General features: G+C 33.3%; 7 protein-coding genes, 3 long non-coding RNA genes and 2 pseudogenes across 15 annotated transcripts; 8 read left to right on the top strand and 4 right to left on the bottom strand.

Annotated features, from left to right (window-relative positions):
- The first annotated feature begins 7319 nt into the window (after positions 1–7319).
- Positions 7320–15415, top strand: LOC120088381 (P-loop containing nucleoside triphosphate hydrolases superfamily protein). 5 transcript variants are annotated; one of them, XR_016531057.1, is made up of 10 exons: positions 7338–8036; positions 9109–9162; positions 9677–9728; positions 11034–11151; positions 11241–11397; positions 11594–11674; positions 11752–11859; positions 12033–12104; positions 12342–12450; positions 13574–15415. XR_016531057.1 is itself a non-coding variant. In XM_039045625.2 (9 exons), exons 1-9 carry the CDS (start codon positions 7971–7973, stop codon positions 12354–12356), a joined length of 726 nt encoding a protein of 241 aa, XP_038901553.1. In that variant the 5' UTR covers positions 7320–7970; the 3' UTR covers positions 12357–12563. The 5 variants fall into 5 exon arrangements, 3 of the variants coding, with proteins under 3 accessions (XP_038901553.1, XP_038901561.1, XP_038901571.1); XR_016531056.1 differs by lacking the exon at positions 13574–15415 and adding an exon at positions 12635–12705 and having other exon boundaries at positions 12339–12450; XM_039045625.2 differs by lacking the exon at positions 13574–15415 and having other exon boundaries at positions 7320–8036; positions 12339–12563.
- Positions 13667–15415, top strand: OTP70 (Tetratricopeptide repeat (TPR)-like superfamily protein). Its single transcript, XM_039045614.2, has one exon. The coding sequence runs from the start codon at positions 13667–13669 to the stop codon at positions 15254–15256; it is 1590 nt and encodes a 529-aa protein (XP_038901542.1). The 3' UTR covers positions 15257–15415.
- A 21606-nt stretch (positions 15416–37021) lies between these two features.
- On the top strand, positions 37022–37901 carry LOC120073663 (21 kDa protein-like). The gene has a single exon (XM_039026468.2). It carries the CDS (start codon positions 37061–37063, stop codon positions 37649–37651), a length of 591 nt encoding a protein of 196 aa, XP_038882396.1. The 5' UTR covers positions 37022–37060; the 3' UTR covers positions 37652–37901.
- Positions 37902–46955: 9054 nt separating this feature from the next.
- LOC120073656 (21 kDa protein-like) lies at positions 46956–47997 on the bottom strand. The gene is made up of 2 exons (XM_039026462.2): positions 47568–47997; positions 46956–47257 (listed from the first exon to the last, which is right to left on the bottom strand). Exons 1-2 carry the CDS (start codon positions 47982–47984, stop codon positions 47066–47068), a joined length of 609 nt encoding a protein of 202 aa, XP_038882390.2. The 5' UTR covers positions 47985–47997; the 3' UTR covers positions 46956–47065.
- Positions 47998–70604: 22607 nt separating this feature from the next.
- Positions 70605–71686, top strand: LOC120073670 (21 kDa protein pseudogene; annotated as a pseudogene). The gene has a single exon (XR_016531045.1). The product of XR_016531045.1 is annotated as a 21 kDa protein pseudogene (transcript).
- Positions 71687–72859: 1173 nt separating this feature from the next.
- Positions 72860–74694, bottom strand: LOC120073675 (jagunal-like protein). The gene is made up of 6 exons (XM_039026482.2): positions 74364–74694; positions 74159–74214; positions 73898–74021; positions 73690–73796; positions 73276–73345; positions 72860–73198 (listed from the first exon to the last, which is right to left on the bottom strand). The coding sequence occupies exons 1-6, from the start codon at positions 74443–74445 to the stop codon at positions 73119–73121; spliced, it is 519 nt and encodes a 172-aa protein (XP_038882410.1). The 5' UTR covers positions 74446–74694; the 3' UTR covers positions 72860–73118.
- A 2541-nt stretch (positions 74695–77235) lies between these two features.
- Positions 77236–79329, top strand: LOC150038358 (uncharacterized; annotated as a pseudogene).
- Positions 79330–103312: 23983 nt separating this feature from the next.
- Positions 103313–104807, bottom strand: LOC120073689 (uncharacterized). The gene is made up of 2 exons (XR_005480772.2): positions 104453–104807; positions 103313–104328 (listed from the first exon to the last, which is right to left on the bottom strand). It is a non-coding gene; the product is annotated as an uncharacterized LOC120073689 (long non-coding RNA).
- LOC120073680 (pectinesterase-like) lies at positions 103650–105782 on the top strand. Its single transcript, XM_039026486.2, has 2 exons — positions 103650–104514; positions 104955–105782. Exons 1-2 carry the CDS (start codon positions 103650–103652, stop codon positions 105644–105646), a joined length of 1557 nt encoding a protein of 518 aa, XP_038882414.1. The 3' UTR covers positions 105647–105782.
- Positions 105783–108437: 2655 nt separating this feature from the next.
- Positions 108438–111640, bottom strand: LOC120073650 (Tetratricopeptide repeat (TPR)-like superfamily protein). The gene is made up of 2 exons (XM_090316002.1): positions 111542–111640; positions 108438–111281 (listed from the first exon to the last, which is right to left on the bottom strand). Exon 2 carries the CDS (start codon positions 110936–110938, stop codon positions 108581–108583), a length of 2358 nt encoding a protein of 785 aa, XP_090172128.1. The 5' UTR covers positions 110939–111281; positions 111542–111640; the 3' UTR covers positions 108438–108580.
- Positions 111641–113681: 2041 nt separating this feature from the next.
- LOC120092291 (uncharacterized) lies at positions 113682–114400 on the top strand. The gene is made up of 3 exons (XR_016523842.1): positions 113682–113919; positions 114006–114089; positions 114214–114400. It is a non-coding gene; the product is annotated as an uncharacterized LOC120092291 (long non-coding RNA).
- An 8682-nt stretch (positions 114401–123082) lies between these two features.
- On the top strand, positions 123083–124206 carry LOC150038357 (uncharacterized). Its single transcript, XR_016526942.1, has 2 exons — positions 123083–123237; positions 123880–124206. It is a non-coding gene; the product is annotated as an uncharacterized LOC150038357 (long non-coding RNA).
- Positions 124207–144179: the final 19973 nt, after the last annotated feature.

Raw genomic sequence — 144179 nt, 5'->3', positions numbered from 1 at the left:
TGAGGGGCAATGTGGTAACTTGTCTTGGCTCTTCTTCTAAAGTGATTCTTTGGTGTCGTTTGGCTCGATTTAACTCTAAATTCTTTGAAATAACTCCATTTTTATTGGGAACGAAAATTACCTAAAAAATAGACATCTTAAGCAAAGAATTGAAGTATAATTAAGGGAATTAGTACTAATAAAATAGCTATTTACAAGACCTATCACTGACCCTATCTCAGGCATTGTATATTGACAAGATGCTTGTAAAGTTTTTGATGTAAAACTCCAAGAAAGGCTTGCTCCTTTTCAGACATGAAGTTATTTTGTTTAAGGAACAATGTCTTATGACACCTCGAAAGGTTGAGAAAATGAGACGAATCCCTTATGCATCGGTTATTGGTAGCATAATATATGCGATGTTATGTACTAGACCTGACATCTGCTATGAAGTGGGGATAGTCAATAGATATCAGTTTAATCTAGGATTTGATTAATGGACCGCCGTTAAGAACATCCTTAAGTATCTTTAGAGAACGAGGGATTACACGCTCGTGTATAGTACTAATGATTTGATCCTCCAAGATACACGGACTTTGATTTATAGACTAATAAGGATTCTTGGAAATCCACATCAAGATCAATGTTCACTTTTAATGGAGAGGCAGTAGTTTGGAGGAGCACCAAGATTCCACTATGGGGGCTGAATATGTTGCAACTTGTGAAGCTGTTAAGAAAGTTGTATGGCTCAGGAAATTTCTGACTGATTGGAAGTGGTTCCAGACATGTCTAAGCCAATCACCCTTTATTGTGATAATAGTATTACTATGGCTAATTTTCAAGAGCCTAGGAGTCACAAACACGTGAAACACATAGAGTGGAAGTATCATCTCATTCGAGAGATTGTGCATTGAGGGGACGTGATCATCACACAGATAGCTTCGACGTACAACGTTATTGATCCATTTACAAAAGCCCTTACGGTTAAGGTGTTTGAGGATCACCAGTTGACTATGGGTCTACGGGACATGCCATATCTAGTCTAGGGAAAGTGGAAGATTTTGTACTAGGTGCGTTTTATATCCTAGTTTCTTGTTTTGTGTACTTTTGAATTTAGTATGAATTTTATGATGTACATCCCACTAGCTTTAGGACAAATGGAAGGTTGTTGGGGTTGATGCCCTACATCTCGTGGATTCTGTAGTTTGTAATTGTATTGTACAAATAATTTATTTATTTAATAAAATCTGAGGTATTTTATTTGATATTTAGTAGTATTAATCCAAAAAACCAATAACCGAACATCAAAGGTTATTTTCTGTAACTTAAACATGTATGTAGAGACATACAGACGGATTATGTTTAAGTGATAACCTGAAGGGTCTGTAGTAAATGGATAAGGTTGAGTACCTTATACTAGTGACACTACGAATACGGCTCACTTTGTAGATGTTACAATTGTTGTAAAGTACTACAAATGATCTGATCCTGATCATTTATGTAAGAACATGTGAGTAGGGTATTCTATACAAATGGGTTTGTATAAGACCGGATCACGAAAATGAATAGTCTCATTATATAACACCATTAATAATAGAGACTTACATTTCACCAGGATGACAATAGGTAACATGACCTGAATCTTGAGTGAGTTGTGATGCTTGCCTATGAAGGCGATCTTTTAATTTGCATGGGTGAGAGTGGTCAGTTTGCCGACTCAATATGCCTACAATTTTGGAGATTCGTCTTATTAGGGACCTGAGAACATAGCTACACAACACGAAATCCACTTTTTCCCTAATGTCAGGGTAATTAGATAAATTGCTTCCTTAAGGGCTAATTTTGGGGCTTGAACAATGTAGTGTCACACCCTCTCTTGGCTCAAGAAGGGTTTGGTTATAGTTGGGCTATGACTTATTGTTCATTAGAGGGATCAATGGTACTTAAGGAGGCAAAACAGTAATTTTGGTCCAGCTGTACTTACGAGCAATTTTTGAAGGGTCATCGTGTTGTTGACTGGTTATATCCAATGAACACAGAAATATATCTGTAGTGCGATGAGTGCAGTTGCCGATCTCTTGGTGGAACGACCGACAGTTAATGGATGTTGGATAATTTAATTAAAGGAGTTTAATTGATTATCTAAGTACAATTGGAGCTTCAATCTACATGTTCATAAGGTCCCAATTAATTGAGGGATTGATTATATATGATATAATTACTATAATGTATTTGATACATAATAATATAAAGTTTATTTTGAGAGGAATTAAATATTTGGATATGATTCAAATATTAATTGTATAGATTAAATTCATATAATTAAATTTAGTGTAAATGTGATTTATATTAAATATCATAAATGATTGAGAGAATACAAACTATAGATTACATTATATTTAATACAATATAAAACTACTGGTTATATGTCATATTTGATATAACATACCTATCTATCTATCTATCTATCTATATAATAATAAGATAGTTATTATATATATTTTATTTATAAAATTAAATTAAATTTTAATTAAAATTTTAAAATTAAAGGGAGGGAATTACAACTTCCCTCTCCTTAATTCTCTAAAAAGACATGTAGAGAGGGAGTTACAAGATCTTGACCCTCTTTCTTGCTTCTGAAGCAGAGTGTGTTTAGTTTTTGATCTCTATGTGAAAGAATACACAAAAAACTCTTTCCCTCTCAAATTTTCTCTCCCTCTCCCAAAAAACCAAATAAGCCCACAACTCTCTCTGTAATTCTCACCCCTAAGGAGAATACAAGAGGCTCATTTGTGGTGGTGTCTACGTTGATGTTTGTTTTTGTATGGGACCTTTAATATTAATATTGTTGTTTTCAAAACTTATTAGAGAAATATTGTTGTTTTGAAACTTATTAGAGAAATATTGTTGTTTGGCTAGAAGTCGAGGGTTGAGGATTCGACTAATGTAGAGGTTGAACGTTGAGAACTCGACAAACAAAAAAAAACTTGGAAACAATACGTAAATTAGGGTTGTCGAGGGTTGAAGTTTCGACATACATAAGTCGAAACTTCAACTCTTGACAAGGAAAAGGAAATTTCGCTAGTTTTGACATACATAAGTCGAAACTTCAACCCTCGACAAGGAAGATAAGTGGGTGAAGTAGATTGTAAGAGAGAGCGAGGTTGTAAGAGGGAGCGAGATTGTAGGAGAGAGCAAGATTGTAGGATGGGACAATCTCCAACGTTATGGAATGTATGCGTCTCGCTCTCTCCTACAATCTTGCTCTCAATCTCACTCTCTCTCACAATCTCGCTCTCTCTTACAATCTCGCTCTCTCTTACAATTCAAAATTCTGTTATTGTTGTTATTTTTCATTAATGATTACTAGCTTTTTTTTTCTCATTGGTCATGTGTATATATATATATATATATATATATATATATATATTTCTATGGAAAGTAAATAAATTTATTGTATATTCAATTTTTTTATTATAAAGTTGTACATTATTCTTTTAATTAACTTGTACATCATTTTTTTAATTAAGTTGTACATTATTCTTCTAAGTAAGTTGTACATTATTCTTTTAATTAAGTTGTACATTATTCTTTTAATTAAGTTGTATATTATTCTTCTAATTAAGTTGTACATTATTCTTGTAATTAAGTTGTACATTATTCTTCTAATTAAGTTGTACATTATTCTTCTAATTAAGTTGTACATTATTTTTTTAATTAAGTTGTACATTATTCTTCTAATTAAGTTGTACATTATTCTTTTAATTAAGTTGTACATTATTCTTCTAATTGAGAAACAAATATTTTTTTAATTGAGAAATAAATATATTTTTTTCAGATCATGGCTTTAAACCCAGGACCTTTGATTCCGATGTTTTGTATGACCAGTCCATTCATCGATCATCTGTTGTATGACGAGATCGTACTACTGGAGAAATATCTTACAGGCATCGAGAGGTAGTTCTCCAGTGCACTATCCTGTTCCACCCTCGAATACTATCACTATTGTACACATCTGGATTCTATGGGGTTGTCAGATTAGGATTTATTCAGTTGGACTGACATCTGATCACAGCCTTGGTCGAGAGATGGAGGCCCGAGACGCATACATTCCATATGTTTGTTGGAGAGTGCACTATTACTCTACAAGACATAGAAGTGTTGTTGGGGTTACCTGTTGACGGTGAGTCGGTTACCAGAGTGATGTATGATGACTGGTTAGAAGTTTGTCAACTATACCTCGGTGCGATCCCACATGTCGACAAGATTAAAGGTTCGAGGTTAAGTTTATGGTTAGGAAAACAATTTCGTGAGCTCACAGATGATACAGACGAGGAAACCGCCATAAGATATGCGCGAGAATATATACTACAAATGATGGGTGGAAGTCTGTTTTCAGATAAATCAAGTCATTTTGTTCACTTGATGTTCCTGCCATTGTTAGCTAACCTCCATGATGCGGGGCGGTATTCGTGGGGTGGAGCATGCTTGGCTTGGTTGTATAGACAACTATGCAAAGCAACAAGACCTGAGGTTCGAGAGATTGCCAGACCTCTTATACTTTTGCAACTATGGACTTGTGAGCGATTTCCAACAATGGCTCCACAGCTACAACATGTTAATGACGTTCAGTTAGTTGGACGAGCCTACCATTCTCGATATGTTGTTTTAATTCAATTTAATTTTTATATCAATGATCTAGTTAATTTAAATTCTAAATTATCAATTTAAAAATTTAGGTGGAAAAACAAATTTTGTGTGACTAGGACAGCCACACATGTAGTCAGCCGGTATAGATACATATTTGATCTGTTTCAACCTGAACAGGTACATTACACTAAACCTAATTGATTATTTTATACACATTTTTATTGTACTTGTCTTTAATATTCTCCAATATAATATTTTGTATTTCAGGTTATTTGGGAGCCGTACAAAATTATTATGCATACTTTGCCCTATTTTTGTACGAATGGTCAAAACATATGGCGGACGATGAGTCCTCTCATATGTTTTCACATTGGTGAGTGGCATCTTCCTGACAGTGTGATGAGACAATTCAGTTTTCAGCAGCTCCTATTCATTATATGTACATATGGCAGACGATGAGTCCTCTCATAGTCATTATATGTACAATATACCTATTGTTCCTCCACTAGCTCCTAGACGTAGAGGACCTGTTCGGGAAGAGGACGAGTTTGATGCAGTTGCACATAATGTGGAAGATTTGCCCCCTTTGATGCAGACGCAGAGTCAAACTGATTATGTTAGTCCGATGATGATGATGCCAGCATTTGGTTCAGGACATTATGACTTAGAGGTCTTTCGTCTTCATACGTGCATGGACATGGTTGGGGTCGTGGAGAGTATAATGAATATTTATATTATGAAGCGCCTGCAGAGGTACCAGAGCAACATCAAGAAGAACCCGAGCAACCTCAAGTTCGAAGTCGACGACGACAACCAGCTCGAAATCTACGACGTTTGCCTTGTGGGACACATTGATTTTTGTAATTATTTTTATATAAATGAGATATTTAATTTACATTTTTTTATTTTTATGAGATATTATTTTTTTAATTTATTCTTTTTATATATTATGAATAGTAATTATTTTGATATAGAAGCTTTTAAATGTCACTGACATAAATAATAACATCAGATAGTCTAAATCTAAAAAGTTAGGTAAAAAAAAACTTCAATATTCAAATTTACATATTTTAGATAATAATTTGGGGACATAATAAATCAAATCAACACTCAAAACCTTCACATGCAAGTCTATAAATAAGACTGTATTATTGATATAAAGAACTAAAATTTTAATCACAGTAGTGAGGTCAATAGTTTAAAAGATTTTACAATAATGATTTTGGATTCCTTTTGTACATTTGGTACCAAGATTTTGATGGAGTTTTTTTTTTCTTTTTTTTTTAAAAATTATAAATAATAAAAAAATATTTTTAGAAATTATTTTTATAAAATGGAAAATTAAAAAAGAAAGAAAGAAAGAAAGAAAGAAAGAAAGAAAGAAAGAAGAATGTGGAATGTGTAATAATTAAAAAAAGAAAATTTATACGGATATCTCGCTCTCAAAATCTCGATCTCGCTCTCGCTCTCAAACTCTCGCTCTCTCTCAAAATCTCGCTCTCTCTCTTACTCTTCCCTCTTTCGTTCTCTCCCAATACAAAATTATTTTTAACACATCAAATAATTATGAGTGTTATGAGGAAGGTCTCCGGAATGAGAAAGGTCTTCAGAATGAAGAAGGTCTTTCGTTCTCTCCACATCAAATAATTATGAGGAAGGTCTCCGGAATGATAATTAAACAGACTCAATAATAATCTTAGGGCAAGGTCGAGGGTTCAAAGTTCGACGTGCAAATGTAAAGCGAAAAGGGAAAGTTGAGGATTCAAAATTCAACCTATCTAGGTCGAATCTTCAACCCTCGACTTATTTTAAAAAAATAATAACAACAACAATATTTTCCTAAATAGTTTCTAAAAGGACAATATCCTTTTAATTTTTCCTTTTGTATGAAGAGTTTATGACCAATTGGGAGGAAATTCGTGAAGAATTGGTTCTTCAAGGGTAAGTAATTCCCAACTTTAATTTCCCTTAATCTTTCTGTTTAATCTCTAAAAGCATGTTGTAATTTCCTGTAAATTTTATAATTTTTGTTTCTCTATTTTTAATTCTTTGTGAGATTTGAAAATTGGGACCGCTCCCGCTTTCGCTATTGACCTCACAGTCCTTTAATGCCTATGCCTATGTTTAGGATATGCACTTTTGTCTCGATAGAAAGGCTAACATGTTCACCTAGTGAGCTCAGTAGTGGATTACTTACTAAGTATTTTTATACTCACAATTTTCTCTATATTTTTTTAGGTAAAGGAATCTGTGACCAGGCCTTAGGACTTAACAATGCTTCCACATATGTTTTTCTTATGTTTGCAAATTTTAGCTCTGTGATTACACCTTTAAATTATTTGAATATTTCATTTGTTTTTTTAATTTACTTTTAATTAAAGTTAGGGGTATCCCGAACAGAGATTTTATGTCCTTTTAATAGGTTTGATAATAAAGATTTATTTTATTCTTTTAAATTTAGTCAAATTTTATGAAAATTTTGTTTTTAGACTTATTTCGTGCATATAGATGATGCGGAAATCTCAAACCGTCATAATGCCATTTTTTAAAAAAATTTAAAAATTTAAAAATACTGACATGCATATATAGCAATTGAGTTATGGTTTGCTCGCGATGGCAATAAATGCAATGCTTAAACATTATTGCACAGATCCTAACTATAAAATAGAGACATTGCATATTTATTGGACAAAATTTGATGACTCGATGTGAGAAATGACATCGCTAAAGGTGAGTAAAATAATTTTTTTTTTGGAGTACAATAATGTTTTTTTTAGAAAAAATGGACCGAAATAATGTTAATAGAATAATTGCGAGTAGAATGAGCATATAATCAACCCTCTTTGCCACTTTATTTCATCTCGCCCCTATTTGGTATGTCATAACCAAAAATAGTTCCATTTTTTAAAATGAAAAAAGGTTAATATTTATTTCAAAACGAACTTTAGAGTTTTTAGCAATTTATATCTATCCAATTCCTTTTATTGGAAGTATGATTAAAACGAAAATGTTACCCAAAATCGTACTGCGAGGAAATGGAAAATAACCTAATCCCATTCCCAAAATCTAAGTCCTCCTGAAGCTGATCCGTCCCTTCCGCGAGATCTCAACGTGGATCCCACTCTATGTCTCTTTCATGGAGTCCCTGTCAGCTTCATTTATGATCAACCTCCCAAGGAGACATTGACAGCAGGTTGCAGCAGCTACGTGGGCACCATCGGTTTTCAACAACGCACCGTAGGTGTTCGACGAAATGTCTCATTTGACAAATTGAATCCCATGAACAATCAGAATCACGTCAACTGGAATACAACTTCTGGAAGACACCCAGATATCAGAAGATGTGGAGACGAGTGGCTTCAGTTTCTCATTTCACGTTTGCCCATAAGTCCATTGTCAACAATAAGGTATTTACATCTACTCTGATCTCTCGAGTCAGCTAGTAATGGGCGGCTGTTGTCAATTCGTTGATTGCTATTTACGTTTATGAACATGTACTTTGAGAGGCTAGAAATGTTCCAACCCCTCTTCACTTTCTTCCGAGAACAACTTATTTCATTCACGTATTTGGGTTTTGATTTGAAGAATAATGCCTCCTCTGTACGCTGAAAATGGGTAGTTCTTACAGCCATACGCATTCTTCTTTCGAGTTAAAAGCGTTTGACATAATTCACTTTCTATCTTAGCGAACTGGGAAGTCTTTCTTGTAACCTTCGTTGCTTTTGGTTGGTGTGGATTGCATATTCACTCATTCTTTCGTAACATCAATTTTGTTGGCTGGAAGAACCTCTCGCAATAGAGAACCGGAAAGAGACAAGCTTATATTTTCTTGATTATGTATGGGATGAAAATATTTCCCTATATGTTGACTGTTGAGTTAAAGCTTAAACAATATTGGCTTCTCCAAGATCATATTTGCTTTGTGGGCCAGAATTTTTTTGGCATGTAGAAAGCTCGATTAAGTATATACGAGATGGATCTCAGCAATAACAGGAGAATGGATATTCATGTGAGGAGTCTGGTTGCACAAACTATTGCAGGCCATGTCTGTGCAGGATTTGACGTTGCTCAGTCGAGAACTTAGCAGATTATAAATGAGTGGGTTGAGATTGATTAGTTAGTAAAATGCTAATATAGATAAATTGGGAAATTTTTAGAGAAGGTGTGGACGACGCATTGGAAGTCATGTCCATGAAATCTTTTGATACCATATGCTGGAATGAAGCTCGTCTGACTTGGGCACAAGCAGGGTATTAGCAACCTTGACACCTTTGTCATATTCTTCGTTTCCTCTATATTTTTGGAAGTTTATGAATTCTTAGAATTCTATCGTTCACCATACTCCATTTCTCTAGTTTCATGAAATACATCAAACTGCAACTTGTGCTGTTAATTTGCCCCATATAAAAAATGTGCTCATTTTTCGTCTCTCAAATTTTATAACCAGTTTCACCTCTTTTATTGCTGTTACCAATGCAGGATGTTTGTAAATTCAAGTTTTGGGAAGCATTTACCACTGAAATACCCAGAAAGGTAATATATGCATTTTGTATCTCCTAGTTAACTTAACTTTGTAGATGTTTAACTGCTCAGATTATTTGTAGTTTCTTTATGTTTGCTTTAATTTTGTATCAACTGTAAAGCATGCACCTGAAGTTCTGTAGTTTCACTTTCTGTGGAAATGAACATTCAAACCTGTCATCTACTTGAGTCCTGAGTCCTGAGATCAGTAAAAAGCTAGGTGCAATATGAATTTGCTTTGCCCCTCACTATTGTCTCCGAAATCGTCATATCATGTTACAGTTTCTCTCTTTATCAAGTGGACCTGTGTGCCAGCAAATTTTTTTCATCTTATGCTGTGAAGAACTGAAAATTGTGTGCCAGCAATTTTTTTTCATCTTATGCTGTGAAGAACTGAAAATTAATGGTCACACGTTGAAGCATCTGCCCCCACATGCAAGATTTAAATGCACGTGTGTGTTTATTTATGTCATTCTGTCTAATACATTTGGAGCAAAGTTTTAGATTGTTTTTAATTTGAGTGCAGGAAAAAGGTACCTTTCAAAGTGATAAAACACCATTCATAACTTTTGTATTAGGTAACGTTCACTGCTTTTTCCTCTTTTCCATTTTTGGTGACAATGAAGGAAGCTGTATTTATATTTGTGGTCAATATATATATAGTTTTTCATAATCTAGAAGGTGACTAAGAAGGCAAGGGAGAACACAAGTTTATCTGTTTTGAAGTTATTTTCCTGAAAGGTTTATGGCTCGAAGTATCTAAAAGTAAAGTGTCATGGCTCTATTAATGACATGTGATCCTTGCTTAGTCAATTTCAAACGTAAACCTCCATGTTTGTTTCCCAGTGGGGATTGTTCAATATTCCAATTAGGTATATTGATCTTTATCTTTGTAGGAAGCTGGATGAAAAGCTGAAAGAAATAGGGGTGTAATAAGTGTCTTTAAGAGTTGTTTAATTCATTGTCATCGCAGCTCCTAGTTGGAATAATGACACACCAAAAAAAAAAAAAAGGAAAAAAGAAAGTATAGTTTAGTCCATCTGTTATTACGCAAGTTGTTAGTTAAAAATTTTATATAACTATTGGTGGAACTATCGATTTTTTTGAGAGGTTAATAAATTTTTGTATGATGTAAATAAACATTTAAAAAATAAAAACCCATAATTTATAATAGCTAATAGTTTGAAGAAGTTACATTTCTGAATCTATATTCAAGAGAATGATTAGTAGTTGCTGATAAATTTAGTACACATTACTGAACACCTGCTAATAAGAGAATATTTTCCTATTATATTAGTTGAAATAGATAAAATATTCCAGGATACCGTTAATGTCAAATTTTTATGCCTGTAGTACTCATTAAACAAAATGGGATGTCAGGTAAGATGTATGTGAATATAAAAAACTAGTGTCGTAAAGTAATGCAATAATAATCCATCGAGGTTCCATAATTGTTCACCTTCTCTATCTTCAGCTCTCATGGACTTGCTTGAATAAATGGTTCTAGTAAGTAACGAAAACAACAAAATGAAGAGAACGAAGAATGGAAATTAGGGGAAATTACATGAGTGACCAAGTGCTTCAATTTTGTTTTATGCAGTGAAATGGAAACATAACAAGTATTTATAGGTAAATAAAAAGCTAACCACTATACTACTAACCTTGAGATTTCCCACTAAGCCATTAGACCACACCACATTCTAACTAATTAGGAGCCACTATCCTAATTAAAAGCCACTAACATTAATGTAAAGAAAAGGACTAATTTACTTGGTTTGCATTAATTTTTAACAGAAAAGACTGAAAAAAATATTAATTTTCAATGATATGACCTAGATGGCACATATAAGGCCTGCATATCCTAAAAGTGGCAATGTTTTCAGGTGGTCCTGGAAGTGGTAAAGGTACACAATGTGTGAAGATAGTTGAGAACTTTGGATTTACACATTTGAGTGCTGGAGATTTATTAAGGAGGGAGATAGCTTCTAACAGTGCAGATGGGTAATTATGCTTTGTTTGCCTCATCGAGAAAATGTTCATATTTTTCTAGCATCTGATGATGTCTGTTGATTGCGAATTTCCATTTTCAGCACCATGATTCTCAACACTATTAAGGAAGGAAAAATAGTTCCTTCAGAATTGACTATCAGACTTATTCAAAAGGAAATGGAATCCAGTGACAATTATAAGTTTCTCATTGATGGGTTTCCACGGAGTGAGGAAAACCGGATAGCATTTGAACAAATTGTGAGTTTCTTCTATACTCTTTCCATCAAGTTCTTTATTTCCTGTAGTGAAAATGTTTTTCCTTTAAGAACTATGTGAAACAAATCAACACTGAGGTCAACGAGAGAAAATCTCAGATTCCACATTTTTTCAATTTAACATATATGCTTCAGATACCTGCTTGGTGTATAATACAATTCTGTCATTCATGATGCAGATCGGGGCAGAACCAGACATTGTACTCTTCTTTGACTGCCCAGAAGATGAGATGGTGAAGCGGGTGCTCAATCGTAATCAGGTAGCTGACATGTAGTCGATCTTTCCTGCATCCAAATTGTTATCATGATTAGTATCTCAAAATGACATATTTTGCAGGGAAGAGTTGATGACAACATTGACACAATCAAGAAAAGGCTGAAAGTTTTTGCTGCATTAAATCTTCCTGTAGTCGAACATTATCTGGAGAAGGGAAAGCTTTACAAGGTATTTTTGGTTGAGTTTTGAACTCAAATCCTTCTAGTGTTGGAGCCTTGCTGCTATTAAATGGATGCTATCATTCATTTGCCTTGACCACGTTTTTAATTTATTATTTCCTTCTTGTGCAAACTTGTTGTTTGGGCTTATCGTATACAAATTTAACCGGAAAAATGTTGCAGATAAATGCAGTTGGAACAGTGGATGAAATATACAAACAAGTTTATCCAGTTTTTGCATCATTCAATTTTGAGGTATTTGGTTTCTGTTTCCACTTTTCAGTTCTTCTGTTTTCCACACAAGTATTTTTGTATATGATTGGCGTGCATGTTTTAGCAGTAAAAACCTTTTAAACTCGAACCTTATTGAATCCAATTTGCTCCTATAATCCGTGCTTTCAGTTATGATATCGACCAAGTGCTGTAATCAGTTGTTGATCAGCTCCCAAATATTGTTTAATCACTTTGTAAGCCATTAATTTTGTTCAGCAGCAGGTAAGAGCATGAAAAGTGTTGATTATAATCGCCTTATGTCATGGATAACGTGGAGCATGATCTTGGTTTGTGCTTGGAGTACTCTTCATTTCAGTTGAAGATCATTGTGAGTTCATTTCCTGATTACTAATTTTCTTCAAGAATGTAATATAACTGAACACATCAAGTACAGCATTGGGAATTTCTTCTATTTATAGGGTCCAAAAAGTTATCTCATTACTCTTTTCTTTTATTTTTTCTTTCTTAAGAAAACAAAGAAAAACCTGTTTGCTACATATTCTTGATCTCAGCAGGTGGCATATGTTCCCCAACTTCAGATGGAGGGAATTCTACACACACAACTAATAAATATGTTTAGGAATGAACACGTCGTCGAAAAATTGATAAAATTAGTGGAATTACTGGCAAAAATATGAGCTAAAAGGTGAAGGATGCTGAGGCGTGAGTTGTTCATTAGAAGTGAGGGAAAGGAATAGAAAGAATCACTCACTAGAAGTGGCAAATGAGAGCCTAGTTCAACTAATTGAAGCATATCTTGTTTGAATCTTCCCACTTTATTTCATTTAATCTTTAATTTTCAATTGCGTCAACTAGATTTATAAATTAATAAAAAATTGTAAGTTCGAGTTAAAATTATAATTTTTAAAGTTCATAGATCAAATAGACACCACACTATAGGGATTAAATTCGTAATTCTATGAATCATTCAAAAATTTTACACAGTTCATAGATAAGTTAACATAAATCTCAAAATTTAAGAGTTAAATTTATAGTTTAAAGTTTAAACTATCATTTAAGAGATATTGGTATGAAAAGTGATGAAAACTTTTCAAAATTTATCTTTTTGATTTCAAGAAATGGGTTTTTCCCCTCCAACTGATTGAGTTAAATTTGTAATTAATCTATCTTTTAAGTAATGAAACCATTTAATATATTTTTTTCAATTTTTTTTTCCCAAACCGACAATTGAGTATTGTAGGTATGATTTTACATGTATTCGAGGACTCAAATCTTTTCTTTTTGATTGAGAGTATATCTCTGAATAATTCTTAAAGATTAATATTAAAAAATTGAAAATTTATGAGTAATAGTTAGGTCACTAAAGGAAAAATTATATTAAAAAGTAATAATTGCGATCGAATAATTGGGTGGAGAGATGAAACTTGGGCTCCCAAGTATTTTTCAAAAACTAATTGAACCCAATTTTGTTGGCATAAAAATTACGATAGGTTGTGGCCTGAGAGAACGTATGAAACCAAACCCCAAATGAGCGCTTGGGAACCGCCATTTTGCCTCTTCTTCTTCAACTGTTTGTTTGCCCAATGCTGATTTCATTGCAACTGTCAATTTCACCCTCAACTTCGCTTCTTCTCTTCTGTTCTTCTAAACCCAAGAAATCCAAGAAAGAGAGAAAGAAACTTCTTCACCAAAAACTTCTTCGCATAAGCAAAGCCCAAGAGAACACCGATCTCCCCTTCCCTAAATCCTCATCAACCCCTCTCTTAATCCACCCCAAACCCTTCTTCCAAACCAAAATTCAAGCCCTTGATGCTCTTCTCACTGACCTTGAAACTTCCGTCGACAATGGCCTCCTCTTTGATCCTGAGATTTTCTCTTCCCTTTTGGAAGTTTGCTACCAGTTACGATCCATCCACCATGGTATTCGGATTCATCGCTTAATACCCACCAATCTTTTACGGAGAAATGTGGGTGTTTCTTCTAAGCTTCTTCGTCTGTATGCTTCTTTTGGGTACATGGAGATTGCACACCAGGTGTTTGATGAAATGACTAAACGTAATGTCTCTGCATTTGCTTGGAATTCTCTTATTTCTGGATATGCTGAACTTGGTCTTTATGAAGATGCTCTGGCGCTTTACTTTCAAATGGAGGAAGAAGGTGTTGAACCTGACCATTTCACTTTTCCTCGTGTGCTCAAGGCCTGTGGTGGCATTGCGTCGCTTCAAATTGGAGAGGCAGTACACCGGCATGTCATTCGTTCAGGCTTTGCTGGAGATGTCTTTGTCCTCAATGCTTTAGTTGACATGTATTCCAAATGTGGTAGCATTGTAAGGGCTAGAAAAGTTTTTGATCAGATTGTCTGTAAGGATACAGTTTCTTGGAACTCAATGCTCACTGGTTACACACGCCATGGGCTTCTCTGTGAGGCATTGGACATCTTTGATCAAATGATTCAAGAAGGTTACGAGCCGGATTCAGTTGCTTTGTCCACCATTCTTTCTAACATTTCATCATTGAAATTCAGATTACACATCCACGGATGGGTGATCCGACATGGAGTTGAATGGAATTTGTCCATTGCTAACTCCTTGATTGTCATGTACGCCAACTGTGGTAAGATTAACAGAGCAAAATGGCTGTTCCAGCAGATGCCTCAAAAAGACAGTGTCTCATGGAACTCCATAATCTCGGCTCATTTCAATTCCCCAGAAGCTTTGACATATTTTGAAGTGATGGAAAGCCTTGGTGTTTTGCCAGACTCTGTAACATTTGTGTCATTGTTATCAACTTGTGCCTATCTGGGCCTAGTGAAGGAAGGGGGAAAGTTGTATTCTTTGATGAAGGGGAAGTATAGAATAAGACCAACCACAGAACATTATGCTTGTATGGTGAATCTTTATGGAAGAGCAGGGCTGATTGAAGAAGCTTATAGAATCATAACGAAAGCGATGGAGATCGAGGCAGGTCCGACTGTATGGGGGGCGCTGTTGTATGCATGTTATCTCCACAGCAATGTAGATATCGCCGAGATTGCTGCTGAAAGACTCTTCGAATTGGAGCCAGATAATGAGCTGAATTTTGAGCTTTTGATGAAGATTTATGGCAATGCCGGGAGATCGGAAGACGAGAAGAGAGTGAAATTAATGATGGCGGAACGAGGACTGGATTCGTAAAGTCGATAATATGTGAAATCTATTCACACACATGGATGGTTGATGAATTCATCTTGATAGATAACTAGTTTAGCGTGAAGTTAATTTGAGAATTCACACAGAGTTGGGAATGGATTGTACTGAGAGTAAAGCAATCAATTCCAGGTTGGTTTTTTTCCACTCTCATTTTCCATTCTTTCTTGGCTCTTTATAAGCTACTGGGTGGATTTTGAAAATAGAGAGTAGCTAATCTCAGTTAGGATCCACAACCCAAGCTAGTTTCTTTGGCAAATCTTCTTTCAAGAGTTACCTGGTAGTTTTGATTTCTCACGTGTTAGACACAAAATTGAAATTTTAGGATTTTTTTTTAGACATAAAATTTAAATTTTATATCTAATAGATCAATTGAATTTTAAATTTTTTTTTAAAAAAGTTATGAATTTGGCAAAGAACTATTACATACAAATTGAGAGTTCAAAGACCTATCATACACAAAATTGTAAATTCAGAGACTTATTAGATAGTTTTACCTATTTACGAGACTAATTGACTAAGGGTCTATTTGGTAGGAAATTTAAAAACAAGGAATCCAATGAAAAAATAGTTGTATTTCATGTTTTCAAATATGTATTTGGTAGTAGATTCAGAAATTAAATTATAATTTAAATAATTATTTAAAATATCTTTGATACTATATTTATAAATCATAAAAATAGTTGTAGTTACCTACTAAATATTAATTGATAATAAACTAATTTATATTTGAACATGTTTTATGTTTGAAAGAGTTGTATAATTATTATTTCATATTATTATATACATTATATAATACATATTTTAATTTTCAAAAAAATGAATTAAGTTTATAACATGACATATTATAATTCTAAATGTTTTTATCTTTATGTAATATAATTTTGTATTTTAAAATTCAAATTCAAAATCGGGATACAATAAAAATATAGAAACTTTGTTTTTAAATTTGTACTGTTTTCAATAAAGTTATCAAAAATAAAATTCAGGTAGTTGGTCAAATAAATAAACTAATATAACATAAAACAGAATCTGAATTGTTAATCAAATATCTTAAAGGAAAATTATTTCAAATGGTAAAACTATTGAAAATATTTACAAGATATAATAAAATTTTAAAACTATCAATAATAGACGTTGATAGACACTAATAGACTTCTATCAGTGTCTATCAATATCATTGATAGAAGTCTATCAGCGTCTATTAACGTCTATAATTGATAGTTCTAAAATTTTAGAATATTTTATAAATATTTTGATTTATTTTTATATGGTTAAAAACAACCCTATCCTAAACTTGTAATAGTTTAACCAATATTGTAGTATCAGTTATGAATTTTGAATATCAAAATAACTTTAGGTGATTACTTAACATCTGATGGATAAAGATTTAAAACGAAAAAGGGACTCTATTTTTATTTCTTTAGTTCAACAATAATGGGATGTGCATCAAATTTATAAATGGGAATCAAACAGCACATCATAAAAGAAACTTAAACTGATGTCAATTTATTATAATAATAATAATAATTTGCAATTAAACAGCATAATATATAAATAGAAGAAAGAAACATTATGGAACCGATCTTTAAAAACGCAAAACGCCGACTGTAGTGTTGACGGCCGGCTGCCGACAGCTCCACCAAAGTGGGAGATTTTAACTGAAAACCAAACGTCATTCAACTTCTCCTCCACCTTTCAAATTTAATTTTACTTTAACTTCAAGTTTACTCTTACTTTACATTAAAACTATTGGGTCATTTTTTTACTATTATATTTATTTAGTCATTAAATGATAAAAAAAATTCAGCCTCGATCAACTTTTGATTTTGATTTTAATAAGTCTTCATGATCAATTTTGTTATTTAACATTCAAAAATGATATGTAGTTGAATTAATTAGTGATTATCTGGTATGACGTGATAATATATAGACGTGTTCATTAAAAATAGACTTCAATTTATCATCTCCTCAAGTTCTTTAGTATGTATTGTATTTAGTTGATATATTCTCTTATACGATACCATACATACTATCAAGTCCAATGAACTTGCCAAGTCAATTTTTGGTTTATAGGTCGATAGATGCAACATCAATTTTGCTGTGTGAACAATATATTTTAAATAAAATAAAGAGTTTTTTTTTTATTATTTTTTTGGTCAATAAAGATGTGTAGTTTTCTAGATTTTTCTGAAAACCAAATTTTATAAATGAATTGTTTTAATGATTTAGAGGACACGTCACAAGATATTTCTATTTACACAAACCCAATAATTTGAATGAGAGGGTCCATATATGATTATTACGAATGCAACTTATCTATAGTTCTGCCCCCTACAAAAGCTACTCACTTCTTTTTTTTCGAAAAATCATTTAATTCAGCCTTCGTTTCATATATTTTTTTCTAGGTGAGTATCCTTGAATCGGAGTCAATTTATAATTCAATGAATAAAGACCCATATGTTTATTAAGTTGAAGACTAAGAGCTCCATCTTTGCTTTTGTTTTAATTTTTTTTTATTTATTTCTAAAAAAAAATATCTCTCTTTTTTTTTTAAAGAAAAGATTTACTTTACTAGTTGATGTAAGGACTCGTTTGAATTGATTTGAGAAAAAATTGTTTTAAAAAAAAATCATTTTTATTTAAACACATTTGATAAAAGCTTATTAAAATACATTTGAAACTATTTCGAGTATTTGTCAAATACTCCAATTTCTTCCAAAATAATTTTTTTAAAAAAATTAAATATTTAAAAATATATTTCAAACACACTCTAAATATATTACTTAAAGGCATTTGTATCATTTAAGGATATTTTTTAAAATTAAAATATTATTTTGGTTCTTATATTTTGAAGTTCGTTCAATTTTAGTAAAAACCAATATTCTTTATATACGCCAGTTCTTGGACTAAGAAGGCAATGTCCATAAGGTCCCCTTCAAGTGCAATGATAGTGTTTCATTTTTTTATTGTCCCATCTTATACTTTTAATTATCTAATTTTAGTTCTTATTATTTCATTTATTCAAATTTAACTTCTATACTTTTAATAAATTTTAAAATTAGTATCTAATGCTCATTTATTGTTAATTTTCTTCAAACTTTTTGTTTTAAGTTAGAATTTTTATTATAACATTGGAAAACACATTTCCATATTGTATTTCCTTTGCGTGAAAATTATTATTACTATTTAACCAATTTTGGTAAAATTTATAACTTTGATTAGTTAAATTTAGGATTGTTTTTAAATATAGAAAAATAAACCAAAATATTTACAAGATATAATAAAATTTTAGAATTATCAATGATAAACACTGATAGACTTTTATCAGTGTTTATTGATATCATTGATAGAAGTCTATCAATATCTATCATTGATAGTTCTAAAATTTTTCTATATTTTGTAAATATTTTCAATCGTTTTACCATTTGAAATAATTTTCCTTAAATTTAAGATTTATTGAAAGTATATAAACTAAGATTGGACAATTGAAATTATGATTGAAATTGAACAAACTTCAAAATATAAGGATTAAAATGGTATTTTAATTTTTTTTCGTTAGATCAAATTTTCTAGACATTTTGTTAGTATAAAAGGTTAATGTTACGTAGAAAAAATGTAACTGAAAATAATTTTACTTGTCGAATTGAACGTAACTCAACTAGCATAAAACTTGTACAAATCGATTTTAAGATTAGAGGTTTGATTTTTCCATCCACGTATTATAAAATAATAACAATAATAAATTTATTTTTAAAAAAAAGAAAAAAAAACTCAATAAAACTCTATCTTCTCTCTCTTTTTTTTTTTTTTTTTTTTTCCATTCTCTCCCCATTTGCTCGGTAGGACTATCTATTATAGATTTTCCAACCTAACAAGTCTTTTCTCCTTTTTTTTTCAAAGCCTCCCGAGAAGAGAACAAAGTTGTTCATAATCTTGCATCTTTTAGTTTCCTCTAGTAAGTATTTTTTAATCTGAAAGGATGTCTTTCCAACTTCTATTCTCTCCCTTATTCTTAAAAGGAAGTGAGGTGTTGTGACTTGACTTGGTGCATTTTTCGATTAATGAATCTCATTTTTAAAAAAAAAAAACAATAAAAGTTAACTTTTATAACTGAATTTAAGATTTATTGAAAATACATCAACCAAAATGAAATAAAACCCAAAACACATGGACTAAGATGGCATTTTAGTATTTTTTTTTTCTTTTTATTTAGCAGAAAATTATAATGAAGATCTTTATTTACTTGTATAATTTTAACAATAAATTTATTATGACAACATTCAAAATATCTATAACTATTATATAAATGTATATTTGGTTTAACTTTCGAGTGTTTAATTTTGAAATAAGTTATTTTAGAAAAAAAATTAAAGTGTTTGACAACCATTCAAAATAATTTTTAAAATCATTTCAAAGTATATTTTAAACAAATTTAAATAATAGTGATTTTTTAGAAACTTATTTTTTTCTTTAATCAATCCAAACAAACTCTAAATCACATTAGTTTGTTTAGGATAATTTTGGAATTAACTAGAAAAAAATGTTTTTGAAAAATTCATTTTCATTTAAACACTTTTGATACACATGTATTTTGGAAACTATTTTTCAAAATGGTTTTTATATTTGATTTTTTATATATTAAAAGTATTTTTATTAATATGTCTATGGCGGTAGTGGTCGGAGTTCGTCGGCGACAATCACTGAAGATGGAGTCCAAAGGTTGGGCAGTGGCGGTTGTCGGAGGTGTGGGCAAAGGTGGTCAATGATGATTGTTGGATGAGGTGGCCAGAGGTTGGGCGGCGACAATTGCCGAAAGTATTGGCAAGAGGAGGTGGTCGGAGATCGACCAGAGGCTGCTGGTGCGAGTGATGGCCCGAAGGTTTTTCGGCAGTAGTCGTCGAAAGTTGTGGCTTAAGTTTCTCAAATTAGGGAGAGATTAACCATTCTATTTAAAATTCATTATCTTAAAAATTTGTTTCAAGTGTTTATCCTAAACCAATTTATCTTATAATTTTTTTTTCTAGAATCTATTTTGAATGGTTACTAAATACTTGATTTTTTTTTAAAAAAAATAATTTGTTTTCCAAACACATCCTTTGCAAATTCTATACTTACAAACATGGTTTCAAATATGCATAGCCTCTACTCTATAAAATCTGAATTCTAACCATATTTTGAGGTCTTTTTAAATATAAAAAAATATTTAAAAGTATTTATATTTTATAGTAAAAATTTTTAAAAATACAAATAATTAAAAAAAAATTTTTGCTATAAAGTGAATATTTTTTAGATTTTTATATTTATAAGAATTTCACTTATAAATATATCATCCATTTTTAGTACATTGCTATGGTTGATTTTCTTTGCAAGCTACAAGAATAAAAGAATGAGGTTTTTTTTCTTGAATTTTGTAGTGAAAGAAAATCGAACCATCAGAATGTACATAATTCTTTTGTGAAAGAATAATAAATTTTAGAGTTTTCCTTTAAGGCATCCAAATATGGCCATAACCATCCTCACCCAATTAATTTTGAAGCAAATATACATAATTTTTCCAAAAATGTGAAAAATCTAATTGGGATGGGCACATGAAGAGTTTATCATTCAACACAACTTTCATTTATTAATTGGGGCCTTGGAAGCCACATTTGGAGGATTTATTTTATTTTGATTCGATACGAGTTTTTCTTCAATTTGAACTCAATTTAATCTATAAAAATGTTAATTACTATCTCAAATTTGATAATGATTCAATGCATGAATACTTAATTTTAAAAAAATAAAAAATTGTTCGCAACCATGAGAAGATATTAATAGTATTATTCAAATTCATTTTATGTATTACACGAAACTTTTTTTAATTTTAAATAAAAATAAATTAGAGTAGAATTTCTAACATTTCTAGTTTTAAAACTACACTAAGATGGATTATTTTAAAGAAAGATAAGAAAACCCACAATAATTCCCTAAAAATTCTCACCTAAAGATTCTTTTTCCTTTCTGACAATATGTAGAATGAGAGAATCGAACCTCTCAATTTTTAATTTCGAGATTTATACCATAAATAGTTGGACCGTGTTCATTTAGGTCCACGAAAAAAGAATAAAAAAAACACATGATATATAATAAATAAACTGAAATTAATATTATAGCAATGTATTTCTCATGTAAATTACAAAAATGAAGAAAAAAATGACGTCATTAAAGGGTTTAGTTTTGATTATATTTTTCATTAGAGAAAAGAAACTACAAAAAGAGGACAAGTGAATCAAATTGTTAGAAATGTCCCGAAATAATTGGATTATTTATATTTGTTGGTAGATATGACCCAACATTAATACTACAGTTAGAAATAGAATAAGATTTTTATTTCGTTCTTTTCTTTTACTCCACAAATATTAATAATCATTCCTTTTCTCTTCAAAGAAAAAAATCAATAAGAAAAATAATGAAAAACATGACTGAAAAAAAAAAAGTGAAAGAAAAGCAAAGCATAAAGTATCAATAACATTATCATCCAAGTTTCAACAATCTATTTGACCACAAAAAGGGAAAAACATCTTATTTTAACCAACAATTTATTGATAAATTAAAAAGGTTTACCGATTTTCGTAAATCGTTTTAAATATAAAATACAAAAATGTGTTAAATTTTTGACAAATTTTCACAGATGAAAAAAAAAATGTTAAACTATTTATATAAAAAAAAAAAAAAATCGATACACACGGTTAGATTTTTATCAACGTCTATAAATTGAAAGAAGTCTATCATTGATTGAGGGTAATAGAAGTGTATAAGTGTCTAATTAAATTTTGATATTTTGTGTAAATAATTTTTTTTATTTTAAAAACCCTACTTAATTTTTTATATATAATTTTAAAGAATTGCAATAACTTTAATTAGGTATGGTTTCACTTCTTCTTGCCCTTATCACACCACTCCATTTGAGTCTTTACTTCTAGATTTTCAAACCCCATGTAAATAAGGAAGTCAAAAAAGGAAAAAGGCCAATTTAATATAAGCATATTTCAAAAATTGTCAATGGCTTTCAAATATTTCATTTATTCAGTAACACTTTTTCCTACGCATTTCAAATCTTAATTATATGTCAATTTTTTTAAACAAAAAAGAATTAGTTTCGAAAATACACGTTTTGCAATTATTGAAATTTTCTCAATGGCTCATAAAAGAATAGCAATAATAGAAAAAAATTGGTGTATGCATAATTTGTCATTTCCAAATTATATATGTAATGAGTTCAACAAAAATACAATTAAGAAAGATTCAAACCTCTCAAAGAAAAAAAAATGATAACTTAATTGGTGGACGGTGTTTATATTTTTATGATAAATTCAAGGAAATAAGACAATTCTATTATTCTTTTTTTTAAAATTTAAAAACATAAACTTAGAATATTCGAGGATAAAATGTATTACTTAATCATCAAATTTTGTCCACCATACTAAAAATCTCATTTTCTCCATAATAAAGCTAGGCTTAATATTATGTGAAAAATTTAACATATTGACAAAAAAAAAAAAAAATCGACATATCTCCAAAATTATAGCCGGTGATGGGGGAATATTTAAGGAAAAAAAAGTTGATTAGGGTTTTTTTCTACGTCAATTTCCCTCTCTCTTCTTGTGTTAAAAGACAATTTTATACAACTTAATTTTCAAGCTATCACAATTATTTTTTTTTTCTTTTTATACTAATTGAATTAAAAAAATCCTTTTATCTCTTTTTTATTAATATGAAGATGAGTATAATTGAAATGGTATAAATTTTATACTATCAACTTAAGTTGAAATTTGATTCTATATTTTATATAGGAAAATTGTATGGGGTGACAATTTAAATTTAAAGATTTACAATTGTGTCTTAAACTTTTCAAATGTTACAAATATGGCAAAAATTTCAACTTTTCCAAAAACAGGACAGTAGCGAAGGTGGAGGAAAAATAACGATGGTGGTAGTGTTGGGGGGTCAGTGTGGCAAATGGAATGAGCCATGATTTATAGAGCTTGGTCGGTGCTCATGGATCGGGAATATCCATATTTGAACTTTTCAAATGTTTGTATTCAACTTTTTAACTTTTCAAACGATCTATGGAGCTACCCACCTTCACCATACCGTTGATTGCCAACCACGTCACTCACCGATCACCAATTGTCAGTACGAGGTTCCTTTGCGATTTTCTCTCTCTCCCTCTCTCTTTCCTCTATGCGCGACAATCCTCACCTTTCCAACTTAAGGTAATATATACAAAAACCCTAATTAAATGAAAGTCCATTTAATTACAAAACTACCACAAGTCTTTCTTTGTTTAAATGTCCTTAAATTTAAAATACTTAAATAATTAGTCATTTTCAACCGTGTATCAATAGTATATTAAGTGTATTAGACTTGTTTTTTGCCATTTTTGTAAAAGTAATAAGTTTGTGTTATGAGTCTAATTTTTTAAACTTATTTTATCAAATCTTTTTAAAATATTGTTAAAAAATAATTTAAATAATATAAATATAAAATAAAATAAAATAATGTGAAAGCCGACAAAAGGATGAAATTTGATTGGCTCACAATATCTTACGACAACTAAGCTGGTTTGAGTAATGTCGGTAAGGAAAAAAATGTCCTTTCGGGATTTTTAAATATTTATATACTTTGAAAATTTGGACAAAAAATCATATTCCCATCTGCCCATTTACTTTACTTTGACTTTCCACCCCTTTTATGAAATGTATTTTCACCTTTTATTTTCTATTTTTTGAATTTTATTCAAAACTTTCTAATTTATATTTGTTTTCCTATTTTCATTTCTTTTTAACCACCTCTAATTATCTATCCATGATTGATTATCCCACTTTATTGAAAAACATAATCATACAATAACACCTATGATATAATTTATAAACGGAGATCTCTTACTTGTCTAAAAACGAAATATTCAATTTTATTTAGAACGATAGTAAATTAGTTTGACACATCAAAAGATTTGTCTTAAACGATATTTGATTTTATAACCAAAATTGTAGATTTTGACAATTTTGTTGCTTACATTAGAAGAATATGTCTCTATCTTTGATGTGATTTGCACTCTAAATGACGTCGTTATCAATTCAATTTTAATTGTTTAAAATTATATTTCCTCTATCTTCTTTAAAAAAAAAGAATTATATTTCTTCTTCTAAAATCATTTGAATTATTTAATTCAACGAATGAAAATTTGAACCTTTAATCTTTAAAAAAAATAATTATAATACATGTTTTAATTAGTTGTGCATGCTCGTATTATATGTGATTTGGTGTGAATGATTGATGTTCTATTTCACAAAACTCTTCTTTTTTTTTTTTTTTTTTGTGCTTACGTGTATAATAATCAAGGCCAACAAGAGTAGTAAATAATTACTAGGATTGATACCAAATAGAAAACCTAAACAAGAAATGACTCTTAACAAATAACGCGGTGTACCATATATAAATTAATGCTTTGCATTAAAATAGAGATTGTGACATTATTGTATCTAAGTATAAGAATTCAAAAATATTTCAAAACTATTTTAAGAGAAAATAAAACATAAATTGATACAGTTACTAGTACTGATATTTAAACTAAAGTGTACAGTATTTTCTATGAATTCTTTAATGATTTTCTTCACATCTTTTTTGGAAACAAATTTTATTCACAACTTCAAACAAAGCTCAGCCGGCATTACAAAAAGAGCTAAATTAAATAAAGTGAAATTGTTTGTCAAAAAAAATTGTTTGAAATTAAAATAATTCATAATTACAATTTTTCTTTTCGTAATGCCAACAACATCCCTTACCATTCATAATTTAAAATTTTACTTTAAAAAAAATTATAGCAATTACCAACTATGTAACATGCCATGGTATTAAGGGTGAAAGTCAATTTGGTTTCTTTAATTTTAGAATCAATTAAGAACCAAACCAAATTAAAAATGTCTAATATAGAAGAAACCGATGAATCAATTTTTATTTGGTTCAATTTATTCTCCGTTCTATTCTTGGTTTTGTGCATTTCTTTTTCCTTCTTCTACTAATTTTCGTTTTTGTCCGCTTTATTATGAATTGGATCTTTATGCTTTTTTCAAATTAAAAGTTGACTTTTTTTTAATTTTGTTATATGTAGTTTTGGACCAGTAAAAGGTCAAAGGTAATAAACGAACAGAGAGAATTACCTAACTCTGAAAACGGACCTGAGACTGACTAGGAGTAGGTCTGGGGGAGTTCCAACAAATAGAAGAAAAATGAATTGGGTTCAAAAGAAGCCACTTGGCCTTCCTTGACCTCGGAGGTCGAGGCTGAGGCTAACGTGGGCCTTTGTAGCCCAAGGGCTGCCTCACGTGCCCGATTTCAAAATAGAAGAAGAGAATAGATCTCCTTCTTCAAAAGGGATAAGGAAAACCTCTACAACTCAATTATAACTAGAACATGATAGTCCTATGGAAGGTAAGCTCTATTGGGGTTGATGTCCTAAATCTTGTGGTTTCTATAGTTTGTAATTGTATTGTACAAACATTTTATTTATTTAATAAAATCTGAGGTATTTGATTTGACATTTAGTAGCATTAACCCACAAAACCAATAAACAAACATCCACGGTTATCTTCTGTAACTTTAACATGTATGTAGAGACATACAAATGGATTGTGTTTAGGTGATAACCTGAAGGGTCTGTAGTAGATAGATAAGGCTAGGTACCTTAACCTGGTGACACTACGAATACGACTCACTTTGTAGATATTACAATTGTTGTAAAGTACTACAAATGATGATCCTGAGCATTCATGAGACTTACATTTCACCAAGATGACCATAGGTGACATTGTTGGGATTAGTGTCCTAAATCTCTTTGTAATCTCGTAGTTTGTAAACTTTGTATAAATATATTGTTGTTACAATCCAATAAACTAAGATTCGAGGTTATTTCATGTAATTTAAGCAAGTATGTAGATACATACAAGTGGATCTTGTTTAAATAATAACCTAAACGGTCTCTAGTAGATGGATAAGGTTGGGTACCTTATCCTAATGACATTACGGATACGACCCGCTTTATAGGTGTTACAAGTGTTGTAAAGTGCTACAAATGATCCAATCTTAATCATTCATGTGGAGATATGTGAGTGGGGGTATCCTATACAAAGAGTTTATATAAGACCGGACCACAAAATGATTAGTTTCTTTATATAACGCCATTAATAATAGAGACTTACATTTCACTAGGATGACCATAGGTGACATAATCTGAATCCTGAGTGAGTTGTGAACTCTTGCTCATGCAGGCAGTCCTTTGATTTGTATGGGTAAGAGTGGCTAGATTGTCAACTTAACAAACCTACCATTTTAGGCATTCATCTAACTGGGGAGCTGGGAACACAGCTACACGTGACAAAATTCACTCATTCCCTAATGTGGGGGCAAGTAGAAAAATTGTTCCCTTAAGGATTGATTCCGGGGCTTGAACATAATGGTCACACCCTCTCCTGGCCCGAGAGACACTTGGTCATAGTTGAACTATGACTTATTGTTCATTAGAGGGATCAGTGATACTGAATGAGTTAGATGTAACTACAAAGGAAAAATGGTAATTTTGGCCCAGCTGTACTTACGAGCAATTTGTGACGGGTTATCACACTGTTGATGGGTTATATCCAATGGACACATAAATTTATCTATAGTGCGAAGAGTGCAGTTGTCGGTCTTTAGTGGAATGATCGACAGTTAACAGATGTTGTGTAATTTAATTAAAGAGTTTAATTAATTATTCGAGTCGTTGGAGCTTCAATCTACAGGTTCATAAGGTCCCCTCTGTAGTTCAACAGGGATTTAATTGAGATTTATTGGATTAATTTGAAGTGTTCGAATTAATTGAGGGAATTAATTATATATGATATAATTATTTGAATTAATTATATATGAGATATAATTAATATAATTAATATAATGTATTTGTAATATGAGAGGAATTCAAATATGATTCAAATACTAATTATATGAATGAGATTCATGTAATTAAATTTAATATAAATATGATTTATATTAAATACCATAAACAACTTAGAGGAATTAAATATTTGAATATAATTCAAATATTAATATATGAATGAGATTCATATAAGTGAATTTAATTTAAATGTGATTTATATTAAATGTCATGTATTGTTGAGAGAAAATACATCTATAGGATATATTGTATTTGATACAATATGTAACTATAGATTATGTTTTATATGGGATATAACATATAGTTTATATATAATAAGATTGTTATTATATGTATAATTATTATTAATTTAATTTTATTAAATTAATCTTAATTAATTTCTCTTAGTCATATACGTGGGGTGAGTGAGAGAATATGAGTTTTTTTTTTATATATTTTATTTAGATTCATCTTCCTGGAAAATATTGAGAGAAAGAGTTATCTCTGGAAAAAAACTCATAGAGAAGAAAATTTCTTCTCTTCCCTCTCTTCTTCTCCATTTCCTTTCCCTCTTCCAAGGATTCAAGAAAATCCCACAACTCTTGCTTGAATCTTTTGTCCCAAGAGTATACAGAGGGTTCTCAAGTGGTGGTGTCCCGTTTGGAGAAGGAGATTCGTTCGTGATTTGTTCAAGAGATTCTTGAAGAAAGTGTTCTTCAAATATAAGGGTTTCTGAAACCCAAAGTTTTCCTTTATTTATTGCATGCTATAATTTATGTAAATGCATATTTTGTTCTTATTTTATTGTAAAACTTAAATTCAATGAAAAATGGAAATTGGGTCGATCTTGCTTCTGCTCAAGTATCTCTCCTCGGTGAGTTCCTTCAAACATAACCTGAATCCTGAGTGAGTTATGAACTTCTGCCTATGAAGGCAGTCCTTTGATTTGTATAGGTGAAAATGGCTAGTTCGCCAACTCAATATGTCTACCATTTTGGGGATTCGTCTGATTGGAGAGCTGGGAACAGAACTACACAAGACGAAATTCAATCATTCTCTAATGTCGGGGTAAGTAGATAAATTGTTCTCTTAAGGGCTAATTCTGGGGCTTGAACGTGGCACTACACCCTATCTTGGCTTGAGAGGGATTTGGTCATAGTTGGACTATGACTAATTGTTCATTAAAGGGATAAATGATACTTAAGAAGTTATATGTAACTACAGTGGCAAAACAGTAATTTTGGCCCAACTATACTTACGAGCAATTTGTCAAGGGTCATCGTACTGTTGACTAATTATATCCAATGGACACAGAAATATATCTATAGTGCGAAGAGTGCAACTGTCAGTCTTTAGTGGAGTGACCAACAATTAATGGAAGTTGGGTAATTTAATTAAAATTTAATGAAAGGAGATTAATTAATTATCCAAGCACCATTGGAGCTTCAATCAATAGGTTCATAAGGTCTCTTTTGTAGCTCAACTGAGATTAATTGAGAATTAATTTTGGATTAATTTGAATTGTTCGAATTAATTGAAGGATTAATAATATATGATATAATTAATATAATGTATTTGATATATTATAATATAAATTTTAACTCGAGAGGAAATAAATATTTGAATATGATTCAAATATTAATTATATAGATTGGATTCATATAATTAGATTTAATATGAATTTGATTCACACTAAATATTCTAAGTTAAAGAGCGAATTATAAACTATAGGTTATATGTTATCTTAGATATAATATAAACTATAGTTTATATGTTATCTTAGATATAATATATAGTATAATATATATATAAGGTGGTTACTATAATTATATATTGATTAAATAAATTTTTTTTAGCTTAATTATTGTTTTATTATTTGAATTTAATTGTGGAGGGAGTTACTTAACTCCTTCCCCTTATTTCTCTCTTAACAAAATGTGAGATGTTAATAAAGATTGGTATCTTCTTCTTCTCTAAGGCACACAAAATTATAGAGAGCAGTTCTCAGAAAATTGATTTCTCTAAAAAGAAAATCCTCTAAAAGACCATTCATTCCCTCTGCTAAAATAGAAGCAAAGCCCACATCTCTTGCATATTCTCAAGCCATAAGGAGAATACATAAGGCTTTCTTGGGGTAGTGTCCAAAGTGTTGGCTTTTTGGTTTTTGTTTGTGATCATCAAGGGTTCGTGATTGTGATTGTTCGTGACCATTTGGAAAGAAAATTCATGAAGGCTTTGGTTCTTCAAAGGTTAGTAAATCTTAACCTTATTTCTTCTCTAATCTTTTTCTTAGCATGTTGTAAATTTGTTTTAGAATGCATACTTAGGGTTCTATATTTTTATGATTATGTAAAATTCTCAATTGGGACCAATCCTCGCTTCCACATTGGACCTCATAGTCCTTCATGCTCAACTGACTTTTTGCAAAATACTGACTTAAGCATCGAAGTATTTGTGGCAAGCACCACACGGTGTATTACTTTGTTTGTTTTGCATGTGACCTTTTCTCCAAATCATAAATTTACCGTTTATGACACGTGAAAGTTAGGTGAATTCTCTTAGCCAGATTTTGCATCGACAGTTGGCGTCGTCTGTGGAAAATGCGCGTAATTTGCAAAAACAAAAAACAAAAAACAAAAAAAAAATTGTAATACATTAGTGAATAAGGAAGAATGAGCCAACAAGGAAATAGTAATTCTGGCCAAGAGAGGAAACCTCAAAAAAATTACAAACTGATCAGAGAATAATCAGTTTATTCATAATTTGCCTCAGCCTTGAACTCCGAGAGAAAAGGAAGAAGAGAAAATCGCGACTCTAGAAAAAAATTGGACCTCATCCACAGAGAGCCGAGGCCAAGCCGAGGCACCACCGAGAGCGATCTGAGGTGGAATCGAGGATAGTAGAATCGAATATCGAGTAACTTTGGGGATTGATCTAAGGAAACTAATGACAGAGAAACAACGTATGAGGGAAGAGGTCAAGGTGGAAACCAAGGCTCACCCATGGAAAGTTATGCTTCTGAAGGTTCAGGAAGAGATTTGTGCCCTCTTGGGCCTTGATGGCCGAGGATGAAGTCAAATTGGAATTGATGAATTTTGTGCCCTTCTTGACCTTGGTAGCCAAGGAATAGATCAAATTAAAATTGAAGAGATTTGTGTCATCTTTGGCCTTGATGGCCGAGGAAGAGGCCAAATGGAAATTGAAGAAATTTTTGCTCTCCTTGGCCTTGGTGGCCAAATTAAAACTCAAGAGATTTTGTGCCCTCCTTGGCCTTGGTGGTCGAGAATGAGGTTAAATTGGAATTGACAAAATTTGCATGTGACATTTTCTCCAAATTATAAATTTATCGTTGATGGCAAAATCCAACCAAGTTGAATGGATCAAATCCCGTGTATAAACACGTGAATGTGTGTACTTTTAATTTGAGTATTGAATTTACAGAAAAATGTAGAGAAACTTAAACACATTCTAATTAATTAAGCATGTATTACACACTAAAGTAATTCAAAGATAAGAGGTTACCTTTGAAGACCCATTCTTCAATCTTCTCCAAATCTTCATTGTGAACATAAACTCAGCAACACTTCGTCGATCACAAACAGAACACCACCACCAAGATCTTCCTCGCTATTCTCCAGCAAGGATATGGCTTGTGAGAACCAATTTTTGGAAGAAAGGGAAGAGTTTTACACCTTACAGAGAAACTGTTTCTTTGTATATCTTTTGTGAGAGTGATGAGAGGTTGAAAGAATTCTTGAGAGGAATAGAAATTCTTCTTTGTATATATATTTTTAATCATGCAGATCCTTCTACAAGCAAAGTGAGTTGTTTTATTTAATTTATTTAATTAAAGTAAATAATATTTAATTTAATAAATCCAGTTAATCAATATTAATTAATTAAATATCATATAGTTAATTAATGTTACATTTAAATCGTATTCAAATGTATTTTCCTCTCATAGACTATAATTTTTAATATGAATCTCATTCATATTAAATTTGACCTATAGTTATAATATGAATCTCATTCATATTATTTAATATTTGAATCTTATTCAAATACATTAGTCTCTCATGTTATATAGTTTAATTTTGAATTTCATTCAAAATTAATTACAAGATATAATGTATCTTCATACATTATATTAATTGTATCATATAAAATTAATTGAAATTTCCTTATAATTTGAACAATTCAAATTCTTCCAAAACTAAATATTACTTGTTTTACCTTAGTGAGCTAATAGGAGGACATAATAAACCTACAGATTAGAAGTTCAATTGATACTAGATTAATTAATTAAACTATTAATTAAATTAATCAACATTCATTAACTGTAGGTCAGTCCACGAAAGACTCACAATTGCACTATTCACACTATAGATATATTTCTGTGTTCATGGATATAACCAATTATCAGGAAGTCAATCCTTCACGAGTTGCTCACAACTATAGTTGGGTCAAATTACCATTTTATCCCTGTAGTTATCTCTTACTTCTTAAGTTCCATTGATTCTCTAATGAACATCCTATTTATGGTGCTACTATAAACAAAATCCTCTTAGCCAGTGAGAAGGATAGACCCCATTGTTCAAGACTCAGAGTCAACAAAGGGAGCAATTCATCTACTTACCCAAAGACAGGAAAGAGTGAATTTCATCTTGTGTAGCTATGTTCCCAGCTCCCTACTCGAAAAAAAATCCCCAAAATGGTAGGCTTATTGAGTCGGCAAGTTGGACCACTATCACCCATACAAATCAAATGATTGCTCTCATTGATAGGAGTTCGTAACTCACTCAGGATTGAGGTTGAGTTACCTATGGTCATGATCATATTAATCTCTTTAGTCAATGGTGTTATAAAGAGAGATTAATCATTTCGCGGTCCGATCTTATACAAACTCTTTGTATAGGATACCCTCACTTGCATATTTTTACATGAACAATTTGGATCAAATCGTTTGTAATACTTACAACTCTTGTAACATTTACAAAGTGGGTTGTATCCATAGTGTCACCAAGATAAGACACTCAACCTTATCCATTACTAAAGACCATTTGAGTTATTACTTACATGATTCATATGTATGTCTACCATATATTGTTCAAGTTATATAAAATAACATTGGATCTTTCTTTAATGGATAATTGCATATATAAAATAAACAATCATTATTTCAAATAATTTATTAACTACGAAGCTTTAGGGCATACATCTCAACATAAATTGAATGAAATTAGTCTTTTTTTTTTTTTTTTAATTTGTTGTTGGGTTTCTTCTAAAGAACAAACATACATCATATACATGCACCATAATAATGAGATTTTCTATAAACAACAAATATATAAGCACCATAATAATTAGATTTTCTATAAGTAACTAATATATAAGCACCATAATAATTAAAATACTAAAAATGACTTAAAGTTAGTATTTATTTTCAAGGGTATATATACCATTGATTTTGATTTATTTTTTCAATAAATTATCTAAACCAATAATCTTTTTTGGTTTTTTAAATACAAACAAATATGTCCAACTTTCTAAAAAAATAAAAAGAAAAATCAATCCAAACCTTCGACTGGATTTAGGGGTGTTCAATGACCCGACGACCCGGATTATCCAACTTAAATTATAAGTGTTGATTTGGGTTAATTTTATTTTTGGGTTGGGTTGGGTTGAAATTTTTCTATTTTTCTTGGGTTGGGTTGAGTCTAGAATTGAATAATAATAATAAAAAAAAAAAGAAAAGATTAACCCAACTCAATCCAAATTACATATATATTAATAATATATATTTATTTTAGAACTAATGAATTTGTGAATTTTATATTTTTCTTTTAAAAATGTTTGTTTTTTTTTTTTTATAAATTTTGTAATAAATATTATTGATATTTATCGTGTAAGAATTTAGTTTGATGAGATTTTAGTATTTTAAATTAAGAAGAAAACAATGATAATAATCCGACAACCCAATCTAATTCAACCCAAATTTTGAGAATTGGGTTGGATTGAAGACTGTTTGGGTCATTTGATTTGATTTGATTTTTTATTTTTTGATTTTTCAGCTTTTTGCAATGAATATCAAACAATTATACTACATAAAGAGTAGTGTTAATCAATAAATGCGTGCCCCATACATTATTGCATAATGTATGGCCGAATTTTTTTTAGTAGTACAATAATAATAATATGAATAATTCTCCCTGAAACTCATTTTTTTCTTTTTTACAAATATTATTATTATTATGTAAATCATGTGTCAAAATTTTAAAATAACCTAGCCGTGGTGATGAGGGGGCTAGCCACCACTTATTTTTTTTTTTTCAAATAATAAATTGGTTTAAATAGTATTCTGGTCCACGTTCTATCAACTTTAGTTTGCTAGTAAATAAACATATATAATGTACGAAATATTTTGTAGTTCTAATAATTTTTTTAAAATAATGATTCTTTAGCATATATTAAATATAAATTATACAATTTTGTTTTAGTTACCCTCCATTTTCAAAAGTTAAAGTTAGATAATATAATAATTTTTATTTTAATATTTTCATATTATCGTTTTTTTTTTTAAAAAAAAAACCTTATATTTTATACAAAGATTCAAAATATCGATGTCAATGGAAATATTGAGGTCCCGATTTTATGAAATATCGATATTAATGGGAATTTCGAGAAACTTTCTATAAATGGATGAAAATTTATGAAAATTATTATAATTAGTTAATGAAATTTTGATTGTGGCTGAATTAGACTATAATTAACTATTTTCAATCATAATTTTCTTAAAGTAAGACAATGTTTAGATGTATATTGTAAAATATATGTATAAAATTTCGATGCGAGAGCATAAATAAAAAAAATAATTACAAAATAATACCAAATATTGGAAATCAATTATAAAATTAAATGACATGAAATATTTGCATATAAAATAATTATAAATTATTTATTATAAAATGAGGTGGATATAAATATGGAAAATTATGGCATTAAACTAACATAACTTAATATAATAAGAATAGAAAAATCATAACATTAAGCACATCGTAATATAATGGAAAAGAAATGAGCAAAAGAAGACTCTTCAAGCATATAGAGTTGGAGAGAAAATGAGAATAATATTAACGAATTCACATTAATTCAAGTTTGAGGTGAAATAATGAGAAAATTCAATGAAAATATATGGTTCCTTGAAAATAAAAATTTTTGTATGGTAAAAGAGGAGAAAATTTTCCTTATACTTCCCTTGAGCTAGCATAGCTAATTGCTAAAAACAAAAACAAAAACAAAAACTTGAAATTTTGATGATCGAACTTTCGAGAAATTGAGGAAAAATTGAAATTTTGAGCTATCGAAATCTTGAAATTTCGAGATTTTGACCGAAATTTTGAACTATATCTAGTACACAGGAAGATTTTTTTTCAGTATTAAATTATTGATTTTTCTTTTGAAATGCTAAATTATCGAATTAATATGTTAATATTCTAGTATTGTAAATTTTAATATATATTATGCAATCATTTTTATTCTAATGTATTATATATCTATTGTGAAACGTCACACGAAAGGATGAATTATTGTTTCATCGTATTAAATACTACTTTTGTTCAATTAAATCCTCCATTTTTTGATATTTTCTCTAAACTTTGGATCTCATGGAATTATTTTTTCTAGAGTGTAAGTGCAAATTTATTTTGTTTTTCTTTTACACATGTATAGGAAGAATCAATGCTACAATTCGATATGTATAACCATCTCTAATAAAAGAGATGCATCCAATTGACATCTATTGCATCCTATCTCAAAGAGTTGCATTCCGTCAACATCAATTACACTTATTTGACCTAAGTCTTTATTTCTTAAATATAATAAATTATTTTTTCGTAAACTAAAAATTGAAAATTAAACGTCAACCTGTACTATCTTTTATGCGGACACTTATCAAAGTTACAACCATTTGACAAAAGACAACGAGAATCTATGAAAAATGTAAGGACAAAAGGGATATGTATTCTTTTTTTAATTAGGACCTTTGGTCAGTAATTTATAATCACTCCTCAAATTTTATTAAAGTATTAAGAAAAATTATTAGATAATTCCTCGGAAATAAATAAAAAAAATAGAAATAAATTAGAAGATGAAAAACCACAAAAAAGATTATGCCATATGATTTTACCATCTCTTTAATATATGTTAAAACATATAAAAATGTTATGTTAACGACTTTAAAATGAATTCTTTATGAAGAAAAATTCATTTTTAAAAATAAATCTTTTTTTTTAAAAAAAACATATGCATTTTCTTTTTATTTTAACTATATCTGAAAATACGACTGGTTTCAATTTTAAAAATTTAAAATTTAAAATTGTGTTTAATTGTAAATTTGAAGTTTCAGAAAAAGATTAATATGTATTTGGTAAAACCAAATAATTTAAAACCATTAATAGTGATGTGTGATTTATTTGACAGAAAGGATTTTTTTTATTTTTATTTTTATTTTTTTTTTTGAAAAGATTGTATCCTATGTGTTTCTAAATTTTGGAAAAATAAAATAAAATAATTGAAACAACGTCTTACTGCTTTAAAAAAATATGCCATCTTTTAATAGTTTTTTTCTTTCTAATATTTCTTAATGTATTTTTCCATATTTTTCATATTTAGAAACATAATAGCAAAAAACTAACCAATTAGGGGCGTTTGGCGTTTGAATTGAGGTAATTAAGATGAGAATGGATAAGGGATACAAATTCCCTTATTTGGTACAAGTTTTGAAGCTTTAAACATGGTATAAATTATTCTCATGCATTTCTTATACCCATCCAAAACTGTGAGTTTTCTTGTTGTTCACTCTCTCCCATTTTAATACATAAATTTATTATTTTATTTTATATTATTAAAATTAATTAATATATGAATATAAATTTATAATTTAAAAAATTATATTAAATTTTAAATTATAATATTTGAATTTAACCACTCCAAATTCATAAATAAATAAATAAATTATATAATAAATTAATTTTAGATTATTTTTTAATAATTATAATTCATTATATGTAGTTAATTAATTATATTTATTTTTTAAATTGATTTAGATTGTTTTATTAATTAATACATCATATTTATATAAATTCATGAAATTGATATATCAAATTGTGTAATCAAGTAACTTCAACTATAAATAACTCATTTTACAAATATTTGTAATTAATAATTTAATTAATATTATTAGTTAAATAATTAATTTTACTCAAAACTTTGAATTGAAATATTTATCAATTAATCTATCAAAATGTTATAGATGTGTCTACGATTAATTTTAGAAATAAAATATAAAGCTAATTTATTATCTTAAAATTTTGATAACATTTTTATGTACAACCAAATACATTCATCTTTAATTATGAGACATACTAAATTTCTGGACATATTTAAAATCTTAAATCAAACGACTCTTTAGTTTCTTAGAGATAAAAGTAATTATTATTGGTGAAGTAAATGTATTAGTGAGGAAAGGTCCCTGGCTTAATTCTCACTACTAACAAAACGTGTCTTGGAGTTTTTGATGTATACAAATCCGAAACTTTATTAGGGGGTTTTTCCTTTAACCAAAACAAAATTTACTAATTTAGTGTGAACATAAAAAAAATTAAAAAAGAAAAAGAAAAAACGTGATTAAAAAAAACATTTTTACACGGATTGCCCTTGGGTACAAATCTCGTGACGTTCCTCTATAAATTCATAACCCCAACTTTTGAGTCCACAAACAAAAACCCCTAATCTCTTCCTCTTCTTCCTCCTCTTTCCATTTCTCTCCACATCTCTCTATAATGGCGAAACCCGCCTCCCTTCTACTGCTCCTCTCCATTCTCACCATCGCCGCCACCGCCACCGCCACCGCCCGCAACGGCGGAGCTTCCAATTTCATCAAATCCGAGTGCAGCGTCGCTACTTACCCTGACCTATGCGTCCAATCCCTCTCAAATTTCGCCTCCACAATCCAACAAAACCCTCGCCAATTAGTCCAAACCGCTCTAATCGTGAGCCTCTCACGCGCTCAATCCACCCGATCTTTCGTCTGGAAACTGACGAAGTTCAGTGGACTGAAGCCGAGAGAGCACGCGGCTTTGAAGGACTGTATGGAGGAGGTCAGCGACACCGTAGATCGGCTGAACAAATCGGTGGAGGAGCTGAAGCGCGTTAGTGGATCGAAGAAGAAGGACTTCTTATGGCACATTAGCAACGTTGAGACTTGGGTGAGTGCCGCGATGACCGACGAGAACACTTGCTCTGATGGATTTGCCGGTACCGCGCTGAATGGAAGAATCAAGTCCTCGGTTAGGGCTCGCATTGTGGATGTTACTCGAGTTATTAGCAATGCCTTGTCTCTGATTAATAAGTACGCTGAAAATCAAAGTTAGAGATGTGATGATTTCAGGTTCTTCCGATTTCTACTCTGCTTCTGCGTTTATGGTGAACAAATTGAAGATGAATTACATGAATCTGTTTGGATTTTGATGTATATTAAGAGAGTATTTTAGTGTTTTGATGTGGGAAATGCAACCGTAACAATAATGGTGCTTTCTCTGTTTTTGGTTATCTTCTCTGTAACTCCCATACATGCTTTCTCTTTAAAAATATATACTATATAAATTTTAGCCTTTGTTATTATATACATATATTTATTCTCTAATTAATTAGGGTGACGACCACAAAATTAGAAAGTAATGTTATGTTAATTCTCGTCAAACTAAATACTTTCGAGCGTAGATTATAAGTTTAGGAGTTCTCAACGAAGTTGAATGATATGGATGTTTAGAATAGAGAAGTTTAAGTTGTTCACTTTTGATATACTAATTTAATAAATCATGAAATCGATGGTTTATAGTCGCAAGATCTACATAATTTAAGAACCCATTCAACGAAATTGATAATAACAACTCTACTTTTCCAACCCATACTTCTTGTGTCATATATACATTAAACATCGTTAAAACAATCATAACTATGTCTATGTCATAAAAAGATTGGTACAACTCAAGATTAATATTCTTTTAGGTAAAATAATTACAACAATGAGATCAAACAATTTATATTAGTACATTATCTATCGAGTTATGTTTAGATTGACATCTAATGTCAATTAGTAAAATTCTTGATATAAATATTAAAACGATGGAGTTAATGTAAGGGTTTAGTATACATATAATTCTAACCAACACAAAGTGACAAAATATTAGAAATTAAACCATAAAATAAGAGATAAAACACATCCTTTAATGGAAGTGACATTCCTTTTATTACATCAGCACCTTAGTGCAAGGATTTGGTGTGCCAATAAAAAAAATCTAAGCATTTGTGATGTGTGGCTAAGGCACTTGCGTTTTACACTTCTTTAAAGTTTGTGTTTATCTTAATCCTTTGTGAGTTTTGACCAAACCCAAAATTAAACAATGATTAGACCTTACACTCTTACCAAGATTCACAAAAGTTAAATGAAATGAAGATACTTGTTAATTAAATCATCTATTGTTTTGTCTTAATAAACATAGTTAGCACAATTTGACAATTTGTTTTATGCCATTATCGTCAAAATATACTCCAAGGCGATCTCAAATATTAATAATTTGGATTTTTCTTTCCTTTAAAGACAGTTTTTATTTTTTTTAAAAAAAGAAATGTAATTTGGATTCTATCTTTGAAAAAGGGAAGGAAAGATTAAAACTCCAACAGGAGGACAGCAATGTAGGGCCCTCTCCCTTCCTTGATTGAAGGACTAGACAGATTCAAAATAAAGAATAAAACCAAATATATATTTATATTTATCTTTTTTTCTAAAAAAAAAAAAAAAAAATCAATGGAAAAGTCCAAAGGGATAAACATGAAACACAACATGTGAGGCCGAATTATGATACCATGAATAGATAAAAAGCTGTCTACAAATTCTTTTTTCTTTTAATATAACTATTAAGTTGTCATCCTGTAGTTATGTCGTAGATTTTTGTTATTTTTTCTTTTGCTTTTGTTATACTCCCAATTCGTCCATCTTTAAAATATCGATTTCGACGATAACATAGAAATTTTAATTTTATAAAAATTTGGATGAAAATATCGAAAAATATTTTATTTCAATATATATTTTGAAAAAATTGTTAAAACAAAAAATTCAAAAAATAAATTTAAATTAGTAAATAAATATTTTATGATTTTTTATTATTTAATTATTATATTTTCATAGATTTTTTTACGATATAATAAAAATATTGATTTATTTTTTATGTCGATATTAAATTAAAAAAAACAGTGAAAGTATCAACAGAATATTGAATACTATTATGAATGTAATTTATGAGATTTGTCGTTTCTTTTATCCTTTGAGTTGGACTTTTAATGAATTTCCTTTTTAAAAAGTAGATATATATAACTAGACTTGTATTTATAACTTTACAATTTCTTTTCCCCACAAGTTTTCAATTAAAAAAAAAAAAAAAACTATATTGTAAACATGGTTTAGTGAGAAAACAATGAACTGCCCACTATAATCCCTCTAGTATTATGAACGTGATATATATATATATATATAAATTATTATAAACGTTTTGCCACTTTTATTCCACCAGCAATATATTTATTGAAAAAAGTTGTATTGAGTTTAAGCATTTGAAAACACTTGATTCAAAGAAACGTTAATATAATTTTAAATTGAAAAATTGAAAATTTTGATGTGAGTGAACATTTATGTTGGCTCCATTGATATCAGATTACGTTTGCACGCTTTAATGAAAATCTGTTTCAATCGTAAAGAAAATCGATGGTGATTGAATTAATCGAATTTCTTTAATGGTATTTACTTTAAACAGGTTACTATCACAATTAAAAAAATCTATTGGAGTTACTATCTGAAATATATAGATGATTACTAATTTACTAGAATGTTCTTTTTATATTTTTAATTAATTAAAACATGATAACTAAATTATATGTTATCAATTTTAGATACTCCTTATCATATTCAAATTTTTATTTTTATTTACTTGTTTGAATTTTTTATATTTTAAAAAATTAATGCTTAAATTAAAATTAAAAAAATAAAACAATAGTTATCTTAAATAATGCTCGTCTAAATAATTTCCATTTAGAAAAACACGTAATCCTGATATAAATATTTAAAAAAATAAATAAATAAAATAACAAATTTCAAACAAAATATACTGTTATTTGATTTAATAACACGGTATTAATTATTTAATTATTTTTAAATTACATTTTTATAACAAATTAATCCAAAAATCACATAGAGGAGAAAAGGAGTTATTCATGCAAATGTATAAATAAAATGGCCAAGAAATCATGCATAAGAATGTTAATTTGATATATATATATAAGGGTATGAATCTAGAGATTATGGGATAAGAAAAAAAAGTCAAACTTTTAAATTATAGATATCAATACCATTATTGATATATATTACTAATATTGATTATTGATATAGATTATCAATATTGATACTGATTACTAATATGAATACAGGTATGGACCTAAAGAAAAAGTGTAAATGGTGCAAAGTTAGTAAAAAATATGGTGTGAGTTCCACATAATAATCAATGTAGAAGATATATTTAAGAGAAATGAGATTACGGATTTAAGAATGTGGCTCAAACTTTGATTCTCTATTATATAGAGTTGGATAAACACCACCTATCAAAATAAATTTTCTTATTTCCATTGATTGATTATGGTTCCTACAGCATAACATGGCCTTAAAGGAGTTTTATAAATTGAGGCTTAATTTTAAACTATGCATCAAATATTTCCTTAATATATTGCCATTTAAACATTTTTTTTCTTTGTTTCAAATTTATGAGTTTTCCAAGTGCACAATTAGCGTAGGGATTTAAAATTTTGACTTCAAAGTAAGGGATTAGCAGATTATTGTTTAAGCTCAATAACTTAGAAGTTAATAGATTCGTTTTCTTTAACCAACAGAAAAAAGGTTCATATTAGCCATTAAAGAGAGCTCCTTCATTGATATAACATAAAGTTAATTTCATCCTTATGCATTAATTAATTAATCGGCAAATGATAATAATCCTAAAGTATTGGTAGTTACAATTATACGCATAAATTTTTAATTGTATTTTTATCATTTAAAAGTTTAATTTTTAAAACTACTGTAAGTTTGAGAATCTAATTTTAACTTTTATATAAATTTGAAGTTCAACTTTTATCATTGAAAATTTTATGGTATGATTATAATCGTTACCATATTTTTTTCTAATAAATTAAACATTCTAAAAAAAGTTGGAAAATTAGCTCTACCAAAAATTCAGAAACAATAATTCAGTGGGAAAGGAGTACTAAAAAAAGGTAGTGTGAAAGGAGAGAGGACAACTTTTTTTAAAAAAAAAAAAAAATCGAAATACCACTAAATCAAGTGCATGTGAAGAAATAACCAAATAGGAAGATAGAGGAATGATTACCCATTGCAATTCACTTGATAATAGAATGAAATTTGGGGGTGTTTGGCCATGAGTTTAGAATCAGAGGAGTTTGACATATTTGAAGCCAAATCCATGTTTGGATATTTGAAATAAAATTCTCAGATTAAGAAATTAAATTTATGAATTTGGAATATGTTTTTTTTATGAATTGAATAGATCTTGGAAAAGTTTCTCTTCATCTTCTACCTTTTATCAATGGTTGTCGATGACCGCTGACAACAATTGTTGATCGATTTTGCGATCGACCATGATGACCGATCATCTTAATCGTCAAGGACCGATCACATTGGCCATTGACAGTCGATTATCTTGATCTTAACGATCGATCACATTGATCATCATCATAGACAAAAGAGAACTAAAATTCGCTTAATTTAAAACCTATTTTAAAAATATTCTAATATATATAATTTTTAATGGTTGATGTTATCAACTTTAGCCACTACAAAAAAAAAATGAGTTCTCCTGACGCCTAAATCGAGCGTCGGAAGTTTGGTCGTCGGGAGAAACAGTCTCTCCCGACGCCGTAAAGGCCCGTCGCGACAATTAAAAAGGAGCGGCGGGGAATTCCAACTCCCGACGCCATACATTAGTCGTTGGAGTTCCCTTGGAACTCCCGACGGCTCTCCCGATGCCCATCGGGCAGCATCGGGAGATGGGATTTGGTTCCTTCTTCCCCATTTTTCCCTTTCTTCTAACCCTAACCTGCCGCCCAACCATTTTTTTCGGCCGTTCTCTCCCATTTTTCCCCTCCTTCCTCGCCGCTCCTCTCCCTCGCGCGTCGGCAAGTTTGTTTGGAGTATTCAAGAACCCGCCCCCTCTCCTGCCGCCGCCGCTCCTTCAACCGCCCACCATCGCCGTCGCCTTCTCCCTTCGGTCAGTAGCCACAATCAACCGCCCGTCGCCGATGCCGTCTCCTCCTCTCATTCACCTGCCACCTTCAACTGCCCGCTGGCACCACCGATAATCTTCTCATTTTATTTTCTCTTGTATATTTATTTAAATCATTATTTTCTCTTGTATATTAATTTAATAATTATTGATCGATTAATTGAAAAATCAGAAGATTGGTACTTTTTGTGTGACCGCTTCGAGAATGAAGCATTTCAGGTAGAATATTTAGGGCGTGTATCATTTGCTGCATTTACTAATACATCACACTATTGACATTTATTTTTTTTGTTGAAATATAGGAAATGTCTGTGACGAACAGGAAGAATAGAAAGAAATTACCATTCGACCACGTAGGTGAATCGAAGTCATTCCTGCAAATTCAGGCAGAGTTGCAAGCAAAGGAAGGTTGAGAAATAGAACGTGTTGACCTATTTAGGGAAACACACTCTAAAGGTGGCAAGTTCAACGAGGCAGCTGAAAATGCACATGTAACATTTTTTGCTTTACTGTCGTGTTGTTTTTCATTTCTAACTTTAGTCGCTCGTTCTTACCCATTTAATTAATATGTCTAGAATCAAATGTTGGAATTACAATCCAACCCCACTCTAGAAGGTTCTCAACCACTAACAGGGGATGAAATCTGTGAGACAGTTTTGGGTAGACGACCCGGATATTCAAAAGGCCTAAGTTGGGGCCCTAAGCCTAAGTCAAGAAGGGGTAGCATCTCATTAAGCTCGTCATCTACTCAAGGAATGGAGGAATTGAGAGCCAATTTCAAACAGTCTCAGTTGAGGATTAAGGAACTTGAAGACATTCAGGAACAAATAAAAGAGGATCATGCAAGAAAATTGGAAGAAATGAAAAAAATGATTGAAGACATGATACGATCACAGAGAGGAGACCCATCGAATTAGGTATGATTACTACATTATTTAGTTGTCTAATATGTTGCTATCCTGCAGTTATGGTAGCAAAGTAATTATGTCTTAAGTATCTTTATGATAAAGAATTGTTGGTTATCCTGTAGTTATGGTAGTCAAACAACTGGATTTTGATGTGTTTTTTGTTGTTTTGTGTGTTTTTTTATGTGTTGACTCTTCATCTTACTCGTTTTGTGTGTTTTTTATGTTTGGGACGTTCCATATTTGTCATGGGGGATGGGTAGAGTTTCATTACACCCGTCTTGTCGTTGAACTTGGAGTTCTTGTATGTTTATGAATGTTTACGAAGTTTAATGTGTTGGGGGGAGGAGGGTTGAAGGGGTTGAGATTGGGTTAAACCATTTTGGAAACAAAGTTTGAGTTTTATGTGTGTTGGTCCTTGTTTACTAGTTTTGTGTATTTTTTATGTTCGAGAGGTTCTATATTTGTCGTAGGGGGTGGGTAGAGTTTCATTACACCCATCTTGTCGTTGAACTTGGAGTTCTTGTGTGTTTATGAATGTACAAAGTTTAATGTGTTGTAGGGGGGAGGGGGGGTTGAGATTAGGTTAAACCATTTTGGGGACAAAGTTTAAGTTTTATGTGTGTTGGTCCTTGTTTACTCGTTTTGTGTGTTTTTGATGTTCGGGAGGTTCCATGTTTGTCGTGGGGGTGGGTAGAGTTTCATTACACCCGTCTTTTTGTTGAATTTGGAGTTCTTGTGTGTTTATGTGTTTACAAAGTTTAATGTGTTGTTTTGGGGGAGGGGATGTTCGGGAGGTTCCATGTTTGTCATGAGGGGTGGGTAGAGTTTCATTACACCCGTATTGAAGTTTGAACGTGTTGTGGATGTTTACCGATTATGACATTTGAATGTTTTTGTTTTATTGTAGAATACTGTTCGGAGACGAGCTGGGACAATTGTTGAAGATGTTGTGTTCCAGACGAGTTCTAGACATTGTTTTCATTTTATTTCTTCTATGTATTTGTGATATGAATGTTTATGAAGTTCTAGTGTCGACTTTGTTTTATCTGAGGATATTGTAATTTTTGATTTACTTGTTATAATATGGACTTCATTTTCGTTGTTTAATTATGTGAATCTTTATTTGGTTTATTATGTTTTACAGGTTATTCAGATCAAATTTTAAAAAATTACAAACGATAAATTAAAAATATTTGATAGACAATTTTCAACTAATGAATGAACTCCTCACGCATATATTACTGTATCAGGAGTTCCTATAACTCCCGACGCATTAAATAAAACCGTCGGGAGTTCCAGAACTCCGAACACATGGAACAACCATCGGGAGTTCGGGAACTCCCGACGCACTTTAAAACGACATCGGGAGTTAGTGCACATCTAGGCCGTCGGGAGTTCTAGAACTGTCAATGTCGTATATCAGTCATCGACAGTTACTAGAACTCCTGACACCCTATATGTGCGTCGGGAGTTCCCCGACAAACTCCCGAACTCCCACGTCGTTTTAAAGTGTGTCGGGAGTTCCTCTCCCGACGGGTTTCTCCCGACCAAACTCCCGACGACTCTTTATTCGTCGGGAGAGGCTCTCTCGACGCATTTTCCACACTTTTCCAACGAATTGTGATGTCGGGAGAAGTCAAATTTCTTGTAGTGAGCACATAATTAATGTTTAAGTGTATATTATTTCAAAAAGAAATTAAAGCATGACAATCTTGTATAAATTTATTATATTAATTAACTAAGCAATAAATATCATTTAATATATTGATAAAATTGAATTAATTAAGAATCAACAATAATTTTAATTATAAATATTTGAAAATTGAGTAATTTATAATTAAAATTAACCCATTAATATATTTAATGAATGTCATATTAATTATAATCTAATACGTCATTTTTAATTATTAAGTTCAATATTAGTAATTTTAATTTTAATTAATAAAATATAAGAAAATATATTTTAATAAATATTGTATTATATAAAAGGTAAAAAAAAAAAGGATAAAAATATAATGTGTTAATAAAGAGTACTAATACAAAATACTAAAAAAATTTATAAATATGATACGTTAATAATGAATGAAGTAATAAAAATTAATTACAATAAATAATTAAATGATTATAATAATGATTATATGTTCATAATAATGGATCAAATTAAAGTTAATTTAAATAAATAATTGTTTGATGGCAAAAAAAAAAAAAAAAAAAAAAGCCCAATTATTATAATTGAAAAATAAAATTTTTTTGGTAACTAAATTTAACTAATCATAATTTACTAATTAAATATATCTAAAATATTATTAACTAATTAATTACTAGTTTATGTAAAAATAAAGATTTGATATATTATTGTTGATTTATTAAAGCAAACATTTACATTATTTTTGTTAAATTAATTGATTAATTAATTATATCTCAAATGAAATTATATATAAAATGAAATAGAAGAAGGGAAGAGAAAACCCACCATTTTTAAAAAGAAATAAGAAAATCTTGTTTGTAGAAAAAATGATATTTGAGAATAGTTTATTTCCAGACAAAGTGTTGAAAACTGTATAACAAACCTGAATTTTGTATGTTTGTGTCAATTTACATCTAGAAACCCTCCAACCAAATGATCTTGAAAAGTTTTTTAGTCTCATTTACAAGCTTGTGAAAATTTGTAGAATACCCAACAAGTAGAAATTAATATTAATTAGAGAGTAAATGGATCTCTTGCTTTGATGCCGTATTAAACTATTGATTGACCCAATAATTTAAGTTGCTGAATTATGATAAATTTAGTTATATCAATACTTTAATACACTTACCTACAATGAATACATGAATAAAATTAGTCAATATGATACCTTTTGTGACGATTATCTTATTTGTAAAGTTTGACTATATTATGGGATGAAATTAAAAATTTTGAAACTATAGACTAAAGACAAAACTAAATTCAAACTATAATAACGAAATTTTCAACTTATTAATTGGAGCCAAATTCAAAATTTGCCTAAACTATAGAAAACTCAAAATTGTAACTTAAACAACCTTACAAATGTATAGAAAATAGTAGCTTAAATGATAGTCCATGTTCTTAAACTTCAACCTTAATCAATTTTAGTAGACTTTAAACTCATCTAAACAAAAGTTACGGATAAGTTTGTAAATTTAAATATTATAAATCAGTAATGTTTAGGTGTAATCTATATTGTACTCATTATTGTAAAAAAAAAAAGTTTAAACATAGTAATTTGTGATTAAACATTTGGATGGACGGCATAAATATAGGTACAGCTCGAAATGCATCAAAATATTTTTTATTAAAAAATATGTAAATGTAAAATTTAAAAGCGATCAAATTAAAGTAAAATTGTAATAATGGGTAACCAAAATAGACATAAAAAATTATAGAAAGAATTGAGATGATGAAAGAACACAGAAAAGGAAACATATTTTATAGTTTGAAATGGATAAAGTTGGAAGTACAAATTTTGTATTTGATAGGTAACCATTGAAGTAGTAAGTTCAGAAACTCAGAAGCTCAGTGTTTGTAGTTGAAGTTGTTGATGAGAGACAAGGCATTACTAATCTGCCTTACCACAATCACACTACAATTCTTCACCTCTTTCTTCACCTTCGTCCTCACCTTCCGCCCTGCCGCGCCGCTCAACCCGTCGGTGCACGTGATAACATCGGTCTCTGCTGCGCTCATCCACGTCTTTATACTACTCAACTGCATTAAGAATATGAATAAATTTGGTTAAACACATTTACTTTTACGAAAGAAACGGTTTAGTCTCTAAAAACATTTGTAATGTTTTAGTCCTTATGAATGTTTTTTTCACGATAGGACTAAGCCATTACAAATTATAGATCATAAGGACTAAAAATCAAGAATTACAAATTTAAAAATATAAGGGTCACATCATTATCAACTAAAATTGTTAATTATTTTCCTGAAAATTCAGAGACAAAAATGTTTTTTAACCTAAAAAGAATATGAAATTAAACCGTTAATAGGATTAAGTAGTAGTTTTAACAACCTGAAAATCCACATCCTTAGAACGACTCAATTTTTTAATGGCAGTGGTAGCTCGACGGATCTCGTCGACGGAGTCATTGAGATTATCGATGCAATCTCCGATGACTTCGGCTTCATAGGGTGACAACTTCCGACGGGAGATCTTGGAGATGATGGAGGTGGCGTTTTGTGCAGCTTTGAGAGAAGAAGCCATGGCCGCCCTGCATAGTTCTTGCTGGTTTCTTTTGGTCTGTGAAGCGTATAAAGAGAGTGCAGTCTCGCAAAGGCGCGGATATGGCGTCGGCTTGCACGCCTTTCTGATGTGTGGTTGTACTGGCCGGACGGTGGAGGAAGAAGAGGCCGCGGCGGAGGTAGTGAATGTTGTTAAAACAATGAAGAAGAAAAGGGTTAGTGAGGATTTTAGGATTTGAGATTCCATCTCTTTCTCTAGTGAATCTATTAGGGCTGTCGGGAGATTTTTACTATATTTATAGTTGTGGAAGACACGTCATGTGTTTGACCAACATACTTGTTTGAGAAGATTGAAATTTTTATATCCTTAGATGCATGAAAAACTTTAAAACGACGGCTATTTCGAATTTTGTATAAAGTAATTTTTAAAAATGTGAAAATTCTAGAAGTTACATTAATGATTATTATGAATTAGCAAGTCACATTGTAAGGACTTATTTGAACAATTTTTTTGAATTGTTTGTAAATAAAGGTTGGGTGTTTAGGATAATGTTCAATGTCCCATAAAAACATGGCTTTAAACATACATTATCTTTGTCAAATATTTTTTTTTATATATACTTTGAATGTTTTACGTCGGGTTATGCACACCTCAACTAATTTTACGAGACAACTCGTCTAACTCTACAATATTTTGGTGTTAAAGAAACTCGTAGGATATTAAATCTTAGGTATGTAACTATTATGGATTAAATCCATAACCTCATAGCCATTTGTTTTTTTTTTTTTTTAAATTCAAATTGTTTCTACTAGCACTAGACCAATTCATAATGGCTATGTTTGTCTAATTTTCAAGAAATCGGTTTATGAAAAATGTTTTTTTTAAATTATGTATATTTTATCGGGAAGAGATTAACATAGAAATTTAAAACATGAAAAATGGAATACCTATGTCTAGTTTAACGCATTTCTTGATAAAATGAGTTTACATGTGGCTTAATTAATCTATCTTTTGGAGAGTAAATTCTTCTGTTGACTAAATTTGGAACTATAACTTTTTTCAAAAAATAAATTTCATTGTCCTAGATTCATTTTCAAACTAACTACTATATGTTAGGCCAAAAATGAAAGACATTAAAGATATGTTTGAAATACATTTTTAAGGAGGCGTTTTGGATAGGGAATTAGTTATTATAGTTGGGTTATAATAGTTTGTGTTTGGGGTATAGAGATTATTTTAGTTTGGATTATAATAATATATGTTTGAGGTATAAACTATTTCAGTCTAAGAAGAAAATAGTAAACACTGTAGCAAAAACTAAAAAAAAATGATGAATGTAAAATAGTAAATAATGTAGCAAAGGTTTTGAAATAGTGTTGGTTGTAGTTCATTGGGGGTTTTGATATAGTATTTACTGTAGAAGAGATTATTATTATAGCCTTAGAATAATCATTGTCTCAAATGTCTCCTAAATATTTAATTTTAAAAATAAATTATTATAAAAAAAATTAGATTATTTAACAATCACACAAAATAGTTTTTAAAATGTATTTTAATAAATATTTAAATAAAAAAAAATTTCAAGTTAATCTAAACAGAATTAATTTCAACCCTAAAGTAGTAGTGTTATCCATGCTGACATGAATAAAAGTAGTATAAATAGTTTTAATATTAAATTTAATAAATTTATTTTCATGAGAGATGGATTTTCTAGGGAGGAAAATATGCCGATAAATATGCTGTCCTTCTCCTTCTCTTAAATGTAACCTAAGGAATTAAGGTCAAACTGATTTTTTTTTTTCATTTTATAGATTATTTATTTAAATACTTAATGTATGCTAAAGAATATTAATGTGAACACAATTGTAAGATGTTTAGCTTCATATTGTAACATGATACTTAATAGATTTGTTTATTTCATGCCACACGTCTTAGTTATCGTGTAGGTAACACAATTATAAATTTAAGTAAGACTTTTCAAATACGTCTTATAACTATAATTGAAGTATAAAAATTATTAGAATGTTGAACGAGAATTAAAATCTAAAATGATGTGGCGATGATTTAAAATAAGGGACACAAAAACCATCACACTATTACAAAATCACTGTCATACTCGTTTAGCGTAATAATTTTTACAAATTCATTTGAAAAATATAAATACTTTCAAAACAAATAATAAAATTCAAAATTACTTTTTTTTTTTTGTTGATAATTTAGCTTACAAGATATAATATTGCTTCTATTTGAATCAATTTTGAGATGAGCATGGTATCACCAAAATTTGACATTTGTTTTAGCGGGATATATTCTTCTCTCTCCTTTTCTCTTTTTCTACGACAAATTTCATATGATTTCTTTAAATAGGGTCAAAGTGGAGTCAGATTTTTAAAAATTTATGGCTTAAATTATATCAAATTTTTCTTATGTTAAACACAATAATTTATTTATTTTTTAAAATGTATATTTTCATGTAAGAGTAAGAGTAAGAGGTAAGAAAATCTAAACTTTTAATTTGATATGTTGAAAAAACTGGAAAAAAGAAAAAACAAGAAGTGATATATTTAAAAGTATAAAAGAAAAATGAATAATATCTATATAATATAGATAAGTTGACTATATAGAACAAAGAAAACATAGTGCCACGTAAGAAAATAGTAAAATGAATAATTTAACTGTATTATTATTATTTTACTCGAATGGAATTGACCCAACTTGAAATTGATTCTAAAGTCATGAATGAAGTTTGGAGGGAAAGAATAAATAAACAAAGTTGAAGGAATCTGAGACGTGCAGGTCTACGGAAGAGGCATGTGCCCCACCAGAAAAGTCAAGCTTTTGAGGATCAGGCCCTTAAAAAGTCAAACAACTCCCGACAATCCAGCGTATCACACACATGTCACGTGCACTTTACAGCACGTGAAACGCTGCTGATCTCACGCTGCTGTACCTCAAGTTAAGGTACGGTCTGTTCCATTTCGTTAATTGCTCCTTCAAGGGTAGTTTTGTCCATGAATTATTACAATCGAGTAGGGATGTACAAAAAAAAAAATTAATGAACTGAAAAAATTAATCAATCCAACCTAATTCGCGAGATTTGGGTCGAATTATCAATTTTTTTCATCATATTAGGTTCAAATAAATAAAAATTTTATGGATTATGTTAGTTCATGGGTTCATCTAAATAACTCAAACCAACCTGAATTTATCATTAATTTTAAAATGTACATTTATTTTTTTTTTATATTTATGATATAATTATATATACATATATTGTTCCATTTAATTTTTTATGTTAGGGATAATTTATTCTCCAACAACTTCTAAAGTTAGTTTTTGTAGTACTTGGAAAGAAAATTTTTATTATATAAATTGAAATTGAATTTTTAATTTTAGTTCAATATATAAAAATAATGAAATCAAATTTTTATATATTAACCATTTACTTCTTTTTAGAATATAAATAAATTATCCGAATAACCCGACCGAATCCAACCTAAATATTTCATGGTTAGATTGAGTTGGGTTACAACCTAAAAATTAGATTGGATAAGTCTTTAATCCTTACCAAACCCAACCCATAAATACCCCTATAATCGAAGACTGTACTATCTCTAATTTTCTATGCATTCTCCTCAATCACAAACAAAATATATATATAATTTGCAATGAGTATAGAAAATATAGTAATGCTAATAGTGAACCAATATCAAATACGGATGATAAGATCAGTTGCAATGAGTAGAGAAAATATAGTAATGCTAATAGTGAACCAATATCAAATACGGATGATAATATCAGCAAAAGAATATTTTTTTGTACTTCTAAATAAATCAATTTGATTTTTCAATCGAAAGTAGTATGTGAAATCTTCGTTTTTCCGTCTTTCTCCATCCTATGCTACGAGTATAGTGTGTGATTTGAAAAGAAAATATTTTGCTATGTAATCAGCTTATTATTGGACACTTAAATTTACTGTAAAAAATAAATGCAGTCTAAATCCTACACTAATAATTATAGGTTACAATTTAGCATCACACTTAAAAATTTGATGCAAAAATTTAAGTTTGATTATTCTACAATTTTCCAGCTCAAAAGGAATGATATTTATATTTATAGTTAGATGATTTGTGTGCTTTGTAAATGTCTAAGAGTAGTTTAATTACACAAATTTCTTAAGTTAATTAAGAAGGGTGGTTGATCATACTGAAAATTTAAGCAGTGAGACTAACTACACCTATAAATATATGGGTAGTTTTTTGCAACTGTTTTTTATTAATTATAATTTAGATTTTAAATACGTCTCCTTTTATAATCATTTGGATCCTATTTGATAACTATTTTTTTTTTATTTCTGTTATTGATAATTATGCCTATGGACATTATTTTCATCTCTAAGTTGTTTCCTTTGTTATCTATTTTTCACCAATGTTTTGAAAAACTAAACCAAATTTTGAGAACTAAAAAAAGTAACTTTCAAAAACTTGTTTTTGTTTTTGGAGTTTGACTAAGAAATCAATCATTGTACTTAATAAATATGCAAATTATTGTAAAAAGTGTGAATGAAATAGACTTAATTTTCAAAAATAAAAACAAAAAACCAAATCGTTACCAAATAAAGCATTAGTTTTTGGTTTTGTGTTTTTGAAAATTAAGCCTAAAGAAACTACTTTCACCTCTAAATTTCTTCAACTTTTTACCAATGGTTTTAAAAACCAAATAAAAATTTAAAAACTATAAAAAAGTAGACCCTATTTGGTAATCATTTTGTTTTTTTGTTTTGGTTTGTAAAAATTAAGCCTATTTTCTCAAAATTTCTTACAATAATTTTCATATTTCTTAAGTACAATGGTTGAATTATTAGTCAAATTTCAAAAACAAAAGTAAGTTTTTAAAACAACTTTTTTTTTTTTACTTTTCAAAATTTGGCTTGGGTTTTTAAACAATAGGTAATTCTAGATAACAAAGAAAGTAATTTGGAGGTGGAAAGTATTGCCTATAGACTTAATTTTAAAAAATAAAAACAAAAAATCAAATGGTTACTAAACAGAGTCATAACTTGTAAAGTTTTTTTTTTTTTTTTTTTTTTTTTTTTTTTTTTGAAATTTGACTAAGAATTCAACTATTATACTTAAGAAAAATGCAAATCATTGTATTAAATGCAGAGGGAATGGACTTAGTTTTGGAAAACCAAAAACAAAAAACGAAATGGTTATCAAATGAGACTATTAAAAAATTACTTTAACATAAAAGGTTGGCACATAAATACTAAAAGGATATTTATAATAGGTAAAACAATAAGGGGGAAAATCTAAAAATATAGTTAATATCAACACGTCAATCATCAAATTTGATCATTATAACAAAACGTTAAATATAAATTGCAAATGAAAACACATTTGAAATAAATTACTTTTTTTAGTCTTCAAGTTTGCACCATTGTTTAGAAACATGTATTAAAAGTTTGAATTAAGGAACGCTAATAGTTATTAAACAAGTTTATTTATCAATAAATGAGAAATGAGAACGTTATCAAATTGGGCAATAGTTTTTTTTCTTTTTATAGGACTTTAAAAAGTATGAAGTCTGTCAGTAGTACCATTGATAACATATTGTCATGGATAGAATGTTATCAGTGATACAGAATGCTATCAGTGATACTATGATATCATGCTATCAATGAAAACTTTTATGCACAATCAAACAATCTTGAGGAATCATTTAATCTCAAATACTACATTACATAATACATAAATATTATAAGTGATATCCTTTACATTGATAGCAATAGAAAGATATCATTGATAGTAGCTATCAATGATATCCTTTATAAATATCAATTTAGAAAGATCTCATTCTATACCTATATGCATTAATAACGACATACAAATACACTACATATATCAAAAATTTAATCAAAAGACCCTAATTATTTTCAAACAAGTATAACATGATATCCAAATTCAAACAATAAAAAGCATAAAAACATTACCATTGATAGAAACATATTAGCAATAGCCATTATTTAGCTATCATTGATAGAAATATATCAATGATAACAACTAATAGCCAATTTCTCAAATTGAAAGCTATAACTAATAGTAGCATCATTGATAACAACTATTAATAATAGCAACTGATAGCATATTTTTCGAATTGAAAACTATCACTAATAGCAGCTATCTGTTGTTATCACTAGTGATATTCACCGATAACAGCATCATTGACAACAATTGATAGTAGCTATTAGTCATAGCAACTGATAATATATTTCTTAAATTGAAGTGGTATCACTGATTGCAGTTAGCAGCTATAACAATTAATAATGTACTTCTCAAATTAAAGTCATCACTAATATATAGCAACAATCAGTGATAGCAATTGATAGCACACTCCTCAAATCGAAAAGCGACCACTGATAGCACACTTTTGATAGCTTTCAATTTGAGAAAATCGGGAAACAATTTGCAAAATGGTGGTTGGACGTGGATTTTTTGGTTTTTTTATCATTTTTTATTTTATATATGCAATTATTTTATCATTATACTACATAGTCTATTAGTTTGGACTTGAATTTCATTTATACAATTAGCCCATACTAAAACTAGAAAAGAAATTTAACCAAGCAGGAAAATTGAAATATTTAAACTACAATGAATTACGATTAGGTTAGTATTAAAATAAAATTTGAATTTCTCTTTTTTTTTTTCAAAAAAAAAATTAAATGTATAAGAGTAGGAAAATGAATTTCTCACACACCATGTATGAAAGTTATTTTAAAGTAGTTAAACTTTCTTAGTGTAATTTTCAAAATCATTTCGAAATAGGTTTTTAATAGTTCAAAATCAGTTTTAGTGATATAAAATTTATATTTAATGGCTTAAAATTAAAATTAAAAATTAAGTTGATTATTTGCATGATTCAATTGAATTTTAAAGTGAAATGATTTTAAAAGTTTTAAAATTATTCTCAAACATAAGTGTCCTTTCTTTAAAAACAAAAAAAAAAAAAGAAAAAAAGAAAATGAGATATGCAAATAATGATATAGAAGATATGTTACATAAAATTTAATAAAATATTAATGGAAAATCAAAGTTGTTGTGGGAATAAAAAATAACTTGTTTGAAAATGCAAATCTAGGCCCCTATGAAAAATAGTAAATGATGTAATATGTATAGTATAGCTAGATATTATTAGATGATATTTTCTTTGGTTATGCAGGTAGCAGGTCACATGGGGTTTTATTTTGAATATAGGATATATGGACAATCAACTTGTAAATATTTCCCAATCTCAAATAATTTATAATTTGCATCACATCATAAGCTTACATGCTTTTGTGTCCATCTAAGAGAACCCTGTCACACCAATATTATATAGCCTTTTATTTTAATTTGTTAATATATTTAGTTTCTTCATCTCACATTGGAGAGAAATTAATTTCCACTTGGGTATAAGACTATAAGTACATGTGACATGTTAGTCCTAAAATTTAAGTCAAATATGTTATTTATGTTTCATTTATTTTCAGAACGCTATAGTGTTACTCCTAATTCATCTTTAATCTATAATTTACTAAAAGTTTTTTAATTAAAAAAATTACTCTCAATGTTTGAAATTAAAATAGTAAATAAAGGAACAAAAAAGACTCATCAACTTTGACTGCTTGTTAAATAAACTTTCAAATAAAATTTAATTAGAAATTAGAATTTGAAAGATACGTTTTCTTTAGTGAATATAATTTTTAACGAATTAAAAAGTCACATCTAACTTATGTGTAAAAAATATGATACTGCTTGTTGTTTCATGGTAACAACTAAGACCTCGTTTGATTATCATTTTGTTTTTAAAAATTAAGTATATTTTCTCTCCATTTCATACAATGATTTGAATCATTCTTAACTACAATGGTTGAATTCTTTGTCAAATTTCAAAAACAAAAACAAGTTTTTAAAGACTATTTCGTTAGTTTTCAAAATTTAGCTTTATTTTTTAAACTATTGATAAAAAATCTATTACAAAGGAAGAAAATTAGAGATAAAGTAGAGTTTATAAACTTAATTTTCAAAAATAAAAAAAAAATAATTATCAAATAGACTTGAATTATTCAACTATGTATTATCAAACCTCACCCCCACCACTACTACATAAATTAGATTACTTAGACGTTTTTCTAATGTCAAGTAAATGGTATACTTGACACTTATAAAAGTTTCGAGTATTCGAGTGTCAAATATAGTGTGATAACTTAACTTCGAAAAAAGTCAAGACAAATGTTTGTTGATATAATTTTCATGTCAAGAAAAATAATACACTTGACATTGGTGGTATGTCAAGTTTATTGATTCTTGACATTGATTATGTATCATATATGATAACTCTTTGACGTTTTTTATGTGTCAAGTATATATATATTTTTTTTCAAATTAAATGCCCTAATCGATATTCTCATTTTCTGCCTTGTATTCCAACAATATAATTACATTTTAAGATCTACCAACTCAATATATTCACTAAAAATCCATATGTTAACTATGACCTTTTATATGAACACTCCTCACAAATTACAATAATATTTCTCTTTCACATGTACATGCACAAAATAAAATCTCAACTATTGCTTTTGTATACAAAACTCAACATTCAACAAACACAAAAGTGACAAATTATTTAATAAGTAACCTCTCAACAAAGTATATTATTTAATCTATACATAACCTCCTTCATCAAGGCCCTTCTGCTCGAGCCAACCTTTGTAAACCTTGCCAAAACCTCCTTCACCAAGTATTGCTTCAACTTTGAAGTTTTTGGTTGTAGCTTTGAGCTCTGCCAGGCTATACTCCCTCAAGTTTGAAGATGGCAAAATCTGTCCCTGTGGAAAAACTTCATCTTCACTTGCTATAGAGAATTGACTATTCTTGGAGATGTTACTGATAGTTGATGATGTTGTCTAACTAGTTGTCTGAGATACCACTGTCATAGCCACAAATTTTAATCATATAAATAAGGGGAATTTTTCCAAATCATAAACAATATAATCATTATCTACATGTAGCTCTTAGTCTCAGGTCAAAATTCAATGGAAAAAACCAACCACACACACTTAAAAAGCTAGGAAACTCCAAACATGAAGCAAACAATTACCCATATGGAAGAATGGCAAAGAGTTTCGAAAAGAAATTCCTCCTCAAAGACTGGAAAACAATACACATCATATATAACTCAACTAAACACATTTAGAAAGATATGAAACTCCAAACATGAAACAAACAATTATCCATATGAGAAGAAAGGAAAAGAGTTTCAGAAAGTAATTCCTCCTCAAAGATTGACAAACAATACACAACATAAATAACTCAGAATACAAATTAAAAGAAACCCCGTTAAAGAACTCCAAACTCTAAAGGGGAAAAATTACTTGGGCAAAACTTACAGTTGGTAAGCACAAATTTGAAATAGAACTGGATTCAAGTAAAACTTACTGAAATTACCTTAACTGAGATGTCCAGTGGTATTAGGGGCATGATTCAATAGGAGAACCCCAACAAATCCCCATTTATCTTCTCTATCTCTCTCTCTTCTTGTTGGGAGCATAAAAAGGAAGAAGAAGATAGTTAAGGAGAGCCCGTGTGGATTCGGTGGAGGACTGAGGATGAAAATAGTGGATCCGGTGGAGGACTAGCCAGATCTAGAATAGGGGCAATGCGACTGTATGACAAATGACAGCAAGGCTGGGCATCTCTAAATAGGGGTGTCGCGGTGGCTAGGACACAAATGGCGGGGTTTGGTCAGTGTGAACGGCGGGTGGAAAACGCTTCTTCTAGCTTAGGTGAAGGAGACGAGCGGCGGCATCTAGTCATGCAAATGGCTGGGCTCGACAGCGACAAATAGCTTCAACTGGACGCTGGAGGGTGGTGGTTGAAAGAGGAGCTAGTCGGCTGTCGGCAGCAGGTAGAGGGAGAGTCGGCTGGGGTTGGTGGGTGCTACGAAGAGAGGGTTTTGAGGGGATGGGGGTTTGCAAGAGAGAAAACGAGGAAGAAGGGGAAGTTTTTTTTTTTTTTACTATAGCACATTTAACCCTTTTACTTGTTTAAAATAATAAGTTAATTATTTTTTTATATTTTATTTGATAATTTTGGTAGGAGGGATACCAAATTTGAGAGGTAAATGAAAATGGTGAAGGAGGGAAACAAAAAATAAAAATTAAAAAATATTATTTTTTTTATATTTTCCTTGACATGAAAAATATGTCAAGGAAGAGCTTCTTATACTTGCAAGACCTTATATTACTTGACACGAAAAACGTGTCAAGTAATAGCTCGCGTGAAAATATTTGGAACATTCCGTCAATCTTCGTTTTTTTAACCCTTTTACTTTGACATTTTCTTTTCTAAAATGTGATTACTTGACATTTTTTCCAAAGAAACGTTAAATAATTAAAAATTACAAGTATCAAGTAATGTAGATTTTGTAGTAGTGCACCTACTGCTTCTGTTGATTCGCCATAATTTTGATGCTAAATGTTAAAGGAAAATTGTTGCAATATTTGCAAAAATATCCCACTTTAGTGGAACTAATCAATTGTAATAATAATAATAATAATAATAATAATAATAATAATAATAATAATAATTTACTTTTCTTAAACAATATCGGAGAGACGATTCGATTTTTTTTAATCTCCCGGTCAATATGGTATATGTCAAATCTTAATTAATCAAATATGCTATATTTCAAGTTGACAAAATAAATCTCTAAAAGAAAAAGTTGATACAAGCCTCTATTAACTATTTAGGGCTAGCATTGTAATCATCTTATTTTTTATGTTTATTTATTAAGAACTTAAATTATTTTTTTTTCATTTTTTATAATAATTTACATTTTTCTTAATTATATGGTTGAATTAGTAGTCAATTTTTTTTTAAAAAAAAAACTTTGTAAAAGCTACTTTTTTATTTTTCAAATTTTGGCTTGGTTTTTTTAAACCATTGATAAAAAATAGATAACAAATGAAGAGTTTAAAGACAAAAGTAATGTCTATGAACTTAATTTAAAAAAAAAAAAATCAAATGGTTACTAAATGAAATCTTAAGTTTTAGTCTTTGTTTTTGAAATTCAAGCCTACAAATACTATTTTCATAATTGATTTCGTTGTTTCTTTATTTTTTAAGAAATGTTTTCAAAATTCAAGTGAAGTCTTCAAAACTAGAAAAAGTATTTTTTTTTTTTTTTTTCAAAATTTAGCTAAATTCTAATGTATACTTTGGGAAGATAAAAAAATAGTAAAAAAACTGGCAAATTGGAAATCTACTTCTGAAATATGATGGTGATAGTAATTACACCATCAAACTTTTAATTGTAAAAAATAAGCCCTCAAACTTCTGATAGTTTTAAAATTTGACCATCAAACTTACAATAATTGTAGAAATTTAACTTTAGAAAGATAAAAATTGAACCCCTCAAACTTATATAATTTCTACCATTAAAATTTAGGGACATGATTGTAACTACAATCCTATTTTAGGAGTGATTTTTGAAATTTACTAACAAAAAAAATTATTCGAAAACAAACCGTAGAATTTTCAAACAACCAAAAACTATAAATAAATAGTTATGGGTCTTCATTCAGGGATGATCTGACTCTTAGCCGCCACTCCAAAAAAAAAAAAAAAAAAGCTACTTTTAAATCAATTTTGTTACGAGTCCTAAACATACATGAAACTATCTCTAATGAAACAAACATGAAACTATTATTAAATTAATTTATTTAATTTACATATCAATAGAGATGCGTATTAGTCATTAATATATATATCTTTAATTTGTAATGCTAACCTTAACAGGAAATTCAATACCATACCAATTATTACTAAATTTAAATATTATTAATTGTACAATTTAGACTTTTGCTTACACATTTTAAATATTTTGAGAATTGTACACAAGAAGCAAAATTCGATATGTTTGTTGTCCTAAAAATTAGCGAAAATGATACGTAAACATAATAAAATTAGCAAAAATTAGTTATACAAGTATGACTATACATCTTGCCAACTCGAATATAATTTATTTAAATAAAACTATATTTATCATTTTAATGATGGATGATTCGACCTTTCATAGTGATAAAAAATAAGTGATAATCCATCATGTTTATTGAATATTCAATCAAACATAATAGATGTTAATGTTTATTAGGATCATAACCAACTTCGTTATGATCATAATTCTTCATTGTTCAATCAAAGATAATGGACTATTAATGTTTGTTATCATGTGAATGCAAGAGTTTGAAAAGGATTTCAACTTAATGTATGATGTGTTATTTTTCCTACAACTAAGATAGTAATAATACTGTCCAAATCTCATATGACAATTTTATTTATAGTGTTTGGAGTCCATCACTTTCTTAATCTTTTCGATTTGGATAACTCTTCTTCTAATATGTTGTTAAAACTTAACATTTCCTCTCATATATCATATTTTAATAACACGATCTTAAGATACATATTAGTTGTTTGTTTATCTTAAGTACATCATAATTAGTTTTATATAGACTTATGGTGTGTTTGGAATACATTCCCAAGTTTTAATTTAAAAAATAAGTCATTTAGGAAAAACTTAGAATGTTTAACAACCACTCAAAATAGATTTTCAAATATATTTTAATCTATTTTTATAAAAAATATTTGAATAAAAATGATTTTTTTGAAAAATATATATTTTTAAAGACAATCCATACAAGGCTTTAAATATAAATCTATAATCTTCTCCAAATATGAGAAAGATCGATCAAATTCATAACAAAAAATTGAGCTGTGAGGATAATATGATTAAAATATTAAAATTAGGATTAGAGGAAAAGAAAGGAAAAGAAAGAAAAAATGTCGTGGAAATTAGACCTTATGTTTAATTAAAACATTTAAAGTAAAGTAGGCGTCAAGAAGCAAAGTTGGAAACGGTTAGCAAACTTCAGAAGTTGATTGGTTCCACGTCATCCGGGGCCCAACAAAATAAAACAAAAATTTGTCATTGTTCATTCATTTAGACCCAAAATTGACTCCGTTGAAAGCTCCACTTCTCAAAACCTTTAATAATAATATCTATTCAATTTTGGGATTATTTATATTAATGTACGGTTGAGTTGGATTGAGAATATGTTTTTTTTGGACCAACTCAAAAATCGGTTAGATTGACCATACAAATGATGCAAATAAAGTCTCCAACTAAATCCTTAAAATTCAGGTTGGATTGAGTTATTGAGTTATAATTTTTTTTAATTAAAAAATATGTAAATTTATATACAACACATGACTAATAACTAAAATCTCATAAAAATTAAATGCTAAATATCAAATATCTATGATATTTATTGAAAACTTTAAACAAAAATAAATTCATAATAATTTTAAAAGAAAATTATTAAAAATTCACAAATTAATAAATACAAAGTAATCAAACTTTGCACACATATATATATAGTTATTATATACAAAATTCGGAATGAATTGGGTCAGTCCAAAATTTTTTAATTAACCCACAATCCAACTCAACAAAAGTTGAAAAAGTTTAACCAAATCCAACTTTTACATTTTGGATTGGGTAGTCCAAATTATTTGAGTTATTGAATTATTTTAACACTCCCAATTTATCAACTAAATTATGATATTTTTTTTCTTGAATGCAATTGGACAAAGAGATTAAAACCATATATATATATATGAGGTTATTATCACATTTGCATGTCAATTAAGCTATACTCGTTTTTGGCTTAAAACTAATTTTCTTTTTTTTTTTCTTCTTTTTTTTTAATTTAATCCATTAAAAGAATATTATAAGAAGAAGCTTTCTAAGTATACTTTTATATCAGATTATTTTAGCCTGAAGTTTAATTTGCAGAGCGATATAAACGACAAAATAAATAAGCCGAAGAAATTTTTGTAATGTACAAGCCTCTTCTTCCTTTATTTGTCACAAGGCAATGATACAAACGAGATAAAAGACGGACGATTTTATTTATTTATATTTTTTTAGTAAAACAACGGTCAGAATGAGGATCGAACATTCGACCTTTAGAGAATAAAGTCATGTCAATTATCGTTAGATTAAACTCACTTTGAAAATGATTTATTTATTTGGAGTAACTTAAAATTGTTAGTATATTAATTTGTATTTGTACATACACTATGCAATGGATGCGTATGATATGATATAATATAATATAATATGATAGAGATTTTTTACTTATTAATTTAATAATATTTAAGCCTTTTGATTCGAATTCGTAGGGAGGTCTCCTTTACTCATATCCAATCATCGATATAACATCCTAGTACATTCATTTGCTTAAAAAGCTATGGTGGAGAGTTGTAATAGAATTTCTTCATATTTCTTATCCGGAGTGGTTTGTTTCGCTGATGTCAAATGATTTGATTTTATAATTGTGTTTTATGTTAGTTAGTCCAGAAAAACAATAAATAAAATTTATATATAAAAGTACATTGTTAAACAATTAAATGAGTTTGAAAGTTTTATAAAACGTGTTAATGGTAAAATTCAAAAAAAAAAAAAAAAAGAACTCAAGACATGTCTCAATAGTGAATTCATATTTTGGGAGAAAAGGGAAGACTTATAAAACAAGAGAAAATGTACACATAGTGTGATACTTATCTTACACACTCGAAGAATTCAAGTCAGAGAACTTGAAAGGTGCAACTAGTTGAAGTTTGAATATAATAAAAATTACTTCTTCTAGAGTTCCAAAATTACATTCAAGAAACTTATAATAACGAATGAGGGAGTTTTTCAATCTTGTGCTATGACATGAATATAATTGATTGAAGTGACAAATCCATAAAATGACTTATATTTAAATGACCCATTTTTCATAATTTGCACAACTAACAAAAAAAAAGACAAAAAAAAAAAAATAAAAAAATTACATGGTCGTGGCTTAATGTATTGTTTGTGACTTGTACACAATTTAAATGAGTTATGAAGTTGAATTTATCAAAATAAATTATAAATTTTACTAGTTACATGTAAAAGTGATTATATAAATAAGGTAATTATTTTAAATAACGACATTGCTAAAAAAAATTGTTAAATAAGGTAATTATATAGTAAAATGTAATAGAAAATAATATCTTGTTATTTTTATAAATAAATTAACTTATTTTCTTATATTTGAAAAGGGTTTATAAATAATTATTTAAGAAAATTAAAAAAAAATGACGAGAATAAAAAATAAAAAAGACAAGAAAGATCAAGATGAAACATCGTATCGGACCACCGAGTCCTTTGCGGACAGTTGCTTGAAAGCTATATATTCATAGATAGTATAAGCAAACGGCGTCGTATTGAGGGGCCACTTTCAAAATAATTTCTTACTTATGGCCCATTTTCTGGCCCAAGTTCATGTGATCAAGTTGCTAGCGTTCATGTCCCACAAAAAAGAAAAAAAGCCCCTTTTTATGGAACTTCAATAATATCTTAAACTTTTCTTTTTCTTTTTCTTTTTCGAAAATAAAATAATAATATGTTAGACCTAGCATTTCCCTACAAAATCAAATTCTTAGTAAAATTTCAAAAACTAAAATAAATTTTTAAAAAATATTATTTCATTTTTTTAGTTTTCGAAACTTGACTTTATTTTTTAAAAATATTAGTAAAAATCAGAAAACAAACCAAAAAATTTAGAGTTGAAAAGAATGTTTGTAAACTTAACTTTCAACAATTAAAAATATAAAATCAAATTATTATCAAACGAGAGACGGAAGATAGCAATAAATAAAAGAAAGAATTATGTGAGAGAGTTGCGTGAAGGAGAGATTGATATAACAATGAGAATTTTCATATACCACACCCTCATAGTGTTGGAAGCAAAATTATACTTTTGGTAGCATTAATTGTAATTAAAGATATCACATCATTTTCTCTAAGACGTTTTCAATTGTTTAACAATCATTCTTTTTGCAAAGATTGTAATATTTAAACATCATGAAATGAAACTTTTTCATTTCTTATTTATATAAGTTACATGTTAGGAAAAATCGCTCTCCTACCACAAAAAAAAAAAAGAAAAGAAAAAAAAAAGAAAAATTAAAATAACAACATAAATTAATAAAAAAGAAAAACACTTGAACTCAAAGAAACTCCACGATTAATTAAAACAAGATTTATTATGTGAAAATTTATTATAATCTCTAATAGATAAGATGAGTCTTATTTAAAAAAAATTATGTGACAACAAATACCTTTGTACATGCATCACAATATAAAATAACACAAAATAAGCTGATACAAAACAAAAATATCTTTGTTCATGCATTGCAATTGTAAAACAAAATAAAAAATATATCTAAAAGCAAAGGATATTTCTTGGCTTTATTTGGACCCCCATGTTGTCGGCTATGGATACTTTATCTTCCTCTCGCTCTCACCTTACTCTCTTCATAAATTATTGGACCAGACCCATCAAAATACTTTAATATATTCTAAGCTTCAATTAAAGTTTGCCCATTTGATTATTTCTTCTTTAGTGTGTATGGTTATAGTGCACTACTAAAAAGATGTTGGTATAACCTAATGTGTAATCAAGTATTATTCTATATTACGTTGAAAAAAATTACAAAATAAAATAAATATTTCAAATTTGTATACAATCAATGTATTAAGAACATGTAGATTTAGAATCTACATCTAATTATTATTATAAGTAATCATACTCCACATTGTTTAAATTTATATTTAAAGATTATTAAAGCAAATCACCACGATGCAACCGAAAATTATTTGAGAAAGCTATCACAATATCGTTTATGGTTTCTACCTTGATGAGTATATGAGAGAGAAATCGAAAAAATATTTTAAATTTGTATTTAGTGATTATCAATGCCTTGTTTTATAACAATTTAAATCTTGTTTGGTCATCATTTGGTTTTCGGTTTTTGTTTTTAATAATTAAGCCTATATCATTCATATTTCTTACAATGATTTGTATCTTTTTTAAGTACAATGGTTGAATTCTAGCTAAATTCCAAAAACAAAAACAACTGTTTGAAAACTATTTTTTTTTTTTTTATTATTCTCAAAATTTAGCTAGCTTTTTTTAATAAACCATTAGTGAAAAGTAGATAAAAAAAGAATAAATTTGGTGGTGAAAGTAGTGTTATAGGATTAATTTTCAAAAACAAAAACAAAAACAAAATACTTACCAAACGAGACCTCAGTTTATTATTTTTTGTTTTTGAAAACTAAGACTATAAACACCTTTTCCACCTCTAAATTTATTATTCCGTTATGTGCTTTCTATAGGTATTACCTGAGTTGCACCTATTTTTTGTGCAGCTGCCTAATAAAAATTTGCCATGAGGCAAATATTTTTATTTAAAAAATTGAATTGTTTTTATTTTTTTTAGGTATAAAAGGGAGGGATGCATGAGATTGCAAAGTTGCATCTGATTGTTACCATTTTCACAACCCAAGTCAAGTTTTGAAAATTTAATATTTTCTTTTTAAACTTGTTTTTAGAATTCAATTATTTTAGTTAAAGATGAAAATCATTATAAAAAAAATTTAAGAAAATATACTTAATTTTCAAAAATAAAAAACCAAAAACTATAACTTTTTAAAAAAATTTTATTCGATAATTATTAACAAAAATAGGATTGGGTAGAAATTATTTACAAAAATAGGTGTTTGAATTGTGTACCCGGTACACGATTACCACTAAATCGTGTACTCGGTACACGACTATCTGTGACCTGGCCCGTACAGACTGCCACATGGATAGTCATGCAACGTTGACCAAGTTCACGATTACCCTAAGTCGTGTACCGGGTACATGACTTAGTGGTCCCTTAGACCACCTGTGGCCCTTCCTCTTCTTCCTCCTATTCGAAACATTTCTCCTTTTCTTCCTCCTTACTACTGTCGGTCGCCAATTCCGCCACCGTTCGCTGTCTCCGATCTTATTACTATTGCTGCCATGAGCCGATCTAACTATCGTCTCCCATCTTTGTCACCATCCGCCTTAGGTAAAACTTTTTCTTTATTTTTTTCCTCTAACATTTGAATTTGTATACTTGGGCTTTTATTGATTTGTTTATTTGGATTGATTTATATATTTATTTATATGATTTTTTTTTTTTTTTTATAGATTTGTATACTTCAGTTGATTTGGGTGTACTTTATAGATTTGTTTATATGATTTTTTTTTATATAGATTAGTATATTTGAGCTGATTTATATATACTTTATAGATTTGGGCTAATTTAAATGTATTAGATTTAGATCGATGGTTTTTTTTGTAATTGGACGGTTGAATTTTTGTAATGTATACTTTATAGATTTTGTTTGGCTACTTTTTGGGTGATTGTTTGGGCTATTTGTTGGGTTGATTTAAGAAAATATTTAGATTTATTAAAAAAGAAGAAACATTTTTTTTTGTCGTATTAACATATTTTTTGTCGATGAAGATTTAGTTATTCTTAAACCAGAAAATGATGGAGATAGTGATTTTGATGTCGAACTTGATGGAGTTGGTACCGTCAGATATTTTCACCCAAATAGATTGGAAAATTACTAATTCAACATATGAACTAGGGTCAACTTTGGAGGAAAGAAGTATACGTGTAAATAATAGGAATTTTATTTAATACTAAAGAAGATTTACAACTTATTGTAATAAAATATTACGTGACAGAACACTATGAGATTATTATAGTGGAATCAAATCAAGATATTTGGTATGTGAGATGCAAACGGTGGAAGGAGGTTGTGATTGGAGGTTACAGGCATGTTGGCGTAAAATTCAGGAACACGATCAGATTGTTGTGTTTGGTGATTGGGAGAAATCATATTCAGAGCTTTCTTATTGGTTGAGTGCTCTTGTACATTACAATCCAGGAACACGATCAAATTGGTATTTCCTTCCGTCCGATGTGCTAGGTACGACTGTTTTTGGTTGAGTTTTCTGGTCCTTCGGTCCTGCAAGAAAAGGGTTCAGATATTGTAGACCATTAATCCAGATCGATGGAACTCATCCCTACGGAAAGTATATAAGGGAAAATTATTGACCGCCTTATCTATTGATGCAAATAGACATATATTTTTCCTTACTTTTGCTATTGTTGAAGGTGAAAATTCATCCAGTTCATCAGTTTTTGTGGGCATTGCGTGAATATATTACCCAACGACATGGTATTTGCTTGATTTCTGATAGACATAAGGGCATTCTTGCTGCAATTAATAATGAGGAAATTGGTTGGAGTGAACCTAGAGCATACCATCGATATTGTCTTCACCATGTTGCTAGTAACTTCAATACAAAATATAAATAAAAAAAACTAAAAGATTTGGTGTTTAAGGCAGGAAATCAACACCAAAGGCATAAATTCATTAGGTGCATGAAAGAGTTGAAACAATTGAATCTTGAATGCCTTGAATATTTTTCTGATATTGACTTGGAAAAATGGACTCAATCACATGACGGCGGGTATCGCTATGGATGGATGACAAGCAATGCAGCTGAATGTATGAATGGTATTTTCAAAGGTGCTAGAATTTTACCAATTACTTCTTTGGTTAGGCTAACATTCTATCGCACAATACTGTATTTTGAACGTTGAAGACAAAAGAGTAGTAAAGCACTTGACCATGGGGACATGTACACAAAATATGCCATGAGAAAGCTTAAAAGATGGGGAAAATGAGCATTTGCACACACAGTGACATCTATTGACATGGAAACTCAAACTTTTGAAGTACAAACTGACATAAGTATGATTTCTCCCTATAAAGGACAACGCACACAAGTTTTGATCTTGAGAGAAGGAACTTGTTCTGTGGCAGTCATTCAAGATTCCATGTTCTCATGTAATTGTAGTTTGTAATTATATGCGTTTGACATGCATACCTCTTATTGATGAATGCTACAAGTTGTCCCACTTCAAGCGATGTTATGAGGGTCACTTCCATCCAATATAACACCCAAATTATTGGCCAGAATTATCATTTACAGAAGTTTGTCCGAATGCTGACTTACTAAGAGAACAAGTCGACAAAAAAGTACGTGCATTCATAATAAAATGGACTGGAGAGAGGCAAGCCAAAAAGTTCGATGTACAATTTGCAAGGGAGGACATAACAAACATACTTGTCCACAACGTACATTAGGTGTTTCCTCTTCGGGCTATTGAATTTTTTATGTAATTGTTTTTTTTTATATACTTGTGTTTTTAATGTAATTGTATTTTTTATATAATTATATTTTTTATGTACTTGTGTTTTTAATGTAATTGTATCTTTTATGTACTTGTGTTTTTAATGTAATTATATTTTTTATATAATTGTATTTTTTTATGGACTTGTGTTTTTAATGTAATTGTATTTTCTATATAATTTTATTTTTTTATGTACTTGTTTTTAATGTAATTGTATTTTTTATGCAATTGTATTTTTTATGTACTTGTGTTTTTAATGTAATTGTATTTTTTATGTAATGAATTTTTGTTATGTAATGTAATTTGAACTTCTTAGGTAATAGAGCTCAGTCCTTCTAATCCTGTACAACTATATCAACAAAATACCCATCGTTCACAATCGATATGAGATAGTTCTTCTACCATAGTTTTGGGTTGTCGGAGAAGGGAGATATCTGCACAACATACTATCCCATTTGATTCACGTATTATTCCCTATGTTGAACGGGCTGGTTTTCTTGGGGTTGCACAGATCAGATTTATCCAACTTGATTGACACCTCATAACTATTTTAGTCGAGCGTTGGAGACCAGAAACCCACACATTTTACCTCTCCTTGTGGGGAATATACGATTACGTTATAGGATGTTGCTATTCAGTTTGAGTTAAGAGTATACGGAGAACCTTTGACAGGTTCATTACAATATAATTAGAAAACTGTTTGTGACGAGCTCTTGGACGTTCTACCAGATGATCTGAAAGGCTCGAGATTGAGCATCCCATGGTTGGCATCCCAGTTTCTAGAATTACCTCTCGATGCCGATGACATCAACGTACGTAGGTATGCACGAGCATACATTATGCAGTTTATTGGCAAATTTTTGTTCGTTGACAAGTCAAACACTCTAGTACATCTTTTGTTTCTCCCTCTACTATCTGATTTCGAGCATGCTGGTACATACTCGTGAGGTGGTGTCTATCTTGCATGGCTTTATAGAGAACTTTGTCGAGCTACCAATGCACAAGTGTTGGAAATAGCGGGGTCGTTGATACTATTACAGGTATGGGCTTATGATAGATTTCAAATTATAGCACCATAAGTCCAGTTACAGGCCTCAGGTCATCATCCACTTAGTGCAAATATTATTTTATTTATATATTTATTTCGTTATCATTTTATGTAAGAATATAAATTAATTGTATTTTTTTTTATATAATTTTAAATGGATTAGTGTATTAGCTGCTTCTGAACAATCAACAAATATGTTGCTAGTATATTGAAAAATATTTGACAGACTGATGCACAATTAGGTAATAAATGTATATATAAATGAATATTTAAAAAATTTGGTCAATTATGGGTGTATAATTATCTTTTTTTTTTTTTTCTAGATTAATTGGACGCCATACACACAAGATATTTGGTCATCACTACCTGATTCCTGTCGTAATGGTCAAGACATTTGATTGACCGTTAGTCCTCTTATATGCTTCCATATAGTAGAGTGACATCATTCAGATTGTGTGTTGAGACAGTTCGATCTGTGACAAACGGTATCTTCATTGTGCTATACACTAACAACACTACACCATATTGATTTGAGAGGTAAGCATGACCAAGACTGGCGTCGAATTCATGCGGAATATATATCCTATTTGCATGCACGACATGATTGTTGTGCACAGGGAGAACTAACAAATAGACCAATTGTATCAGATGACTACTTTTCCTGGTACGATTCAATCACGAGGCGATTTATCACATCTGACGACACTTACTATTACTGTATGGTAAGAGATATAAAATCAAACATTTCCCAAATATATGATATGAATATTGTTTAATATTAATTTTTTCATTGTATAGAATAATTTTACGTTAATAATATTTAGCATAACACAATTTACCAGAGTTGGGTTCAATGCGTGACCAAACATTGGTCAACCTAGAAACTATTATTCAACAAACAAGACACTCAATGTTGCTAAAATATATAATTAAGTTTTCATTGCAGATTAAATATATAATTAAATTTATTAATAAATATATAATTAAGTTTAATAATTAAGTTTTCATGGCAGATTAAATATATAATTAAGTTTATTAATAAATATATTTGTTGCTAAAAATTATAAAATAAACAGTTAAATTGATTAAAAAAAGAAAAAGTAATTGTGGACCCGGTCCACGATTATGGAAATCGTGGACCCGATCCACGAGTATGTGCTTGATCAATCCACCGACTGTGCTGATGTGGTGCTGACTGGATTAAAGCCTAATCGTGTATCGAGTACGTGATTTCCCTTACCCTTCAAAACTACCTATTTTTGTCAATACTTTCTGTTCCCACTTACTTTTAAAGATTCTTTGACACTGTTTGATAACCATTTCGCTTTTTGTTTTTAGTTTTTGAAAATAAAACCTATATACTCTCTATTTCTTATCATGATTTACATCATTTTAAGTATGAATTATTAACCAAATTCTATAAATAAAAACAAAATTTTCAAAAGTACTACTTTTATTTTTCAAATTTTGATTTGGTTCTTTAAACTATTAGTGAAAACAATGTCTATCAACTTAATTATAAAAAATAAAAACTTGAAAATCGAATGGTGTAAGTAGTTACTAAATAACGGGCAAAATTTTGAATTCACGTACAAAACTATCCTATGGCCATATGGCCAAATTGAAAAATGACTATTTTCTCTAATTTCCCCTCTAATTCTTTCTAATTTGTGTGTTAGAGCTTTCATGTGTATGAATACATGGGTCCTTACAAAACGTTTCATTCCTTTTTCATTTGCTTATAAATACAAAACCCATTTCTCCTCTTCCCCTCACCACTTCCCCTTCTTCCTTAATTCCATTCATTTATATTAAGAAACAGAGATGGGTGTCTCAAATTCCAAGAAAATTTTGATTCTTTTCCAATTAATTCTCCAATTAACATTCATTCATTCAGCCATAACTCCACAAAGTAGCACAGAGTTCATAAAAAGCTCATGCAGTTCCACCACATACCCTCGTCTCTGTTTTTCCTCTCTTTCAGTCCACGCTAATGCCATCCAAACGAGCCCTCGCCTTTTAGCCACCGCCGCCCTCTCCGTCTCCCTCTCCTCCGTCAAGTCCGCCGCCACTCAAATCCTCAAGCTTTCCCACGCCCACGGCCTCCCCTCCAGAGATGTCTCTGCTCTGAACGACTGTTTGGAAGAATTGAGTGATTCTGTCGACTCCCTTGCCGCCTCCATTTCCGAGATGCCGAAGCTCCGTGGCCACGATTTCGATCTTGTTATGAGCAATGTTCAGACTTGGGTCAGCGCCGCCCTCACCGATGAGACCACTTGTAGCGAAGGGTTTCAGGGGAAGGTGGTGAACGGCGGCGTTAAGGCTACGGTTAGGACTAGGATTGTCAACATTGCACAGTTGACTAGTAATGCTCTCTCTTTGATCAACCGGATTGCCGATCTTTATTAGCTGCATTCCAACTGCACCCATTTTATTGAGAAAAACAAACTAAAAGTTGAGATGGGTTTGTGTGTACTATAGTCCGATGTGAGATATGAAAGTTGCAATTGTAAGTATGATATTTAGTTAGAGGGTGGAGTTTTTGTCATAGTATTGTATACTTAGTAATAGGTTTAATTGGGGTTTATGTGTGGAGATTGGAGTTATTGTTGCATTATTAAGAGCATGTATTATTGGATTTTGAATTTATTGAAGTTAATTAGGGTTTGTGTGGAGATGATTTGTAGCAGAATCTAAAAACCTGCATACACATCGATGAGTAGGAATGAACCAAGTTTAAACAGATTGGAGTCTGTTTAACATTGCCGTAATAGATTTTCAAGTAATTTATGTTGTGAAATAAAATCAAAGTGATTAAACCTTTGTGATTTGTGGATAGAAATGTCTACAAGATGGATCGGGAAGGGGACGGGGAAGCCCTCCCAGTCCCCGTCCCCTATTCCATTTCCATCCTCATGAATTTCTCTGTGGGGAAGGAGGTGTGGATTCCTCCAGGGAACGGTCTCGAGATCAGGTTCCTCGCGTTTCCCACCATCATTTTTTCTAACAGTTCCTTAAACATATCCAATACAACTTTCCTTTAAATAAAATATTATAAATTTTGGTAATAAAAACAATAATATACATTCAATTTAAAAAGATATAATTAAAAAGCTAAATTCTCATATTTTTTATAAATTAAAATTCAACAATTAGAATATCATTTCTTAAATATCATAACATCTAAGGAATTAAAGTAATAAAATTTTAAACTTAAATAAATAAAACCTCCATAATTATCCTACCAAAGTCTACACTATATATATAAAAAATCTCCACTCCCTCCCCATTCCCCATGTATTCGAAGATTTTCCTCCCCATTCGGGATGGGTCTCACGGACCCCAACCCATGAGTTTTTTGGAATCTCATTAATATAAAATGCATAAATATCTAATAAATTAAACAAGCTATATTGAAAAGTAGCATGTGAACTGCAAAATCAATACTGTATAAATTAATAACTATTCATGATTATGAAATCAATCAAAATAATTGGAAAGGAAAACAGTTTCAAAGAAGATAAAAAATATCTCCTGAATTGGACGTTAATTACTAACATCTCAATCCTTTTGGGTCTCTTTCATGATAGATTCGAAGACTCTTAACAATAAATTACTTATTCCAATTTGGAATTAACCAACTGTGTCCACAAGGAAAAGCAAGAACATGTGAACAATATATATACATATATTACAAATGCAAGTGGCCATAAACTGCCAACTTAATTGTCCAAAAAAGAGGATGACAAGAAATAAAAGGTAGATTCGAAGAGATTTTTTTAGACACAATAACACTAATTCAACATAATTAAATGCGCATTTTAAGCAATTCAAGTATAGCCCAGGACTTAAAAGAAATGTAACAAAGAGTTCAATCATTGTCAATCCCACCAAGTACTTTTTTAAAATCAAATTCTCAATAAGGGCCCCCAAGTGATTTCAACATACAAAATTTCATCAAATTCTCAATAAGGCTCCCCAAGTGAAACATTTCTTCAAAAATGATGTAGGAAAGACAAATTCAAGCTTTCTTTTACATGATTTTTGGACACAGAATCCAGAAGAGTCGTTGGAAGGACAATGGTTTGGTAATTGGTACACAATAATTTAAGAGGCACGTTTTGGAGGAGACATGTTACAGATGAGGGAAATCACTGTGCTGATTGAAAATATTTGAAGCAGAGCCCCTGTTTGAAGAAATATCAGAATCTCAGTGTTAGTCTTCATACTTATTGAGTGCATGAAAAACAATGAAGATACCCACCAAGAGAAATGCGGATCATCTCGAAAAGTTCGAGCTGCTTTGTTTGCCAATTACTTAGATCCCCAATACCCTAAATGGTTCATGAGATTTAAAACTCAGTTAGAATGATGAATAATAGACATTACCACATGGAAGCTATGATCCAAGGCTATAAAGCTGCTCTTCCCATCATTTTCAATGTTAGATGCCAATGGTAAGAGGGCCAACAATCAAAATCTTTGGAGTCTCAACAACCATACAATCTTGAAGGAGACATGGCTATTAATGGGAAATACAAAGGTGGATGCCTATTTTAATTCATTGTCGACTGGCCAGCACTCATAATAATTCCAGTTGGGTGTTGCTCGATAACATTTACATTTGATTTGACTCTTACTTGAGCAGAAAATTAGAAAATGAATCAGCTTTTCTTACCTCAAATGTATAATTACCCTGAGAGACATCAACAAAAAGTAGTAGGAGTGCAAGGGATGAAGTAATCATATATACTTTCAAAAGACTTGCACGGCTGTGCCTTCGACCTTCAACAAAACATTGTGAAACAATAAACCATTACTGTTGAAACAGATAAAGATATGTAAGAAATTTGGTACAAAAAAATGGTAATAGTATCACTAGCAACCTAGTTCTCCAACCAACAATGAAAAGAAACCAGTGATAGCAGATGAAATAGCAAGTTTATCGGGAGTCTCTTTTTTTGATGTCAATATAAACAAGTATACCACTCCACAAAATTGAATGATAACCTGCAGTAGAATCGAACAGACCAAATTAGAGTACAACAATCACAAGAGGTGCATTGGCTCCCATTTTATTGAACAAGTAAAAACCAACATCAGCAAGACATGGACAGATTATAAGATCATTAGATGGGGTAATGTACCTGAGCTAAAATCAGAGTATGGAAACGAGATTTCCCTTTGGCAACCTTTTGATACCCTAGAATTAGAAAAATCCGTCAAATTGAATCCAAAAAGACAATTAAAGAAAGGTAAATGAATCCCATTTCCTAACGCAGTTCCAATGACTGAAAAATTAGGGCTAGACGATCCCGGAAGTTTTTGGTCGAAGAAATTGAGGGAACTTACGAGAATCGACGACCATACGATAGGAAAAATCAGAGCCATCGGTTCCAGATGGCCTTCCGGCAGCCGGTTTCCTCAGATTCATCTCGTTGGTGGGGACTGAACAACCGGACGGTTGGATTTGGTTTCTGGATTTTAGTGGATTCCTCAACCAAACCAACAATGTCAAAAAGATAGGGATGCACTCTGGGCTGTATAAGAAATTTGGGCCTGGGCCTTCAACCCGATATAGACCGAGGTGGCCCAGTTTTCACGTCATTAGAAACCCAAAAGGGAAATTGGAGAGGTTTCAATTCCAAAAATGGCCCAACCGAAATTTTATGAGAATTTTAGCAAATTGTTGTGGAGCACGTGATTTAGGTTTTTGGTATTCAAACACGTCTTACAATGTAACCAAATCTTTTTTGGTTAAATCTATCTTTCACCAAAGATGAAATTCAATTACATAATATTTTTTTTATAAAAAGAAAATCTTTCCATATATTAAATCAATTTCGCTCTGTATACAACAAGATTGAACTTAGATTGCCTCACCCCCTTGATGATTCAATTTTAAATGATTTGTATAATGTCTTGGATTCTCGACATTGCAAAAATTTTTTGGAGTATATTTGCTAAAACAATTGTGTTCAAATTCTAACTATGTGATATGCCAACAAGAGCGTAGATGTTCATATTATCAACCTCGTAGTTTGAGATTCGATTTCTCCACTCCACACTTTAATTACAATACCTCTTCATTAGATGATTTTTGAAAGAGATGTGAATGGCAGAAGAAAAGTCTAATAGTGATAGCAATGGAGAAATTAACCGTATGAGTTTAATTTAGGATATTATACCAAATCAACATCAAGAAGTATGCAATAGAGGAAGTGGGGAAGAATAATTTAGATAGATTATATTTAATTGAATATAAGATGAGAGTTTAAGGATCGAAGATAATTAGGTGGACAATACAACTTCCGATCAATTGCCTAGCAATACCATATATTTCTTAAAAATACCAAGTATTATGTTATTTAGACATTATTTAGTTTGTATATTTTAGATGGAAAAAGTCCATCGGGTCCATATTACCATCTAATCCAACTTTGTGTCTTCGAAATGGTGTTAAGCCATTTTTCATTAGTTTTTCTTAAATGTCAAACTAGGTCTTTTATTGTAAGTTAGATTTAGCCCATTCAAAACTCCTGCTCAGGGTTAATGACTAAAATATTTTTATTTTTTTAATCGGATTTTTAATCTCATTTTCAATCCGATTAAAATATCAAACATTTTCATTAAAAATTCCAAAATGATATGAGGTGTGCTTAGCTATTTTTTAATATAATCTATTTATGGAGTTCAGAATCAAGGACTGATAATTTGTTATTTTAAATACATTGTATATGTATATGTTGACTTTTGATATGAGGTGCAAATATAAGCTAAAGTGTCTATGTTGTGGTTGATCATGTTAAAATTGGTTGTTCGATTTCATTGAATATACAAATTTTAGTTACTTTAGTATAGGACTAATAGTTATTCTGAGAGAAAAATATTTGTGTTTTGCTATTTTTTTTCAAAAAGTAATTTCATGTTCAATATTTGAAAATATTGTGTGTTTTTTTGTGGTTAATAGATATTTTACTATATAATTCTATAGGAATATAGTTAATAGAATCTTGATTGAATTAGTAAAAAATGGTAGGATTTAAATTTTAGATTTTTTGAATCAGGGTCGATTGTTAATTCGTAATTAATAATTCTAAAAATCATTTTTACCATTTTTCTAATTTCAAAAGTTTTTGTTTTTTGCTATTTTTCAAAATGAGATGTTTTATTTTATTATTTCTCTCATCAGCTCTCTATTTTTTTCCACAAATGAGCCAATTGGTAATATATAGATTTAAAAGGAAAAGGAAAAAGGAATGGGGAAAAATCCATGATTTCTATGATTTTATTCTTTATATTTTCAAGGGTGGTGCATTGTGGTATATACTACTTTGTAGTACAATGATTGAATCTCACACGTTTTGGATCAAAGTACTAATTAGTACATACATATGTACGCATAAAAATAAACACGCTTCTATACTGTGGCATATGTGAAATTAATATATTTTCATTACATATGTAATGTAGTCCGTGTTGAATGGGAAATTTTGGACCAATCACAAGTTGCCACGTCATTTACTAAATAATGATGAAATTTTAAATCATTAAATTTGGGTCCAATTAGATTTTGACATATGTCCTGAATTGAAGTTGAAGACAAATTTTGATGACGCCACGTAGTTTTATCATGACCGTTGAATCAGATAAGATTAATTTGGCCCAATTTGATATTATTATTTGGGTCAAAGTTCAACTAAGCCCAAAAATAGGTTGAATTTGACCCAAATGTCAAATCAGGCCTAAATCCAATTAACTGGGCCAAAGGCTATGCCCATGGACCAACCAAAGGCCCAAACCCATGAAGCCCATCAGAGAGTCCTATAAATAGAGGCACTCTTCTCATTTCAGGGTCAACATTTTCTACATTCAGAGAGCCCAAAGAGAATTCATCAACAAGCAGAAGACTCCCAAAACTCCTGAAGCTGCACTCCTAGAAGACCGAAGACCCTTGAAGACACAAAGACTCTTCCAGACTTCTACTTCAAGAATGTTTGGTGCTTTTCTTCTTGAAGTCAAGCACATTCACCCAACTGAGAGAGAATCAGAGGATCAAGTATTAGAGATCGAACCACATCGCATCAAATCAACTTCAAAATCAACACCAACTCAAGTTCAACTCCATGAAACAAGTTTCTCCGGAAGCCTCGTGTGAACAAATTGGCACGTCCAGTGGGACCTCTCTACCTCTCATCTCTCTCTCAGTATCCAAACAAGACAAATGGCACCTAAGAAGATGACATCCAAAGCTTCCTCCACAAACGGCTTGTACATGGGACCTATCACCCGCAGTCATTCAAGAGAAGTCACGCAGGAGCAAGAGCAGAACTCCCTCATTGCCCACAATATTTTGAGGCAAATGATGGAATTCCCACAAAGCGGGGTTGTCATCAAGGAAAACCCTTTGTTTGACAACTCTATTTCCGCCTCCAGCAAGCCGAAAAGAGATACACCGCCGAATGTGATTTCTGTCATGATGGCAGATGTGACGGCAGAAGCGACCATGGTAGAAATGGAAAGGAAGATTAACTTTCTGATGAAAGTCGTCGAGAAGCGAGACCATGAGATCGCTTCCCTGAGAGAACAAATGCAGTCTCGAGAGGCTATTGAATCAAGCCAAACACCCACGGTCAAAGCAACTAACAAGGGGAAGACCGTGCTGCAAGAAAACCAACTGCAACAGTCAACCTCGATGGCTTCTTTGTCAATCCAACAACTGCAAGATATGATCATGACCTCCATAAGAGCTCAATATGGAGGACCGACTCAAACTTCCTTCATGTATTCTAAGCCATACACCCAGAGGATCGACAATCTGAGAATGCCTGTAGGGTATCAACCCCCAAAGTTTCAGCAATTCGATGGAAAGGACAACCCAAAGCAACATATCGCCCACTTCGTAGAAACATGCGAGAATGCGAGAACAAGGGGAGATCTACTAGTCAAGTAGTTCATCAGAACCCTCAAAGGAAACGCCTTTGACTGGTACATAGATTTAGAGCCTGATGTGATTGACAGGTGGGAGCAACTTAAAAGAGAATTCTTGAATCGCTTTTACAGCACTAGGTGCACCATCAGCATGATGGAGCTGAAAAATGCCAAACAATGGAAAGGGGAGTCGATCGTCGACTATATCAACCGATGGAGAGCTTTGAGTCTGGATTGCAAAGATCGACTCACCGAATTATCTGCTGTGGACATGTGCACGCAGGGTATGCATTGGGAACTCCTCTATATCCTGCAGGGAATAAAGCCTTGTACCTTTGAAGAATTGGTGACCCGTGCTGACGACATGGAGCTAAGTATCGCCAATAGGGGAACGAGGGACTTCTTGAGTCACGAACCAAAGAAAGACAAGAAGGAGGTGAAGGGCGCTGAGAAAATTGTGAAAAGTACCACAAAGGAATCAATGGTCGTTAATACGACCCCGTTGAAGTTCTCCTTGTAAGGAAAAGAAAAGAAGGTAGAAAAGAAAGACGAAGGAGGTGAAAGACGTCGCCTAACCCTTAAAGAGCGACAGGAAAAAGTCTACCTATTCCCTAACTCTGACGTTGCGGATATGCTTGAGCAATTACTAGAGAACCACCTTATCCAACTACCAGAATGTAAACGACTGGAACAAGCTGACAAAGTGGATGATCCTAACTATTGCAAGTATCACAGAGTTATTAGCCACCCAGTCGAAAAATGTTTTGTACTGAAGGAATTGATCCTCAAATTGGCCCGTGAGAGGAAAATAGAGCTGGATTTAGACGAGGTGGTCCAAACGAATCATGCTGCAGTGACAGTAACACCAAGCGTGGCGGCACCGATCATATATTATGAAGAAACAGAGAGCTCGGTCCAGTTTGGGACCTTCAAATCTGTGGTAGTGCAGTTTCAGCAGGAGGTCTAAGCTATAGATCCTCAAAACAGAGGAGAGCGCGCTGATGATGACGATAATGAAGGTTGGACCCTTGTGGCGCACCGTAAGAAGGAAAGACTGAACTCTACCCAAAAAGAGCTACGCTCTCATAGAAGCTACAAGAGAGGGAACAAGACACAAAAAAGGAAGGATAGAAAGAAGGCTTGGAGGCCCAAAGCTATTGACGAGAGAGATGAGGATGTTCCTCGTCCCAGACAACAGATGACGTTAGCAGTTTTCCTCTCGAAGAACTTCTGCAATTGGGGTTCAGAGGAGATGCTAGAGGCTGCTGCATGTCATGCTGTCAGTACCATGGAAGAAGAAGATACCATTCTAGGCCCATTAAAGTCGACAGGAGAACCAAAGGGTTCTTCACCATTCAACATAGATGACCTGCTCTCACTCCCGTGAGAAGCTAAGACGACCCTCATTGAGGCACTGTTAAAATCCAACGCATCTGGTGCATCAACCTCCGCAGCACATGCTTATGCCTCATGTTGCACATCCATAGGCTTCTCAGACGAAGATCTGCTACTGGGATCCAAATTGCATAATAGGCCTTTGTACGTCTCTGGATATATTCGAGAATAGAGAGTGAGTCGAATCCTTATCGATAATGGATCTGCCGTCAATATAATGTCTAAGATGACTATGAAACAGTTGGGCATCCTCATGGAAGAGGTATCAAATAGAAAATTAGTAATTTAGGGTTTCAATCAAGGCAACCAAAGGGCGATAGGCATGATACGCTTGGAACTCCTCATTGGTGATCTGAAGGCAGACGCATTGTTTCATGTGATAGACTCAAAGACCACCTATAAGCTACTATTAGGACGCCCTTAGATTCCTGGGAATGGTGTGATTACATCGACACTACATCAGTGTTTCAAGTTTTACCAAAATGGGATTAAGAGGGTTGAAGTAAATTCTAATCCGTTCTCCGAGGCCGAGTCTCATTTCGCACATATCACTGCAGAAGAAATGATGATGCAGGAGAAAAGAAGGGCAAAGATAAAAGAGCCTCGACCTTCGACCGTATTAGACCGTCGGTCACACGCGGCTTGGTCTTCGAGAGGTTAAACATGACAAAAGCAGAAAGAGGAAGCCCACGTACTATTCCCAGAGTTACTCGACGTTCAGTTTTTCGAAGGTTGACTTTGCCGAATGAAGGAAATGAGGAAATCATCTGTCAATCACCGGTGGTGGAGTGACTGTCAGCCTTCGAGAGACTACATAGTTCCAAAGAAGAGCGAAGGAAAACCCCGTGCTCCCATTTTTGATCGCCTGAAGCACGAGAAGGCTGAAGATCCCCTCGACCAGTATGTCCCTAGTAAGACAAAGGGGAAGGGAAAAGCCTGCGCTGACACCCCCGAAATGACTATAAGAAAGAGGAGGCCGATACCCCGAGTGTCCATCTGGCAACGAATAGACCTTAAAAACGTTAAAGCATCATCGGACCAGAAGCCATCAGGAGAGGCAAGAAGTGATGGAGAAATCTGTAGTACCGTCCCCTCACGCATGAAGAGAAAGAGCTTCGTTACTCTAAACACAAGTGAGGGCACACTCAAAGTAAAGAGGCGCGACGTCGTTTTCACCAATCCTCAGAATGAAAATTTAGAGCAGGAGGAATGCGAAACTTCGTGCCACCACATCACTATCACTGAAGAATCTGAAGAAGGCATGACCGAAGAGGAATCGGAGGACACTCCACAAGGTCTAGAAGACGGTTTTCAATCCACGGTGGGCGAGCTAAAAGAGGTGAATCTGGACATCGTAGAAGAACCCCGTCCGACTTTCATCAGTGCGTCCCTCTCGGAAGGGGAAGAGGATGAATACATAAGTTTACTCACCGAATATAGGGATGTTTTCGCCTAGTCATACAAAGAGATGTTAGGACTAGATCCAAAAGTAGCAGTCCACCATCTCGTGATCAAACAGGGGTGTCAACCCGTTAAGCAGGCTCAACGACACTTTCGGCCAGAACTTATCCCCCAGATTGAGGTTAAGGTCAATAAGCTGGTCGAGGCCAGATTCATTCATGAAGTTAAATATCCAACATGGATAGCCAACATTGTCCCAGTTAGAAAAAAGAATGGACAACTTCGTGTCTGTGTAGACTTTCGCGACCTAAACAGCGCATGTCCGAAAGACGATTTTCCATTGCCCATCACAGAGATCATGGTCGATGTGATAACGGGACATGAAGCCTTATCCTTCATGGACGGATCTTTCGGGTATAACCAGATACGAATGGCCTTGCAGACGAGGAAATGACGACATTTCAAACCCCAAAAGGGATATATTACTACAAGGTAATGCCTTTCGGGTTGAAAAACGCTGACGCTACTTATCAATGTGCCATAAAGAAGGTGTTTGACAATATGTTGCATAAACACATGGAGTGCTATGTGGGTGACCTTTTGGTCAAGACCAAGCGACAATAGGACCATTTGAAAGATCTAAGAACCGTGTTCGATCTTCTGTGAAAGTACCAGTTAAAGATGAACCCCCTCAAATGCACATTCGGCGTAACTTCAGGAAAGTTTCTGGGCTTTGTTGTGAGACATTGAGGGATAGAGATAGACCAATCCAAGATTGATGCCATCCAGAAGATGCCAAGACCAAGAATTCTACATGAGTTGAGAAATTTGTAGGGACGTCTGGCCTACATCCAGAGGTTTATTTCTAACCCGGCAGGGCGGTATCAACCCTTTCAAAGACTGATGAGGAAGAGAGAGAAATTCGAATAGAATGAGGCCTGCCAGAATGCTTTCGATAGCATAAAGAGGTACATGATCAGCCCTCCTATCTTAAGAGCCCCAGTAGTGGGCAAGCCATTGATACTATACATTGCAGCGCAAGAGAGATTATTGGGGGCACTATCGGCACAAGAAAGAGAAAAGGGAAAAGAACGCCTCGTTATTACTTGAGTAGAACCCTGAATGGAGCCGAGATCAATTATTTCCCTATAGAGAAGACGTGTCTTGCGCTTTTCTTCGCCATAGATAAGTTGAGGCACTACATGTAGGCCTTCACAGTCCATTTAATTGCGAAAGCCGACCCCATCAAGTACGTCTTGTCCAGGCCGATCATCTCGGGACGTTTAGCCAAATGGGTAATCATGCTTCAATAGTACGACATTGTTTATGTATCGTAAAGGGCAGTTAAAGGGCAGACATTGGTCGACTTCCTGGTAGATCACCCAGTTCCATCGAATTGGGAGTTAAGTGAAGACTTGCCCGATGACGAAGTTCTCTTCATAGAAACCTCAGGACGATGGGCCATGTTCTTTGACGGTGCAGCACGAAAAAGTGGTGCGAGGGCAGGTATTGTTCTCATTTCCCCAGAAAAGCACATGCTGCCTTATTCGCACTTGTCGACTTATGCTTAAACAACGTCGCTAAATACCAAGCCTTGATAATTGGTCTCTAAATGGCCTTAGAGATTGGAGTAACTTGAATAAAGATCTTCGGTGATTCAAAGTTGATAATCAGTCATCTCTTATGCCAGTACGAGGTGAAGTATGATGACGTGAAACCCTACTTCACTTATGCTCGTCAGTTGATGGAAAAGTTCGAAAGTGTGACGTTGGAACATGTCCCAAGGACGGAGAATAAGAAAGCGGATGCCTTGGCAAACCTAGCCACTGCCTTAACAGACCTGGATAATGTGCCCCTTAATATAGCGCTTTGGCGGAGATGGGTTGTACCTCCAGTTGGGATTGCATATGGGGAAATAAATGCGATATCAGTCTACCTAATCGATGAGGAAGACTGGCGACAGCCCATCATAGATTACCTTGAGCATGAAAGGCTCCCGAATGACCCCTGCCGTAAAACCGAGGTTCGAAGGAGGGCCGCGCATTTCATTTACTATAAAGGGGTCCTATATCGTATGCGACGCGCATCAAGCTGGACCAAAGCTACTGTTTCAGCTGAAAAGAATCGGTTACTATTGGTCGGGAATGATCCAGGACTCGATGGATTATGCAAAGAAGTGTGAAGCTTGTCAATATCATGCAGATTTCATTCATCAACCGCCCGAGCCTCTGCATTTGACCATAGCCTCGTGGTCTTTCGAAGCATGGGGGCTTGATCTGGTCGGCTCTATAACCCCTAAGTCGTCAGTAGGGCACTCCTACATCCTTGTAGCCATTGACTACTTCTTAAGATGGGCTGACTTTGTCGTGCTAAGGGGAAGCTAAGAAAGAAAACGTGGTGGATTTTATCCGCACTCATATCATTTATCGGTACGGTATTCCCCATCGAATCGTGACAGATAACGGGAGACAATTCTCCAACAGTTTGATGGATAAGTTGTGTGAAAAATTCAAATTCAAGCAGTACAAGTCATCCATATATAAAGCCGCCGCAAATGGGTTGGCTGAGGCATTTAACAAGACATTGTGCAACCTGCTGAAGAAAATTGTTTCCATGTCAAAGATATATTGGCAGGAGAAGATCGGTGAAGCGTTGTGGGTTTATCGCACCACTTACCGTACCCCTACAGGAGTCACCCTGTACTCTCTCGTTTATGGGTAGAAGTTGTCATTCCTTTGGAAAGAGAAATTCCATCGCTAAGAATGGCGGTGCAAAAAGGGCTGACTACAGAGGAAAACGCTAAACTACGACTTCAAGAGTTGGAAGCACTGGATGAAAAACGCTTGGAAGCTCAACAAGCATTGGAATGTTACCAGGTGCGAATGTCTAAAGCCTTCGATAAGCATGTAAAGCCTCGGTCTTTTCAAGTCGGTGATCTAGTGCTCGCTGTAAGGAGACCAATTATCACGACAAGACATACGGGGAATAAGTTTACACCTAAATAGGATGAGCCCTATGTTGTAAAGAAGTCACAAACGAAGCGTACAAGATAGTTGATCAAGATGGGCTAAGAATTAGCCCAATCAACGACAAGTTTCTCAAGAAGTTTTACGCTTAACAAATGTAAAAAAAAAAAAAAATCCTTACGAACTACATTACGACTTGATCCCTGTCATTATAAAGGATACATAGGCAACTTAAAGAAATTTAAGTTCAGTCGCGCAAAAAAAAAAAAAACATTCTTTTTTAACTACGTTATGACTTGATCCCTATTATTATAAAGGGTACGTAGGCAGCTTAAAAGAATTTAAATTCAGTCATGTGATAAAAAAATATATATGTGCATGTACATGAGTCCAATGAGAGATAAACAAATAGGAGAAGCAAAAATTTAAAGGAGGCTACAAGATGCCAGAAAGCATCACTGAGGAAATAACAAAAAAAAAAAAATCATATAAGAGACTTCAGCTACAATAGTCGACTCCAGTAGTTTAAAAAAAAAAAAAAATTCCAAGGCCAGTGCCTACTGAGGAACGCCTAGTCCAATAGGACAAACAACGTCAAGTCAAGGTACCGAGCTTCTGCTGCATAGCTTATAACATATGACATAAGGCATCCAAAGCTTTGACATCCTTGTCAGAAAGGATTGGGGTGGTCTCGAGCTCGTTTATCACCCCTTGCATCTCTAAGGCCTCAAGCTTATGCCGATTCAAAAGGCCTTCGCTCTCAAAAATCAGCCGTGATATTTCCTCCCATTCGACCCTGATGACCTTTAACTTGGCTAACAATTTCTCTTCTTCTTGGAAGGCCTAAGAGTCGCGTTCAAGGAGCGCCTTTCGTTTAGCAAAAGCACTACCTCATCGTACAGTATCTTCTCCAGATCAGACTTGGCCTCACCTAGACGTTGCTTCTTACTTGTCTGAGCAACTGAGAGGAATAGGATAACTAGAATTGATTATACTTTTCCACGTTTCGAAAGTACTCATCTATAAGTTCTTTGAGATGAGGGAGGTTGGCACCACAAATGTCGAAAATGGCTTGGAATATCTCATGCATTTCTTTCTCCAGATTAAGAACCTTCTCGAAAAGAGTATGCATGATCTTCTTGTGCATAGTCTCCCACATGGTCGAGGTTGCATGGCGTCGGATGTCGAAAACCACAGTGGCAGCTCAGAATTTGGAAATCTCGGGAACGGTCGGAGGTGGTGCCCTATTTTCTCGCCTCTGGAGTTCACTGTCGCTTGGACTTGCCAAGACTCTCGACGCTTCTTCGGGTTGGAGAACCCTTCCTGCCGCAGGCGCCAAGGGGCACCTAGTTTCCTTGGCTACTAAATCTGATGTTTCAATGTTCCCGACAACCACCGCCTCATTGGCATGAGGGACTTCTCCGAGGATAACACACGCTTGACGGGACCTTGGCACGGGATCCACTGGCAGCGCTTCAGAGGTACTAACTCCCTCAACGACTGAGTCAACAACAAAAGGGCCCATTAAAGATTATTTGCTTCGTGATGCTTTAAGTCCTTGGAAAGAGAAGTTCAGAGGCGACTACAAAAAAGGGAGACTGAATGTAAATCATACAAAAATATATATATATAATAATAATAAAAAATGACATACTAGTGAGTTGAGAGCGTTAAGAGCCACCGGATCATTCTGAGCCCGCTAAAAAAAAAATTGGCATCCGATGCCCTGTGTTTTTTGGAACATCGCTTCCAATAATGGTCACCTGTACTACTTCGACTGTCCTTCTCAATCGGTTTAGAAACATCTTTTTGTGCCATCATTGCCGCCCCCTCAGTCAGGCGAAGCTGCTTCCCTCCATGGTTGATTCCTTTACCTTTGGGTAGTCTTGGTGGTGCTGGGGAAGGAATAGCACTAGTCACTAACAGATGACGATTCTATTTGAAGTAGTTCCTATGCTTTGTTAACCACCAATCGTTGAATCGTGGGGTAACATGGGTGTGCAGATCCAATGTACGGGCCGGCAGGAATACCTGAGACGAGGGCTTGTGTTTCATACACACTCTTCAGTAATATAAAACGTTTTTTGGCGTAAGGGCGGGTGGTATTCCCTCTATATCATTCGGAATGTCCTGATGGAAGCCAAATTGTCGACCGAAGCGAAAGGGACTATACGACTCTATAACTCGGACATCCCCACATTGGGAGGATAAGTAACCTGATCGCATGCTGGAAAAATAATTGGACTTCAGGAGAGGTAGGTCTCTACTATCAGTTAGGCGTTCATGTCTGCTCCTGTTGTGAATGCTTGCATGCCACTGAATACTTGCGCCGATATGGATAAATTCTCGTACCTCATACTCGTCGAAGTAAATCGAGCCACATTCGCCAGAAAAGTGGGCCATCTTGGGAACTCGAACATCTGTAGGAATGGGGTAATGGTGTCGAATTAATGGGCCAGCCAACCATAGACATAATGCATGGGGAAGTGAAAGTCCATACGCCTGATGGGGTTCGAAGCCTCTGCTATCAACCCTAGGCTGTGATAGATGTTAGCCAGGACCGAAACAACAAGACTATAAACAGTTTCATGAGCCATCAAGCAAGCCATTCTAAAGACCCTGAGGCAAAGATAACCTCCCTTCTGGGGAAATACAAAAAGATATAACCAGCAGGATAGAAAGGCGGCTAGATAGGTCTTGTCTTTCAACTCGTCTCCTACGTCTAGCTCCGCGAATAACATGTTCTCCTTGCTCGATGAATCTCGAAACGCGCGTACCATCAGGATTTTGCGTGGACCGGGATTGAGAGGCTTTCTTTTGCTTCCGTGTAACAAGCTTGTCATATTTGCGAGCCCTTAGGAACTAAAAAGAGATCCATGAGTTGATAGACACTGAGGAATCATGTTCGTGGGAGTCATGCAATTTTCTCTCTACGAGCATACTATCAAAAAATATGCTCGAAAAAGGTGTTCGCACGTTTTCAGCAAGTACTTCTCTTTGTCATGGTGACCAGTTAGCTCTTTGAGGGAGGGAATCACTTCTTCGTAAAAGCTTCCTTTGATTGGAAGGCCCCCGAACAACCAGAGATCCCATAAGGAAATTGACGCTTCACCCGCCGCAGTATGAAGAGTGTTGGTCGAAGGACACCAGGATTCACATAAAGCTCGAACTATGTCACCATTGCGATCATATGTGTACAGGGAGGCCATTACTGCGAAAAACAAATTAATGTCATGAAGGAATCACTCGTTTCGACCTACTACAACCTCAAGCCACTCCCAGTAATATTCAACAAAGCCGAATTCTTTAGGGACTTTTGTCACAACGGTCTAGCGGACCTGACCCTCAATTATGCGACGTCCGAGAGTTAGCATTCTATTTGGGTTAGGGCTTTCCTCATGAATAGAAGATTGCAGGATCCATGCACGCTCTCCTCGGGTCAAGGGTATTTCCATTGATAGTTTGAAAAGGATCATGTTGTCATTTAAACTTGGCCAGCGATCAGCGAAAGGACCGGTTAATGATTTTGCCACAGGAAGGTTGAGTCCTTCCTTCATGGGCTAACTCCAATTTTTAAGAATCATGAAGTGCCTCTCATCAGATGAGACATGCTCGGTGGAGCAAACCATTGTTCTGCCAAAAAAAAAAAAAAAAAAAGGTCACAAGGGAATGAGCTTCAACCATAGGGCTAAAAAAATCAAATTATTCCTAGGGGGATCGAGATGCTCCCATGACGATCAGGATGCACAAATGATGCCACAAGACAGACCTTATCGCAATCCTCCCTAGGGTGAGATAGCATGAGAGAGTTGTAAGCCTTGGCGAGACCCCTCCCATGACGATCAGAATATGCGAACGATGCTATAAGGTAGACCTTATCGGGATCCTCCCTAGAGTGAAAACATGGGAGAGCTGTAAGCCTTGACGGGGACCCTCCCACGAAAATTAGGATATACGAATGGTGCTACAAGGTAGACCTTATCGGGATTCTCCCTAGGATGAAAGCATGAGAGAGCTGTAAGCCTTGGCGGGACCCCTTCTACGACGATCAGGATATGCGGTGCTATAAGGTAGACCTTATCGAGGTCCTCCCTAGGGTAAAAGCATGGGAGAGCTGTAAGCCTTGGCGGGGCCCCTCCCACACCGATCAGGATATGCGAACGATGCTACATAGTAGACCTTATCGGGATCCTCCCTAGGGTAAAAGCATGGGAGAGCTGTAAGCCTTGGCAGGACCCCTCCCACGACGACCAAGATATGCAAACGGTGCTACACGATAAAGCTTATTGGGATCCTCCCTAGGGTGAAAGCATGAGAGAGCTGTAAGCCTTAGCGAGACTTCTCCCACGACGATCAGGATATGCGAACGGTGCTACAAAGTAGACCTTATCAGGATCATTCCTAGGGTGAAAGCATGGGAGAGCTGTAAGCCTTGGTGGGAACCTCCCATGACAATCAGGATATGCAAACGATGCTAAAAGGTAGACCTTATCGGGATCCTCCCTAGTGTGAAAGCATAGGAGAGCTATAAGCCTTGCGGGGCCTCTCCCATGACGATTAGGATATGCGAACGGTGCTACAAGGTAGACCTTATTGGGATCCTCCCTAGGGTGAAAGAATGGGAGAGCTGTAAGCCTTGGTAGGGCCCCTCCCATGACGATCATGATATACGAACGATGCTACAAGGTAGACCTTATCGGGATCCTCCCTAGGTCAAAGCATGGGAGAGCTGTAAGCCTTACGGGGCCCCTCCCATGGTGATCAGGATATGCAAATAGTGCTACAAGCTAGAACTTATCGGGATCCTCCCTAGGGTGAAAGCATGAGAAAGCTGTAAGCCTTGGCAGGGACTCTCCCACGACGATCAGGATATGCAAATGGTGCTACAAGGTAGACCTTATCGGGATCCTCCCTTGGGTGAAAGCATGGGAAAGCTGTAAGCCTTGGCGGGACTCCTCCCACAACGATCAGGATATACGAACGGTGCTACAAGGTAGACCTTATCGAGATCCTCCTTAGGGTGAAAGCATGGGAGAGCTATAAGCCTTGCGGGGCCCTTCCATGACGATCAGGTATGCGAATGGTGCTATGAGGTAGACCTTATCGGGATACTCCCTAGGGTGAAAGCATGAGAGAGTTGTAAGCCTTGCGGGGTCTCTCCCATGACGATCAGGATGCACGAACGACACTGCAAGATAGTCGGTGATCGAATGAGGGGGTCATAAACCTTTGCGAGTCTCCCATTACGATCAGGAAGCACGAACAGGCATGCAATAGATAGACCATAGCAAGGTCATCCTTATGTGCACCAAAAATTCGGTCACGCGATCAGACATTTTTGCAAAAAAAAAAACATAGAGAAAAAAGAATTGTTGTTACAGAACCAAGCTTATGAGAGGAGAAATCCACCCTTCGAGATTATTGACGGGTGGGCTAGCAAAACAAAAGCGATCTTGGGTTGCACTTTAACTCCTACAAAAGAGTAAGGGGGGCAAGTTAGTAAACCTAAGCAAAAGAAAAAAAAAGAAAAAGAAAAAGAAAAAGAAAAAGAAAAAGAAAGAAAAAAAGAGAGAGAGAAATGAGGGAAGTTTTTTTTTTCCTACCCTTTGATTGCCTGGGAAGAAAACGCTATAAGAAAAGAAGAAAATGAGAGAAATGAAAGATTAGAAGATGAGGAGGAGATGAAAATAATGGAGGGATTTGAGTTCTATTTATAGTGGTTCCCTAGGTTTCATAAGAGATTAGGAAATCCAAATCAAATAAAGATTTGATTTAAAATATTAAATTTTTTTTAGATTTCCTAATTTGATTATATCCTAATTTCAAATTAAAATAAAAAAATTAAATTAAACAAATTTCCTATTTAATTTGATTTTGTTATTTGTCTTCAAATTTATCTTCAACTAAGATTTGGACATATTCCAAATTTTATTCAAAAATCAAATTTAAATTGTGGATAAAATTACAAATAAAATTTGACCTATTCCAAATCAAATTGTTCAACATTGAGATTAAATTATAAATAAAATATCAAATTAAAATTTGGGCATATTCCAAATTTTATCCCAAATCTAAATCATCAAACTTTTATCCTCAAGCCAAATTATTAAGGATAAAATCTCAAATTAAAATTTGGGTATCTTCCAAATTTTATATCAAATTTTAGGTTCTTATCCCTATTTCCAAAGCAAGTCAGGGGAAATATGTAAAATTCATCCCAAATTAAAATTTGGCCATATTCCAAATTTTATTCCAAATTCAAGTTCTTCAACATTGAGTTTTTATCTTCAATCAAAATAAATTGTGGATAAGAAAAAATCTCAATTGATATTTTATTGAAATTTAGGCGTATCCCAAATTTTATCTTAAATCCAAATAAAATTAAATTGGGACAAAACTCAAAATTTGTTCGTAAATTTGACTATATCTCAAATTTGATCCCAAACTCAAGTTAAACTTATGTACTAAACTTATAGTTTGACCGACACATCAATTGAGATCAAATTCAAGAATAGATATATTTGGATTTTGATTCTAACTTTATAGTTTGACTGACACATCAATTGAGATCAAATTCAAGAACAAATATATTTGGATTTTGATTCCAACTTTATATTTTTCGAGATTCATCCACCTATATATGTGCATAAATCTTGAAATGGGCATTTGTTGAATGAGAAATTTTGGACCAATCACAAGTTGCCACGTTATTTACTAAATTAATGACGAAATTTTAAATCATTAAATTTAGGTCCAATTAGAAATTGACATATGTCCCCAATTTAAGTTGAAGACAAATTTCGATGACGCTACGTGATTGTTGAATCAGATAAGATTAATTTGGCCCAATTTGATATTATTATTTGGGTCAAAGTCCAACTAATCCAATAAGTTGAATTTTACCCAAATGTCAAATCATGCCTAAATCCAATTAATTGGACCCAAAGGTCATGCCCATGGACCAACCAAGCCCAAACCCATGGGCTAACCAGGCAATGAAACCCATCAGAGAGCCCTATAAATATCTCATTTCAGGGTCAACATTTTCTACCTTCAGAGAGCCCAGAGAGAATTCCTCAACAAGTAGAAGACTCCCAAGACTACTGAAACTTCACTCCTAGAAGACACGAAGACTCTTCCAATCCTAGAAGACACAAAGACTCTTCCAAGACTTCTACGAGAACCAGAAGATCAAGTATTAGAGATCGAACCACATCGCATCAAATCAACTTCAACATCAACACCAACTCAAGTTCAACTCCACGAAACAAGTTTCTCCGGAAGCCTCGTGTGAACAGTCCGTAATACGTACCATAATTTATATTAATGATATTGTCTTAACATATAGATAAATTACCTTATGTATCAACTTCCATGCATATATATGAATCGATGTATATACATAATGATATAAGCATATAATTCAATGTCACAATGTTATAAATTAATTACAAGATAATATGATATATAGTATAAAATGAAATGTTAAAGGAAAACAAATTATATAGTATAAATTATATATATGCATTGAAGAGGAGCCACCAAAGTTAAGGTAACAAAAAATCAAACAATTGAAATAGAAAATAGAAAAGAGAGACCAATTTATCTTATCCAAGGATAAATTGGTTTAAAAGTTAACTTGAAATTTGTTTATGAAATAAATCAAAATTATATGGATTTTTTTTAAAAAGTAGATTAGGGATTCACGGATGGATTCATAATTAGATGAATATGTTCATAGAACAGAAAAACCAAGAGCAAAGTATAGATATTTTAGTTCTTAACACATAGAGTTAAACTAATGATGGATCCAAATTTTTGTTCAATAGACTTTATTTAAAATTTGATTAAAAGAAAAATTTATAAGTAATCAAGGGTGAAGAATAATATATATTTTAGAAAATTAGAGTTTGGGTATTCCATATATATAGTTGTTTTTTTATCGTCATTTATACAAGGGTTAGTTGCATAAATAGAATTCAAACCCAAAATAATAGAATATGTAGTACACGGATAAAATAATTGCATATATAGATCAAAAAAAGGTAAAAGATTAAAAACTCATGTCTAGCCATCATTTTGCTCGTCTCTTCCCAGTTTTCTCAAATTAAAAGCTATCACTAATAGTAGCTATCAATGATAGCCACTGATAGCTTCTATCAATTGCTATCGATGAAAGTTGCTATCAGTGATAACTTTCAATTTGAGAAAAATTAATATAATTTTGAAATATTAGCTTTTAATTTGCTATCAATTATTAGAAGCTATCATTGATTCGCTTTCATCAATTGGAATCAACCTGGAAATATCAATACTTAAGGCTATCAGTGGCTATCAATGATAGATTTATAAATAGTGATCAACTTTGAAAGAAGACCAACAACTTTGATTACCACAGTAGCTATCACTAATAATCTTTTATCATGGTTATCACTAATAGCAGCTATCAGTTGCTATCAGTGATAGACTTTCATCAATTAGAATCAACCTTGAAATATTAACACTTAAGGATATCAATGATAGACTTCTATAACTGGTTATCACCTTTGAAAGAAACTCGATATATAGATATCACCTAAGTTTTATCACCGATATCACTAACATCACCTATATTGTGGTTATCAGTGATAGCTTTTGTCACTAATAATATCATTGATAAGATGCTATCGATGATCTTACTGATATCATGGTATCAGTGATAGTTCTCTATCACCGATAACGTGCTATCAATGGTAGCTTCTATCATCGATAACGTGCTATCGGATAGCTTCTATCATCGATAACATACTATTAGTAGTAGCTTCTATCAATCATAGCCACTGAACACCTTTTTGCCCCTTTCTTGTCCTTCCCAAGCATTTATAAGTCTCCTTTCTTTTTGATGATAGCTTCTATTATTGATAAACATGCTATTAGTGATAACTTTTAGACATTTCACTTAATTTTAGTTCGAGATTCAACTTTATTAATTAAATTCACTAAATTGGCTATCAATGATAGACTTTCATTTGCTATTTATATCTATTTATATTTATTATTTGTTATAATAATCAAACTTGATGATTGACTTGTTGGTGTTTAGTCACTTATGAATTGAGTCTTGGGTACGAAACTCAACCTCATAATTATTGTGAAAAAAAAAAAAGAAAGAAGAAAAAACTCAAATAAAGGAAAGAAAAATTTTAAAAATAAGAGAAAGAGAAGAAGCAAAAACTAAAGAAAGGAAAGAAAATTAAATAGAAAAAAAAGAAGAAGCAAAAACCGGAGAAATGAAAGAAAAATTAAAAAAAAAAAAGAAAAAAGAAAAGAAAGAAGCAAAAAAAAAAAAAAAGAGAGAAAGAAAAGAAAAGAAAAGGGAAGAAGCAAAAATTGGAGAAAGGAAAGAAAATAAAAAGAAAAAAAAGAATAAGCAAAAATCAAAGAAATAAAATAAAATTAAAAAAAGAAAAGAAAAAAAAGAAAGGAAATGAAAGAAAATGAAAAATAAAGGAAATAAAAAGAAAGGGAAAAAGAATGAAATGAAAGAAAATAAAAAATAAAGGAAAGAAGCAAAAACTGGGGAAAGAGTTTCCTGTCCCCATTCCTTATGGGGAATTTTACCCCATCCCTGCCCCTTACCAACCGGGGGCAGGGATTCCTGTCGAGGAAACGAGTCCCCGTGGGATCCATTCCCTGTTTTCCCATTTGTTTTCCTAAAATTCTCTTTGGTTTGGGCTTAGACATTTTAATTGGGCTTATAATGAATTAAATTAAAAATTAGGCTAAATATAAAAAGTTAAATACCTAATATATATAGAAAAAAATATATTTAAAAATCTAACTGGGGCAGGGTCGGGGCCGGGGATGGGGTGGGGATAGCCTCCCATTCCCGCCCAATTCCCGATTTAACCCCATCCAGGGTCAAACCAGGGATCGGGGCAGATCCCCATAGGAAATTTTGCCAACCCTACTTCATTTGATCTCTCACGCATCATCATCCTTCTTTTGTTTCAAATTTGGTTTTATGTTTCCGTAAATAATTTAGATGATCTATGATAATTTAAAATTTATCCATATGTCTAATTTATATATTTTTAAAAAATTGGTTAGACCAAATCTTTTTGTCTTCCCATCTCGATTTTAGTTTTTCCACTCATTCTGGTTGCCGCTTGATTTGGGATTTTTAATGTAACCATGTCCATCGAAAATAGTTTTGAATTTTCTTTTCTATTTTTTTTTTAAAAAATCAAGCTTTATTTTTAAATAAACTATATCATGAGTCCTTTTCAAAATAAAAATTACATTACGAGTCTATATTTTCCTTTTTTAGATTTTTAAACTAAATTTTTATTCATTAATGAAATTATAATCTATGTTTTTTTCTTTAAAAATAAAATTGAAAATAATTTTTTATATATTTTTTTCAATAAAATGTTTTCTCGTTTTTTCCTATTATGAAAAAAATCAGTTGGTCAATTAAATTAAACAAATTCATTAAATGTGTTCTCTATTTAATAATTTATTTTTTTCATTTTAAAAGCTTTTTAAAGTAAGTTGGTCATTTATTCATGGTCAAAAGTTATCTGACTTCATTTTAATTTTGTTTCAACTCTGGTTTGTTTTTAGTTTCGCACAACTACATTGTCATGCCACTTAAAAATGAATTTATTTCTTATTAAAGACAATATCTCTAATATTTATCATCAAAGATCTCGACTAACCATAACTTCTTTTTCCTTCTATATAATACACAAAGAATGAATCTTAACTCACCTCTTCTCATTGGTTTATCTAAGATCATTTACTAGGTTAGACGAGCTTTCTTACTCTCTTTTCCATTTATGTGTTGATTTAGATGAGATTTACATTTGAGTATTTTTTATTTATTCACTTTGTTATTTTGATTTTTTTAGATGTTGTACTCGCTATAGGAAATTAGGTTTTATCTTAAGGCATGATTCTCTCCCTCTATGATCTCTATATTTAATCTAGATTTACGTTAAAAAGATTTGTAATTTTTTTTCCTTTATTTGTAGGGTTTGAAAAGGTTTGATAATCACCAACATCTAGTTTGTAATATTTTATATTTGTACTTGTTTTTATTTTAATTTTTTCAATATATTTTTATTTTGTAATATTTGAGGGTTATTTGTGATAGGACCCAAACAATATGTCAACAACCACTAGGATTTCCTTCAAGACAATCAACCAATAATCATACTCCAAAATACCACAAATTAATCATCAAATAATTACGAAGCAATCAACAAACAATGGACAACAATAAGCTATAAAATTTCAGAATACTAAAACCAAAGAGGACACACGAATTATATACGTAAAAACCTCTTCGATGTGAAGAGTAAAAACCACCGGATTTGGAAGAGTCCACCCTTGTCAACTTCTCTTATTATAATAAAATTGAGAGAAAAAGAACCCAAATCAGACCTACAAAGATCTATTACCCACAAATAATTTCATACATAAAAGGAAAATGGACAAAATGACCTTTTTGGAGTTTGATTTTGTATTTTCGACCTATTTTTAAAAAACAGGGTTTTTTTTACCCCTTGATAATGAAAATAATGTAAGCATGGAATATTTTGGTTGTACAATTATTCTTATGCCCCTTATTAAATTCTCACTTTCAATTTCAACAACAAACCTACCAAATTAATTCACCAAAAATTCTCCACAACAAAAATTTATTCACAAAAAATTAATTTATCTAAAATTAATTGATAAAAAATTATTCACATTCCAACACAAAAAATTATCCACCAAAATTGATTTGTTTACAACCCAAGAAAAAGTTCTCTTCACCAAATTATCTCCAAAACGAAAACTATTTCGTCAAGTCCAGAACTTGTATTTCACAAAGTTGTAATTTTGTATAATCCATAAGAAGGTATGTATTTCATTTTATATGTATTCAATAGTTCGATAATTTATGGAAAACTGACAAAAATAAATTACATTTTTTGAGTTTAATTTTCCATGTTAGAATTCATTCGCTTGCATTTATGCTTGCTTGGTTGATTTTTTTAAAAAATATATATAATGTCTTGCATTTGATAGATATAAAAAAAAATGAAAAAAAAATAGCAATTTTTTTTAAGATACCCAATTGAGCTTCATCGGGTAGAAAGGAAATGAGTTAAACTTACTCGATCAGGCTTCACCGGGTACAAAATAATTGTTGAAATAAGTTTCATACCCAGTCGGGTTTCACTAGATTTGAAGGAAATTGATTGAAATCACCCGGTCAGGCTTCACCAGGTATGAAAGAAATTGATTGAAGTCACCCAGTCTTCCTGGGTACGGGATAGGAATCGGGTTGGGACTGGTCTGGGGCCCGATAGAGTTAATCCTAGCCCGACCAGGCGCACATGAAAAATATATACACTGTTTTTTGGCCTGGTGTTGTACTCGGTCAGATGGACAACCGAGACAATTTTTTTCTTTTTAGTTTCTATTTTTTTTAAAATTTTATTTTTTCTTTAACTACATCAATACATTTTTGTTATAAATTGTAGGAAAATGCCTCGTGTTTGGATTTGTTTAAGTGGCGTTTGGAATGAAAGAAAAATGATTACGATGAAGGAGAGTTATGGGGGTTTGACACTGAGGTCAGCATAATGTATAATATATTCCTGACCGAAGTTTATAGGATAAGTGGCATAATTTCAGATGAGTATAATCTTGTTATAAGATGTATACTTCAATTAAGATCCAAAACCCCTGCAATTGTAATTCAGAATGGTGAAGATCTATACACATTCCTTATATAAAAAATTAATTCACAAAAAATTCTCCACGACAAAAATTTATTCACAACAAATTAATTTATCCAAAATTAATTGACAAAAAATTATTCACATTCCAACAAAAAAAAAATTATCCACCAAAATTGATTTGTTTACAACCCCACAAAAAGTTCTTTTTCACCAAATTATCTCCAGAACGAAAAGTCTTTCGTTAAGTCCAAAACTTGTATTTCACAAAGTTGTAATTTTGTACACTCTGTAAGAAGGTATATATTTCATTTTGTATATATTCAATAATTCGATATTTTTTTAGAAAATTGACAAAAATGTATTATCTTTCTAGAGTTTAATTTTCCATGTTAGAATTCATTTACTTGCATTTATACTTGCTTGGTTGATTGTTATATATATATATATATATATATATATATATATATATATATATATATATAATTCCTTGCATTTGATAGTTACAAAAAAAATAAAAAAAAATAGCAATTTTTTTTAAGATACCCAGCCGAGCTTCACCGAGTAGAAAGGAAATGAGTTAAACTTACCCGATCGGGCTTCACCTGGTATAAAATAATTGTTGAAATAAGTTTGATACCCGGTCGGGCTTCACTGGAGTTGAAGGAAATTGATTGAAATCACTCGACCATGCTTCACCCGACCTTCACTGGGTATGAAAGAAATTGATTAAAGTCACCCAGTCTTCTTGGGTACGGGATAGGAATCGGGCTGGGACTAATCCGGGGCCCGGTAGAGTTAACCCTAGCCTGACCGGGCGCACATGAAAAATATGTACACTGTTTTTTGGCCTGGTGTTATACCTAGTTGGATGGATGATTGGGACAATTTTTTTTTTCTTTTTAGTTTCTATTTTTTTATTTTGCTTTTTCTTTAACTACATTAATACATTTTTGTTATAAATTGTAGGAAAATGCCTCATGTTTGGATTTGTTTTAGTGGCATTTAGAATGAAAAGAAAAATGAATACGATGAAGGAGAGTTGTGGGGGTTTGACATTGAGGTCGCACGATATATAATGTATTCTTGACCGAAGTTTATAGGATAAGTGATATAATTTCAGATAAGTATAATCTTGTTATAAGATGTATACTTCAATTGAGATCCAAAGCCCCTACATTTGTAATTCGGAATGGTGAAGATCTACACACATTCCTCACATGGGAAGAGGTCTCAGTAATACCTCTTTATACATCCATGCTTCCAAAATATTCAAGTAATCAAGGATTTCATCCAAACAATTCATATATCTAATGAACTGAAGAAATCCCTTCAACATTTAGGCCAATAGCAAGATGGAGTCGGATAGTCCATTTTTTTCCACATATTTTAACCTATCACTTACTTCGTCGCTTAGTAATTTGGAAACTCATAACTTTGGGGATGATGTAGACCAATGTCAATATTTCAATGATTGGTCTTGGAGGGAGAAGGATGATGGAGAGGAGCCCAAGATTAATATCTACCATACACCTCATACAGAATAACGAACAATCGAAGACGATGGGGGCTCATCACATGCAACAGGTTGTGACTTTTCACATCCATCTAGTAGCACAATCGTCACATCGGGTTAGTCTTATTCTTCTGAAGATGTACAAGTTGGTGACATATTTATATCTAAGAAGGATTTAAAGATGCGGTTATCTATGTTAGCAATTAGAGATAACTTTTAGTGTAGGGTGAAGAAGTCGTTCACAACATTATACAAAGTTATATGCTTAGTTGAAGAATGCAAATGGAAACTTCGAGTCGCTAAATTGAAAAATTGTGAAATATTTAAGATCTCTAAGTACGACAATGTCTACACATGTAGAAATGAAATATTGACTAACAATCATAGACAAGCTTCTAGTTGGGTTCTTAGACATTTACTAAAGTTGAAGTTTGAAGACGTTAGTCGTTCATATAGACCGAAGGACATTGTGAAGGATATAAAACAAGAGTATGGTGTGAGTTTAATTTACAACAAGGCGTGGAGGGTAAGTGTTTGTTTGGGGGTCACTAGAAGAATCCTACAAGAAGTTACCTAAATTTGGTGAAGCCTTACAAATTGAAAATCCTAGTTCAACATTTGAATATGATCTGCAGGAAGATAAATATTTCAAGCACGTCTTCATGGCTTTTGGTGCTTCCATTAGGGGGTTTCTGAATGGCACTTACCCTGTTTTAATTGTAGAAACTGATGAATCTTGGGTGTGGTTTTTTCAGCAATTAAGATGTGCAATTGGGCAAGTTTGTGATTTGGTTATCGTATTAGATAGAAACCCTAGCATAAAAAAAGACAATTATCACGGTCTTCCTAGAAGAAGTTTATGGTATATGCATCCATCACTTGAAAGCTAATTTATCAATTAATTTTAAGAATAAAGATAGTTTGGATATTTTCGACGAAGCAACCAAGGCAAGTCATGAGTCTGTGTTCCAACTACAATTGGAGTCAATTTATAGGGTATCTAGGTCCATGCAAATACCTAGAAGATATTGGTATTGAGAGGTGGGCTAGGGTGTACCAATGTAACAGAAGGTACAATCAAATGACAACAAATCTCATCGAGCGCATAAACAAAGGCAAGGATGAGTCACAAGGTCAAGCACGAGTCTCATAGTGTGAATCTTACTAAAGAACATATGAGAGATGGCATATCATATACATCTAGTCTCCCACTAAGTATTTTGAAATAGGGGTTTCATCACTTAGACAAACTCAGACTAAATCATTTATCCAAGTTTTAGTTTTGTTTTCCCAAACATAACTCTTATGTTTTGTGTTATAAAGAGAGACTAATCATTTCGCAATTCGGTCTTATACAAACTTTTTGTATAGGATACCCTCACTCACATGTCTCCACATGAACGACTATAACCAAATTGTTTGTAACACTTTACAATTATTGTAACAATTACAAGAGTGAGTCGTATTCATAGTGTCACAAAGATAAGGTTGAAGGGAATTGAATCCACGCAAAAGCGTGAGATCGCTTTATTTGATTTCTTGAAACAATTAAAAACAAATAAGAAAAAGATTAAGGACCATACCATTGCCGACATGTGACTGCAGCAAAATCTTCTCTTGAAACTGGTAGTCTCCTTCTTAGATTCTTCAAATTCTATGAGGTTTTCCTTGCTATAACTCTGGCAAGGATCTAACTTGCGGGAACCGCTTCTTGAAATAATAGAGGGAACCGGGAAGAAGAATTTTCTTAGAACTTTTCTAAGAAAATTGAGAGAATTTCTAGAGAGAGTTTCGAAGTAATTGTAGAGAGTATTCTTGTAGAGAGTATCTTCTATAAGGGCTCTTAAGGGCCCTATTCATGGAACTGTATGGGTCACTCCTAATCCTATTGAGATAACTCGCATAGATTTTTAATTAAATATTTAATAATATCCAATATTAATTCTACCCAAATAATATCTCATACTAAATGGTTCAAAATATTTAAATATTTATTCTATAATGATTTAATTATCTACTGATATCCAATATTAAAAGATAATTGTTCATTTAATATCTCGTATTAAATGAATTTAAATATTTATTCTCTGCATTATCTCTTTAATTCAAATCACATTCAAATTAAATAATTAATTATTTGAATTGTATTCAAATAAATGAATTCTTCCAACATTTACTTAATTCAAATCTTATTCAATTTAAATTATTTATTTATTTATATGGATCTCATCCAAATAAATAATTATTTATTTGAATCATATTCAAACAAATTAATTTTTCATATTATAAAGCTATAATTTGAATCTTATTCAAATAAACTTTATAATAAATAATGTAATTAATTGTACCAAATATAATTAATATTTCCTCGTGAAATTAAACATTCCAAATTTTCTTTCAACAAATTTGATCCTTGTTGGTCCATAGTGAACTAGCAATGAGACCTTATAGACCTAGCTTCAATGATCCAAGATTAATTAATTAAATTAACCTTCATTCATTAACTACAAGGCAGACCACTATAGATCCATAGTTGAACTCTAATGCACTTTAGGACAAGTTGTGTTCATGGATATAATTAATATAAGCAAGTCAATCCTTCTAGTTTATTGGATAATGTTATGTTATTAAGAAGCTGCTCTGACTTCTTTTAGTTAAGTCAGACTCATTATGGGTGGCGTGGATGGAGGCGTATATTTTGCGTGGGCGGTTCGGTGTGAGATTGGGAAGTCTTGGTGCTTGAGGGCTATCTTGCGATGTAGAGATAGATCCAAGCATCTGGTCCATTTGATGGTGGGCGATGGAAGGTCATGCTTTGTATGGTGGAATCCTTGGTTGTCAGGAGGCGCGATTTTAGATACATATGGGTCTAGGGTGGTCGGAGATGCAAAGAGTAGTTTGGAGGCGCAGTTGTCGAAGTTTATAGATAGTGAAGGAGGTTGGAGGTGGCCTACAGTGTCATGGAAGTTACTCGAGATTTGGGGTCTTATACAGGCTGTGGGGCCTAGGGTGAGAGGGGAGGATTATTGGGTTTGGGTGTCGAGTGTGAGTGGTCAGTTTTCAATTGCTAGTGCATGGGAACGTTTGCATCCTCGTCGTCCTAAGATGTCTTGGGCAGGTCTTTTGTGGTCTGGGGGTGGTGTCTCGCGTCATTCCTTCTGTGTGTGGTTAGCTGTGAGCGATAGGCTGGGCACGCGGGATTGGTTGAGGAGGTGGGTGTGTTGTCGGAGGAAGGGGGTGTCTTTTGTGTGGGGGAGGTCTGGAGTCGCGGGATCATCTATTTTTTTAGTGTGGGTTTGGGAGAGGTGTGGTCGAGGGTGGTGTGTCAGTTGGATTTGACTCATCGGGTGACAGGATGGGATATAGAGTTGAGTTGGGTGTGTCGAGTGGGGCTGGGTAAGGGGATGCATAGTAAGTTGTTTTGTGTTTTCTGGTGTGCTTCAAACTACTACATTTGGCAGGAGCATAATCACCGGCTCTATGGGGGTTGGCCAAGGATGGTCTCTGCTCTGTTTCATCTTATTGTCTCTACGGTTCGTGCTCGTGCTATTTCCTTGTGGATTGACCTTTTTGGTCTTATCTAGTTTTCCTGGCGGGTTGATGTATTTCTTCTTTATGTTTTTGTTGTTGGTCTTTGTTTTGGTGTTGGCTCCAGTTGTGGGGTTTTCTTTTTTTGTTATCCTCCTTATTGTTGTATAATTATATTACCTATTCTAAAAAAAATAAAAAAAATATATATATATATAGTTTATTTACCAAAGCTATGCTCACTTTAGTAAACTGACAACAAAGTTGGTGATTAAGCTTTCGTGACATATTATTTAATTTCTCTATATCTTCAAACATTTTCTTTGCTTGTATAACAAATTTTCGCACAAAATCTACATCACGTTTATTTTTGTCATTTGTGTTATATGCTAAGTGTCAATAACACTCCATTTGGTTAACTTTGTCCAAATATTAGAAGCAATCAAAGTTCAAACATTGTAATTTAAGCATTATTAATGTTGTCAAAGATTGATTATTAAAACAACACGGTTTTGGCTTCTCCAACCCCATGTGCCACCTGACTAAAAAAAAGTCAATGGAATGAAGAAAAAGTCAAAAGGTGTATAATTGTTTTCTTTTACACACTAAATTCCTTTTATGTTCTTTCAATAAACAAAACAAAAGATGGGCTACTTGAAAATTAATTATAAATAATGTTTCTGATTTTCTTTTTTGTAAAAAAATAAACACTTGATTATATGGGTTTATTCAAAGAACACACCTATTTTGGGAAAATTCCCAAAAAAAAAAACGGTTTTTTTATGAATGATATAAAATTACAAAAGGAGAATTAATGCCATAAGAGATTACATAATGCTATTCCATTGTGAGATGAGCTTACGTAGCTTAAGGAAAAAAATCTTATAATGAAATGTTTTGCTATTAACATGTTTAGTATAATAAATGTTATGTATGTTTGAACATATGTTGATTATATTTGTCAGAACAATAGACGTCTCTATATTTTCAAATTGATTTGATTTTTTTTACTGAAGCCTAAGTTCATATAGTTTTGTACTTAAATTCTAGTAAAAGATTAGAATTTTATTGATAACACGAAATGGTGTAAAGTTTTCAATAAACACTGAAATGTATAAAATATCACAAAATGGCATCTTCAACATAGCAAGTATGCATATCACTAAAATTGCCATCCTTGTGAACCTTTTTCTATATATTGATAAAATAAAATAGCTAATAAAGCACAAATAAAGAATATAATAAATATAAAATTGTATTGCGGTGACTAAAAAAATACCAAATGTAGAGTTATGGAGTTATATTGTGTCATTGATGACGTTTATTCTTCCTACATTGTTGAAACTTTATACAATACAGTTTAAAATAATGTTTTTATTTATGGCAACAAACATTTTATTTCTAAAATTGTAGTATTTAAAAAAAAACATTAATAAAAGCTCTAACTCTTCTTGTCTTATTATAATAACTTACCAGTTGAGTTTTAGTTTTAAATAGGAGCAATTGTGTTTTTGAAAAATAAGATCGTATAAATTTTTCATCATCTCAATATTTCATCAAGATTCGTATATTTCTATAAATTATTGGCATCAACATGAAAGAGCAAATTGACATTTTTCATCCTATCATAAAAAATTTATGAAACATAATAAAATAAACAACAAAACATCACTAATATAAATATTATATAAATAATAAACATGTTAATTTGTTTAAAAACCGTAAAATATTTATTTACTAATAAATATTTTTTAATAATTTTGTTTTTAATATTTTTCCAAAAAATATTTATTGGCATCAATATTTCATCAATATTTTCATTGATATTTCTAAAAAATTAAGACCTTGACATTTTTGTCGACCTTGAATAAGATTAATATTAAACATTAGAAATAAAATCACTACCTTCAAAGTCAAGTGCATATATACAACTGTATGCATGAAGTTCAATACAATATGAAGCTTAATTGTAATTCAACTCTCTCATCTTCTAGGTAGGGAGGGAGGGAGAAGGCCTGTGAAGTGAATAGATGATTGGCACATGGATGTAAGTTTTGGAGTTTGATTATTCAAACTGTAGTTTATTTTCACATAGCCAACCTGTCTCCATGTCATCCCAATTTCCTCATCCTCTTCTTCCCTATATAACCAAACCAGAGAGAGCTAGCTAAGCTTCATCAAAGCAACAATGGAGAGGAGTCTTGGAGTGTTCTTTTTTCTTCACTTCTTTCTTCTATCTTCTGCAGCCTTTTCCAAGCATGCCTCTAATGGCATTGATTGGTGGTGTAGAAAAACCACTTACCCTGAAACCTGCAAGTACTTTTTCAACCAAGGCAGCAAAGCTGCTCCCAAAGATATGACTGAGTTCAAGAAAATGGTGATCCAATTTGCCATGGAAAGAGCTCTGGGTGCTGAGAGCCACACTAAGGGTGTCGGTTCCAAGTGTCGAAATGGGAAGGAAAAGGCCGCTTGGGCTGATTGCTTGAAGCTTTACCAAAACACCATCTTTCAGCTCAACCAAACTCTTGATTCCGCTACTAAATGTACTGAGTTTGATATCCAAACCTGGCTTAGTACTGCCCTAACCAACCTCGAAACGTGCCGCACCGGGTTTGCTGAGCTTAATGTTTCGGACTATATATTGCAGCTGATCATGTCAAACAATGTCACAAAGCTGATAAGCAACAGTTTGGCTATTAACAATGCTTCAGCTGGGTTGGGGAAGGAAACATATAAAAAGGGATTCCCAAGTTGGCTTTCAGGTGGTGACAGGAGGTTACTGCAGTCATCTTCAACAAAGGTGGACCTTGTGGTGGCTCAGGACGGATCCGGTAACCATACAACGGTAGGAGCCGCTCTAGAGGAGGCTGCAAAAAGGAAGACAAATGGGAGATTTGTTATACAAGTAAAGAGAGGGGTTTACCAAGAAAACCTGGAGATAGGAAGTAAGATGAAGAATATAATGCTCATAGGAGATGGAATGAGATTTACCTTCATTACTGGTAATCGAAGTGTAGGAGGAGGCTCCACTACTTTCAATTCTGCTACTGTTGGTAAGTCTCTCTCTCTAGGTTGACTGTTTATAAGGTCATTTGCCTCCATTATATTTATAACATTTGAACGTGTCAACCTGCATATTTTTCTCATTATAACAACCGAAATGTGCACATTTGACATTGGCATCTTTGTCATCTAGAATGAAGTTTCTTCCATTCCAAGGCATGGTGCTTGGAATTTTCTCCTATCCTCCATTTCTAAATGAAAATAATAAAATATAAGTTTCTCAAAGCGAATTATTTGTGGCCAGTGTCCCAGCTTCTTTGTCAACATCAATATAGAAATGGCAATATATATATATATATGGCAATACGTCATATGGCTGTCAAATGTCAATTAGTTATATCCATTCACTTTTTTTGTACATTCCTAAAATGGTATTAGGAAATCACCTATGATTAATGAGAAATACTTGTTTGTATTCTTTGACAATCAGCGGTGACTGGTGAAGGATTTATAGCTCGGGGCATCACATTCCGGAACACTGCAGGTCCTGAAAACCATCAAGCAGTTGCTCTCCGATCTGGCGCAGATCTTTCTGTTTTCTACCGTTGTGCCTTTGAAGGGTATCAAGACACCCTTTATGTCCATTCACAAAGACAATTCTATAAGGAGTGTTATATTTACGGCACTGTAGATTTTATATTTGGCAATGCTGCAGTTGTTCTTCAGAACTGCATGATTTACGCAAGGAGGCCAATGAATGGTCAGAAGAATGCAGTTACCGCTCAAGGACGGACCGATCCAAATCAAAATACTGGCATTTCAATCCACAATTCACGGGTCATGGCCACAGATGACCTAAAACCAGTGGAGAGCACAGTGAAAACCTACTTAGGAAGGCCTTGGAAGGAGTACTCTCGAACAGTTTTCATGAAAACTTACCTCGATAGTTTGGTTGATCCAACAGGTTGGTTGGAGTGGGATGGTGACTTTGCACTCGATACTTTATATTATGGAGAGTATAACAACATCGGTCCTCGTTCACCAACCAGCCAGCGAGTGAACTGGAAAGGTTACCGTGTTATAAGAAATTCAACAGAGGCATCAGAGTTCACCGTCCAAAATTTCATTGCAGGGCAGTCGTGGTTGCCAGACACAGAGGTCCCATTCACTCCTGGACTCTAGAAGAAAAAGTTTTCTTCATTCTTCCTCTGAAATAAATATAGCCAAATCATTAAATTCCTTAATGTGTATGCTGATTGAAGAAATCATCATTCAAGTTCATATATATGTCAAATGAGAAGCTACACATTCATAAGCTCAGAATTAGCAAACGACAAACCTATTTCCCAATTAAACTGCAAATCTAGTGATGAACTTGGTTGTTAATTTCCACCCAATTAAACTGCAAATCTAGTGATGAACTTGGTTGTTAATTTCCATACTTCAATTAAATGAAATCACTTAAATTCCTACTATTCAAATTCCGACCATATATTTTTCAATACTTTTTCTTTTAATGAGAAACCAAGCAACTTTCGTTGAAAGTAAACACTTGGGGAAAAAAAAAAAAGACACAAACGACAAAAACAAAAACAAAAGGGAAAAACTCCCAAAAGGAGTCAAACTAACATGGCAAGGGGCTTCAATCAAGCAAAATAAGAACTAGAAGGGTATACAAAAAGCTTTACACACCAAGGGCTAGGGTTAAAGAGAGGTGTGAAAACCTAACCATGGACCACAACTTAACCCAAGGTCTCTCAACCCCTCCCAATTTCTTCTAAATAACCAAACAGCCCACACCTTTAAAAAGAAAGAAAGGAAATTGAAAGCACAATATGTTGAAATGAACACCATGCAACTTTCTTCTATTTACTGTAAAGAACTAGCGATGCACTTCTTACTACACATTTATAACATGAGCTAAGTGATACGGCCCTAAAGGCTTCTAGATATGAACTTGAACAAGCCAGTTGTTTAGTGGTTGAAAATCTTCACAATGAACGCAGTTTCATATGAAAGATCAACTTTCTGCATGAATTCAACTAATAAAAATCCTAAAACTAAAATATCAAACATCAAATGTAAAAATTTACAAATACATTTCCTCAAGCCAAAGTGAGCATAGCTCATCTGGCAAACGGATGTGTTGGCAACCAAGAGATTTGTAATTCGAATTCTCCTACCCCCATTGTACTATAATAATAATAATAATAATAATAATAATTTGAAAAAAAAAAAAAAACTCACACATTTCCCCCAAGCTATTCTATGCTAAAAAAATATACAAATTAAAAACAAGGGTAATACATAGTTAGAATTTAAAAAAAAAAAAATTAAATTAAAGATTTTTAATATTGTAAAAGGGCAATGACCTTACTTGAATTCTAATAACGTAAAAGGGGATTACCCAAGGAATTCCTCTATTATTGTGGGGTTGCCGCACACTTTAATCTTCTTGGACAAATAATTTGCACAATTTGAATTAATACTTTATGTTAATTATAATTAGCTGTAAAAATCAAGTAAATATTCAAAGAACCGATTAACAATGCATAGATTCTAGAAAATTTAAGTTCTGGATTAAACTCTGAGCAGAGTGCCTTCTAAACAACTTGATGGTGTTGAAAAGTTGACTGACCTTAGCGACTACAAAGATGGTTCTACCATATCTCTAAATTCCTAATAGTAAGAATCTAAACAGGGATAACAAAATGATCAACAATTTCATACTCAAGCAAATAAGCAATTTAATTTTCATCTGGACGAAGAAAATAAAGATAAATACCCTAAAAATACTTCTTATGATGTGACAACACTAGTAGGGGATGGAGAACAAAGAACTGTATGAGAAAATTTAGAAAAAGCGCAAGCGTACTTCACATGAAAGAAATATTGACCGAAATGCAGAGAAAGATTATTAGCAAGTAATGTTCTATAGCCCAGGGGACAAGGTTCTAGTTATAGAGGGGCGATGGTCAACCAAAGCATGTCCCTGAAAGGCCGAAACCCGATAAAATTTCCCAACACAATCTTGTGGCTTATCAACTTCCCCCAAAATATACAGCACTTGTGGTACATCGTGGGAGAAGGCTCTCTTCTAGTTCTAGAGGGGTGATGGTCAACCAAAGCATCAAACTTAGAGGCTGAAACTTGATATAATTTCCCAACCCAATCTTGTGGCTAATCAACTTCTCCCACCATGCTTGTGGTACCAAAGCCCCAATATAGCCCTATCAGAGAAATTTTTTTGGACAGCCCAAGCCCATGAGTATCCAACCCATAAGTATGGATGATAAATCTCCTCCATAAAAGACCCTCGTCTGGGGTCGAACAAACAAACACTTATAACTGATAAGAAAAGCCTTACTTTTGTTTCAACTGGATCAATCTACCTAATTACCAGAAGGATCTTGCAGCTTGCAAGTTTCACCCAGTTCAAGTACATAATACCAGGTCAAGTTTAAGACATAACAATAGCAAATACTTCTATTCATCGTGTACAAGATAATAAGCAGAAGGTTGGTAAGAAGATTTAATTCAATATTTTAAAAAATAATTCCGAATTACCCAAATACGCTGCAAATTCCAAGATTTCCAAGGGAAAGGGTTGTAGAAAAGGATCATGCTAAAGTCAAACAAATATTATGAATGAACATCTGCAATAACATAAATAGTGAATGGAAAGGTCTTGTTCAAAAAAAAGAAAAAAGAAAACATATCGTTCAACAATAGTGAGCAGAAAGGCAACAGGAAAAGGTCAGAGTGGAAAGAGAAGAAAGTTTTAAAGAAATTCAAGTGAATCTTCATCACTAACCTCCACTTTCAGTGATTGTGCCGTCTCCAAGTCTGTATTACCATGCATTCATATGTACCATGATGACCCATCTTATTTCATCCATGACTCCACCAAAAACCTATTTGGTTATGCCTTTTATGCTTGCTCCTCTCAACCTTTAAATTAAAAGCAAGACAAGCTTCCTGCAATGATTTTCTTCACATAGGATGTGGGCAGCCAATTTGCATCATTTCCAATGAGGTAAATTTTTATCATAGGCATCAAGTTCTCACGAAATTTGAAGGCATGGCCACTTGAATCACACGCTCAAGAAGAGTTTTTTAACTATGATAAGTTAGTATTTTTGGGGAAAACCCTCGTTTACGCATTGTATATGAGAGGGACAATGCATCAGAAAGTCTCCCTCCTTGGGAAAGGCCTTTCAGTAAAGTGTTATATGCAACATTATCAGGAATACACCCATCTTCATTCATCTTATTAAACAACCCAATGGCAGAGTTAACATCGCCTGCAAGAATATGCCCATCCATAAGAATCGTGAAAGTAACTGAGTTTGGACGCAACCCTTCTTTTTGCATCAATTCCAATTGATGATTGGCATCCAGCATCCTATCTGTCCTACAATATCCCCATATTATGCTATTGTACAGACGCAAGTTAGGCATAATGCATGCATCTTTAACCTTCTGAAGAAGTTTCAATGTCAAGGATTTCATTTCCTCGGTAGAATTAGCAGAAACTATCATCTTATTATCCTTGGGAACAAGAGTTGTTTCATGGAGCAGATGAAACAACATACTTTTTTCCTTTTGATTCTCTTTCTCTAGTATGCACCATTTTTTCTTGTTGACACTTAAGTTTTTGCAAACACCACGGACCAATGTAATATAGAAGATAACATCCGGTTCAATGTGACTCCTTTCCATCAAATCAACTAATCGAAAGGCATATTCAACCTCCCCTATCTTTAAGTAATGATTGATAAGAGAGGTATACAACACAACATTAGGTGAAAACCCATCTCTTAACATCTTGCCCATATATAAACATCCTTTATCAGTCATATTTTCCTTAACCAAGCCACTAATCAACATTGTATAAATATGAGAGCTTGATGGAATAGAATTTTCAACCATTTGCTCAAATAATTCACAGGCTTCAAGAATCCTGCCATTTTTACGATAGCCATTAATCATCCTCAAGAAGAAATTCTTGTCAGGATCCACACCAGCCTCTAGCATCATCTTAAAAACACCTTCTGCTTCAAAAATTCTGTTTTCCCTACTTAAACAACCTATTATTGAATCATAGATAGCAACACTTGGTTTCAGTCCCCTCTGCTTCATTTCCCTTAGAATATAATATGCTGCCTTAACATTACCCTGCCTACAGTGTCCGTTTACAATAATCAAATAAGTTGTGGTATCAGGAAACAGACTACAGTCTTGCATGTGATCAATTAGAGACATGGCATCCTCAAAAAGCCCCTTCTCGCAGAGACACCTAATTAAGGAATTGTAAGTAAAGAGCAAAGGCTTGCATCCAAGACTTGCCATTTTATGCCAGTAATCCAAAACAAAATCCAAATTTTTGGTCTCACATAAAGCACTAATCACAATACTAAATGCCACACCTGCTAGATTCAAGTTGCTATTGAAAATTTCTCGCAGCAGTGTTTCAATTTTTTGCTCTAGAGTGCTTGATGTTTGCCACTTCGTACTGGCTAGGATTACAGAAGGATCACACCCACAGCCATTTTTTACAATCGCCCCTAAAGTATTTAAAGCAAGCTGAAGTTCATGTCCCCTTGGATACATCTTCATAAGGGTAAAGAACAGCACATGATCAGGTATGATTCCATTGTCCAACATACTCTTAAGCAGTTCACTGACTTCTTCTAACCTATCATCCCTGTAAAGTGCATTAATCAAAACTGTATAACAATGCACGCTAGGAGATAAATTGGAGTTCACCATACTATTTAAAAACGCTAATGCAGTGTCAACCTTCCCTTCTTGACAATACTTACTGATCATGATGTGAAAAGTTACCACATTAGGTTGGATTCCCCACTCTGCCATAAGGTTATATACCAACCAACCCTTCTCAACTAGATCCAGCTTCACAAACCCATGGATCAGGGTATTTAATGTAAAACTATCTGGCTTACAACCTATTTTTACCATTCTAAAAAGGGCTTGCATTGCCATTTTCATTTTCTTATCTTTGCAATATCCATGAATTAAAGAAGTATACATCGTCTCGTCAGGATATAGACTCTGAAACTCCATTTCTCTGATCAACAACTCCGCCTCCACTAACCATCTGCTCTTACAGAGGCCATAAAACAATGTCTTAAACAAATGTAATGTCGGAGGATAACCATTAGTGCTTTGCATTATATCAAATAATTCAAGAGCTTCCTCCATATACCCCTTATTGCATAGCCCATCCATCAAGACATTAAAACACCAATGCCCCAAGTAAACACCAGCTCCATTGACTCTCACAAAATAGTCAAATGCCTCTAAAACCCTTTCTTGTGCACAAAGCTCTCGGAAGATAGCATTAAATGAAACTTTACTTGGGACATAATTTAACGAAAGGAGTCGATTGAAATGGGTTAATGCCTCCTCAAATTTTCCTAGCCTGCAGAAACAGATTACCATAGAATCCATAAGTAACACATCCGGCTCAGCACCTCCGAATACAAAGTTTCTATTGTACAGAAGTTCAGCCAATTGGGGTTTAGAGTAAACAAACTGCCGGCAAAGCCAACCATGGGTGGCCAAATCAAGCTCCAAACCCCGTTCAGCAGCGAAATCAAGAACAGAAATAGCTTCAGAAATTGAAGAAGATTGCGTTACAATTCGTTGTATCACTTGTTGCGCCGACAAAAACAAGCCACGACGAATTAGCTGCTCCACTAAGGAAAAGCACAAGTTTTTATGTTGGCTTGCAGAAGAGGAACTCGAAGTAGTTGGGATATCAAGTGGGACAGTACAGGTCGTCACCAAATTTCTGAAGGTTACAGAGAGGTAATAGTTACAGGTTCGTCCCCGTATCATTTCTAAAACGCAATGCTAGTGATAATAACAAACAGGAAGGCATTAGGATGAAGTTGAGATAGTGAAGAACGATGAAGACTCTTACCAAAACAGGATGAAATTGCAACACCAACATTCGGTACAAATAATGGGTCTGAGGGATTAAGTAAAACAGAGACTGAAAGAGAACGAGAGAGTGAGAGGCCAATAAATTAATCGAAAACACAAGAGTACCTGCAATAAACTTCGGCAGCTCTAGACCGGAGATTGAATATGGAAGGCGAAGCGTGAAACAGAACACTGGCACAGGGCTGAGCCAGAGCATGGAAGGTTGAGAGCAAAAAATAGGGCAATCCCCAATGGGAATTTTTAATCCATTATCCAAAATTGTCTTCATTGCAAAGCCCAATGGGTCATCAAAATAAATTACTGAAATTATTGGGCCAAACGCATGATTTTAGTTACCAAGATTAGAAAATAATAGAATGCAAAATAGGGGAAGAAAAAAAAAAATAGTTCCATCACATGTTTAGTCTATAAACTTTAAAATTTGTATTTAATAATGTTAAATGGTCCATTTAGTGCCTAATAGATCATTAAACTTTCATTTTTGTGTCTAATTGATCCTAAACATGAATAAAATTAAATATAGAAAAATTAAATGAGCTGATTATTTTATCATCAACTATTGATTTTTATATATCTAATTAGTGTCTAATTACATCCTTATTCAACACAAAATTCAAGAAGAATAATGGTAATTAATTAAATAGATTGCAAGTTGGAGCTAACGAAAAGAATAAAAAATGAGAAAGTTGTTAAAAATAAAAACATATCATAAAATGAAAAGTTAAAAAATTGAAATATTGAACTATACATTTGTTAAAAAGAATATACATTTGCCCCACATATTGAAATATTTTTAAAAAATGGAAACAAATATGATGTTGTTTAATCCCACTTAATAACTAAACTTGTTACCACAGAAATTAGAGTATATGGATTTTTTTTCTACAAAAAGTAATGATAACAATTATAATAAATAGAGAAAATAGGGCTTTTCAGATCATAAAAACGTTTTTTTTTTCACCTCAAAGAGAAAAAAAAAAAGACTAGGGAAAGTAATTTTGGTCTCATTTATGAACTATATTGACATTATAAGAAATGCCAACGCATTTAATATCATTATGACGTCATAAACTTGAGAACCACATCTCCAAAATAGCCATAATATGTAAATCTAATTATATAATTTTACATAAGATATTAGCACTTTTTGAAGCTTAATTTATTATTTACTTGTGGATTATGATTCATATAATCACAGTTATAATTGGTATGATTATTTTGAAGGCGACCCATAAACCAAAATGCAATTATACATCCTCCTGTTTATGTCATTATTGTAAGTCTAGGTAACAAATCTCATTTGATTAAAAGTGATCACAACTATATATTAAACTTAGATTAATTTAATTGTCAATTTCATTAATTACCTCAAAAGTCAACACTATTCAGTTTATCAATAAATTTTAATTTCATTAATGACATCTACATATATATCTGATTTCGTAAACATGATCACCAAATTAAATATATTTTAAACATTATGTCATTTTAATGTTTTAAAAATAGCAAACTATATGCTGTTTTCTAATAAAATGTGAAAGTAGAAGTTTGAACATCCGATGAGTGTTTAGCTCACCATTATGAGTTGAGTTGAGTTTGTATAATATTTGGTTCATCAATTTTAAATGTTGGTAGAATTAAGTTAGTATATTTTATCAACTCACCACAACTTTCTCTTCTTCCAATATTTTCAATGGCTACACCCATCGTTCACTGTTGGCAACTATCGCCATCACACTCCGGGAACCAACTCTGGACTCTGACAACCATTTTCGATGAAAACTCCAGCGACCAACTTTGGGCTCCGGCAACCACCTCAGATGACAACTCCGGTGACCCAACTCCAACGATCAATTTTCAGTTCCAGCAACCACCTCCGACAACAAACTTCGATGGCCAACTCTGGCAATCACTTTCATAGGCTTTGACAACCACCTCCAACTACAAACTCCAACGAAAAGTATCTTTGATGATCAACTTCGATGATCACCACTACTACAAAAACCACATTACTTGACGCTTGGAACTTTTGAGTACTTGACGTTTTTATTTTAAAAAAAAAAACGTCAAGTACCATGTAAATTTGATGAAAAACGTCAAGAATAATGAAAAAAACGAAGGTTGACATAAATTTTTGAATTTTTTTCATTCCATTTTTATTTGACATTTTATAAATGTCAAGTAATTTGTGATTTATTTGTTTTAGGGTTTTATATATTTAAATAGGTGAAAAATTGGGGGAGGTGCCCCATTTTCTTCTTTCTCTAAAGCTTTCTCCCACTACCGCACTTCCGAAAATGGCTTCCACCCCATTTTTCCCTTTTCATTTCTTCTCTCTTTGAAGTTTTTCGTGGTTCCCATTGCACTTTTTACTTACTTCACCCACCTTCGAAAAATGGGTTCCATTGTAATGAAGCCAGATGACATTGCCACCTTTGTCAGCGGCAGAGCTGGGCGGAGCTTCAACAATTCTACCAACATCTGTACATTTGCTCGTCGGATTCGCTTTGCTGGTGTTTTCATGGGAGAAAACCCTTTAGTGTTCTCAATTTCTCTTCTTTTGTTGCAGGTTGGAATCTATGTTGGAACTATTCTCTTATTTTATCGCCTCTTCAAGCCCCCCAGCCAACCCCTCATTGTCTCACAAATTTTGGTAACTCCTATCTTCTTCTTCTTCTTCTTCCTCTTCCTCTTCTTCTTCTTCTTCATCTTCTTCTTCTTCATCTGAAATTTCTTGTTCATCTTTTTAATGGGTTGTGATTATTTTTCTTTTTCAGGGTGATTTAATTCTAGGTTCTTCTGTTATGGTTCACTTGGAGGCATTTAGATAGACGACTTTTCCCCTCAGGGGATTCGTTTCTCCAGATTTGATTTCTTCAATTGGGAATACTTTTTACTTATTTCTTGTTGGATTTCAAACGGATATCTCATTAATAAAGAAGATTAACAAGACAGTATTTGGTATTGGGTCTTGTTCTGTTATTTTACCTATGATTCTCACTTTTATTTACTCTATTGTCTTTCGTGCCGATGCTATCATATTGTTGTTGTTGAGGCTAATACCCTAAATTTCGTAGGGTTTTATAGTATATAATTGTATTGTACAAACATCTTATTTATCTAAATATGTGATGTTTTATTTGACATTTAGTTGCACTAAACCCACAAATCAATAAACTAACATCCAAGGTTATCTTGTAGCTTAAACATATATGTATAGACATATGGGTAGATCATGTTTAAATGATCATGTTTTGGCTCTGTGACACTATGAGTATGACCTGCTTTGTAGATGTTACAATTATTGCAAAGTGCTACAAATGATTAGATTCTGATCATTCATGTGGAGACTTGTGAGCAGGGATGTTCTATATAAATGAGTTTGTATAAGACTGGACCACGAAATGACTAGTCTCATTATATAACGTCGTTCATAATAAAGACTTACATTTCACTAGGATGACCATAGGTAACATTATCTGAATTCTGAGTGAGTTGTGAACTCCTACCTATGAAAGCGGTTCTTTGATTTATATGGGTGTGAGTAGCCAAATAGGCCGACTCAACAAGCCTACCATTTTGGAGATTCGTCTAATTGAGGAGCTGGAAATACAACTACACAAGAAGGAATTCACTCCTTCCCCAACGTCGGGGTAAGTAAATAAATTGTTCTAGGTTGATTCAAAGTCTTGAACAATGTGGCATCACACCCTCTCCTAACTCGAGAGGGGTTTGGTCATAGTTAGACTATGATTTATTGTTCATTAGAGGGATCAGTGGTACTTAAGGAGTTAGATGTAACTATAGGGGCAAAACGGTAATTAGGGTCCAATTGTTCTTACGAGAAATTTGTGAAGGGTCATTGTATTGTTGACTGGTTATATCCAATGGATACAGAAATATATCTATAGTGTGAATAGCGCAACTGTCGGTCTTTAGTGGAGTGCCCGACAATTAACGGATGGTGAATAATTTAATTAAAGGAGTTTAATTATTTATTCATGTACTGTTGAAGCTTCAAGCTAGAAGTCCATGAGGTCCCCTCTGTAGCTCAACGAGAATTAATGAGAATCAATTTTTGGATTAATTTGAATTGTTCAAATTAATTGAGTTTATTAATTATATATGATATAATTAATTTAATCTAATTATATATGATATAATTACTATAATGTATTTGATACATTATAATATAAAGTTTATTTGAGAGAAAATAAATATTTGAATATAATTCAAATCTTAATTACAAGAATTTGATTCATATAATTAAATTTAATATAAATGAGATTTAAATAAAATGTCTTTGGTGAGAGAATAGAGGCTATAGGTTATATTGTATTTAATACAATATAGAAACTATAGATTATATGTTATATTTGATATAACATATAGTTTAATATATATTATATGATATAAATATGTATTAAATTGATTTATGAAATTAATTTAATTTAATTTAAAAATCATTTTGGGAGGGAGTTGTAACTCCCTCTCCCTCTTTTCTCTCTAATACATGATAGTGTGGCAGGGGAGAGTAGTTGTTCTTTTTTTTTTTTTTTTTTTTTTTTTGTGTGTGTGGTTTCACAAAAATTAGGGGTGGAAACGGTTCGGTTTGGTTAAGTTTGGTGGTTAAACTGAACCGAATTAAATTTTCTAATATGTGAAACCGAATCGAACTGATTTATTGGTTCAAATCGAACATGCGATTCGGTTTGGTTTTGGTATTTTTAAAAAATTTATGTTATATTTCTTTAATTAAAAAACAATTCGGTTCGATTCGATTTTAAATTTGGTTTTGTTCTTTAAATTAAAAATGGTTCTTTTTAAATTTGGTTTTACTTTTGTTTTAAATATATATATATATATATATAAGTTAAAAACGGTTCATGTGGTTTCAAGTTCAGTTTTCGAAATTGAAACCTAACCAAATCGAATTAATTCGGTTTCAAATTTTCTTCAAACCAGACCGAACCGCATTTTTTGGTTTCACTAAGTCTTCGGTTCGGTTCGGTTCAGTTTTAGAAAATGTTCGATTTTTGTGGTTTGAATGGCCACCTCTAACAAAAAGATTACAGATACACAAAAACGTTCTAAGAAAATCTGAACCACATCACTTCCTCTCGTCTCTTTCAAAATCTCTCTCTTCTAAAATAGCTAAAGCCCACAAAACTCCTAGATTCTCTTACAGAGAATATTGAGGCAATCAAGTGGTGGTGTTCATTGTGGGGTGTCAACTTCGTGTTTTTTGGAGAAGATGATACACGAAGAAGATCGTTCTTTAAGGGCTACTACTCTCACCCTAATTCTCTCATTTCCTTTTTTTTTTTGCATGATATAAATTTATGATTATGCATGACATTTTTACTCTGTAATTTTGATTCTGTGAAAATAAAATTTGGATCGATCTCCACGCTTCTGTTCAAGGACCTTCAAAGTTTCCTGTTGGGTGCAAATTTATATTTAAAACGGTCCGTTGATTCTTTTTAAAATGGTCCATTGATTAATTTTAAATGGTCCATTGATTATATTTAAAACGGTCCGTTGATTAATTTTTAAAACGGTTTGTTGATTAATTTTTAAAACGGTCTGTTGATTAATTTTAAAATGGTCTGTTTCGATGCTGAAGGCTTATAAAAGGCGAGACTTTCAACAGTTCGTAGACACAGAATTCATTTTCTAAATTCCACTTCATTTTCCTCTCCTCCTCCATCTTAACTTTCCGAGCAGTAAGTTTAGAAAGGATGTACGTTCTGATCGGTAACGGTGCATTTTCGATCGGTTTTCATTTGGCTGTTTTATCCTGGGGATGACGTGACAATTTTTAGACCTACTTGCACACTTGGGCAGAGCTGCGAAACGTATTAAAGAGAGCGAGCTTTGCGACTCAGCCTATAACGAGTTTATGTTTTGTAGGTTTTGCTCTTCGCTTGACCATCGTGCCTTGATGGTTTACAGTTCGTCGTTCTGAAGGCCCTGCCGTTTCCAACAATTTTAAGACGTTTCCACATCTTCAATGGCTCTCAGTAGTAACAATGAGATATCTGACCTCAACCGTCCATTCAAGTTCGAAGGAGGGAACTTCAAGCGATGGAAGCAAAAGATGATGTTCTTCCTCATTGTCAAGAAATTTGTCGAAGCTTGTACCAATGCTAAGCCGATCATCCCTTTAGAAGAACCAACTAAACAATTGATAAAAGAAGCTGCTGACTGGGAGGAGAAATATTTTCTATGTAAGAATTTCATTTTAAATGGTTTGAATAATGATATGTATGACTACTACAGTACAATGAAGACAGCGAGGAAGTCTGGGATGCCCTGCAAAAGAAGTATGACACCGAGGAGGCCGGGTCGAAGAAATATGTTGTTGGCCGTTATCTCAAGTTCCAGATGACGGATGATAAATTCATGGAGGCCTAATCTCATGAACTTCAGAAGATAGCCCACGAGATAATTACTGAAGGTATGCCTCTAGATGAACAACTCCAAGTTGCTGTTATTATTGATAAATTGCCCCCCTTGTGGAAGGATTTTAAGAACACTTTGAGGCATAAAGACAAATGAGTTCTCCTTGAAGAGTCTTATAACCTGGCTAAGGATCAAGGAGGAAGCCTGGAAGTAGGACCAGAGGGAGGAGGTGAACACAGTATCTAGGAAACCCGCCTCTGCTGTGATAAAACCTAACAAAAAACCTAAGGGGACAAAGAGGAAAGGTTAAAACCGTGACTCTAGCAACCAGAACCAGCAAAAAAAAATAGAAGCCCCCTTCAGGAGAAAAGGTACATTCCCTCTGCTTTAATGGTAATAAACCTGGGCACATGGCTAGGAACTGTAGGAACAGGTGTCGTCCTACTGGTCAGGCGAACCTGACAGAAGAACCATTAGTCGCCATGATCACAGAAGTAAATGTGATCGGTGGTTGTGAAGGGTGGTGGATAGATACTGGCGCGATGCGCCATGCTGTCACGACCTTAGTCTATTTAAAACTTATACTGAAACTAAGGATAAGAATATTTTGTTAGGAGATCACCACTCCACGAAAGTTGCTGGAACCGGCGAGGTGAAACTGAAGTTTACCTTTGGGAAGACCCTCACGTTGAAGGACGTTCTGCACACTTCAGAGATACGAAAGAATTTGGTTTCGGGCTATCTTCTAAAAAAAGTTGGGTTTACTCAAACTATAGAGACAGACCTATATACATTTACAAAAAATAATGTATTTGTAGGGAAAGGGTATGCAACTGAGGGAATGTTCAAATTAAATCAAGACCTTAATAAAATGAAATCTTCTGTGTATATGCTGTGTTCTATGAATATTTGGCATGCTAGACTCTATCATATGAATAAGAATTTAATTAGTAACATGATTAGGCTAGAAATGATACCTAAGTTATCCACGAATGATTTTGATAAATGTGAGTATGGTGGTCAGGCTAAAATTACTAAAACTTCGTATAAATCTGTACTTAGGAATTCTAAAACTCTAGATTTGATTCATCTTGATGTCTGTGAATTTGATGGCATATTGACTAGGAACAGTAAAAGATATTTCATTACTTTTATTGACGACTGCTCTGATTTTACTTTTGTATATTTGCTGGAAAAAAAAAAGTGATGTTTTTTATGCCTTCAAACTTTTTGTTTTTGAAATAGAAAATCAATTTAATAAAAAAGTTAAAAGACTTCGTAGTGATAGGGGAACCGAGTAAGACTCGGACAGTTTTAATGAATTCTTTAACTCACATGGAATAATACACGTAAAGACCACACCTTATTCTCCTGAAATGAACGGAAAAGCCGAAAGCAAAAATATAATTTTAGCTGAGCTAGTAGTTGCTATTTTACTTAGTTCAGGAGCCGCGTCTTATTGGTGGGGTGAAATCATCCTTACTGTGTGTTATGTCCTAAATAGAATCCCAAAATCTAAAAATAAAACTTCACCTTATGAAATTCGCAAGAATAAGAAACCAAACTTGTTCTACTTTAGAACATGGGGTTGTCTAGCCTTTGTAAAGATTCTTGACCTAAAAAGGAGAAAGTTGGCTAGTAGAGCTTATGAGTTTGTCTTTATAGGTTATGCCTTAAATAGTAAAGCCTACAGGTTCTATGATCTAGTGAACCAAGTGATCATTGAGTCAAATGATGCTGACTTCTTTGAAGATAGATTTCTTTTTAAATCAAAGAATCGTGGGGGCTCTGGTTCAAGTGGTATAACCCTAGTTAAAAATCCTAACCTTAGAGAGGAAACTGACCCAGAACCTAGAAGAAGCAAAAGAGCTAGAACCGCCAAAGATTTCGGAAATGACTTCCTGACCTACAATGTAGAAGAAGACCCTAAAGATCTAAGAGCTGTCATGTCCTCAATAGATGCCAACCTATGGCAAGAAGCCATAAATGATGAGATGGACTCACTTGAGTCAAATAGGACTTGACACTTAGTAGATCTACCCCAGGATGTAAGGAAATAGGATGCAAATGGATCTAAAGGAGGAAACTTAAACCTGATGGGACTGTCGACAAATTTAAAGCTAGGTTAGTAGCGAAGAGCTTTAAAGAGAGAAAACGTAGATTTCTTTGACAGATTCTCCACTGTCACTAGAATTACCTCTATCCGTGTCTTGTTCTCTTTTGCTGCCTTTTATAACCTCATAGTACATCAGATGGATGTAAAAACCACTTTCCTAAATGGTGAACTTGAAGAAGAGATTTACATGGAACAACCTAAGGGTTTTATTGTCCATGCTCAAGAAAATAAGGTGTGTAAATTAGACAAATCTCTCTATGGACTAAAACAAGCTCCTAAGCAATAGCATGAAAAAATTGACACCCTTATCCTATCTAAAGGTTTCAAGGTCAATGAAAGTGACAAATGCATCTACCATAAGTTTGATAATAACCTTTGCACTATCTTATATCTATATGTAGATGATTTATTGATCTTTGAGTCGAACTTGCACATCATAAATGATGTAAAATCAATATTGAGTGCAACCTTCGACATGAAAGACTTAGGAGAAGCTAGTGTAATCTTAGGCATAAAAGTAAATAGGTCTGAAAAGTGAATTTCTTTAGATCAATCTCACTATATAGAAAAGATTCTAAAGAAATATAATTACTTTTAGTGTAAACCAGCCTGTACTCCTTATGACCCTAGTGTCAAGTTGTTCAAGAACACTGGTGACAGTGTTAATCAATCTGAGTATGCGAGCATCATAGGCAGTCTTAGATACACTGCCGACTGCACTAGGCCTGACATAGCTTATGCAGTAGGACTACTATGCAGATTTATAAGCAAACCTAATAAAGAGCATTGGGATGCTACAGAAAAGGTCATGAGATACTTAAAGAAAACCCAAAACCTAGAATTACATTATCAAAAGTTTCTCGCTGTCTTGGAAGGGTTCAACGATGCTGATTGGAACTCTCTTTCGGATGATTCAAAGGCTACAAGTGACTATATCTTTAATATAGCTGGCGAAGCTGTCTCTTAGAAGTACAAGAAACAGACTATTTTAGCCCAATCTACGATGGAGTCAGAAATGATAGCACTAGCGACAGCTAGTGAAGAAGCATGCTGGCTTAGAAGTCTGCTATCAGAGATTCCCTTATGGGAAAAGCTGATACCAACCATATTGATCCATTGTGATAGTACTGCAGCAATCACAAAAGTTCAGAATCGTTACTACAACAGAAAGAGACGTCAAATACATCGTAAACACAATACTATTAGAGAGTTTCTCACTACTGGTACAGTTAGAGTGTATCACATACAGACTGATGAAAATTTGGCAGATCCTTTGACGAAAGGATTGGCCAGAGAAAAGTTTTTCAGAACCTCAGAAAAGATGAGACTTATGCCTATCGAAAAATGAATCACAATGAGGAAAACCCAACCTATAGACTGGAGATCCTAAGAAACAGGTTCAACGGGTAATAACTGATCATGAGTGATATATAGTGAATCATGCTAAACCAAATACAGAGTTCCATTCCTATGACTTAAAGTATGAGCATGATATCCTGAAGCATAAGAAAGGTTGAACTCAGTTCTTAATGAGATCTATACTTGATGACAAGTAGGGTACCCAGCTATAGGAGTACCCTTGATAGACTCACTTGTGTGAATGTGGAAGTGAGGGCCGCTTCCTATGGAGTTTATAGGCAAACTCTCTAAAGCATTCACTAAATCGGGATTCACGTGCTAGGCCTTAAAAGCACCGGTTTTCGTACTACACCCTAATAACACTCTATGTGAGATGGTGTTAGAGATAGAGTTCAAAACCAAGGGTTACTCTAGTATATTCTGAATCATCTACACTATGTAAAGGTTCAAATCGTAAGACACCTTTGCTTATGCACAGTGTTGTATAGACTGAAACTGCTCGATGAAAATCTTTCCTCTCTTCTCATTTTGTTTAAATTTTCAAGTGGGGGATTGTTGGGTGCAAATTTATATTTAAAACGATCCATTGATTAATTTTAAAACGGTCCATTTATTATATTTAAAACGGTCCGTTGATTAATTTTTAAAATTGTCCATTGATTAATTTTTAAAACAGTTCGTTGATTAATTTTAAAACGGTCTGTTTCGATGTTGAGGCCTATAAAAGGCGAGGCCTTCAGCAGTTCGTAGACACATAATTCATTTTCTAAATTCCCACTTCTGAAGTGAGTTTAGAAAGCCTCCTCCATCTTAGCTTTCCGAGCTGGGAGTTTAGAAACCGAAAGGCCTCCTCCATCTTAGCTTTCCGAGCAGTGAGTTTAGAAAGGGTGTACGTTCCGATCTGTAACGGTGCATTTCCGATCAGTTTTCATTTGGTTGTTTTATCCTGGGACAACATGACAATTTTCAGACCTGCTTGCACACTTGGGCAGAGCCGCGAAATGTCTTAAAAAGAGCGAGCTCCACGACTCAGCCTATAACGAGTTTCTATTTTGCAGGTTTTGCTCTTCACTTGACTGTCGTGCTTTGACGGTTTACAGTTCGTCGTTTTGAGGGCCCTGCCGTTTCTAACAGTTCCTTTAGTTGTTGCCTTGTACATTTCACCACGTTCTTCAGACTCTCTTTTCGTTCTTCATGGCACCGCTGCCTTGTACGTCGCAGGTGAGTTTTTTACTCTATTTTAGTTTTCTTATTACACTTGTTGTATTTTGATGTTATTTTCTCAAGGGTTTTCTTCTTGTCGTTTCATTCATGATATTGGCTTCTTATTCTTTATTCCTTTCGGATGGCATATCTTCTTGCAGGTGGGAAAGCTTATTCTCTTATATGAGGATTACAATATGTCAAATCATTTTATGATTAACGTGGGATACACCATCTTAGTTGGTCAAGCCTTGAAGGTGAGAGCAATGGAAGTATACTGAACTTGCTTTGAAACCAATAAAACTGTCAATTCTTAGTAATGAACAAGTCGAATAACTTGAAAAGTATGAACAGAAGTTTATTGAGTATTGGGGTAGGTGGTACCTTGTTTTGACTATGATCCTTCCTTGCTCCATTTTTTGACTTTCTTTTAATTTGGCTGCACAAGAGTCAAGAAAATTACATCTATGCGTTTACTTTTGAAACATACTAATCTTCCTTTGTTGCCATCTGCGGCCCTCTTATCCCCAATATCGAATTTAATATTTGACTGCTTGCTATGTGGAAGAAGGTATAAACGCCATGCCAATTTGAGCCCTTAACTTCTGGTGTTTGCTTTTCCCTCCAGATATCATTTCCAAAGATCAAACATCTTCCTTTTTTAGGTTGGAGCGTTGTTGGTGGAATTGAGAAGACTGAAGATTTAAATAACGTTTTGGTAAGCTATTTACATTATTGTGTTGTTCAAACGTTCCTTTTCGTAATTGATTTTTCTTTTCCTCCAAAGATGTAACTGATTTGGGTCTTGGAAGTTTTTAGGAATGGCAAGATTTTGGGAATATGGGTTGTATTGAGAATATAGTCATTTTTTTTGTGAAGGATTTTGGCTGATAGAATTTGTTTCAAACTAACTTTTCCAAACTGATTTGTAATTGTTGATCAATTGGGCATGATTATTTCAAACTTTTGTTGTGATTGGGAGCCATTTATGACAATAGCGCATGATCAATTGGGCATGATTATTTAGGCATGACTATGTTATGTGACTTATCAACAAAGTTTTGCTCAAGTTAGTTTAATGACCAATAATATTCATCAGTTCAATATCTTATTGTTTATGTTGGTTCTATTAGTTAAGAATAATGTGTTCTTAGTAGAATAGTCTCATTGTTTAATGAAATAGTCCAATGATCCTATTCTTAGTAAATGCATGTATAGAAAAAAGGCTTTTTTTAATGTATTCTTCTTAAACATGTTGAATACATGGTTTATGTGTATTCTTAGAAAATATTGTTGGATATAGTTTGTGGAGGGAGGTGATCTTGAATACATGTGGTTTATGTGTAAATCTTTCATACAGGTTATTTTTATTTCCTTTCTGTTCTCAACTACACAGCAAAGTGGTCTCCTTGTCGTTTCTCTAGCAAGCAAACATGTTTGCTTCATTCTTTGGTGGTTTGTGTCAATAATAGGCCTTATACTTTGTGCAACTTTTTTTAGGTATAATTCATCTAATTTTAAATTCTCTATTTTATATTTAAGCAAACATAACTTTTTTGCATGTCTTTTGAAATAGTTATTGGGGTTGATGCTCTAAACTTTTGTTGGATCCCATAGTTTGTAAACACCTGTATTGAACAAACGCTTGTGATGTAATAATATGAGATATTTTCTTCACTGTTGTCTATGAAACATCAGATGTTTTATTTGTATTTACTACAAACCAATAAACTAATATTCCTGGTTGTCATTGTAACTTAAGCATGCATGTGGAGACATACAAGTGAATCATGCCTTAAGTGATAACCAAAATGGTCTGTAGCATATGGATATAGGAGGAAACTCTTATCCTAGTGACATTACGGATGCAGCTCACTTTGTAGATAGTTACAAATGTTGTGACGTGATACAGATGGTCTGATCCTGATCATTCATGTGAAGACACGCGAGTGAGGGTGTCCTATATAAAGAAATTTGTACAAGACCGGATCACGAAGTGTATAGTCTCGTTATATAACATCGTTCATGACAGAGACTTTACTTCACTAGGATGACCATAGGTAACATGACCTCAATCCTAAGTGAGTTGGGAACTTCTACCTTTGAGGCGGTCCTTTGATTTGCATGGGTGCGAGTGGCTAGATTGCCAACTCAAACCTACCACTTGGGGGATTCGTCTGATTGGGGGGCTAGGAACTTAGCTACACAAGATGGAATTCACTCCTTCCCCAAAGCACGGGTAAGTAGATAGATTGCTCCCTTAAAGGCTGATTCCAGGGCTTGAATAATGTGGCGCCACATATCTTCTCTTGACCCAAGAGGTATCCACTCATAGTAGAACTATGATGTATTGTTCATTAGAGGGATCAGTGGTACTTGAGGAGTTAGATATAACTATAAGGGCAAAACGATAAATTGGCCCAACTGCACTTACGAGTATCTGTGAAGGGTTATCGTACTGTTGAATAGTTATATCCGATGGATGCAGAAATATATTTATGGTGAGAGAAGTGCAATTATCGGTCTTTAGTGGAGTGTCCGACAGTTAACGGATGGTGGATCTCGTGACTAAAGAGTTTAGTCAACTATCCACGTACCGTTGGAGCTTCAAGCTACAGGTCCATAAGATCCACTTGGTAGCTTAATAGATTCAAGTTGAGAATCAGTTTTTGGGTCAATTTGAAGTGTTCAAATTGACAAGAGAGAGTTTAATTATATATGATATGATTAAATTGGTTCAGTTATATATGATATAATTGGCATGATGTATGAGATACATTAATTGGAGGAAAAATGATATTAATATGATTTATATCAAGTAAAGGGGAAAAGTGATGGAACACGAGACATACGTAGCGGAATAAGGATCTAATTACACTCTAATTGCCTCTAATTAAAAGGAAATTAGCATGCAAATGTAAAAAAAAAAAAAAAAAAAAAAAAAAAAAAAAAGTAAACTAAAAGGGATAGTGTACAACCTTTGTAGCTCCCGAAAAATGCTTTTTTCTCACTGAATCTCGATTCGAACTCTACCAGACCACCACTAGAGTTTTCTTGCTATTCTCTGGACTCAGAACCGGGTTGTGGGACCGATGAATGAAGGAATGAAAAGAGAAGAAATGGAGGTTCAAGGTTAATGTGAGAAAAAAGGGAGTTTTGGTGAGAATTTGGAAACCAAAAAAATATAGAAAATTCAGCTAACAAAAGAAAATTTTATTTTTTTTTAAAAAATAACTTCCTTTTATAAAACAATTACATGCATCTAATGCAAGCTCACCAAAAATCAATACCTCACAAGGCATAAATCAAAGTGGGCTATGTGTCATTCTATAATGTTTACACATAGTCCACTTAAGTTAATAGGATTATCCAACAAAAATGTTGGATAATTCCACTAACTCTAGTCAAAGGCAAATTGGTATTTTTCTATTTGGTCAAAGTCAAACTTTGACTTTTCCCTAGCGAAAAAGTCAACCCTTTGACTTTTTACAGTTTTAACCCTCTTGACTAATTTTGACCTCCCGAACATGAATTCGCATTCATATTTTCAAAATTCAAATCACATTTGAATATAGAGTGCCATACAAAAAACCGATAGCGATATCGCATATACTTATCGGTTTTATTCCTTTTTCCTAATTCGAACAATTTGAATTAATCCAACATATTGTTCTAAGTTTAATCCATATAAGCTAGTAAGAGGACCTAATGGACCTAAAGATCATGGGCTCCAACAATCCGAGATTAACCGGTAAAACTCTTTAACCTAATTAATCAACATATGTTAACTAACGGGTCATTCCACTAAAGTCCCGTAGTTGCACTCCACTCACTGTAGATATATTTCTGTCCATCTAATATAACCATAACCAGTAAGTCAATCTTTCACAGGTTGTTCGTGGTCTTGGCTGGGTCAAAATACCGTTTTACCCCCGAGAACACTTCTTGTTCCTTCAGTCCCACTGAACCTCTAAAGAACAATTGATTTGTGGTCCAACCAACAAATCGAGTCCCTCTCAGCCTAGTGAGAGGGTGGGGCCCCTTATTTTAATTCCGAAGTTAGCAGGGAACAACCTATCTACTACCACTAGAGACAAGTAGGAATGAAGTCTGTCTTGCACCCTATGTCCCCAACTATTTACTTGGTCTTACCCCTGAAATGGGAGGCTTATTGAGTCAGCGCTGTTGAGCTGCTCTCACCCATATAGATCTAAGGATAATTTCGAATAAATAGGAGTTCATAGTTAGCTTAGGATTGAGATTGAGTTACCTAGGTCACCAAATTTGAATTAGTTAGTTTTATACAGTAAACGGTGTTATAAAGCAAAAGTGACTAAGTCGTAGTCCAGTCTTATACAAACTCATTGCATAGGATGTTCCCACTAACATATCTCTATATGAACGATTCATGATCACATCGTTTGTACTAACTACAAAGTAGGCCACATCCATAGTGTCCCTAGAACAAGGCGCCCAATCTTATCCCTATACTATAGACCATTTTAGGCTATATACTCGAACTTGATCCATGTTTTATGTCATCACATAAAGTTCTAGTCTACATTAAATAATCTTAGGATCTTAGTTTATTGGATTCAAGATTACAATTTCAATAACAATTTTATTGAAAAACAAAACAGAATATGTTTATCAATTTACAAACTACGAGTTTTAGGACATAAAATCTAACAAACTCCCACTTAGACTAAAACTCCTAGTGGAATATCACAATGTTGAATTTAAGTGAGAAACATATGAGCACAATAAACATATGAATATAATCAACTAGGGCATATACCCAAAATTTCTCCCATTTGTCCTAGTTTACAAACTTCGTAGACCTAGACTCTGTAGTTGACCTTCAAACACTTTAGTCGTGAGGGCCTTTGTAAAAGGATCAACAATGTTTTGCTCAGAAGATATCTGGATCACTACAACGTCTCCACGATGTACAATTTCCCGGATAAGATGGTATTTACGCGCAATATGCTTGTCGTGCTTATGGCTTCTTGGTTCTCTTGAATTTGCAACTGCACCACTATTATCACAATATAGGGTGATAGGCAAATATTTGGAATGACTTCCAAATCTGTCAAGAATTTCCTCAACCATACTACTTTCTTTGCTGCTTCACATGCAGCTAAGTATTCAGCTTCCATTGTGGAGTCTGCAATACAGTTTTGCTTCACACTTCTCCACACTATTTCTCCTCCATTCAGAATGAACACTAATCTCGATGTAGATTTCTTGCATCTTTATCGGTTTGAAAATCAGAGTCAGTGTATCCAGTAAGGATCAAATATTTAGTACCATACACGAGCATGTAGTTCCTCGTTCTCTTAAGATACTTGAGGATATTTTTAACGGCAATCTAATGATCATATCTAGGATTGGACTGATACCTACTGACTATCCCTACTGTAGGATATGTCAGGTCTAGTACATAACATTGCATACATCAGGCTTCCTACTACGGAAGCATAGGGAATGTGTCTCATATCCTTAACCTCTTACGGTGTCTTAGGATATTGATCCTTTGACAAATGAATTCCATATCTGTAAGGTAACAGACCTCTTTTGAAATTCTGCATCTTATACCTAAACAACATATTGTCTATATAAGTTGCTTAAGACATGGCTAGTGTTCTGCTCTTGTGGTTTCGAATAATCTGAATTCCGAGAATATACCTAAACAACATATTGTCTATCTTTCATTTGGAACTGCGTTGCTAGCCATTTCTTGATGTCAGTTAGGTAACCTACTTCATTCCCAATGAGTAGAATAGCGTCAACATATAAAACTAAGAACGCTATAGTAGAATTGATGATCTTCTTATAAACATAAGACTCGTCAAAATTCTGTTCAAAGCCATAAGATTTGATCGCAGTATCAAATCTTATATACCAAGATCTAGAAGCTTGTTTCAACCCATAAATAGATTTTTGAAGTTTACAAACCTTTTGTTCTTGACCCTGTGCAATAAACCCTTCCGGTTGAGCCATATAGATACTCTCCTCAAGATTGCCGTTTAGAAAGGCTGTCTTGACATCCATCTGCCAAATTTCATAGTCATAAAATGTGGCAATGGATAAGAGTATTCTAATCGACTTAAGCATGGAAACGGAAGAGAAAGTTTATTCATAGTCCACTCCCTCTCTCTGGATATAACCCTTTGCCACAAGTTGAGCCTTAAAAGTCTGTACTTTACCGACTTGGTCTCGTTTTCTTTTGTAGATCCACTTACAACCAATTGGTTTTATATCATTTGGTTGATCTACAAGTTCCTAGATAGAATTGAAGTACATAGACTCCATTTCGAGGTCCATGGCTTTGACCCACTGATCATGGTTCACATCTTTCATCGCCTGTTTATAGGTCTATGGATCCTCTATGTCGTCATCAGGTATGACGACTTATGTTTCTATTAAACCCAATTAACGGTCAGGCTGATGAACAACCCTCCCACTATGTCGAGGCATTCTCAACTCTTGAGAAGGATGTGACTGACCAAATGTACTGTTTTATCTACTACTTTAGTAGATGAACTAGCTCTATCTATAGCGTCTTTGGAAATTTCATTCAATACCAGTCTACTGCGAGGTTGATGACTTCTTATGTGGTCTTCCTCTAAGAATGTGACATTTGTCGATACAGATACCTTATTCTCTTGAGGATCGTAAAATAGACCACCTTTTGTTTCTTTTGGATTGTCACACCCCCTTCCTAGCTTTTAATCCCCCAAGACTTAGAAGGGAGCATGAGGATACACCAGTAGTATTCCAAGACAACATTTTAATTTAATATTTCCCCTCTCTTATCTATTAAAGACTTTAACATGTTTACAATAATCTATCTAACTTTCATACATATAGTTCAATTTCCTATATTCTTTTATCACATGATTCGAGCCATGCCCTGAGAATTTACCAAGTCCTGGTGTTTTAGTGGTTTGTAGACTCCTTCCTGAACGCTCTGCTTTGCCACCTGGGGGAGAGGGGGGATATAAGAAAACATTTGGAAGAGTATGAGCTACTAAGCCCAGTGAATGGTGCTTTTAAAATAATAATCACTTTGCAAAACATATTTTTCGGAAATCAATCACATAATCACAATTCGAGTATAATTTATGCATGATCATGTGTACATTTATTCTATCATCATCCTCCAGTTCCATGCTATACTTGGCATGTTCATATCATGTACATACTATCAATCATAACAACTTTTTATGGAAACGTTCCTATAACCCACTTTTCCCGCCAATGTACACATCGACAATTCTTTTCCTGCTAGTCATGCTTAGGTAACTTGACTATATTTCCTGTCGGTCATCACCGACTATTATTTCCCGTTGACCGAGGCCGACTATATTTTCCCGCCAAGCACCTTTTATTAAGCATGCTAACTTATGTAGTCCGAGTATAATCTCAGTTTCCATAGAAATTTCACAAACAATATCATGGCAAATAACATAACATCATAAGCATGTATCTTGCACTTACATATGCATTTATCCACATATCAATGCATAAAACTAAGTAAACACTCACCGCAAGCAAGTTTTTCCACTAAAATCACCTTGAGAATACTTTCCTGAGAATTCCTCTATATCAATGGAAATTCCCCAATTAATACTTGTTATATCAATAAATAATGTCAAAATAGCCAAAATATTATTATATAATGAAAATACCAGCTTACCCTACTCCAATTTAGCCAAAATCCTAAAATTAGCCTCTTTAGAGGTTATTTGGACTGTGGTAGGCAGCTGGGCATTTGGCAGTAGCCACGGTGGGCATGTTGTGCCGCACAAGGGGCTGATGCATTAGGCACGTGTTGCACAATGGCCTGTTGCGCTGGGCATGATGCGTGCCGGGGGGGCAGCTGCGCTGAGCTAGCGCGCGGGATGCGTCAAGCGAGGCGCGTGGACGGACGCAACGCTGCAAGGCGTGCGCGCAGGGTGTAGGCACACAACCTTTGTTTCTTTTGATCTTCAATTAACTTGGCAGCCTAATAACTCGAACATAACACTCTAAATATGCTCTCAACACAAGATTTAGGTGATGGTATGAATAAATCCCTCTCGCCCAACCCCTCTATTTATAGCCATTCCAAACTCACCCCCTTGTGACAACTCAACTGTCATTTGTCTCACTTTAGAGCTGCAACCACTTAGCCTACCCAGCCTAGCCTTGAGTTGTTCTCATCTCAGCTTTCCAGCCAAAATTCTCTTTTTTGCATGAAATCTTCTTCACCCACATTCTGCTTGGGATGATAAGACTTCCATTGCATGAAATCTCCTTTGTCCACCTCCTACTAGAACTTTGTGTGATCCTCCTTTTGCCACCTAAATCACTTAAATACTTAAACATATTTCTCTACTTAAATTGTTTAAGACTTATGCTCGTATGACTATTGGCATCTTCCCTTGGAGTTTTCCATTAATTAGCCCTTTCCTTTTATCCTTAACGCATAGCAACTCACCCTTCATCAAAGTCTCATTTAGCCATCGCATGAGTCGGCCATCACCAATGCATAGGGTGGCCGCTCACCCTCGACGCATGGCTTGCTAGGTATGCTTGCTCGGCCTACTAAACATGGGCGCACGACGCTGACTATCGACGCATGGGTGTGCTGCTTAGGCGCTTGCACTCTTGGCCGCATAGGCGTGCCTTGTCGCATGGGCGTGCGCTTGGCATAAGGCATCGACGCATGCCTGCTCGTCAAACTCGGCAGTGCTTGACGCATAGGATGGTTTGTCTGCTTGACGCATAGGCAGGGCGCTCGGCCTACCTGCTCGACACATGAGCTGCGCGCTTGGCGCATAACCTGTGCGCTTGGCCTCGATACATGGGCTGCGCGCTTGACGCATGGCCTGTGCACTTGGTCTCGATGCATGGCCTGTGCGCCTAGCATGCTCACTCGACGCATGCCTCCTGCCCGTGTTCGCATGGCTCATGTATGCTTTTGCGTTGGTTGTATGCAAACCCTTAGCCATTTTTCAAGTCTTTTTACTTCCATCCTCTATGCACTCTTGCGTTTAACATGTTTAAGCCCTTCATAGGCATTTGGACTTTTGGTCACCTTTTTGGATAATTTTAATGTTTTTCACCATTTGCCCCACTATCCTTACTTAGGGTTTTGTTTCTTTTCTAATTAACCTTTCCACTTTAGATTTAGGGTCTTACATGGATAACCTACAAATAGGCATAGTTTTGAACGATGTTCTAATTTTTTAGGATTTTGCACAAACATGTGTGTCGGGCATCCCCAAATTCTAAATTGACGTAAACTGTCTTTACGCCTTTTCCATAGCTCATAAGGTGTTTCTAAAACAATTTTAGAGGGAACGATATTCAAAATATAGACAGCAATTTCTAATGCATGTCTCTAAAAGAAATCAGGTAACTTAGCAAAACTCATCATTGAGCGAACCATGTCCAACAAGGTTCTGTTTCTTCTTTCAGATACACCATTCTGCTGAGGAATATTAGGTGCAGAGAGTTGTGACTTGATTTCGTGTTCTATCATATAGTCCGGGAATCTTAAGTCCATGTACTCCCTACTTCGATCTGATCGTAGTGTCTTAATTGTTTTACCTAACTGGTTCTCAACCTCAGCCTTATATTCTTTGAACTTTTCAAAAGAATCAGACTTGTGATGCATTAGGTAAATATGACTATACCTTGAATAATCATCAATAAAACTGATGAAATATTCATATCCACCTCGAGCTTTGACATTCATCGATCCACAGAGGTCCGAATGTACGAGCTCTAAGGGTATTGTGGCTCTGAGACCTTTTCCAGTAAAAGATCTCTTAGTCATTTTTCCCTTAAGACAAGACTCACATGGAGGTAAAGAATTGTCTTCTAACTGATTTAGGAATCCATTCTTAACCAGTCTCTCAATCCTTTTGAGATTTATATGGCCAAGTTTTAAGTGCCATAGATAGGCATTTGAAGAAACTTTTTGTCTTTTATTCTGAGTTTCGACTGTTCTAAACATCTCAGTATTTAAGACAAATTTTGCTTTAGTTGGTCTTAACTTATATAAGTTGTTTTCAAGTATAGTAGAGCAAATTTGAATATCTTTTCTGAAAATGAATGCTTCATTAATTTCAAAAGATATTTTATACATTTGTTCTAATATACATGTGATAGATATTAAATTTCATCATTTTAGGAGCATACAAAACATTTTTAAGTATGATATATCTATCGTTGAAAAACAACTTCAAGTCTCCCATTGCTTCAGTCAAGACAACCTCTTCTGTTCCAATCTTGAGGGTGATCTCACCTTCTTCAAGCTTTTTCCAGGAACTAGTTTCCTGAAAAGAGAAGCAAATATGATTAGTGGCTCCTGAATCCAATATCCAGGTTGAGGTATCATACTCCACTAAACATGTTTCAACAACTAGTAAATCATATTTACCTTGTGCTTCTTTTTCTGTTTTTTTCTCAGCAAGGTATTTCGGGTAGTTACTCTTCCGGTGCCCGTTTTAGTTGCAGTGGAAACATTTTCCTTTTTCTGCAACTTTCTTTCCCTTGTTTGTCATGGGAGTCTTCCCCTTACCCTTCTTTTTCATTTGAACATTTTTGTTCTTTGAAGGTCCAGCTTTAGTTTTAGAGGACAATCCTTTTAAAACTTTCTTTGTGGTGACAACATTTGCCTCCACTTCTTTCCCCTTAGACTTTGTAAGATTTTGAAAATGTTGGAGCTCGTTAAGAAGGATTGTCAGATTAAACTCTATCTTATTCAGAGAAGCATTCGTTTGAAAAGGTATGAAGCTCTTCGGAAGAGACTTCATAATAAAGCTAACCTGATTTGCCTCGTCGATGGTGCCACCATTTACTTCAACAATATTGAAGTGGACCATCATGTCTAGGACATGTTCTCTAACAGAGGTCTCTTCCTTCATACGCTTATTGTAAATGTACTTAATTGCCTCGTGTCTTAGGATTGATGACGGTTGCCCGAACATCTCTTTTAATGAATCCATGATAGCTTTAGCTATGCTTAAAGATTCGTATTTTTTCACCAATACATAAGTCATGCTGGCAAGAATATAAACACAGGCTTTATCATTAGCCTTAACCCATCGATCATAAGCATCCCAACTAGTTCGGCTAGCATTTGAGGCAGGGGCTTGAGGACATTCCTTAGTTAAGACAAATCTCAGGTCATCTATTACTAGTATTGTATTCAGATTCATTTTCAATGTTGAGTTGTTGCCGTTAAGTTTTTCAAAAGCTAATAGTTGAACTAAAGAGCTAGTCATGCTGAAAAGAAAAACATATCTTTTTTAGTAAAAAAATATTAATCTTTTAAATCCAATCAAGTTTAGCAAAAAAAATAATGTACCCATCATTATTATATTTGCAATGATATTTCAACGGTTGAGAATAACCTTCACCGAGGGGTGATCGACTATTCCTCCATTGAACCAAGACTATCTTGACTAGATACTATCACTAGAATAACTCTTATTCCTATAGTAACTTAGTTACCGCTACTTTGGTCAAGAATTTACTAACACTTGGTAATTCTCGTAAGTGTGACCCTCTATTTTCAGACCTCAAAGATCAGAATCATTATGCTCCCGAAGTTGGAAAGACAAGAATAAAAAGGGACCTGAGAGACCCTATCAATTTCTAGAGTTCGTAGAGTTCCGAATCCTATAATACAACCCTCTGATTGGTAAGGTCGCTCCAGGGCAGACATGCAGGCGCATTATAGGAATCTCACAGTGTGACTGATAATGGACAGAAATGCACGTTATTATAGTGCTAAGTTATTAAACAATGGGTTTGCGTTGATAAAATATGTTAGATTGCGTCCAAAAAGTATTAAGTTTATAACATTGCAGTCGCATGCGTCCATCGCATAGAAACAGTTAATTTTTGTATTTTTAAGCAAAATATACGTTAACGCAAGGCGAAAAGCGCGATCACAAGAAATCAACGGTCGAGCGCAACATCACCACAAGGCTTTGCGGTGATTTGTTTTCACAAACATTTGTTCAATAAAGATTGTCACATAGAGTCACCGTAACTTGGTGGGTGCATCTGGTGAAAGGCATAATTAATCACGATGGGAAAGAAACCTGATTATAGTCGAATCTGAATTAAGTTGACAAGCTGCTAAAGATAACAACTACACTCAGCTTTTTGGTGACAAATATTCGGCGCATCAGTCAGAGAATTAAAGCCTTCCCATCCGTGCAATCATAAGGGAGAAGCTGTCTTTCACCCCAAAGGCTCTATAAATACCAAAGACAACCTTCAGAAAAGGAGTTCGAACACTTAGAGAATTTTTCCATAGTTTTCCTTTTTGTTTTAAGGCGGAGCAAGATAAGAACTGAGACGCAGGAAGATCACTCAGGACAACTCGAGAGAGAACCCAGAGGTGTAAAAGCAGAGAGCGGGCCGACTCTCACGAGAGCGAGAATATCTTTCGAACACGAGTAGAAAGACAGTGTAAAAGCCTGGGAAGCAAGAGATTGCTACCCCTCTTTATTCTCTTCTTGCATTGTTATTTTATACTTCAACTTTATATTTATACAATGGAAGTTCTTATTCTACATATGTTCACTCTCTTAGCACGCATGAGTAGCTAAACTAATCGAATGGGTTGAGAATAACTACGCTAACATGACCTAGGATCTCCATCGCATGTGATTATCTTGTTTTATGTTGTGCCCAACACCCCTTTAGAGCTACTCGAGAGAGAGTCTAAATAAAGAACATAAAGACTCGAGAGAGCTAGGTTACAATCTAGACTCGAGAGAGTGAGATTAGATCGGCATAAGCAAGAGATAGGGACTTAGAGATAAGCTCTGTTTGTCAACCTGCATCGCATGCACCCTAGAGATAGGTATGATATTATGTGGTCGCATTATTTGTATATGTGTCATTTTGTCATCGCATAAATAAGAATAGAGGCTTATGTGTAGGTCCTATAGACTTATCGCATATATCGCATGCGTTCTAGCATTACAAACCGTAGCATTCGCATCGAGAGGTGGTTTACTATTGTATGTGTGTTGCATGATCGCATAGCATGAACGCATCCTATCGCATCTTCCATTTTATTAACTCTTTTTAAAACTCTGCCGCATTTGTTTATTTTTATTATCGCAAACAACAATCCCAACAACTATTGATTTATTTGGTTACCGCAAAGTTTTATGAAAAATTATCACCGCATACCATTTTTCCAAGTCCCTGAGTTCGACCCTGGACTTACCAAGAAACTCAGTGGGGTTTACACTTGGATTCCATTGAGAAAACTTTAGTGCTCAACGAAACAACATCATCACATTTCATCCATAATTTCACATCATAAAATAAAGCATCAAGTTTTGGCGTCGTTGCCTGGGACTTTGGCAAATCAGTGTGCTAACGGTGATTTTTCTGATTTCTTTGCAGACTCTCGATCTCTGGCAAATTACGGCCCGGAGATTGAGAGGACGTTCAGAAGAAGATTAAGAGACCGCAACAACAACAGCCAAATAAAGAAGATATGGCAGAGCAACCTGGAAACGGAGCACCAAACGAGAACAATATAATGGTCAACCCCATCCTTCTGGCGAATGACCGCAATAGACCCATCTGGGACTATGCATCGCCTAACCTCTATGATTTCTCTCTAGGAATCATGAGACCGGCGTTAGATGAATCGAGGTTTAAAATGAAGCCAGTAATGTTGTAGATGATCCAGGCTGCTGGGAAGTTTGGAGGAAGGCATGGTGAAGACCCAAATGCCCACCTCCAGAGCTTCATAGAAATCTGCAACATTTTTGTGTTCCCGAACATCTCTACCTAAGAAGTTCGACTGACTCTGTTTCCATTTTCTTTGTATGATCAGGAAAGAAAATGGGTGTATTCCCTCAAACCGGGAGAGATCACTTCGTGGGAATAGGTGGTGGAAAAGTTTATGAAGAAGTATTTCCCACCAACAGAGAATGCTAAGAGAAGGAAATTAATAACAAATTTTGAACAAGAAGATGACGAATCGCTTAGCGATGCCTGGGTGAGGTTTAAGCAACTGGTGGGAGACTATCTATATAATGGCTTACCAGACTGCCTACAAATGGAGATTTTTTTACCAAGGGCTGAATCCCTCTTCGCAGACTGCTGCCAATGCGGCAGCCACTGGTGGTCTGCTAGACAAAACATATGAGGAGGCAAAAAGTATACTTGATCGCATTTTCAAAAATCACGAGGATTGGCGGAAAAGCGATCAAAGATTAAGAATTAAAGATAATGAAGCAAACAACGGGGCCATCGCATCCTTGCAAAACCAAATGATTGCGATGATGGGTTTAATACAAGGTATCGCAATTAATAACACGGAAGCGAAGAAAGGGCAGGTCAGTGCAATTGCTCAAATGACCGCAAGTTGTATCATTTGCGGAGACGCTCACGCAATGGAAGAATACCCAGCAAACCCACAGTCAGTATGCTTCATAAAGAACAATCCCTATTTCGATACATACAACTCCGAGTGGAGAAACCACCTAAATTTTACATGGAAAAATCAGCAACAATACTTCCAACCAATGGCGCAGAGAGAAGGGCCACCCGGATTCTTCCTGCAAACAAACGGTCCAGTGCATAGCCAAGCTAGCAGCTCACAAACACAGCAATCGTCGTCCTTAGAGAGCTTGTTGAAGCAGTACATTGAGAAAAACAAATTAGTGCTTCAGAATCAAGATACATCCATTAGAAATCTCGAAATTCAGCTAGGACAAATTGCGAGCGAGCTGAAAAATAGACCGCAAGGAGCGTTGCCAAGCTCAACTGAGCTTCCTCGCAACATTGGGGGTACCGAGAAGGAACAATGCTTAGCAGTCTTCATGCTAAGCGACAACATGACTGCGGAAGTAAGGGAGGAGCCCATTGCGACCAACTTGAATGCTGTGACAACCGAGGACCCGTTGACCTATAGTTCGGAAAAGCCAGAAAAAATGAACCCCGAAGTTCTGTCCACCCTTAAGCCTTCATAACATGAGACAGAAGAAGTCCAGCTACCACCAGCTCCGCAAAGATTGAAGGAAAAACAAAATGATGAAGAAAAGATAGCAAAAGTGGCCGCAACGCAAAATGTTATGATCCCACCTAAAATAGGTGACCCAGAAATCTTCACGATACCATGTTCCATCGGAGGGGTCTATAGTAGCCAAGTACTATGTGATCTTGGGGCGAGTATAAACGTAATGCCGCTATCAATATTCAAATTGAATATTGGCACACTCACGCCCACAACAGAGACTTCCTACTTACGGACAGATCCCGAATATATCCTGAGGGAGAGTTGAAAAATACCGCAATCTCAATTGATAAATTCATCTTGCCGGCAGACTTCATCATTTTGGATTGTAAAGCGGACGAAGATGCACCCATCATATTGGGACGACCATTCCTCTCGATCGGTTATGCTCAAATTGATGTATGCAAAGGGAAGATTGTAATGAACATTCATGGGGAAAAGCTCCTAGTTAAGGCAGTCAAGCTCCCAGAGGACAAAGAAAATAGGGAAAAGCCACCATGGACGTGAAAAGACCAGCTTGGAATAAGAAGTCTCTAAGTTATTAAATGAATCGACCTCATCAAGGACGTAACTCTTTTGAATATCCTTTTTCCTGCATCAATACTTCATAAACTTTCATCATCATAGTTTTATCTATTATCACATAGCTAGTTTGCTTTTTCTTCTTATTCAAAAAAAAAAAAAAAAAGCGATCATGCTGAACGATTGCGGTAAACGATTTTGTTTTGTTTAAAATAAGTTGACCCTCTCAATGTTTTCTATGCAAACGATCGAGGCGAACGATTGCGGAGGCACTACATGACAAAGCAAATTATCTTATTCCGTTACTGCAATCCAAAGAAGAAGATCGCTTTTGCGTCACCAAACAATGTGGGCGACAACGTAAATTTGGGGGTTATATTCTTCCTTAACTTTATTCCAAATTTTACACTCTCGCATTGCATTTTAATTTTGAAAGTTTTATCGCCGCATTCTCTTTGATTACCACAATCATTTAACATGGATAAATTTAGTAAGTCGCCGCATGCTGTCTCCTTGCCAATTACGATTTCAATGATGAAACACATGCTTCTATTTTTTTCATATATACTAGAATCAACTTAATCTTAGAAAATTCACTTCATGAAATATTTCTAGAAGTTAGAGGTCTGCTAGCTTTCTTTCAAACTCTCTTTACATAGCTTCCTAAGAACATCACATGACTTCTTTCAATCTTTTGGCAATGGGGACATTACCGCATCTTAAATTTGGGGGTGAGGTATTTATTTTTGACCTTGCTAGTTTTAGCATTCTACAAAAAAAAAAAGAAATAAAAAACAAAAAAAAATTGAGAATAACAACTCCACTATTAACGCAATGGGGAAACCCATGTTGATAAGAGTTAAGTTGTGAAGGGCACTTACCCGTAGTTGGATGTTCGCATGACACATGTAGGGGCAAGCCAAAACGAAAGTAAGTCGCCAGGATGAATACATAAATAAATGTCCGCAACTCCGCTGCCAAGTAGGTATGAGTTTAGTCTAAGAAAGAGCGCATTGCTCGTAGTTGGATGTTCGCATGACACACGTGGGGGCAAGCCAAAACGAAGGCAAGGAACTTGGATCAGCGCAAAGTCAGAAAAAAATAATAATGTCAAAAACATGTAAAGATAAAAATCATTTGACACCCCGGTGGAAAAGTTTTCTTTTTGAAATAAATCATGCGATAACCCGAAAGTTAGTAAAGTTCTTTTGAAGGTTAAACTTACGATCCCTAGGTCTTAGAAATATTTAAGGAAGAGACTTGAATAAGACTTAAGGAAATTTTAGTGGATAGGATTTGAATGAAGTATCCTTGAGAAATCTAGGAAAAGAGATTTGCGATCGACTTTATAAAGGAAATCTTTAGCTTATGCTTGAGGATAAGCATTGTTTAAATGTGGGGGTGTGATAGAAGGTAGAAATGCACGTTATTACAGTGCTAAGTTATTAAACAATAAAGGTTTGCATTGATAAAATATGTTAGATTGCGTAAAAAAAAAACATTAAGTTTATAACATTGCGGTCGCATGCATCCATCGCATAGAAACAGTTAATTTTTGTATTTTTATGCAGAATATGCGTTGACGCAAGGTGAAAAGCACGATCACAAGAAATCAACGGTCGAGCGCAGCATCACCGCAAGGCTTTGCTGTGATTTGTGTTCGCAAACATCTGCTCAAGAAGGATTGCCGCATAGAGTCACCGCAACTTGGTGGGCGCATCTGGTGAAAGGCATAATTAATCACGATGGGATAGAAAGCTGATGATAGTCAAATCCGACTTAAGTTGACAAGTCGCTAACGATAACAACTACACTCAGCTTTTCGATGACAAATATTCGGTGCATCAGTCAGAGAATTAAAGCCATCCCATTCGTGCATTCATAAGAGAGACGCCGTCTTTCACCTCGAAGGCTCTATAAATACCAAAGGCAACCTTCAGAAAAGGAGTTCGAACACTTAGAGAATTTTCCCATAGTTTAGCCTTTCCATCGTTTTCCTTTTTATTTTAAGGCGGAGCAAGAGAAGAACCGAGACGTCGGAAGATCACTCAGGGCAACTAGAGAGAGAACCCGGAGGCGTAAAAGCAGAGAGCGGGCCGACTCTCGCGAGAGCGATAATATCTTTTGAACAGAGTAGAAAGACAGTGTAAAAGCCTGAGAAGCAAGAGATTGCTACCTGGCTCTTTATTCTCTTCTTGCATTGTTATTTTGTACTTCAACTTTATATTTATACAATGGAAGTTCTTATTCTACATCTGTTCACTCTCTTAGCACACACGAGTAGCTAAACTAATTGAATGGGTTGAGAAAAACTAAGCTAACATGACCTAGGACCTTCATCGCATGCGATTATCTTGTTTTATGTTGTGCCCAACACCCCTTTAGAGCTACTCGAGAGAAAGTCTAAAAAAAGAACCTAAAGACACGAGAGAGCAAGATTAGATCGACATAAGCAAGAGATAGGGACTTAGAGATAAGCTCTGTTTGTCAACCTGCATCACATGCACCTTAGAGATAGGTATGATATTATGTGGTCGCATTATTTGTGTGTGTGTCATTTTGTCATCGCATAAATAAGAATAGAGGCTTATATGTAGGTTCTATAGACTTATCGCATATATCGCATGCGTTCTAGCATTACAAACCGTAGCATTCGCATCGAGAGGTGGTTTACTATTGTAGTACGTGTAGGTCCTATAGACTTATGCATGATCGCATAGTATGAACGCATCCTAGAAAGTGTTAGCCGAAATCCTTCTCAACCCGTTCACGCATACTCATCGCATCTTCCATTTTATCAACTCTTTTCGAAACTTCGCCGCATTTGTTTATTTTTATTACCGCAAACAACAATCCCAACAACTATTGATTTATTTGGTTACCGCAAAGTTTTCTGAAAAATTATCACCACATACCGTTTTCCCAAGTCCTTGAGTTCGACCCTGGACTTACCAGAAAACTCAGTGGAGTTTACATTTGGATTCCACTGAGAAAACTTGAGTGCTCAATGCAACTCCATCATCGCATTTCATCCATAATTCCACATCATAAAATAATGCATCAGCGACATAATGGAAGAGACTGTAAGATGTGTTGACACACTTCCTTCTCCCACTTACTATGAACAACTTCCCCTATTCACTTTGGTATTGACTCATGCAAACACTCTCCGAATGGAGTCCGCTCCCAGGGCGGCCCAAAACCAAGCATGAATCTCACAGTGTGAACTCTTAGGGACGCTAGAGCTAAAAGTACATTACTTCTCTCTAGCTGAAGTGTTCTAGATGGTTAGGGTATAAATACTTAGCGATACATTTCGACTAACTTAAACATATCCTAATTCTAGGTGATTCATCCAAGTATAACTTTTATACTAGATTTTTAACCTAAGATGTCTAAGTGATAAACAAATTTTATTACCTCACACCGCTAACGCATGCTCATAAAACCGGTTTAATCTAACTTAAACGCCGACTCGATCTCCAGATAGTAGGTGTTCCGTGAACTAACAACTTAAAAACCTTCAACCTTAGTCATTTAATCTGACTTTTTGCCAAGATCTTGCCGGATGAGTTTTCTTGTAACTTTGGTTTTACAAGATATCGACCTATTTTCTATGAAAATTGGGATTGCTCGATGGTTTACCCTAAGTGAGCATGCATCTTATCTTTATTATAGATTTTAGAAGTTTAGGTTATTTGATAACAATTATAACCCTAGAGCATTCATCTATAACATGCTTCCTTCAAACAAACATGCTTTAATATAACACTTATATTAAAAACTAAGCATGCATAGTATAAATTTTATAACACTTATACGAAATAACAAATACATGTCACATATTTTTCCTATGGTGGGGTTTTAAAACTATATGGCATGCTATATGCATACATAATCAAACAACATTATACATCACATGCATAATAGGTAAACAACTCTAAAGTGGACCGATTTTGGCATTAAAAACAAACAAATAACTAATTTATTATAGAAAATAACAACCAGTTTCTCAGAAGCGGCTTCAAACACTTTGAACTATCTGAAACCGCTCAGAAACCACTCAAACCGGCCCAAAAACACCACAAACCAAGTTCAACCGGTCAAACGGATCGGTCCAAACTATCTAGACCGGTTGGTCAACGGAAGCACAGGGCGGGGCGGGTCGAACGGAAAGCTCACGAGCGTGCAGGTCGCAGAGGCAAGAGCAAGCGAGCACCGCGTCCGGGCTACTCCGAATCGAGTCGGACCTCGGGCTGGCGGGCGGGTCGTCGGGTCTGGTGGCCAAAACGGGTCTGGAATCAAATTTTCTTAAATTTTGAAGTTGTCCAATCTTTCAAAACCGAGCAATTACAACCTAATTTCAACTCTAATGACTCTAACAAATTTACAGACCCTTTTTCACACATGAATGGACATAAACATGTGAGCAATTACAAATTTCCACAAGAAATTTAAAGAAAAACAATGCCAAAATCGTAATATATCCACTTTAGTCCACATTTCATTCAACATTTGAAAGAAAGGAAAAAAATACCCACCAAAAGCAATTGAGCGTAATTAAAGCATGCTCTGATACCACATGATGGAACACGATACATACGCAGCGGAATAAGGATCTAATTACACACTAATTGCCTCTAATTAAAAGGAAATTAGCATGCAAATGTATAAAAAAAAAAAAAAAAAAAAAAAAAAAAAAAAAAAAAAAAAAAAAACAGTAAACTAAAAGGGATAGTGTACAACCTTGGTTCTGAGTCCAGAGAATAACAAGGAAACTCTAGTGGTGGTCCGGTAGAGTTCGGGTCGAGATTCAGCGAGAAAAGGCATTTTTCAAGAGCTACCAAGGTTGTACACTATCCCTTTTAGTTTACTTTTTTTTTACATTTGCATGCTAATTTTCTTTTAATTAGAGGCAATTAGAGTGTAATTAGATCCTTATTCCGCTGCTTATGTCTCGTGTTCTATCATGATATAACCATAACCAGTAAGTCAATATTTCACAGGTTGTTCGTGGTCTTGGCTGGGTCAAAATACCGTTTTACCCCCGAGAACACTTCTTGTTCCTTCAGTCCCACTAAACCTCTAAAGAACAATTGATTTGTGGTCCAACCAACAAATCGAGTCCCTCTCAGCTTAGTGAGAGGGTGGGATCCCTTGTTCTAATTCCGAAGTCAACACTTAAAGGAACAACCTATCTACTACCACTAGAGACAAGTAGGAGTGAAGTCCGTCTTGCACCCGATGTCCTCAGCTATTTACCCGATCTTACCCCTGAAATGGGCGGCTTATTGAGCCAGCACTGTTGAGCTGCTCAGGATTGAGATCGAGTTACCTAGGTCATCAAATTTGAATTAGTTAGTTTTATACGTAAATGGTGTTATAAAGAAAAAGTGACTAATCCTGGCCCAGTCTTATACAAACTCATTGCATAGGATATCCCCACTCACATATCTTCATATGAACGATTCAGGATCACATCGTTTGTACTAACTATAAAGTAGGCCGTATCCATTGTGTCCCTAGAACAAGGCCCAACCTTATCCCTATACTATAGACCATTTTAGGCTATATACTCGAACTTGATCCATGTTTTATGTTATCACATAAAGTTCAAGTCTATATTAAATAGCCTCAGGACCTTAGTTTATTGTATTCAAGATTACAATTTTAATAACAATTTTATCGAAAAACAAAACAGAATATGTTTATCAATTTACCTACTACGAGTTTTAGGACATAAAATCCAACAAAAATGACTATAATTTCAAACTATAGGTTATAAATATAATATTATAAGTTAGTTATTATATTTATTTATAATTAAAACAATTATGAGATAATTGTTGGTAGTTTCTCCTTAATCGTGCATGAAGTGAGAGGTTTTATTCAGCTTTCAGAACTAAAGGATAAAATGAAAAATGTTTTTATTTTGGAAGAATCACATCATTTGAGTACACAGCCAATCGTTTAGCTCACGAGAGACTATACAACAGCCTTCTAAGCTTTTGACTAAATAATCGTGTATACGCGCCATTATCTAAACGATCATGTAGCATTTTACTAAACGATCGCATGGCTAG

The sequence above is a fragment of the Benincasa hispida genome, chromosome 1 (genome assembly GCF_027475165.1).
Source record: "Benincasa hispida cultivar pf3 chromosome 1, pf3_genome.v1.1, whole genome shotgun sequence".
In the NCBI taxonomy this organism is placed as follows: domain Eukaryota; kingdom Viridiplantae; phylum Streptophyta; class Magnoliopsida; order Cucurbitales; family Cucurbitaceae; genus Benincasa; species Benincasa hispida.
Note: the sequence above shows the minus strand (reverse complement) of the source record. Positions and strands in the feature narration are given on the sequence as shown.

Coding starts and splice junctions, on each gene's coding strand:
- LOC120088381 (XM_039045625.2), top strand. CDS start 7,971: ATGTGGAGACGAGTGGCTTCAGTTTCTCATTTCACGTTTGCCCATAAG. Junction 11,398..11,593: donor GGATAGCATTTGAACAAATT/GTGAGTTTCTTC, acceptor TTCATGATGCAG/ATCGGGGCAGAACCAGACAT. Junction 11,860..12,032: donor AGAAGGGAAAGCTTTACAAG/GTATTTTTGGTT, acceptor AAAATGTTGCAG/ATAAATGCAGTTGGAACAGT.
- OTP70 (XM_039045614.2), top strand. CDS start 13,667: ATGCTGATTTCATTGCAACTGTCAATTTCACCCTCAACTTCGCTTCTT.
- LOC120073663 (XM_039026468.2), top strand. CDS start 37,061: ATGGCGAAACCCGCCTCCCTTCTACTGCTCCTCTCCATTCTCACCATC.
- LOC120073656 (XM_039026462.2), bottom strand. CDS start 47,984: ATGGAATCTCAAATCCTAAAATCCTCACTAACCCTTTTCTTCTTCATT. Junction 47,258..47,567: donor CTAAGGATGTGGATTTTCAG/GTTGTTAAAACT, acceptor TTCTTAATGCAG/TTGAGTAGTATAAAGACGTG.
- LOC120073675 (XM_039026482.2), bottom strand. CDS start 74,445: ATGAATCTGAGGAAACCGGCTGCCGGAAGGCCATCTGGAACCGATGGC. Junction 74,215..74,363: donor TCGTATGGTCGTCGATTCTC/GTAAGTTCCCTC, acceptor TTCTAATTCTAG/GGTATCAAAAGGTTGCCAAA. Junction 73,797..73,897: donor ATTGTTGGTTGGAGAACTAG/GTTGCTAGTGAT, acceptor GTTTTGTTGAAG/GTCGAAGGCACAGCCGTGCA.
- LOC120073680 (XM_039026486.2), top strand. CDS start 103,650: ATGGAGAGGAGTCTTGGAGTGTTCTTTTTTCTTCACTTCTTTCTTCTA. Junction 104,515..104,954: donor TTTCAATTCTGCTACTGTTG/GTAAGTCTCTCT, acceptor TTTGACAATCAG/CGGTGACTGGTGAAGGATTT.
- LOC120073650 (XM_090316002.1), bottom strand. CDS start 110,938: ATGGATTCTATGGTAATCTGTTTCTGCAGGCTAGGAAAATTTGAGGAG.